The sequence below is a fragment of the Pinus tabuliformis genome, chromosome 1_2 (genome assembly GCF_031772625.1).
Source record: "Pinus tabuliformis cultivar Carrire ecotype Pingquan chromosome 1_2, CPIR1, whole genome shotgun sequence".
Classification (NCBI taxonomy): Eukaryota; Viridiplantae; Streptophyta; class Pinopsida; order Pinales; family Pinaceae; genus Pinus; species Pinus tabuliformis.
The window spans coordinates 117,537,835-117,682,013 of NC_142298.1; positions in this window are offsets into that span (position 1 = coordinate 117,537,835).

Consider the following 144,179-nt stretch of genomic DNA (forward strand, 5'->3'; position numbering starts at 1 on the left):
GATGTGGTCCGAAGGTGTCGCACATCGATTTGTAGCCTCACGCTACGTTATATTCGTGCATAATGATTTTAAATTTCTATGATCGTGTTGTTTACAGATCTAATCTATTTGATGAAGTATTGTAACTCATATCTACTTAGAAGGGTCTTTAAGCAAACATTTAACAGATTTAACCAGTTTGCAGACTTAGAATAAACTCAGATTCAACTATATCTATAACATAAACCTATGCACATAGATTAAACAGTTATCTCAACCATTCATATAGTCAGATTCGCGATAACTCAGATTGTAACACAGAATTTGCAGAAGAAACTTATCTTTAATTCCACTTATCACCAATACATCCAGATCCGTCCTGCGCACTCAGTTGCAGGGGTCCATGCACACAGTTGCGGACTCTTCCAAGCCTCTACGCACATAGCTGCAGAGCCTCTATCTACTACCCAAACCCCTGACTCAGACTTATAGATGCTTTCAGAGTGTTTCCTTCAAAAACCCATTACATTTCAGATCCAAAATCATCCAAAAAAACTTAGCTTCCTCTACCCATAGATCCTCGCTCTATTTATACCTTTCCATGGATCGTGATCCACGGGCGGGCCAACTCATCTTACATTTCATTACATTATTTTTGGGTGGACTACCCTTTGATTTCAACCTATTACAAATTGTGTTCTGCGCTTCTCACAGAATCTTTACCCAAAACTGCAGTCTTCGTGCCCCATGACCGTTACGCGGGGCTTCCACTACCCAATAAAAACTATTGTCACTTTAAGAAAATTAGGCATCATTACTTTCTTGATAGTTATGTACAATGTGACATAAAGCACAATTTCATTCACTATATTTATGGTCAAGGGATTGTGCACCTAAGTGATTGATCCCATCTCTAATTTGCAATGTACCTTTATTCACAAATATACTTAATGTTATTATGATGTCATTATTGTTTATAAACTAGTATTTGCACTGGATGTTGCAAAGGAAATGTCATAAGTCGGTAACATATGGAAGAAAAGCATAGATGAAGAGATATTTGATGTGTTATTATGATCTAAATGTTTCGTAATTTGGAATTGTTTCCTTTGTACTATAAACTACTGCCTCTACACTTAAAAGTGTTGAGTGATAAATAAATACCAAATTTACAATAGGTTTATGTTAATTTTAGGTATGTTCTATGCTTAGAGAAATTTATTTAAATTTTCACAATTAGCTCCATATCTTTTCCAGATTAGTAATCCCATCAACATTAAATTAAACTGCAGATAGAACATAAACATATATCGTGAAAGACAAGCCAAGACAAGAGGACACAAGGTGTGGCGCTAGCCAGGGACAAACCCCAATGTGGGGAATCCCTTGATCAATTCTTCTTATATGTTCTTCAATAGTTCAGCACAGAGAGAGAGAGAGAGAGAGAGAGAGAGAGAGAGAGAGAGAGAGAGAGTACGTTTACAATAAAAGTCAACACTTTTCCTTATCTAGATAAGAGCATAGATCATCTCCAAGAAGATGATACGTGAGATCAGTTGAAGACATGGTGCTTCAACTAATTCTCCAAGGTGAATCCTTCACCTATCATCGTGCTGCATTTCATCATCATGCTACCCCTCACAGCGCTATACCATGCTATACCAATTGTTACACAGTAATTTGTTACTGTCTCCCTGTCAGTCTCCCTACTGTGTCATGAACTCCATTTGACCATGCTCCTGCTCCCTAACCTGGCCAAATGACCCACTTTGCAAAAGTTTATTTGATCAGCGCGACTGTTATTAAAATAACCGCGCTGACTGGCGGCTGATAGTACAATTGATGCACTGCCAGCGCGGAAGCACACGGGTTTTCCACGCTGGTCGAATTTCATGAGCCAGCGCAACACATATTCGTATTAAGCCGCGCTGACACAGCCTGTCCCATTATCCAGATGCGTTGTCAGCGCTCCAGTCCAGTTATGCACCCGCGCTGATCCAGTTTGGGTGAATTTTTTCCAACAACCAGCCTTCCAGATGACTCCAGACTTGGTTGTTGGCCTTGTGAGTATCGCCCTCCCTTCTATGGCATGTCTGTTCGCCATTTGAAACCACCTTCCTTGAAGATAAGCTCATCTTCCCACCATTCATGGAGACTCCTTCTCCTATTTAAACCTCTACCATTGCCATGAGCAGCTAGTTTGGATTGTGTGGAGTTTATAGTGCTCAGATTGCTGCTACTAATAGGTAGTTGGTGTGATAAGTGTGGAATTGCTAGATAGCTTAAGGAAGGTTGTGAAGTGTTGCTTGTGTGAGAGAGAGTTCTTGTCTTGGGAGATCTATCTCTAAGGGTGAATGCTTAAGAGACTTACCAGCTGGACCCTCTTGAGAAGGATTTGATGTCAGAACATTTGGTTGTACTCTTCTCTATTATTGATTAATAATAAATGACTACTATTATGGTTCCATTCTCATTTGTCTCTGCAATGGCTAATGTGAATTACGTCCTTTCTGACTGATGTATAGTTGCTTTTATTAGATTTCATGCTTGTGTTTGTCTTTCTCTTCGTGTGTGCAGGTATCTATTCGCGGAGATCGCGGAGGATCGTGACCGGCCAGAGCGAAGGAACGAGAGCGGCATCTCTTCATCAAACAATAGCGTTGGAATCCAAGTAGGTTTCCATTGCCTGCCTTTTACTTGCAATTAGGAACTTGAATAGTAGCATTGAGTGATTGTTGCTAGACCCGTTCTGGGCTAGTAGGGATCGCCTCTATCCGTAGAGGGGATTTACCTCTCCAACAACTTGGCGATTCCATTTTCCCCACCATTTCTGGCAGGTACCCCGATTATTTTTGGATGACAAGCTTGATGGGGATAACATATGCTTACTCTATGGTCGTGTCGACAGTATGCCGCTCTTGAACATGGCACTCGTCTGCATTCGTGTCTGGGTGGGGATTTCTCATCTTGTTTCACACTAGCCTCCGTGGGTTTTGGTTACCCTGTTTTGACCTCTCATCTACTCATTGCCTTGTCACCATGACCTCTGCTTATTTGATGTCAAATACTGCCAAATCCGCTGTCATGCCACCGATATGTTCAAGAGAAGTTGACCTCTGCAAGCTTACCACCTCCCTCTGATGTCTCACACAAAATATTTTTCCTCTATCTCGTGTCGATGATGTGGGAAACATTATGGCCCACCTTCGATCAAGGTTACTTCCTGTCGACTTCAGCTCATTATCTAGGAAAGTGACCTAGAGACTCCCTTCGGGTGCCTTAGAGCCTGCATGCCTCAATGGCAGGCTCTTCATGTTAGACGCAAGGTTTTCATCACTGGCCTCCGATCGAATGATTCTGCGGGTTTTCGACACCAGCTCATTGATTCACATGCCGCGGATTGTACCTATAAGTACCTTGAGTACCATTGTCATTATTGGTGGTACCTCTCGCGTCTGTTAACATTTTTCATCACTGACTGGTAATCAGACGATGTTCATGCATGTTCGACTTCAGCTCATGTATTCACATGCTTGAACTTGTACTTTGTTCGGATTGGGATGGAGCGCAAGACCCTGGTTTTTGTCTGCTACACACCAGGTTGCGATTTTGTGGATTGTTATTGCATGACTCATTGATGGATGGCTGCGCCCATGCCTGAGTCTTTTAGGATGGCTGCGACCATACCTTATTATCATCATGGTCTCTTCAGCTGGGTGGCTGCGTCCATACCACAGACCTTCTTCGTATGTCTTCTGGATGGCTGCGCCCATGCCTAGACTACATGTAATCGAGATATCAGTTGTACGTGCAGGTCCTTCCTGGTGGTGTTCCAGTTCAGCGAGTTTTGTAAAGCATTTCACCCCTCCCACTCTCTCGGGCTTCATGCTTTAGGGGGCAATCTGTTACACAGTAATTTGTCACTGTCTCCCTGTCAGTCTCCCTACTGTGTCATGAACTCCATTTGATCATGCTCCTGCTCCCTAATCTGGCCAAATGACCCACTTTGCCAAAGTTTATTTGATCAGCGCGACTGTTATTAAAATAACCGCGCTGACTGGCGGCTGATAGTACAACTGATGCGCTGCCAGCGCGGAAGCACACGGGTTTTCCGCGCTGGTTGAATTTCATGAGCCAGTGCAACACATATTCGTATTAAGCCACGCTAACATAGCCTGTCCCGTTATCCAGATGCGCTGTCAGCGCTCCAGTCCAGTTATGCACCCGAGCTGATCCAGTTTGGACGAATTTGTTCCAACAGCCAGCCTTCCAGATGACTCCAGACTTGGTTGTTGGCCTTGTGAGTATCGCCCTCCCTTCTATGGCATGTCTGTTCGCCATTTGAAACCACCTTCCTTGAAGATAAGCTCATCTTCCCACCATTCATGGAGACTCCTTCTCCTATTTAAACCTCTACCATTGCCATGAGCAGCTAGTTTGGATTGTGTGGAGTTTATAGTGCTCAGATTGTTGCTACTAATACGTAGTTGGTGTGATAAGTGTGGAATTGCTAGATAGCTTAAGGAAGGTTGTGAAGTGTTGCTTGTGTGAGAGAGAGTTCTTGTCTTGGGAGATCTATCTCTATGGGTGAATGCTTAAGAGACTTGCCGGCTGGACCCTCTTGAGAAGGATTCAACGTCAGAACATTTGGTTGTACTCTTCTCTATTATTGATTAATAATAGATGACTACTATTATGGTTCCATTCTCATTTGTCTCTGCAATGGCTAATGTGAATTACGTCCTTTCTGACTGATGTATAGTTGCTTTTATTAGATTTCACGCTTGTGTTTGTCTTTCTCTTCGTGTGTGCAGGTATCTATTCGCGGAGATCGCGGAGGATCGTGACCGGCCAGAGCGAAGGAGCGAGAGCGGCATCTCTTCATCAAACAATAGGGTTGGGATCCAAGTTGGTGTCCATTGCCTTCCTTTTACTTGCAATTAGGAACTTGCATAGTAGCATTCACTGATTGTTGCTAGACCCGTTCTGGGCTAGTAGGGATCACCTCTATCCGTAGAGGGGATTTACCTCTCCAACACCAATCATCACTATGCTACATCTCATCACGCTTCATTAATCATGAGTGTACCCATCACTATAACACATTATGTGCCATTACCGTACCATGTTGCCTTCCTGACTATGTGTTGGTTGCACGTTGCTTGCTTGTTGTCCTGAGAATGTTTGTTGTTGCATGGTAGTTGTCCCTTGCATGCTAGCTATAACATTCCATGCTTGGTGTATTTGCTACTAAGTACCATACAACTGTACCAATGTTAGTTAGTTGTCCCTGTCATGATGCTCTCCTTCAGAGACAGATTCTCCGACTGTTTTGGCAGTTAAATATAGTTCTGGAAGTTCTGGCTATTCTTAGTAGTTCTCGTTGTTCTTGGTAGTTCCAGCATTTTTGGTTGTTCCCGGAAATTCTCGTAGTCCCGACAGTCCTAGCCGTTCCAGGTTTTCCGGCAGTTCTGGCTTTTCCGATAGTTCTGGCAGTTCCGGCATTTCCGACTTTTCTGATTTTTCTGGCATTTCCAACTTTTCCTGCTTTTCTTACAGCTCCAGCTTTTGTGGCATTTCTAGCTTCTGGCTTTTCTCGCTTTTCCGACAGTTCTGTCTTTTCCGTCAGTTCCGGCTTTTCCAGCTTTTCTGGCTTTTCCGACAGTTCTGGCTTTTCTGGCATTTCCAACTTTTGTAGTTTTTCCGGCAGTTTTGGCTTTTCTAGGTTTTCCGACTTTTCCGTTAGTTTCGTCTTCTCTGGAAGTTCTGTCTTTTCGGCAGTTCCAGCTTTTCTAGCTTTTCTGCTAGTTCCGGCAGTTCTGGCTTGTCTGGGTTTTCCGGCAGTTCTAGTTTTTCTAGCAGTTTCGACTTTTATGGATTTTCCGGCAGTTCCGACTTTTCCAGCTTTTCCGGCAGTTCCAGCTTTTCTGGCTTTTCTAGCAGTTCTAGCTTTTCTAGAATTTCCGTCTTTTCTGGAAGTTTCGACTTTTCTAGCAGTTCCATATTTTTTAGCAGTTCTGGCTTTTCCGGTAGTTCCGGCTTTTCCAGCTCTTCTAGCAGTTCCGACTTTTCCAGCATTTCCGGCTTTTCCAGCAGTTCCAACTTTTTACCCTCTAGATCAGGGCAACATTATTCCTTAGGATATCTCCTCCTACTAAAACCCAAAGACAAGTAGAGAGAGGAAGAGATCCCAAGTGTGTTGAAATGACTTGAAGGCCACCTTTATTTATACTAAAGCGTTGAGCACATGTGGGGTTTATTTGGTTGTTGGCCGACCTTGATGAATTGTCTTATAAAGAAAATAAATTCATAACTCCATGAATACTTATCGAAATTGGATGATCTTTTGGTCATTCCTACACCTCTCGATGAGAGGGATCCAAGAAAAGTATCAACTGCCATAAATAAGATGACTGACATGGAGTTTTTCTCTAGTTCCCAATTTTAACACTCCCTCTCAACTAGGGAGAACTCCATACATTGATCCATATGTCTGACTATACTATCTCTGCCATCAATTCCCTACACTTCTCTGCTCTACTCTTACCTGTTGAGTTATGCTCTGCTTTGATCTGTTGAGCTTTGCTAAACCATGAAGTAGAAGAATTGATCGAGAATGTCTTATACCATTCTCTACTGACCCGAAGTCAGTTTCATCTTAAGAGAGTGTGTCACATTACTCTTACTGACCCGAAGTCAGTTTTATTGATCCCAGATCAATATCACAAGAGAGTGTCTCAAACCACTCGTACTGATCCCAGATCAATGTCACAAGAGAGTGTCTCAAACCACTCATACCAATCCCAAATTAGTCTCATTGATCCCAGATCAATGTGACAAGAGAGTGTCTCAAATCACTCATACTGATCCCAGATCGATGGAGGTCATCCTAGCATAAGGAGTATGGTAGATACAACAATGCATCCATTGATACTACTACTATGGTCCCTATCCTCATTTCCCTCCTCATTGATCAGATGAGAGGTACTTCCCATGAGTCCTAGACTGCATGGGTAGGATGTCTCGGCAAGAGAACTAATCATCCTGTCCACAGGAGAACGAATCATCATGTCAGTGGATGCCATGGAGAACTAATCATCCTAGCCCACAGGAGAACTAATCATCCTGTTCCACAGTTTCCACGGAGAACAAATCATTCTGGCCCACAGGAGAACTAATCATCCTGTTCCATAGCCGCCACGGAGAACAAATCATCCTGGCCCAGAGGAGAACTAATCATCTTGTTCCGCGGTTGCCATGGGAGAACTAATCATCTCGGCCCACATGAGTACTAATCATCTTGTTCCACAGTTTCCACAATAGAACTAATAATCCCGGCCCACAGAAGAACTAATCATCATGTTCATAGTGTACCACGAGTGGATGGTGAGTTGCCCTGTGGTCGTATGTTGCTCCAGTAAGTTACCCAAGCCTCCTAGAGCTCCCAAAGCTCAATGTATGAAACATGCAAGACCCTTATAAGAAGGTCTCTCAATGACTCCAAGTCGTTTGGGAAATTCATAGATTTGACCTTTCCTCGGGGCTTTGACAAAATGTCTGTGACTTGTACATCAGTCTCAATGCGATGGAGCCTCCTCGCTCATCGACTTACCATATTGCAGATAAGGCAATATCTAATGTCTATTTGCTAGAGCAATCATCGGATATGGGATTCCTCAATAATCGAATCCCCCCTTTGGTTCTCACACAGAATCACAGTGGTATTCATCATGTGTACAAATACCTCACTTAAGAGCTTCTACAACCATGCAGCTTCACATGAGATCATAGTCGTAGCTATGTATTCGGTCTTGGCAGTGCTTATAGCAACCGACTTCTACTTCCTACTCATCCATGATATTGAAGCAGAATCCAAAGAGAACTAGCACTAAGAAGTGCTCTAGTGATCCTCCACATTGCCTGCCCAGTCAGCATTCGAATAATCATGCAGTTTCATATTTCGATAGTGTATCTCAATCCATGAGAGATTGTTCCCTGAAGATATCTCAGAAGATTCTTGGCACCAATACAGTGATGCTCAACCAAATATGAGCTCACCATGCTAACTGCAAAACATATGCCCAGATGGAAGTTCACCAAGAACATCAATGCGAATGAGTTTATGAAACTCAGAGGCATTTCCCAAATCTGGTCTCACATCACTACCATATAAGTTCTAAAAGTTAAGATCCTCAAGGTAGTCACAGGCTTACAATTTATCATTCCACATATAGAATCCAACTCCCTCTTACTTCTGCAAATGAGAGGGTATGCACCTGTCAGAAATAGGTCATCCTCATAAGGTGCCAGTATGAGAGGTCTATCTTCCACAAACTTTGGGTAATGATTTGGATCTGTTTCACTCCTAGTGAATCTCAACTTCATCAAACAGCTATCAATCCTCTCATACTACGCCCGGGGTGTTTTGCTTCAAGCGATAGAGGGCTTTCTTCCACCTGTACACATGAGATTCCCAATCATGAATCTCAAACTCCTCGAGTTATTCCAAACCTATGGACCTGTTGCATGAGGGGAATGGTCCCCTTATAAGATTTTCCTTCGGTACATCTCAAACATGTACCTTCATGCTCTACTTGAATTCAGACATCCCTATCACCATTTCACTCACATCAGATAGGGCCCAATAGGTAAACCTCCGGTGTTATAGATGTGATATGTCAATTGACATGATCCCCAATGGACCATCCTGCAACTTGATACAAATTTCCAACTGTGAACCCATGAGAAAAAGCATCTTTGAAAATTATATTTTTTAACACGTACCTTTCCATCGATGAATGCCACTATGTATCCTTTGACTTCCATTTCTGAGATGGATACCAAGTTCTTCTTACGATTAGGTACATAAAAGAGATTTTTTAAATGAATCGAGTTACCCTTATTCAATTAAGAGTTAACATTCCCTACACCCTTTCTGGGATAGGTGGCATTGGCTCCAAGTATAATCCCATGATTGTTTCCATCTCTACCAAATTATAGAGTGCACCCTTTTATCCGATGAAGCGCCTTGAAGCACTACAATCTACAAGCCAGATTCCCAAAGAAACTGAAGGAGAGGGCCAATACAAGATAACGCTTCTCTATCTTATCAGAAACAACATTTGGTTCTACATACTTTGGGTTCCTTGCTTTCTATGAAGAGTTGGCCATTTCCTTGATGACCTGCATTACCTGTCATTCCTTTGATCATTGAAGATGTCTCTGGAATGATTGTTATCATCATCAAGTAATGTGTCCCTGCCATTCAAACACTTCTTCGTATAATGGCTGAACTAGTTATCTGCCCTTCCTTCCACCCTGAGATCTGGTATCCCAATGAAGTGATCTTTAGGTAGGCCATATTCCGTTGCACAATTCTTATAATATTCTCTACTTCGACTACACCCTTCGTGAATTTAAGGAGGGATGAGGAATCCACTGATCCTTTTATCCTTTCCCAACTGTCTTCGGTGATTTCTCTTTCACTCTTGCTTGGGCATTGTCTTCACCTTAGCTCTGATACCATGTTAATTTTAGGTATGTTCTATACTTAGAGAAATTTATTTCAATTTTCACAATTAGCTCCATATCTTTTCCAGATTAGCAATCACATCAGCATTAAAGTAAACTGCAGATAGAACATAGACATAAATTGCAGAAGATAAGCCAAGACAGGAGGACACAAGATGTGGCGCTAGCCACGGATAAACCCCAATGTTGGGAAACCCTTCACCAATTCTTCTTATATGTTCTTCAATAGTTCAGTACAGAGAGAGAGACAGTATGTTTACAACAAAATTCAACACTTTGACTTATCTAGATAAGAGCATAGATCATCTCTAAGAAGATGATACATGAGATCAGTTGAAGACATGCTTCTTCAACTAATTCTCCAAGGTGACTCATTCACCTATTGTTGTGTTGCATTTCGTCATCACATTGCACCTCACTTCGTTGCACCATGCTACACCCATCATCACTATGGTACATCTCACCACGCTTCATTAATCATGACTGTACCCATCACTGTACTGCATTATGTGCCATTACCGCACCATGTTGCCATCCTAACCTATGTGTTGGTTGCACCTTGCTTGCTTGTTGTCCTTAACATGCTTGTTGTTGCATGCTAGTTATCCCTTGCATAGTAGCTGTAACATTACATTCTTGGTGTATTTGCTGCTAAGTACCATACAACTGTCCCAATGTTAGTTAGTTGTCCCTTGCATGTTGCTCTCCTTCGGAGACAAATGCTCCGGCTGTTTCGGTAGTTCTGGTAGCTTCGGATGTTCCCGGTAGTTCTGGCTGTTCCTAGCAGTTCTGGCAGTTCCAGTTGTTCCCAGTAGTTCCAGCAGTTCTAAAAGTCCCAGCGTTCCAGCTTTTCTGGAAGTTCCATCTTTTCTGGTAGTTCTGGCTTTTCTGGCATTTCCGGTTTTTCCGGCATTTTCGGCTTTTCCGACAGTTCCGCCTTTTCCAACATTTCCGACTTTTCCAGTTTTTCTAGCTATTCTAGATTTTCCGGCATTCCTGGATTTTCCGGCATTTCCAGATTTTCCGGCATTTCTGACATTTCCAGAATATTCGGCATTTCCGGCATTTCCGGCAGTTTCGTCTTTTCCGACAGTTCTGACTTTTCTGGTAGTTTTGGCTTTTCCAACTTTTCTAGCAGTTCCAACAGTTCCAGCTTCTCTAGCAGTTTCGGCAGTTCCGGTAGTTCCAGATTTTCTGGATTTTCTGGCAGTTCCGGTTTTACCTCCAGTTCCAACTTTTTCAGCAGTTCAACTTTTCTGGCTTTTCTGGCAGTTCAGCCTTTCCAGCTTTTCCGGCAGTTCCATCTTTTTCATCAATTCTAGCTTTTCCATCTTTTCTGGCATTTCTGGCTTTTTTGGCATTTCTGGCTTTTCCGACAGTTCCATCTTTTCTGGTAGTTCCGACTTTTCTAGCAGTTCCTTATTTTCCAGAAGTTCTAGCTTTTCCCGCTTTCCTAGCATTTCCGGCTTTTCCGGCTTTTCGAGCAGTTTCGTCTTTTTTCCCTCTAGATCATGGAAACATTATTCCTTAGGTTCTCTCCTCCTACTAAAACCCAAAGACAAATAGAGAGAGGAAGAGATCCCAAGTGTGTTGAAATGACTTGGAGGCCACCTCTATTTATACTAAAACGTTGAGCACATGTGGGGTTTATTTGGTTGTTGGCCGACCTTGACGAGTTGTCTTATAACGCAAATAAATTCATAACTCCATGAATACTTATCGGAATTGGATGATCTTTAGATCAATCCTACACCTCTCGATGAGAGGGATCGAAGAAAAATATCAGTTTCCATAAATAGGATGACCCACATGGAGTTTCGCCGTAGTTGCCAATTTTAATAGTTTACCAGGGCCTCCATAAACTTACATAAACTTTTTGAATTTGGCCCTTTGGTAACTGTCTAATCCAATCAAGGCATACACTTCAAGTCATACTGACAAACCACTTGGATTTGCAGCCATGAATATGATGTGCTTAATGCCTTGAGTCCAAACTTTTGGCCATGACTTCAACTCAAAGAGGCTACCTTTGGAATAAATTTTACTCTATGCATTCCCAAAAATTAGAGTCTTTCTTGTTAATGAATACTTGAGAAGCCTATCTTCTAACACCTAAAGAGTTATTTTGTTTGGGCATCATTCCTAAAAAATCGAGTGTTTCTTGTTAATGAATACCAGAGAAGCATATCTTGTAACACCTAAAAAGTTATTTTGTTTAGGAATTTCGAAAGGAACTGCAATCTATGATATACATCCATACGAGAGCCATAAGTGTGACAATTAGAATTATGTTTATTTTTATCTTTATTTTCTTCATATTCCCAGAAGCTTACAATTGAAAAAAAAGTCAGTTATAGAAGAAATGGAGGTGGTCATTTCTCCACAACATACAATCAATATCTACATTTTCATTAACTGGGCTTATCCAATAAGTTGAAGTGATAAAATTGTAATCACAAACTCAGGGATGTATTGAACATCCTCACTACAAAAGAGAATTGAAAGTACCCACTTGTATTATACATTTATGAAAGAATGTGTTTATATTTGGAAAGATAACCATCATGTTTTTCATGAATTAGGTGAAGCCGTCAAAGTTTTTGTTTTGAATTGGTGATTTAAAAAATTCCCTTGGTAGAGAGGATTTGAGTGCTTTTATAATGCTGAGAATAATAGTTTTCCCAAATTATTTGAAGACCAGTGAAAATTTTCTGATTTTAAGGCATGTGGGGAGATTTGAGGGATTTTAAACATTTTTAAATTAAAGTATATATTTAGTGAGTTCAAAGAGTCTCCAACTAAGGTTAAATAATTGTCAGCATTTTGGGGCCTCTAATAATGCTTTTCTATTGTCAAGTGGATGTTGAGGATCATAATCTATGCGTTGTTAGGTCATTTTCAAAGGACGATGTATAGTATGGAATCAAGTTATTTTAGAATGTCAATTGTGAATGGGATTTATGTAATGTTTTTGTTTGTCAACAGTATATTTCTTAGCTTTCTTGACAAGGTACCCTCTCTGGATGTAGACCAGAAGGTAGAATTCAATGAGCTTTGAAATATTAGTTATTCAAGAATACTAATTCACCTGAATGGAAAATTGATATTTTCGTATTGTTTTTTCTTTTGTATTCATGCATGCTAAAGATTTTGTGGATTACTGTAATTTATTTTTCTAAAAAGCTGAAAATGTTTCTCTACAGTTTTTTCTAACAATACCATAGGAGCAAATGTGTTGAATGTGCTTAGTTGTTGTCTATCATTAAAGAAACAACGCAAGTATGGAAACACATAGTGAAAAAAGTGTGTTCTCATCATTAGGTTATTACCATACTTATGTGCTTTGCTCTTATCATGATAACCATACTTATGTGTTTTACTCTTATCATGATACAAAAGAGATTTTTCAATTGCATTTTTATTTTGTTTTTATTGAGTTAGAGGTTATGAGTGAATTAGATAAAGAGATTGATAATTCAAAGCCTACTCCCGCTAATGTTGTAGATCGGTGTCACGAAAGTACAATTCAACATATGTTCACAAAAATGGTATTAGATGGTGGGATTTAACATTTCATGTGTTTGTGTGGCCTTACATGTGTAATATGGTCATTTGATCTTTTTATTTTTTATTTTTTTGGTCCACTTATTTTCCATTGTTTTGCAATTATACAGGTTGAATCATCCCGGGGAAATTATTTTGTCTTTGTCTAATTTGAGTTCTTTTGATTTGGCATTTATGCCTTGTGTGTATAAGGGTCACAGGACGGAACGAAAGAAGTTGCAACATGAACAAGAGGAATTAGAAAGTCCTCTAAGAGAAGTTTGAAATTTAAAAGATTTGAGTTTATAGGCTTTGATTCATCTTGTCGCATGGTGTTGTTTTTTACATTGATTAATTTTCATTGAAGAAATGAAGGCTTCACGAAGAGCTAAAAGCTGTAGAATTTTTTCATATGCAAGTTGAAGCAAAAGCTACGGTTGAAGGTAAATGGAAATTGGAGATAGAGTGTGAAGATACAAGCCTTGAATTGCAACAAGTTTTGAGTCCTTTCTATTTTATTTATTATTTTTTCTTGTTATCATAATTTCTTCCTTGCAAGCTTCAAGTAGCAAGAGCCCAACAAACAAGAGAAATCAATATTGATGAGTTTGTTACCCTTTCATTATAAACACATGACAGATGGAGAAAATTGTTGAGATTGATGAAAACACCCAATTGCTCAAGGACCTAGAGATGCTAAGATCTTCTCAACCTGATCACATTCCCATTTATGTGGATGAGACATGTCTTGTTCATTATGAAGATGGACTGGCACCCTTTCTGTTTCAGGAAAAAACAAAATTGGAGCAATTTGGTTGGTTCACAGGAAATGAAGATAAATAGGAGGAAGAGGCTAATGCTGGTGGAATAAATGTTAGAAATGGTTATGCAGAGGCGGGGAAATAACTTAGTGTAGCAGGATGTATATTATTTTATTTCTTTATTCTTTTGTGACGGGGTGAAGTGATTTGGACCTGAAGTCCCTTCTTGTTTTGAGGCTTAAAATTATTGTGAAAGAGTTGGAAGTAGGTACAAAGAGTGTGATATAAAGTTCAGGTATGATGCCTAAACTCTATTTTATTAACATGTTTTCTTCTACATAATTGGGGCTTTAAGGACCTTCTTGAATGCATGGGTCTATCAAGCAATACAAATGTGTATGGATTAGTTGGGGCTGTAGGAAATCATCATCACTATCGCCATCTATAAAGTGCAATCATGGGGAGGTACATGTACCACCTTGTCATGGGGAAAAGGTAAATGGCCTTTGTTTGAAGGCATATGCCCTTAAATCGAAGGGGAGTCTTAAGAATTCTGATCTAAAAAACAAGGATATATGAGATGTTTGATGGACTATACGTAACAGGAGAAAAAGTGTAGAACGATATAACGTCAATTCCACTTTTTTTTTTAGGAATGGATTACACAAAGGAAGAGGATGACAATAAAATTTTGGTTTCTAGTCTACAGAGAGAGAAATTGATGAGGATGGGGTTGCGGACACATTCAATCAGGTAATTTAAGAGTTTTTTGTTTTGTTTTGGCAGAAACCCTATGTAACACCAATCCCATTTCATGTTTCGGTATGAGAGGAAGGCCCACTAACATGATATATACTTCTTGCATTACTTGGTTCGACAACAAGCGACATTCCCTCTATATATTTACGAGGCGTGTTAACAATGCCTAATCTTTAATTCATGTCTTTATACTTTTGGAGATATTTGGGCACCAGACACCTGAAGGGATCTACTGACATTTCTCGTTTCTGGTTAAATAACTAGAAACTAGAAATAGTTATCAGGTTCATGATTGTGTAAACTGGCTAAACTTATTATTCAAGTACAATTTTTTGTGTACTCAACCTTAGCGAATGAATGTTGGGTGTCACAACCTTTTTTCCATTATACAAAGATTCATTGAAAAACTGCCTGACTGGTTCGTTTGTTTTCCTGTGCCATCTGTAGTAAGCTCTCTATTTGTCAATTCATCGTTGTCCTTGTTTATTCACCATCTTGCTTGATGACGTCCACAACATATCTATAAACACTTTCACCCAGAGAGTCGGTCTTTCAGTTGAATTAAATCAAAAGAAAATACCCAAATCATGGCACTCTCTCTTTTCAAAAACCAAGGGCGACCTACGACAACAGACACAATCTTTTAACAGGAATAAAATTTATAGTTTCCAACATTACAGTTAATAGTCAATAATTCCAGGGCTACATGCCATGGACATGTACAAGAGAGAAGAAATTAAAATTCGGGACAAGGATCAAGGCCAAAGTTACAAAACTCTATAACCCTTTTGGAAAAGTAACTAAACCCCTAGGTCATGGACAGAAAAGACAACATGCTAGTCGTAGCATTAACAATGTCCACAACATCAGGAGGATTTGGGGCTTGTAAGAAAACCGAGAACCAAAAGCACAATCAAACCACCTTTGTGAGAGGGAACCTCGAAAATATTAGATGAGAGTTAAGTCTACAGATGCGAGGGGGAGTTGGTGAACGTTGTACCTGCAACCAAATTGAAAGCCAGGTTTAGTGTCATGGATAAGCGCTAGAGAAAAGGTAGGTACAAAAAAATTATCAATTTTACCTAAGAAATTGTTACCGCTCTTTGCCATCTTATCCCTTGTCATTCGGTGCAGGGTTATTGCCAGAATTGAGCAAAACTCTAAAGAAAAAACAATGAATTCTGAAATGAGTGAACTTACCTTTCTATGGTCAGGTTCTGCAAGAATATAGGTTTTCCACAGCTAGAGTGAAGAAGACAACCAAACTAAAAACAAAGTAAACATGTGAATAATGTCAAAGGGGTTGTCATTGTAGGGAACATAATGATGAAGTACAGTGAACCAATGTAAGAATAGTGTTACTTCACAGAGGTAAGCCGACGAAGGAGTGTTTCTGAAGAGGGTTCTTGTTCTATTGGTTGTAGAGGCCAGACGTGCTAGGAGTCTTGGTTGGAATGAGCGGTAAGGTGGCAAGGTAGAGATTTTGGTGCACCACCACTTTCCAATTTTCAAGATGAATTTTCCAAAGTGGGTTGGAGGGATGCAAAGGTGTCTTTCTATGACCAAATTTTTAGCCTTACCAGTGCGCATGACCCTAGCCGCGTGACCCTGGCTTTTTCTCTGACATGTATGTTTCGATTTGTGCCTTACGAGTGCGCGACCCTATCGTTTTTTCTAGCAGTCTAGTTTGAGTTTTCTCTCCAAAACTCAGTGCCCTTAGGCTGGTTTGAAGACTAAGATGACTGACAAAGTGAATTTGACAGTTTCTTTGATTGCATGCCAAACCCATTATGGAAATATGAGCCCTTTTGAGATTAGTTATAGGTGTGGTGATCTGTAACAACCTTGCACCACAACATTCTCCACTGCCTGTAATGATCCAATGATATAAAATCTTCTAATCATCTAACATATAGGATCTATGCTCTACAAATTGACACAATAGCCTTATTTTCAAAGAGGAATGCCTTACGTGTAATTATTATTTTGGATTGATAATAAATGTAGGATTGAACTACTTCATGGTGCCATGATCTTGTTATCTATTTAAAATTATTTTTCCACTGTTTTCTCAAACATACACAAATTTTATGTAGTGATTCATTCTTAGCGTTGTTCAGCCACATTAAGTCACTAACTCAATGTGATTTTGTCGCTAACTCAATGTGATTGGATTTGTTATATTGTTTTGGTGTAGCCGAAGTCTTATCATTTAACCACATTCTTAATGATAAAGATCCTTTAAAATATAAAGTTACCATAGTTAATTTATAAGTAGCCTTTAAAATATAAAGTGAGCATAGCTAATTTATATTATTATATTATAAATTTCAAATGTTTTGATTGAGATGCTTTTCTGTTATGTCATAATGTTTAAAATATTTTAATTTATATGTATTATTATTGCACGAGAGCCACTTCATGGACGAGAGGTTGTAATTTCTTATTTGGTTAAGTTATGATAGCTAAATAATTTGACTTAATCAAATTACATAAAAAATAAAAAATGAAATTAAATTACATTAAATTAGAAATTTAATAACTATAATTATTAACTAAAACATTTTGATTTGATAAAATTTTATAAGAATAGTTTAATATAAAAAATTACCTCCTACTAGTCATTCTTTGCGGTAAACCCTTACCTAAATTCTTTTAATTAATTTAATTAATTAATTTTACACTTTCTTAATCTATTTTTATATTGTTTTTACTTTTACTTCATATGTAATTCTAGTTTACTCTATTTATGAGTCCCATGGCCTGTTAAATGTTGGAAGTCCACTTGCTGGGGTTAACGAAACCAATCCAGTTTAAGAAAACGGGAAAGCCATGAAGGAGAGGAAGGAGGAGGTTACTGAGTCCCTGAATATGGAAAATGAAACTCAAACAGAGAAGCAGGAGGGTGTTATTTGTGAAGCGGGAGGTCACAAAGATGAAGCCATGAAGGAAATGTGGAAGAAGCAGAAGCTACAGGCATTGTGGAGGAAGATGCAGTTGACATTAAAGATGCGAAGGGAAGAGAGTTGAGTGTTGTACCTGATGCAGTCGTTTGACGTTTATGAGAGTTGGGCTCTACGGTATTGAGTTTGTATTTATATATTTTCATGGTTTGTTGCTACTATATATATGTATATAGAAAAAAAGAAAGTATTTGAGAAACAAAATTGTTTCAATGTTCACTATAATAAAAATTCAAGGTAAAAAAACTTAATTGAAAGTAAAATTCAGTTATTTTTGAATAAAAAATAGTTAATATGAGTTAGATATGTAAAAAATTGAGTATATTTGTGGTAAAAATATTTCATTCTCTCAAGGCAACATTTAATCACAATATTTGAATATGTATGCTAATTAATTTGTTTCAAGATAAATTTATTTCTCATATATCTATATATATATATATATCATTAATAAGAACAAGATGTGTAATTCCTTTGATTCTTAATATAAAATGAGTATGTGACATTTAAAAATATTATTAACGATAAAAAATTCATTGTGGATTATAGAAAAAATATTTCAATGCCAAATGTTCTTATATTGCCATTTTTTTTCCTAAACATGTGTTGGTGGGTAGATATGTCATTCATTTTTTTCAATCCTCTAGTGATGCACAAATGATTCAAAATGTTTGAAACCAAAATTATTATTTCAAAGGATTTAAAATTATTGGCCCCTGTAAATCTTTGAAAATTATCTCTTATAAAACATTACAACACACAAGTTATGGAGGGGAGATGGAATGAAAACTTGAAAAAGAACCACCCTACCAATAACAATGACAATCAATTTATTTATCACCATTGTTCACATGAAAAGTCACTTGATAGAAAAAGGAATGAAAACTATAATATATTGTAGCCATTGAAACCACTATGATCAAGACAGTGAGAACCCTTCATTCATTTTACATGTAAATAAAATAAGACCAAGGTCATGAGACACGTATTCAAAGATGAATGATGGGCAAACATTATAGTGGGCATCGCTTGTGCTTTATTAATGAATGGAAATTTGCAAAGGCATTGGCAAAGAGAAGAGGCAATAATTGACATTGAATTATGAAAATAAAGGAAAATAGGAGAAAATTAAAGTGAATAGACACAAATATGCATGCAAGGAAAATTAGAGGAAAATGAAGGAAAATGAAAAAAAATGAGACATCAATGATAAAAAGGCATCAGAGAATTAGTTCACAGTTTTTGGTCATTACAAATTTTAGCCAGTTCTATCATTTTTTTTTTTTCAGTTTAGCATTTGGCTCTCTCACACTCTTGTACACTTAGAGTATCCTTAGAGCACTCTAGAATTCAATTGGAACTGGAAGAAGGAAAACAAGAAAGAAAAGAGAAAGCAAAGGAAAGCAAGGAGCACAAAGAGACAATTGAATCAACAAATACAACATGATTACTTTGCAAGTAACATGTTCCATGTGTGATCTCCTTGCTAGTTTTTGGATGCATGATATATGCTTGTGATTCCTTGTTGATTTGTTGTCATTGGTGTGGTATTTTCTTGGATTGACGGTGGTTTTAGCCCTTCCTTGTCATTTCTTGGATAAGCATGGTATAGTGGATTCCATATTTGTTTTCTAATTGTTTCTCAGGTTCCGTATAGCTATCGGTTGGAACAAATCCTCTAGAGCCCTGGAACAACTTAAGTGCCCTGGCATCTATGGGTTGATATGGAAGATCTCTGGAGCCCTATAAGAATAGGGGACGTTGGAGGTTGTGGTTTAAGTTACAAATTAATAGAGCCTTTGATAGCTTGGGTAGAGATCGATCTAGTTGTTGTTAGTAATTTCTAGACAATATAGGTTAAATCATTGTTGTTGAGGGTTGAGGTGTGTTGTAGCGACTGCAACACCCTCCAAAATTTTGGCATGCATCCAAATTTCAGAGCCTTCCTTGGTTTTTTCACTTGATGTTCGAAAACGCACGGGGTCATACCATGAGCTCTTGTCAAGTTTTCACACCCTTTTCATTTGATTGATCAGTGATCGTCTTTTGGCATGTTGATCGCTATGTCATGCTCGCGAGTTTGTTCTAACATTTTGAAGGTTTGTCTTTGTGTGTATGATTTTTTTTTGCTTTGTCGACATCAGTCACACTCACACACAAAGTTGTAAACATTGTCATGCAAGTGTCGTTACAGTCGTTCGAAGACATATTTCAACTATCGCACTTGTCTATCTTAACCTTTGAGTCAGTCTCACTCAGCACATGTTGTCTTATTGGTTCGACGTGTCTCATCGTCGATTCATGCTAAGTGTGTGATCACATTGTCATGTATGCACAAGTACATTTGCTATAACACTTAGTCAATTTTCTTGAAAAATTGTCGACTGAATAACCCCTCGTTAACTAGATGCGATCTCAGTAACCTTGCACTGTTGCCAAAACTACACAGAGCTTGATGTTGTTCTATGGCCACCCTACTCTATGAAATTCTGGAAATGAGCCAACCGAATCACTCCCAAAACTGCACATAAATTGTCCCAGAAACCGATCCAGTTTGTGTTTCCCACAATACCTCCAATCAAGCCTCTTGTTAGACAACCTGAGGAAATGACTTGAGTTGCGACCTAGGGTTGTGATGATCTCAAAAATTGCATAAGGTTGTCCTTGATTGATCCTTATTTCCTCTCTACAACCAGCCTAGGAATTGCGCAGAGCTGTCCTTGACGATCCTTTCTTCCCTGCTCTGCAAACAACCCAGAAAATATGCAAAACTGTCAGGGAGGTTTCCTTGCTGACCTAGCATGCTCACTCAAAAAACTATGAGAACTGACTATCACCACCCCTTCTTCCCCACTCTACAATCAACCCAGAAAATGCACAGAACTATCCAAGCCCGAATTGTCTCCCAGGATTGTGGAATTTTGACGAGTAGCTCCTGCAACCCGATCTTTTCCTCCTCTAGAAAATTGCGTAGATTTTTCTGCTAGTGCCTCCCATTGCCTGCAATGTCTTGCCCGAAGAAATTGCACAGATCCCAGCTGGATGACCTACCCAGTGCTCCCCTTCAAAATTTCACAGATTGGCCCAACAACTCTACGATACCCTGCCTAGCCTTCCTCCAGGAAACTGCACAATCTTGCCACCCAGCTGAGTTTTTCCCTGCCACTATCACTATTGTCCCAGATCGCAAAAATTTGTCTCCTAGTGACATATGTTTAGGTTTTCCCGACAGTCCTTCGGCGTCTCGCATCCCGGCCTGAGTTGTGCTCTGTGCAATTTTAGTGGCTTGTCCCTCTCCTGGTCACCCGCACCGAAATGGAAAAGAAAGCATAATGCTAGAGTAGGAGAGTTTTGGATTTGATGTTGTCTTGTTACGAGCGATTGCAGGAACAAGTAAATCGACGAAACATGGCGTGATGACAAACGGGATGGAAAAGAGTTGCATGCAAGAAGACTTGCTTGCAGTCCAATGAATACGTGAAGCATATCGAGCAAGCAAACGAAAGGGACACATGCACATGAAACATCAAGCAAAGACCAAGACCATCGAATACCCTGTGCACTTTGACACGTGGAGGTGAAGACATATTACACCGAAAGGATACCATTACTCAACATCACATCAACTCGACACAGACACCATAGTGAGTGAGTACATGCCAGCAGTGTCATTTTGAGTTGTGCCATGAGTTGTCTCGGCCACACCATTACTATGGGTCATACTTGTTGTAACCAATGTAATGTAAAGTGGAAGTCCAAGAGACCCACATTTGAAGTTGAAGAGTCATGTAAAGTCAAAAAGTCATAAGTCAAACAATCATGAGGGAAGCCGAAGACTCAGAAGGGTTAGTTATACCCCCTTGGCTATATATACCCCCTCATTGTATGAGCAAAGTGCTTTTTATCTTGGCTCCTCCCATATAGCCTTGAGAGTTTGTAGTCTGTTCTTTGACGAGCGAGGAGTGGCTCCAACGTCACACTACTCGGACCAGTGATATATGGTGTACATATGTGTCTTGGATCAAGCCAGCACATTTTCACACATGTTTTGTATCCATTTGTAAGACTATTCTTTAAATGTTTTTAATGTATGTTTTCTTAACCCAAACTAAGATAGTTGAACTATTTCTGTTATTTTAGTACTCATCTTGTTGAAGATGTGTTGTATTTTTTATCATTGTTGTCCCGTTTGTGTGGACTACTTCGCCAGGCATTATGCATACCATCCTTTTGTTTTCTTGGTTTTAACGACCGTCACCCCCATGTGGACTATTCTGCTTGATGATGTACGTGTTTTCCCTTTAGATTTGGTTTTCACAACTACCACATCGTTTAAGGACTATTCCACTGGATGTTGGAGAGACCCTTGTTATTGTTCGTGTGTGTTTCTTCCTGGGTTGGGACTGTTCCCTCTCATCAACAGGCTCAATTTACTCCGCCCTTTTGAAATTAAGAGAAGCCGAGCACAGAGTTATGTTATGCACTCACTAGGCACACTCACCTCACTTTATTGAAGTTATAAGCATAACACTCTCATGTGTTAAACAAAAAAGGATAACGAAAATCCCTAAGATAATGGAAACTGGGAGATCGTACCAGGTGGGACTCCTACACAAAATGGTGTGAGGTCTAGTTGGAACTTCATACCAGGGAGATCCCCTGAATGTTGACGGGTCCCACATCGTCAAAATTTCTGGTGATAGAAGGAGGGTTGTGAGTTTTTTATGGCTGAAAGTCCTCTCAACCCCATGTACTATCCATAAATTGGGCAAGGCAGTAACACGAACTCCCTCTCTCCCACGCGCAACTCTAAGTTGGTTACTCCTCACCTCCCATATCCAAACAATAAATTTCATAGCATCATCTTCTCTCAGTCCATTCCATCACCTGTTAGTTTTCAAAAGCTATTGGACTTATCCCCGGAGTACACAATCTTCCCTCTTCATAGAGGAAGAGAAAGACTACACCCACAGGAGTGGTAGTCTCATCTGTTGAAGAAGTAGTCCTCATCACTCAGTCATTGTAGATGACGAACCAGTGAAGGAATTTAAAGACGGAAACACAAACCTGATGATAGCAAAGGAAACCCCATCCCCAAGGGTTTGGTTTCACTTGGGAAACTCTATGACTTGCAGAATCGCTTCAAAGGGCCCAAGAACACCAAAACCTATAGCTCCACATTGATTCAAAAAAAAATCAACTTGGGAATAGAAAGAGATTTGAAGCTCGTAAATCTCGGTATGTGTGGCACAACAGAGGAGCAGCAAGCCTTTGTCCACCTCTTCAGACAATATTGTGATGTATTCATGTTGACATATGATGCCTTGAATACATATGACACACGAATAATCCAATGTTATGCAACCAGCTCACAAAATAGAAGAAATGATAGATCAATGACTTCAAAATCAGCTTCTTCAAGGGGGAAACCTCCTTTACATTACATGAATGAGCAATTATTGGATAATACAAATGATAGAACCTCCTTTCTATATATAGGAGTCTAAGGGATCACAATATATTCAGAGGCGACATAAAAATAATTATGTAAGCGCGCAACAATAACAATAGTGGGCTTCTATAGGGCACAATAATAACAATATGGGGACAACATGGGCACAACAATAACAATAAGGGGCTACAATGACAATAATAATAAGGGAATAAACTAGTATTATAGGGACCTAACATGCCTCTCTCCTTAAGAAAATTGTTTTTCTCAACGCTTGAGTAGTTCTGGATGCTTCTATATAAAATTCTCATCCTCCCATACTACAGACCATAATACTTTGGTGATAATTTATTATCCTTCTTAGCTTGCTTGAGGGATAGTTTCTTTTATTATATTTCAACTTGCCTCCTCCCACATAGCCTTGAGAGTCTATAGTCTGTTATTTATGGAGCGAGGAGTGCCTCCAACGTCCCACTACATATGTGTCTTGGATCAGGCCCTCACATTTTCACATATTTTTTATATCCATTTTTAAGACTATTCTTTAAACGTTTGTAATGCATGTTTTCTTAACCTAAAGTAAGATAGTTGAACTATTTCTATTATTTTAGTACTCACATTGTTGAAGATGTGTTGTATTGTTTATCATTGTTGTCCTGTCCGTGTGGACTACTCTGCCAGACATTAGACATACAATCTTTTTGTTTTCTTGGCTTTAACAACTGTCACCCCCATGTGGACTATTCCGCTTGACGATGTACATGTTTTCCCTTTAAATTTGGTTTTCATGACTACCACATCATTTGGGGACTATTCTGCTGGATGTTGGAGAGACCCCTTTTATTTTTTGTGTGTGTTTCTTCTTGGGTTGGGACTATTCCCTCCCATCAAGAGGCTCACTTTACTCCCCCGTTTTGAAAGTAAGAGAACCTCGACATAGAGTTATGTTATGCACTCACTAGGCACACTCACCGCACTTTCTTGATGTTATAAGCATAACACTCTCATGTGTTTAACAACAAAAGGTAAGGAAAATATCTAAGATAATGGCAACCAGGATATCATACCAGGTGGGACTCCTACACCAAATGATGTGAGGGCTAGTTGGAACTTCATACCTTGGAGATCCATTGAAAGTTGGCAGGTCCAACATCGTCAAAATTTCTAGCGATAGAAGTAGGGTCGTGAGTTGTTTATGGCTGAAAGTACTCTCAACCCCACGTATCCATAAATTAGTCAACTAAGTAGAACTAACTCCCTCTCTCCCATGCAGAACTCTAAAGTTGGTTACTCCTCACCTACCATACCCAAACAAGAAATTTCGTATCATCATCTTCTCTCAGTCTATTCCATGACCTGTCGGTTTTCAAAAGGTATTGGATTGATCCGAAGAGTACACAATCTTCCCTCTTCATAGAGGAAGAGAAAGAATACACCCACAGGAGTGGTAGTCTCATCTGTTGAAGAAGTAATCCTCACCACTCAGTCATGGTAGATGACGAACCATTGAAGAACTTTAAATATAAGGAAACCCCATACCCAAGGGTGTGGTTTGACTTGAGAAGCTCTATGACTTGCAAAATCGCTTCAAAGGGCCCAGGAACATCAAAACCCACGATTCCACACTGATTCACGAGCAAATCAACTTGGGAACAGAAAGAGAGCTGAAGCTCATGAATCTCGGTATGGGTTGCACAACAAAGGATCCACAAGCTTTTGTCTGCCTCTTCAGACAGTGATGTGATGTATTTGTGTGGACATATGATGCCTTGAATACATATGACATGTGAATAATCCAATGTTATGCAACCAGCTCACAAAATAGAGGAAATGATATATCAACAACTTCAAAATCAGCCTCTTCGAGGGGGAAACCTCCTTTACATTACACAAATGAACAATTCTTGTATGATACAAATGACAAGACCTCCTTTATATATATAGGAGTTTAATGGGTCACAATGTAATCAAAGATGACATAATAATAATAATTTAAGGGCACAACAATAACAATAGTGGGCTTCTATAGGGCACAATAATAACAATATGGGGACAACATGGGCACAACAATAACAATAAGGGGTTACAATGGCAATAATAATAAGGGAATAAACTAGTATTATAGGGACCCAACATGCCTCTCTCCTTGAGAAAAGTGTTGTTCTCAATGCTCGAGTAGTTCTAGACTCTTCTATATAAAATTCTCATCCTCCCACGTGGAATCTTCAGCGGGTAAGCTCTTCAGGTTCCAATATGATTTTTCCTTCGTAGTCAAGTTCTAGAAATATTGTTTGAACTCAGAGCTTGACACCTATAACCGTCTTTAAGCATGAAACATGGAAAGTTGGGTGCACTCAAAACTTCTTTCGATGTGATGTTCATCTACCTGTTGTTTCATTCTATTCAACGCCAAAGTCACGATATCCTTTAAGAGTTGGAGAACTTTTGTTGATGTGATCTTCCACTGCTTGACCCTTAGAATTTTCTATTAAATATGATGTGATGGATGGTGGATGATATCCATAAAGTGCCATAAATGGGGTCATTTTTGCTGTAGTATAGAAGTGTTATAACACCATTCAACCAGAGGCAACAATTAGACCCATTTTGTGTGTTTATCAGATACAAAGCAATGAATATATCCTTCCAAAAAAATTTTCACTATCTGAGTTTTCAACACTGCCTTTTAACTAGGGAGTTATTCATTATGGTACTTGGTCATTCTCAATTTGAAGAATTTCTCATAAGAAGGATCAGATTGGTAACCCATCTTTATAACATCATATGAACCAGCATTTTCACATAGAAATTCCCTGAATAAAAACTCTATCTCTCCACAAGATTTGATCTCAATGTTGGAAATACGAATGATTCATAGATACTCTCATCATTGTCTCTCCTGGAACATACCCCACCTGGGTTCTCAGGGTGTGTTCCACTAGGACTTTAGCTATCTTGGATTCCCAGTCCTCAAATATTATTGGTCCTCTACAACTAATCTTATGTTGGATTCCCTATCTCATCCTCTAAGAGCATAAGATGCTAAAGGTTTACCCAATCCTCCATTCTTTCTTCCAAGTGAAGATAAGAATGATGTGTCTATTATTGGACAGTTGGCATTGTCTGGATAGCCAGTGGCCTAGTGAACACATCTGCAAGTGTGTTGGAATTAATGTCAAAATTCCTGCTGGGGAGATGCGTTCAGAAGTTAGCATTGCCTAACTGTTGGCAGGAGTGTTGGCATTGATGTCAACTAGACCAACTCAAATGCTTGGCGCAACATATGTTGGTAGTAGTGGCCCAAGAGGAATCTCATGGTAGTTGTAGGCTTCATGAAGAGAATAATCATAGTACCAGGCTTATTGGAGAATCCATAAAATGGTGATTACAGTGATTGACCAGGAGGAAGTCCATGGTAGCTGCAGGATTCATGTAGAGGATCACCTTGGTGGTTGTGATTTCAGCTATCTGGAGAGTCAAGGAGCAGAACAATGGCAGAGATTTTGGAGCCATATTAGAGGTAGCATATGGCATTAAATCCTACAATGGATCCCATCCATTGGAAAGTGTTTTGTAAGATATTTCCAATGATATGCAGAAGTCGAAAAATGGATTCTTGGTTCAAACGTTATGGCCTGCCGATGATCAAGGACTTGAAGTCCTAAGAAGGCTGGAATATACGAGGTCCAGCATATCGAAGATCAAAATATCAACACATCAACATATCGACGTATCAGTGATTGGAGGTCAGTATATCAATGGATCGGTGATTAGAGGCCAACATATCAACGCATCGACGATCAGAGGCCACCATATCAGGAGATCGATGATCGAAGGTCAACATATCGGTGCATCATGAGATCGGAACCCCGGAGATTGTTGTATCGACATGACACATTGGAATGTTATAGGTCAACATATCGGTGAAATCACAATGTCGAAGGTCATTGGAATAAACTGTATCATAGGTTGGAAAATCGTGGAGAGTGGCTTATCGGAACATCGACATATTGGAGATTGCAATATCAAAACTTTGTGAAGTCACGAACCTTTAAAATTTTTTGATATCGATAAGTGTCGATAAGCCTTTAAAAGCACCGAGGAATGTCAAAAGAAAAATTAACAAAGGATTTCGGTGTAAAACCAGGGTTGGTGGGTCCTCCTCTGTCTCCCCTAGCACGACACATGGAAGGATGTGATTGGATCCGATAAGGACACATGGAAGCATTTGGTTGGCTCTGATAATGACAAATGGTAGGATCTGATTGGCTCCAATAAGGGACAAGTTGAAGTTGACGTCAGCATGACATGGCCGTGCGACATGAGACATGGTCACATGGTCACGAGAGTTCAAAGAAGCAAGGGTGTAGATAATTTGACAAAGCGAGAATGGCCACTCGATGGAGTCTAAAGTTTTAGCACCTTAATGCTAAGCAGAAGGTCATAGGAAGCGGTCCTATGGTGAGAAGTGCATTCTGAGGGCTAAGCAGAAGCAGAGAATCAATCAGAGGATTATGATATCAGAACTTCAGAACAGTTGGTTATTGAAAATTTTCTAACAGAGGGAGCTTCCGATATTAGGTAGGCTTTTGATCATGTAAATCCATAGAGCCAAGAGCATAGAGCGGTATCAAAGGAAGACTAGCCCCCAATAGGATCATTTCACTACAATGAAGTTGCGATGTGAAATTTCTCTGATAGCACTGTATAGAGAGTAAAGGCGTATGGGTCAGCAACTACGAGTTGAATGTAAAATAGAGGAGTTGGTCTCATGAGTAATGGTGACTATCAGAGATCACTAGGTCAAGGAATCAAGGACCAAGATCTTTGGGAAGGAGTATTGGGTCTACCTTGAGGTCATTTGAGAATTTATTTCTCATCATAGAGCTCCATGCATTGAAGCGATCAAGGACTGGGAAGTTGATCATTGTTTCTACACTTGTGACAAGAAACAGACAAGAGACACAAAAATGACAAGGAAGGCCATGCGTAAGTATAGTTGAGAAGCCATGCCGAAGGAAGACAAAGCCATGTGAAACCATGAATAAGCACGAAGAGCCTTAGTGATAGGAGATCTGTTCACAGAGAGGATTGTGCCTGGTGGAGTATGCAAGTGGATTGAAAATTCATTCTTAGTGTGGATAAACTGTCAATTTCCCTCTCTCATGGTTAATGCAGAGGCAGAGGACAAGTCATACGTGACAACATAATGGTAGAGCCATGCCATGGTACACTCACACAATGTGAATATAGGACAGAGTGGCAACATAAATCAAGGGGAAGCAGAGGAACAAAACCCAAAGGGGGCGAAGCAACATATTTTCTAGAGAGATAAGGATAAAATATCTTCGTGTGTGCACTATTATGTAAGGCTGAGTAAAAGCCTATTCTGCAGAGAGAGGCCAAGAGTGTGTATGCAGAGGTAAGAGGCCCCAAGAGTTGCGTTGTTGTGAGAAAGGCAGAGGTTGCCTATGTGGTGTGTTAGGCAAAAGTTTCATTTGGAATGTGTGTAAGGCGGAAGTTTCCTGTGGGATGTGTGAGCAAGGCCAAAGTTTCCTGTGTTTTGTGAACAAGGTCATATTTTCTTGTGCTATATGAGAAAGGCCGAAGGTTCCTCTCTAGTAAAATAAGGCTAAGAGTTGTGTGTGTGCTATCGAGAGCAAGAGGTCGAGAGCTAAGTGCATGTTGATGAAGAGAAAATACAAAGCTTCATGGAGAGGATGAGTGAATGTTGTTGAGAATATTAGTGGGCTGCTATAGAGCGAGCAGAGTGACTAGATAACGAAGTTGTTATCAGGTAGAGTGGATACCAAATTACATAGAACATTCAATTCCTATTTGAGTGTGGGTTGGTGCCTGCTTATAGGAAGTTGGTGCTTCCATCTCTAATGGGTTCTTGGGAAAGCTTGGGGGTTGGTGCCTCCTGAAAGTTGGCTTGAAAAAATCGAAGGAGTTGCAAGTTGGTGCTTGCAAAAAATCCATGAGGTCAATGCCTCACATGGCACTTCTGGTAAGCTTGACAGGTATCTACAAAAATAGGGAGTCTGTTCTTCCTGCTAGTTGGTGCTAGAAAATAATAAAAGGGAGTTGGTGCTTCCTGTGAGTGGATTCTCACAAAACATATTGATGTAGTAGCGTAAGTTATCTTATTTACATTAATAACAAGAACAAGATTTGGTGGTTTTTTCCCGAAACGGTTTCCATGTAAAACCTTGTATCTCATTTATGTGAAGCTCATGGTGTGTGGTTGATTGTTGATTTCATATTAATGTTCATTATATGGATGGTTGCTAAGTTTGAATCAGAAAATTAAATCGGCATAAAAACGTTAAAATTAGCCTTAATACTGATTCGCCCCCACCTCTCAGTATTATCATTTGTTTCCAACATCTATCTCTCCATCTCAATTAGGGAGAATATATTGCTTCGAAGTTTCTATCAAGAAATAAAACTTGTTTCTAGGCTCCCTCTTAGTTAGGGACATGCAACATCTCCTCATGTGGAGATGATGGGACAACCAACTTCTTGAAGAGCTCCTTCCTTCAATGTCAAGAATTTCTTCTTTGTTATGGAGTCTTCATCTTTCGGGATCTTTTCATAGGGCAAAGACCATCCATCACTTTCATCCTTGAGTTAGTCATTTCATCATTCCTTTAATAAGAAAGCGATCCATCAGTCCACATATGTCCCTTCTTCATGTCATTCAACCTTCTTTATGTTATGTTCTTCGAAAGGATCTTACATCATTCTACATGGTTCTATTGGAGGACATTCACAGTTCTTCCCTTGTCAGTATTGAATAAGCTCATCCAGATATTGGTTAAAAAATAAGAAATGAACACTTAAATCAAAATTAGCTTTATGATGGTCCTTCATCATGACATCTTCTTGGTGGCATAAACATCCCGCATATAATTTCACACATTTCCCAAAGATGTATATTGTCAAGGGTCTCTATCTTTTTCAGACTTCCATCAAAGTCTTCATATTTTTTGGGGATATGTCATAGTTAAATATTTCAGTTCCGAGATTTTGATTTCCTTCTTCCATGGTTGCATAGTCTACGATATATTCCTTCCTTTCTTCACATGCTTCATTCTCGGGAGCTTCCAATTAGAGTTCATCCAGCTACTGTTAATCACCTCATATTCCATATGAGGACATATTATGTTGATTTCACCTAGTGTGACCCATGCCTTGCTGCATCCTTATATAGAAGAAGATCCTTTCCATTTGATCATGCTTCTCAAGATAGAGCAGTGATCCACGTTACATGCAACCTTTCAACATGACTTTATGTTATTGAATACATGCATATATATCTCATTTTTCCTTTAGGTCATCTAGGCTTCTTTCAACAGCTTCCTTGGTTGAAAAGAGCTTCAATCCTTGATCTTCTTCATCTCTTATGTCATCATATCATAATTCCATTAATTCTACATGTTGGAGTTCCTAATTCAATGCTTGTTTTCTTTCTAGATTGGTGAATCTTCCAATGAAGATTTCATCATAGAAACTTGAGGATCTCACATATCCCTATTCAATAGATGTTACCTTTTGACTGATATATGATGAGCATTGTCATGGATGACTTCTTTTTTCCCATAAGTATCACTTGATCATTCAATGAGGTTCCCAAGAGCTATATCCTTCATAGTTGACTGCCATATATTTTATGTTAGATAGGCTTCATGTTTCCTATGGTGATGTCACGAGCTCTCACTTACCATGATGTCATCTTCTAATATGATGCATCTTATCATATTTACAATGCTTCCTATCTAGATAAATATTATTTACACAAGTGAAGAGTACTTAGTGGAGGAGGTTATCTCATTGAGAGTAGAGATCTCTCACTTCCTCCTTCTTAAGCTTGTTCTTCTCATGTTCTTCCACTGCTTCAGTAATATGGTATTCTTCCTTATTTTTCCTATTATTTTCATTCTTAAGTTTAGGAAAATCTCTTCTATAGTGCCCATATTCTTGACATTCATAATACTGAACCTTTGCCATGTTTCTTCTATTTCTTTTGGCAACCAAACTTTCCAAATTTTCCCTTTCTCTTTGCCATAGCAGCATATGCTTGGTTCTGTTCATTTGATCTGACATCAAAATTTTCCTTTAATTTGGTTTCTTCAATTTTGTAGAGAGACCATAGATCATGGAAAGAAGTGGGCTTTTTCTTCCCATAAATACATGAAGTGAAGTTTCCTCATTCCTATGGTGATGCATTTAATATTACAATGGTCGTTTCTCTATCAGACATTTTTTCACCTAGATCATGAAGTTGATCTCTTGTTTGAGAAATCCTCATGAAGTATGAGGTTATTCCTTCTTCCTTTGAAATATTCAACTTGTAGAGTTCTTGCATTTGAGAGATAAATTCTCCTACAGTACTCACAAAAAACAACTCTACCATTTTCTTATATATATCTTTTGAAGTGCTTAGTTTTGATACATATGGGATGAGGGAGTCCTTAATGGATTATATGAGAATCCTCTGAGCCCTCTGTTCCCCCTTCATGTATGTAACAAGTACTTGAGCATCTTCTTCAATATTTTTGGTGATTGAGCACTTGATGTGTTCTATGACTTGATTCTCAATAAGGTTTAGATTTGTTCTTTTCTTCTATGGAAGAAAATTTGAATCCCCAACCAATTTGTTTCTCTCCTTCCAAAAAGAAATTTTGATAGATTAAGTTGAAGTCATAGATATACTTACTTGAGTAGATTATGATTTCTCCACTTTCATCCTCCTTTAATTTGACAATGATATGTATAGTCAAAGACTACTTCTTGATAGATTTCTTCTTCAAGAGTAATCCTTGATCCCTTTGGGAGATATATCACTTTGATGGAGTTCTTCAAAGGTTAAAGCTTTATTTTAATGAGAGAGAGCTTGTCTGACAAACCCTTTTGAGGATCATGACAATGTTCTTGAATTTATCCTTCTTCAGTCTTTGAAAAATATTCTACTCCTTAAATTATGCTTGACTAATGATCTTCGAAATGCTTCAAGGGTTTTTGGTCTTTCTTTCTACTTCCTCGATGATGATCCCAAGAATTTTGATGAAGTAGATTTCTTTGATCTAGGGTTTTGGTATGATGTAGATCTTTGAACTTTCACTTTGGTATGCTTCAATTTCTTTGATCCTTTTCTTGAAACTTCATCCTTGTCTGTTTCTTTGATTGGATACCCCTTCTTGATGTTGTCACCTTAGCTATGATACCATGTTGAAAAATCTAGGGCACCAATAGATAGGTGATTTCTATACTTTGATAGTTTCTTGTGAGTTCCTTTTTACTTCTTGATTATGATCTTCTCTTTATTATGTTATTATTGTATTCTTTTCATGAAGACAATTTCCAATGCATGAACAATAAAGAGACAAGAGACACAGTATATAGGTTGTCAACCAGGGCCAAAACCTCTCACTCTTTGAGAGGAAAACCCAAACAAATTATTTTTATAGAAACTTCAATTGACGAATACCAAGACCATGACAAATAACCTTGACACTAGAGCCCTTCCAAGACCAAGTCATAAGCCTCCTCTTCACCCTTAGGTCAACGATACTATTCATATTCCTCTTCTTGGATTGCTTCAAAATTTTGGTCTCTTCTTGTAGGTCTACGACTTTTTGCTTCACAACAGAAACCTTAGATCAAATTTTGATCCTTGAATAGTCTTATTTTAGAGGGAGACTCTTTTCACTTCTACTTGGCTTCCCTTCAACGAAGTCTTCACCCAATCTAGATCTCCCTTATATGTCTGCAATCTTCAACCTCTCTTTGCAAACTTCAGATATGCCATCTTCACATGTGTGATGGTAGACTAGCCTAAAAATAGTCCCACAATGATGTCACTTTCTTCACTATCCCTTCCTCTTCCTTCGTTGATGTTAAGTCTCCTTCTAAGATTATTTTCAAACTTGGTAATCTTAGACTTGCTTGATCGAACTATTCTCTTCAAAATGAGGCTAGGCACTGCTATATATAGTGGTTTGTCCATGATTATTAGGCTGACATGATCACTGGAATATATCGACATCATATTTCTAGTATTATCCCTTTCATTATAGGCCGACTGGAGTGAGGACTACTGACAAGATCTTTGAGGGTGAATTACAAAAACAAAATTGACTTTTACAATGTGTAACATGCCTTCAATACATGACAATGACTCTTTAGTCTTTTATGACTAGATGAAAAATCCCTAAGAGCTAACAATGGGAGCCTTAACTAAAAATAAAATCTCTTGCTCATGAAACCCATGAGGTAAGCATTACAATAACTTTTTTTCTTCTTTACATCTTTTACATAAAATCATAATTACATGTCATTATGAAGACCAGACCTGAAGTCCCTTCTTGTTTTGACACTTAACCGTATTGTGAAAGGGTTGGAATTAGGTACAAAGAATGTGATATAAGGTTCAAGTATGAGGTCTAAACACTATCTTATTAACATGTTTTCTTTCTACATGATTTGGGATGTAATGATGTTTTAGAATGCATGGGTCTATCATGAAATACAAAGATGTATGGATTAGTTGGGGCTGCAGAAAACCATCATCTCTATCGCATATATAAAGTGAAATGGTGGGAAGGTACATGTACCACATTGTCATGGGGAAGGGGTAAATTCCTTTTGTTTGAAGGCATATGCCCTTAAATGGAAGGGGAGGCTCAAGAATTTTGATTGAAGAAACAAGAATATATGAGATGATGGATGGACTATACATAATAGTAGCAAAAGTGTACAACGATGTAATGTCAATTCCACTTTTTTCTCAGGAATGGATTACACAAAGGAAGAGGATGGGGCTTGGGATACATTTAGTCAGGTTGTTTCTCAGTTTTTTGTTTTTATTGGGTGAAAAACCCTATGTAACACCAATCACATTTCATGTTTCATCATGAAATGTGTCTCATGTTTTAGTATGAGAGGAAGGCCCACTAACATGATATATACTTCTTGCATTACTTTGTTTAGCAGTAAGAGACATTCCCTCTACATATTTACAATGTGTGTTAATAATGCTTAAATTTTAATTTATGCCTTTATGCTTTTGGAGATATTTGGCCACCAGACACCTAAAAGGATCTACTAACCATTTAATTAGATAAAATAATTTTTGAGTTTTTTGTTAAACATTTCTCATTTCTGGTTAAATAATTAGAAACCAGAAATATTTATCATGTTCATGAATGTGTAAACCAACTAAACTTATTATTCAAGTTCAATTTTTTGTCTAGTCAATCTCAGCGAATGAATGCTAGGTGTCACGACTTTTTTTCCTTTATACAAATACTCATTAAAAAATTGACTTATTGGTTCGTATGTTTTCCTGTGCCATTTGTAAGTAAGCTCTGTTGTCAATTCATTGGTGTCCTTGTTTATTCACCATCATGCTTGATGATGTCCACAACATATCTATATGCACTTTCACCCAGTCAGTCAGCCTTTCAGTTGAATTCAATCAAAATAAAATACCCAAATCGTGACACTAGATATTTTCAAAAACCAAGGGCCACCTACGACAACAGACAAAATCTTTTAACAGGAATAAAATTTATAGTTTGCAACATCACAATTAATAGTCAATAATTCCAAGGCTACATGCCATGGACATGTAAAAGAGAGAAGAAATTAAGATTTGATACAAGGATTGAGGCCATAGTTACAAAACTCTATAGCCCTTTTGGAAAAATAGCTAAACTCCTAGTTCATGGAGAGAAAATACAACATTCCAATGGTGGGATTAAAAATGTTGACAACATGGGGAGGATTTGGGGCCTATAAGAAAACTGACAACCAAAAACACGATCAAACCGCCTTTCAGAGAGGGAACTTGGAAAATCTTAGATGAGAGTTAACTCTAGAGTTGCTAGGGGGAGTTTGTGAATGTTGTAACTGCAACCACATCGAAACCCAATTTTAGTGTCATGGATAATCACTAAAGAAAAGCTAGGGTATGAATAAATTATAAATTTTCCCTAAGAAATTATTACCGCACTCTACCATCTTATCCCTTGGCATTCGGTGTAGGGTTATTACAATAATTGAGCCGAACTCTAAAGAAAAAAATAGTGAATTCCGAGATGATGGATCTTACCTTGCTATGGTCGAGTTCTGCAAGAATATAGGTCTTTCACAGCTGGAGTAAAGAAGACAACCAGATTGAGAACAATGTAAACATGTGAATAGTGTCAAAGGCGTTGTCATTGTAGGGAACATAATGACGAAGTACAGTGAACCAATGTAAGAATAGTGTTAACTGACAGAGCTAACTCAATGGAGGAGTCTTTCCGAAGAGGGTTTTTTTTTTATTGGTTGTAGAGACAGAACACACTGGGAGGCTAGTTTGAAATGAGTGGTAAGGTGGCAGGGTATCATTTCTGTTGCGCCACCACTTTCTAGTTTCAAAGATGAATTTCCTGTAGTGAGCTAGAGGGATTTAAATGTGTCATGTTGTGACCAAATTTTCAGCCTTACCAGTGTGCATGATGCATGCCACTTGACCCTGAACTTTTCTTTTACAGCTGTATTTCGGTTTTTGCCTTACCACCGCGCAACCCTATCCTTTTTTCTCAATGCCAGTTTGAGTTTTCACTCCAGAACTTAGTGCCCTTCGGGCTTTCTGCACTACCAATATTGTTGGGTACAGTTGTTTAGAATGTAATGCATATATCACTACCCTATCATCATTTCCTTCATTCGGAAAGGATACCATAGCTCAGTAGGCTTAGCAAGCTCCTGTGAACTCCCCTCATCCACCATCTCCATCGATGACTCGATCTAGGGCAACAGCACAGGCTGCACACAACTCGGGTAATCCACTTCTATCCCGCCCTGTTTTCTCTTCTACTATTGCATGCTCTACACTCCATCTGCAGAATGCATCAGTATTAGATTAAAATTCCATCCTCCCTCCCATCCCCTGCCCCTTGATTCCCCATCAGCCTATTTTCTCTACAACCTCACCATCTCTCCCTCTGGAAGCCCCCTCTGGTCCTCACCCCAATCCTCTTCATCATCTGACCCGCCCACTCGTACAATCTACGAGCCCGCTCCCTCTCATTTGAATCCTCCCCACCCGTCTCTGGATTAGGCCTATCCACCCCTTCGCTGCCCCTTAAACCCCCTCACCATCGCAAATCCTTCCTCGCAAAATCCGTCCTGCAGGCAAGGGCCAAGGTGAACTTTGGTAGGCAAGCTTCCTTGGATCGGGCTCTTAGAGCTTTGATCACCCATGACCAGTTACCTCCATGAAGTGGCTATATTTCAATTGTAGGGGCATGGCTAGCTCGCCCAAAAATCTAGCCCTCCGTAGACTCTTCGAATCCGAACTTGTTGACATCATATTTCTACAAGAAACCTTAGGTGAGGCGAACCACATTACCTGTATCCTAGGATCTCTGAAACCTAGCTTGACTTTCCTCTCCCTTGAGGCAGCCGGGAGATCTAGCGGTTTGGCTCTGGGATGTAACCTGGGGACGAGTGGGTTTCATTGGGATAGACATATTCTCTGCTAACCTTGGTATGGACCTTCGAGTCATCAATGTTTATGGGCCCTGCCAAGGAAGAGAGGTTTTCTAGGATCGGGTCTTAAACCTCTCCATCACCTCACCAGAAAACCTTATCATTGGAGGAGATCTAAATTTTTCCATAGGTTTTGGTGAGTCTTGGGGCTCTTTAACAAGGTTGACTCACTCTCTGATACCATGGAAGCACTTTCAGAACTCGCCCATCTGACTGATATCCCCATGAATAAAACATTGACCACACGGAGAAACATGAGAGTTGGGGAGGCAGCTTTAGCTAGAAGATTGGACATATTTTTAATCAAGATCTCGATGTTACAGAAATTATCCCTCTACCGATAATGGGTTGGATCTGCAGGTATCTTTGATCACTCCCCTATCTTCTTGGAAATCACAGATCCTCCAAAAGACCCCAAAGAACCATACAAATTCAACTCAAAGTGGTTGCTCGACACGACCTATACCAAATTAATCATTGATTGTTGGTTGGCAAACCCTCCCACAAGGGGATGCACCGTGGCTGAAGGGTTCTGCTACAACCTCTCTCAGCTCAAGCGATTATCTATACAATGGGAAAAGGGAAAAACACTAAAGGATGACAACATCCTTGCCACAGTCAAGTCATCATTCGTTGTTCTACTAGACGACTGGAATAGGCACTTCATAAGTACAAAAGCAATGACCCACCTTATTGAATTTGGAAATCAACAATCCAAAATCCTAAAGGAAAGGGAGGAGTCATGGTGCCTCAAGAGCAGAGCGACCTGGCTAAAAGATGGAGACGAGAATACAAATTTCTTTCAGAATTATTCCAACAAGTGAAAAGTCACAAACACTATCTGGAATATGCCCATGCATGATGAAGGTATTTCTAATGATGGAGGTATTACTAATACATCTGGGGAACCCTCACTTTCAACAACTCTACAAAGCATCACCAGCTACAAATCTTGCAGAAATTATTCGTTTGGCAGGACATTTCCCTAGTTTTGTTGATATGGACATAGCAGAAGAGTTAACTGCCCCAGTCTCCTCTGCAGAACTTGAAGGGACACTGAAATGGTTCAAAAAATATAAAAGCCCTAGACTGGACGGATGGTCTATTGAATTCTATCTGGATTTTTATGAGCTTATAGGACAAGATCTCTTCAAAATAGTCGAAGAATGCAAGATCATACGCAAAATGTATAATGCCATAAACTCTGCTTTAATTTCCTTGATTCCTAAATCTGACTCCCCATCATCATCAATGAATTTCGCCCAATCTCTCTCTTCAATTTCCTGCATAAAACCATTGCCAAGATCATCACAAATAGGCTCCGCCCCATCCTCTCCCACCATATTTCCCCTCAGCAATTTTCCTTCCTACAGGATCGACAAATGCACGAGGCCATTGGAATGGCTCAGCAGGCTTTACACTCTATCAAATTCAGAAATTTGAAAGGTATTATCCTAAAGATCGATCTTGCAAAGGCATTCGACCGAGTCAGTTGGCTCTATATAAAGATGATACTTATCCTCCTGGGTTTCCCATCAACATTCATAGATTGGATCATGTGCTGGATCTCCTCGGCATCCTTCAGTGTCCGCATAAATGGATTAACCTTCTAACGGGGTCTTCGACAAGGATGCCCTCTATCTCCGCTTCTCTTCGTGATTGTGATGGAGGGTCTCAGTAGGCTCATTGCTATAGCAAAAAGGGAAGGTAGACTAAAAGGATTGAAAATGAGTGATCTTTGTTATCTCACTCACCTCCTTTTTGTCAATGATGTCCTTATCTTTCTTGATGGAAGCATTCAGGACTGTACCACTTTCCATGAAAACTTAACACTCTTTGCACATGCCATTAGCATGTTTACTAATCAAGCCAAGTCCAATATCACTTTGTCACATACCTCCACTTAGGAAGACAGTGCTTCCCATCATTTCTTCGCTTATCAACTTCATGCGCTAGCAAATGACCTAAAATATTTGGGGTTTTGGATCAAACCACATAGCTACCGGATTGCAGATTGGATCTGGTTGGTGATCAAAATAGAGAAGAGACTGAAAAATTGGAACCATAGATTCCTTTCCAGAGCCGGGCACCTTGTCCTCATCAAATCTGTTCCTGAAGCCACACCTGTGTACTGGATGTCACTGGCCTGGATCCCTCAGGGAATTCTTACTCGTATCCAGAGGATATGTTGCAAATACCGCTAAAACAGAAAAAAATAAGGAAAAATATTTGCTAGGATATGTTGGAAAAAAATTTCTTTACCAAAAAAATGGGGCAGATGGGGATTGAAGGATCTGACTATCTTTGCACAATATTTAGCAGCAAATATGGGTTGGAATCTCCTCGCAACATAGAATCTTTGGACCATTATCAAATACCACAAATATGTCTATCCACAGCAACTCATGGATTGGGCCTGATTGCCAATTTGGCTGTGTACTGGCATTTCTATTATTTGGAAGGCAATTCTGCAAACTATGCCTTTTATCAGAGCTGGCCTGGCTAGGAGGATAAATGATGGCAATCAACTGCGCGCTAGTGTGGATCCATGTATTGGGGGAGGCAACATATATCAGCTCCCTCTTGACGTGATACACCACCTACATCAAAGGGACATCATGGTGGTTGCACAACTAGCAGACAGGGAACGCTGCACTTTATTAAAGCAAGCATGGTTGGCAGCCAACAATATTGGCATCCCTGTACAATGGCATCAATCTTGGGAAGGATACTTAACTGCTCTGTCTGAGGCACATGTTCGTATTAAAGAAGGACGAGATAAACTTGTTTGAACTCCAGCTGAACATGGCAAATACACCTCGAAAATTGGCTACCTCTCTCTCCTCTCAGATCGCAAACCAGTGGCAATATAGGAATGGTGGCGCCACCTATGGAAATTGAAAGCACGTTGTCAGGCCCATCTGTTTATGTGGAGTGTGCTCATCAATAAAACAACCATGGGAGATTTCCTCATTCGCAGATCTATCTACAGGCCGCATTGGTGTGTTATGTGTAAACAAGACTCTAAAACAAATGAGCATTTGTTCCTACATTGTCCTACTATTGCTCAGTTGTGGCAATCGATTGCACAGTCTCTTTCCGTACGGGAAAGTTGGCAGGGACCCACTATCTCACAAGTTTGGAACTCTTGGTTTGATGTGCACCATGGCACTAAAAAACTATGCTTACCCCTTCTCCTGTGATGGACTATTTGGCTTACCCGAAATAATATTATATTCAATGAAGTTGTGGCTCACTGACCTCTAGGATGGTGTATTAGATTTAGAGTTAATATGGATCTAGGCTGGTGTATTATACAAACGATACTTTATGACTATGTTATAATATGTATTATTATATATTATATAAAAAAATTTCTTTTTCATGTGAGTAAATATCTGTATTACATTCTAAACAAGAGATTACATCAAAGAGTTGAAGGTTTTAGATTGGTCAGTCACTAGGGAAATATGACGATATCAAGAAATGTACCCATTTAGGAGAGGCAAAAGACAAAAAGTTGCTTGGAGATTCAAAATGCCCCATACATATACTAATATGTAGGCCTTGAAGCCCATGAGAGAAAGAAAAATAAACAGGAAACTGAAAAAATAAAGACATAATAAGAATTAGCAAAATAGGAAGAGGGGTCCAAATCGATTCCTATAACTTGGATCGACTCCTTGTTTCTACCTCGTGAACAACGAGTACTAGGGGGGATGCCAAGGTGCTTCTTGATCCACTCTATCTCCTGTTCTATGTCCATCATGTGTCTATGTAGGTGTTCCATAGAGAGGAGGAGGTCCTATTTGTTCTCATGTCAGTCTAGTAAAACCTATCCAAGTAGGAATTTCATGTTCCAGTATAGGTCCACTGTGTGCATATATTTATTAAAATATGCACGTGTTTCCCTATATCAAGCACCTAGTCAACCAAATCTGTTATTACCTTTGTGTCTGAAAGATGGCGCATTGTGTTATTTCCTTCCCCTTCATCACGGGAGAGTTCTTCCTGAATAAGGGGTGGGGTGAGTTCTCGAAAGTGAGCTACTACTTCCTCCACTTTGAGTTGTGCTTATGCACTCCCTCGATTTTCACACTCTTGATAGTACACTACACCTTTGCAGACATGTGCTCTCTAGCATGGTGAAGTAGCTACACATGGAGGAGAGTAAGGCCAAAGAATGGGTTTTGGAGAAGAGATGAAAATGGATAGGAGTAAATAAAGTTTGATTAAAGGAAAGAAAGATATGCTCCCATAATAGAGGTAAGTAATCAAAAGTGGGCTAGAGTGGTTGAGAGTTTCAGAAAAGGATATATCTAATGCGAATGAGCTTCACGAAGAGCCTAGAGCCAAGAGAGAGTGGGGCTTCCACAGAAGTGTAGTGGCTTAGCGGCCAATATATAGGAGTAAGAAGAAAAGTCTCTACTAGGAGTTAAAGTCAAGAGAAGAACGCCAATGGAAGTGGAAGCAAGAAAAAACCAGGAGGTGAAAAGGATTAACTTTCCATGGAAAAAGGCCTCATTACTATTGGTATACCGCTTCACAACTACAAAATGTTCAAGACGATTCCACGAAGCTAGGTAGTATATTTTCTAATAAATGTTATTGTAAGACGATTCGAGTTGTGAACAAAGTTAATTTAAATTAGTCTCTAGGTTTTTCCAATATATTAAATATACACATATCTTTAAAAATTCCAACACAATAGTTGATGGGCTCTATAAGGATCATTAATAGGTTGATGTTGGATGATTCATGAATGGAGTCCTACCAAAAACTAAACAACCATTTTTTTGAAAGTTTTAGTCAATGGTGTCAGATGTTACCTTTGATATACTTTTTGGCTTTATAATAATGATATCTCACTGCCATTTGTGATAATAAGTTTTAGTCAATGAAGAGATATGTGATGTGTTATTGTGATCTAAATGTTTCCCAATTTCGAATTGTTTCCTTTGTAATATAAATTACTGCCTCTACATATGGAAATGTTGAGTGATAAATAAATACCAAATTTAAAATAGGTTTACCAGGGCCTCCATAAACTTACATAAACTTTTTGAATTTTTCCCTTTGGTAACTCTCTAGTCTAATCAAGGCATGCTCTTAAAGTTATACTCACAAACCACTTGGATTTGCAGCCATGAATATGATATGCTTAATGCCTTGAGTCCAAACTTTTGGCCATGACTTCAACTCAGAGAGGCTAGCTTTGGAAGAAATGTTCCTCTATGCATTCCAAAAAATTCGAGTCTTTCTTGTCAATGAATACTTGAGAAGCCTATCTTGTAACATCTAAAGAGTTATTTTGTTTGGGCATCATTCCTAAAAAATTCAGTGTTTCTTGTTAATGAATACCAGAAAATCATATCTTGTAACTCCTAAAAAGTTATTTTGTTTAGGCATTTTGAAAGGAACTGCAATCTATGATATACATCGATATGAGAGCCACAAATGTGACAATTAGAATTATGTTTATTTTTATCCTTCCTTTTTTCATATTCCCAGAAGCTTGAAATTGAAAAAAAAATCACCTATAGCAGAAATGCATTTGGTCATTGCTCCACAACAGATAGTCAATATCTGCATTTTCATTGACTGGGTTTATCTAATAAGTTGAAGTGACAAAGTTCTAATCAGAAACTGATGGATGTATTGAACATCCTCCCTACAAAAAAGAATTGAAAGCACCCACTTGTATTATACATTTATGAAAGAATGTCTTTATATTTGGAAAGATAACCATCACATTTTAAATGAATTAGGTGAAGCCGTCAAAGTTTTTGTTTTGAATTGGTGATTTAAAAAATTCCCTTGGTAGAGAGGATTTGAGTGCTTTTATAATGCTGAGAATAATATTTTTCCCAAATTATTTGAAGACCAGTGAAAATTTTCTGATTTTAAGGCATGTGGGGAGATTTGAGCGATTTTAAACATCTGTAAATTCATGTATATATTTAGTGAGTTCAAAGAGTCTCCAACTAATGTTGAATAATTTTTAGCGTTTTGGGGCCTCTAATAATGCTTTTCTATTGTCAAGTGGATGTTGAGGGTCATAATCTATGTGATGTCAGGTCATGTTCAAAGGATGATGTGTAGTATGGAGTCAAGTTATGTTAGAATGTCAATTGTGAATGTGATTTATGTAATGTTTTTGTTTGTGAGCAGTACATTTCTTAGTCTTCTTGACAAGGTAGCCTCTCTGGATGTAGACTAGAAGGTAGAATTCAATGAGCTTTGAAATATTAGTTATTGAAGAATACTAATTCACCTGTTCACTTGAATGGAAAATTGATATTTTCTTATTGTTTTTTCTTTTGTATGCATGCATGCTGAAGATTTTATGGATTACTATAATTTTTTTTCTAAAAGGCTGAAAATGTTTCTCTACATTGTTTTCTAACAATACCACATGAGAAAATGTGTTGAATGTGCTTAGTTGTTGTCTACCATTAGAGAACCAACACAAGTCTGGAAAAAAATAGTGCAAAAAGTGTGTTCTCATCATTAGGTTCTTACCATACTTATGTTGTAGATCAGTGTAAAGAAAGTACAATTCAACATATGTTGACGAAAATGGTATCGCATGGTGGGTTTTAACATTTCATGTCTCTGTGTGACCTTACATTTGTAATATGGTCATTTGATCTTTTTAAGTTTTATTTTTTTGGTCCACTTATTTTCCATTTTTTTGCAATTATACACATTGAGTCATCCTGGGGAAATTATTTTCTCTTTGTCTAATATGAATTCTTTTGATTTGACATTTATGCCTTATGTGTATAAGGGTCACAAGAGAGAATGAAAGAAGTTGCAACATGAACGAAAGGAATTAGAAAGGCCTATAAGAGAAGTTTGAAATTTAAAAGATTTTAGTTTATAGGCTTTGATTCATCTTGTGGCATGGTGTTGTTTTTTACATTGATTAATTTCCATCAAAGAAATCAAGGTTTCAAGCAGAGCCAAAAGCTGTAGAATTTTCTCATATGCATGTTGAAGTAGAGGCTATGGTTGAAGGTAAATGGAATTTGGAGATTGAGTATGAAGATACAAGCTTTGAATTGCAACAAGTTTTAAGTCATTTCTATTTTATTTATTATATTTTCTTGTTATGATACTTTCTGCCTCGCAAGCTTCAAGTAGCAAGAGCCCAACAAACAAGGGAAATCAATATTGATGAGTTTGTTACCCTTGCATTATAAACACATGACAGATGGAGAAAATTGTTGAGATTGATGAAAACACCCAATTGCTCAAGGACCTGGAGATGCTAAGATCTTCTCAACCTGATCACATTCCCATTTATGTGGGTGAGACATGTCTTGTTCATTATGAAGATGGACTGGCACCCTTTCTGTTTCAGGGAAAAAACAAAATTGGAGCAATTTGGTTGGTTCACAGGAAATGAAGATAAATAGGAGGAAGAGGCTAATGCTGGTGGAATAAATGTTAGAAATGGTTATGCAGAGGCGGGGAAATAACTTAGTGTAGAAGGATGCATATTATTTTATTTCTTTATTCTTTTGTGAGGGGGTGAAGTGATTTGGACCTGAAGTCCCTTCTTGTTTTGAGGCTTAAAATTATTGTGAAAGAGTTGGAAGTAGGTACAAAGAGTGTGATATAAAGTTCAGGTATGAGGCCTAAACTCTATTTTATCAACATGTTTTTTTTCTACATGATTGGGGCTATAAGGATCTTCCTGAATGCATGGGTCTATCAAGCAATACAAATATGTATGGATTAGTTGGGGCCGCAGGAAATTGTCATCTCTATTGCCATCTATAAAGTGCAATGGTGGGGAGGTAAATGTACCACATTGTCATGGGGAAGAGGTAAATGCCCTTTGTTTGAAGGCATATTCCCTTAAATGGAAGGGGAGTCTCAAGAATTTTGATCGAAGAAACAAGAATATATGAGATATTAGATGGACTATACATAACAGGAGAAAAAGTGTAGAACGATATAGTGTCAATTCCACTTTTTTCTCAGGAATGGATTACACAAAGGAAGAGGATGACAATAAAATTTCTGGTTTGTAGGCTACAGAGAGAGAAATTGACGAGGATGGGGTTGGGGACAGATTCAATCAGGCAATTTCTGAGTTTTTTGTTTTGTTTGGGGAAAAACCCTATGTAACACCAATCCCATTTCATGTTTCATCGTGAAACCTATCTCATGTTTCAGTATGAGAGGAAGACCCACTAACATGATATATACTTCTTGCATTACTTTGTTCAACAGCAAGAGACATTCCCTCTACATCTTTACGAGGCATGTTAACAATGCCTAAATTTTAATTTATGTCTTTAAACTTTTGGAGATATTTCGGCACCAGACACTTGAACGGATCTACTAACATTTCTCATTTCTGGTTAAATAATTAGAAACTATAAATATTTATAATTAGCGAATGAATGCTGGGTGTCACAACTTTTTTGCCTTTATACAAAGATTCATTGCAAAACTGCCTGATTGGTTCGTATCTTTTCTTGATCCATCTATCAGTAAGCTCTATTGTCAATTTTTCGTTGTCCTTGTTTATTCACCGTCTTGCTTGATGATGTCCACAACATATCTATATACAATTTCACCCAGAGAGTCGGCCTTTCAGTTGAATTCAATCAAAATCATGAAACTCTCTCTTTTCAAAAACCAAGGGCGACCTACTACAACAGAAACAATCTTTTAGCATGAACAAAATTTATAGTTTCCAACATTACAATTAATATCAATAATTCCAAGGCAACATGCCATGGACATGTACAAGAGAGAAGAAATTAAAATTCGGGACAAGAATTGAGGCTAAAGTTACAAAACTCTATAGCCCTTTGCAAAAAGTAACTAAACTCCTAGTTCATGGAGAAAAAACACAACATGCCAGTGGTGGCATTAAAAACATTCACAACATCGGGAGGATTTTGGGCCTGTAAGAAAATCGACAACCAAAAGCACAATCAAACCACCTTTGAGAGAGGGAACCTGGAAAATCTTAGATGAGAGTTAAGTCTACAGATGCGAGGAGGAATTGGTGAACGTTGTACCTGCAACCAAATCGAAAGCAAATTTTAGTGTCATGGATAAGCACTAGAGAAAAGGTAGGGTACAAAAAAATTATCAATTTTACCTAAGAAATTGTTACCACTCTTTTCCATCTTATCCCCTGTCATTTGGTGCAAGGTTATTTCCAGAATTGAGCGGAACTCTAAAGAAAAAGTATTGAATACCGAAATGAGGGATCTTACCTTATTATGGTCGCGTTCTGCAAGAATATATGTTTTTAACAGCTAGAGTGAAGAAGACAGCCACACTGAAAACAAAGTAAACATATTGGATTTATGGTCTACAAATTGACACAGTAGCCTTATTTTCAAATAGGAATGCCTTACGCGTAATTATTATTTTGGATTGATAATAAATGTAGGATTGAACTACTTCCTCGTGCCATGATCTTATTATCTATTTAAAATTATTTTTCCATTGTTTTCTCAAACATACACAAATTTGATGTAGTGATTCATTCTTAGCCTTGTTTAGCCACATTTTGTCACTAACTCAATGTGATTGGATTTGTTATATTGTTTTGGTGTAGCCAAAGTCTTATGGTTTAACCACACTCTTAATGATAAACATCCTTTAAAATATAAAGTTACCATATAAGTAACCTTGCAGGGAATCAATAGTTGAATTGAGGCAAAGGTTGTTGCCAAAGTCGCTCTGTTTCACCTTCGTAAATTGAGGGAAGCTATTGAGATTGAGAAGAGGCCGAGCAATCTCAATAGAGATGATGGTTGGAAAATCAGTAGGTGCTGGATTCCAACACTCTCTTCTTAGTTGTTTCTTCTGCCACTCCAATTTTATTTTTATTATTTATTTATTTATTTATTATTATTATTATTATTATTTTATTATTATTATTTATTTATTTTTTTTTATTTTTTTTAAGCATCCTAATATTTTAATATATATATAATATTAGCAATAAATAATTAAATAAATTACTTTTTTAAACTAACCTTATTTTATTTATTTTAACTCAAGTTATTAATTAATTAATTAGTTTAATATTTATTTATTTATTATTATTATTATTATTATTATTATTATTATTATTATTATTATTATTAAATTACTTTTTTAAATTATATATATATATATATATATATATATATAGAGTTTTTTTTTCTCAGCAACACTATCTACTTATATATTAATATGTACATGAAAAACTTACAATCAGGAGGACTGGCTGCCCAGGTCCAACAGTGGCTCTCGGGCATCTCTAACAGACTCAAAACATAAAGACTAATGCTCCCATATAGTACTGACAAAGCCCACGCAGGGGCAACCTTCAAATGACACATGACCCAGAAGTCCATACAAGCATTGTTCATTACCTCAAACAGAAAGACTATAATGGCCGTGGCCATGACCCAAAACAGAGAAAGAAACAAGTATCGACCTGAGACAAAAACTATAATGGCCGCGGCCATGACCCAAAACGTAGAAAGAAACAAGTATCGACCTGAGATGTAACCGAATACATAAGACATAAGACAAGAGGAGTGTATCAGAAGCCAACCGCGATCCCAGAGCCAGCTGAAAAAGACGAGGGAGTGTCATTGGGGGTTACTCCTCTGGTTCTTCTTCCACAATTATCGCTCAGCCTTGTCCTTCCGGGTATCCCTCCCACATCGCCATGGGATTATGCGCTGGGGCAGGCAGTTCAGGTTCGCGAGCTCGGGAAGGTGCTTGTTGAGACGCCTGCTGTGAATTGCCCCCTGCACTTGAAGACTCACCCATTAGCCGTTTCCCTTTGACATCCTCTTGAATTTCCTCAGCAGGGAGCTGCTGCACTCCATCTTCATTCTCCCCAGGGATCTTGGTGAATAGCACTGAGATGTGGGCATTAATGCCGACATTGTCCCTGGAGCCACCCAGGGTGAAGATAACTGATCCAAACGCAGGGAGTCTAGGCGCACCATCACTGGAGCCACCAGCCTCCATAAACTGACTAGCTTGAACAGGGGAAGCTCCCACTCTTCGATAGCAATAAAAATAGCAACAGTGGTGGTGAGTGTCCGATGCAGGTGTGCGGGGGGAATTTCCACGCCCTGAGCTTCTTCCTCTCCTGCTCGGCATCCTCTCTCGCACCATGCTGTCTTCAACTTCCTTGACTTTCTCCACAGTGGATGAAGGCCTGCTACCTCCGCGCTCCTCCCCGTAGAATTTTCCCCTCCAAATTGGCTCGCACCAGGGCACAATTGAACACAAGCAAGAACCGGAAGTAACCAGCAAGGGGCAAACCTCGCCCAAGCAATCAACAGCAATAACACAGCTTTGCTCAGAGATCTGGACAAGTTCCACATCGAACTGAGCTCCGCATGCCAACATTCCCTCCGTCTTAAACCCATCAACATTCTTCTGTAGCTCGATCGCATTGAATGCACTCTGCGTCCCTTCCATCGCGTCCAGCGCCTTCATTAAGGAAATAACTCTGCAATCCTCGGCTTGGATTGTTGGCGGCGAGAGGCATTAAAGCCCTCCAGCCTTCACGTGGCAGGCCGTGCTGGGCACGTGGCTCTCCTTGAGCTGGCAAGGTAGCACTGGCATCCGGGGTATACATATATATAGAGTTGATTATTAAAAAATAAATTATTTAATTACTTTCTCAACCCATCATTAGTTTATATATATATATATATATATATATATATATATATATATCTATAGTTTTAATAATAATTATTAAATAATTTAAATAAATAAATAAATTATCTTTTTAATCTAACCATTAATCCTAACTTTTACCTTAATAACCTAATATTATAACTTTAATTATAGAATATATATATATATATATATATATATATATATATATATATATATATATATATATATATATATATTTTTAAAATAAAGTTAAATACATAAATAATTACGTTTTTAACCTTAAAATTATATTTTAACTAACTTCCATAAAAATAAACTAACCATTGAATTATTATTGAATAAAAATACTAGTCAACCTAATATTATAATTTTATTTTATATATATATATGTATGTGTGTGTGTGTGTGTGTGTATAATACCAATAATAATGATTTAATAATTTAAATAAATAAATTATCGTTTCAAACCAGCCATGAAAATTATTAATCCTAAGTTTTACCTTAATAACCTCCTAATATATATATATATATATATATATCTATATATAAATATATTCCCTTTTAAACCAACCATTTTACATAATTTAACTTATTTTCATAAGAAAAATAATAATAATAATAATAATAATAATAATAATAATAATAATAATAATAATAATAAAAATAAATTAATAAATAAGAATTTGACCTGAGTCCTAAGGTCAAAATTAGTCGTTAGTCAATTTAGCCATTCGAGACTCTGCTCAGACTATTTATCATGCTAAGCTAGATCTGTTTCTTCAACTTGTCATATAGTTGGTTCGAAACGCGTCGACAAATTTATGTCTTCATGTGATTTACGCAGAAGTTTTTCTTTCAAAAATTATAAGTAACCTTTAAAATATAAAGTGAGCATAGCTAATTTATATAATTATATTATAAATTTAAATTGTTTTGATTGAGATGCTTTTATGTTATGTCATAATGTCTATAAAATATTTTAATTTATATGTATTATTATTGCACCTAGAGCCACTTCATAGAAGAGATGTTGTAATTTCTTATTTGGTTAAGCTATGATATCTAAATATTTTCGCTTAGTCAAAGTACATAAAAAAAAAAAAAAAAAAAATTAAATTAGATTACATTAAATTAAAAATTTAATAACTATAATTATTAACTAAAACATTTTGACTTGATAAAACTTTATAAGAATATTTTAATATAAAATAATACCTCCTACTTCTTATATATATGTCTATATATATATATATATGACCAAATCTATTATTTCATTTTCATTATTTAATTTAATTTAATCATTCTTTGCCATTAACCCTTACCTAAATTCTTTTAATTAATTAATTTTACACCTTCTTAATCTATTTTTATATTGTTTTTACTTTTTCTTAATATTTAATTCTAATTTACTCTATTTCTATACTTCTTTAACCTAATAATTTAATTGAGTAACATTAATTTAGTTCTTTAATATAAATTATCAATCCTCATATCTTTAGTATCAATTTGACCATCCTCTAACTTATTATTTTTAATATATATAATTAACCCCTATCTCATTAATACTAATATTAGTTTGACCAAAATCTATTATTATTATTATTTAATTTCTTATTCCACTTTACCTATTTTTCTGAAATCCCTTTAATTCATATCATTAAATTAATAATTATTAATAAATGTTCTCATTATCCTTTATATATTCTTGGTCTAGCACACTTCACCATCGTTTTGTCCCTAAAGATGGGTAAGGTGTTCCTCAAAACATCAGACACCTTAATGAGTCTAGACAGTATTCTAGAAAAAAGTTCTCAACATAATAAAAACAAAAGTAAAATAAAAGAATAAAATTATTAATTATAATTATAATTATTAATATTATCAATAATTAAACCAACCTAGATCCATATTAACTCCGGGTCTACCAAGCACCAAGAGAAATCAAATTCTTTTCACTCTAAATAATTTTGTGCATTAAGAGATTTGATCCCTCTCGACACTTGGTGGATCATGAGTTAAGATGGATCTAGGTTGGTGTATTATACAAATGATACTTTATCACTATGTTATAATATGTATTTAATATATTATATAAAACATTTTCTTTTCCTTTTGAGTAAATATTTGTAATTCTTTCTAAACAAGAGATCACATGAAAGAGTTGAAGGCCTTAGATTAGCTAGTCACTTGGGAAATCTGAACACATCAAAAAAATGTATTCATTTAAGAGAGGCAAAAGACAAGGCGTTGCTTAGAGATTCAAAATACACCATACATATGCTAATATGTGGGCCTTTAAGGCCATGAAAGAAAGACAAATAAATAGGAAACTAAAACACTGAAAAATAATAAGGGTGAGGAAAAAAGGAAGAGGGGTCCAAATCTGTTGCTGCAACTTGGATCAGCTACTTGTTGCTGCCTGATGAACAATGAGTAGTATGGGGGGTTCCAAGGTGCTTCTTGATCAGCTCTAGTCCCTGTTTTAGGTTTGTCATGTGTCTGTCCAGGTGTTCCATGGATATGAGGAGGTCCTCTGTGTTCTCATGTCAATCTAGTAAAACTTTTCTAAGAAGGAATTTCATGTGCCAATATAGGTCCAATATTTGCATAGACTAATTAAAATGCCAACGTGTTTTCCTTGTATCAAGCACCTGATCAACCAAATCTAACATTACCTTTGTGTTTGGAAGAAGGTGCCTCTAGTTATTTCCTTCCCTTTTAGCACAAGAGAGTTCTTCCTGAATAGGAGGTGGGGTGAGTTCTCGAAAGTGAGCTGCTACTTTGTCCACTTTGAGTTGTGCCTGTGCACTTCCTACATTTTCACACCCTTGATAGTACACTACACCTTTGCAAACATGTCCTCTCTCGCGTGGTAGGGTAGCTACATAAGGAGGAGAGAAAGGTGAAAGAACAAAAGTTGGAGAAGAGATGAAAATGGATAAGAGTAAATAATGTTTGAGGAAAGCAAAGAAAGGTCTGGTCCCTGAATAAAGGTAAGTAGTCAAGTACAAGCTAGAGTGGTTGAGAGTGTCAGCAAAGGATATATCTAATGAGAAGGATCTTTGTGAAGAGCCTAGAGCCAAAAGAGAGAGGGGGCTTCCACAAAAGTGTGGTGGCTTAGTGACCAATAGATAGGAGTAAGAAGCCAATTCTCTGCTAGGAGTTAAAGTCAAGACAAGAGTTATTCCAATGGAAGAAGAAGCAAGAAAAAGCTAGGAGTTGAAACGATTAACTTTCCAAGGAAAAAGTGTCTCACTGCTATTAGTTTACAACTTCACAACTACAAGATGCTCAAGATGATTCGACGAGGTTGGATAGGTTGTTTTCTTGTTGATGTTGTTGCAAGATGATTCGAGTTGCCAATCAACATTACGAAGGGAAATTGCTAGGTTGATGGAGCAAAGCTCACTAATGAGCTAGCACTCCCCTGAATTTTTCTTGGAAAGGTAAAAGAGTTGGAGCATTGCAAACACGGCTTAAAGGAATGAGAAATATTAAATTGACTATCAAAAACTTGGCTCAATCGCTTAGGGGAAAATTGAATTTTCATAGCACTCGAATTAGCTATTTGAAATGCCAGTCTTCTCTAATATCCTTTTGGCAAGGGTTTTTGTTGGTAGTGGAGCAGTGAATAACATTGAATTCCATACTTGTTGGTAATAGATTTCACTGAGTCACATGAAGCGGGGAGGTAAGGAAATCAAACATTAAGATTATTTTCCAAGCGAAACAGATTTGATAGGGGTTTGGAGAATCAACGTGGCGGTCCATTTTCATGGTTTCATACATCATATGTGTAGCATTCCCCACGCCAAGGTCAATTTGCGTGGATAAATAGTTAAAAGGGCGAGCATGGAGGCAACTTCCGCTCCACCCTCTGAGATGTAAAACACCCCATCCAAAGATACACATTGTTATTTTGGATCACACACCCAACCTCTGAGATGTGAAACACCCCATCCAAAGATATAAAATAATCATTATTTTAAAACATATATTAAGGAGAATTCTTATTTCCTAAATCACTTATATGTTAAAGAAATTTCATATATCAATTTAATTTAATATATATTAAATTATTATTTACTATTAACAATGTTTAACCCATTTTAATTAATTTAACTAATTATCTTTAACCTATTATTAAATCTTACGTACAACTTCAACTACAAACCTCCCCACCCCACCCACACATTTATATATTTATATAAATATATTTAGTAATAGGTCGACCAAATAGTAATATAAATATAAATAAATTTTATATTTAGGAATGGGTCGACCAACAGGACCAACCATACCATGTATATCTCTTGCTTCACCTAAATATAAGAAAGGGGTTGACTACAGAATTAGTATAAATACCCACTCATCACTCATCGAATACAAATAATTTGGTTTCAAGGATCGTTCACTTCTGAATATTTTTTCTCATTTGCATGTTACAACAAACAAACATCTCAGGCGATCGTAGTCTATCGATTGAAGGACGCTCCATCTCACTTCTCCACCCAAATTAGATGGCCCCTGCTAAAAGAAATGCATCTAGTATTCCAGTTCCAGATTCAGCTTCAGAGAGAAGCTCTGCCCGCAGCTCCAAAAGAGTGAAGATGACAACCACAAAACCCAGCAGGCGCCCGAGAGTTGATGTGCCCCATGCCTGCAAAGAAAGGTTAGACGATGTTACTAGAGCTTTGAATTTCAAAACTATAGGATCCACTGTCGATTATTTATTACCTACAACCATGGGAGCCAAAGTCATCGCAGAGATCACCAAATCTCTGGGCTACGAGAATGGAGGGGAAACCATTGATTGGTTACTGGAAATGGTCCGAACCCAACAGTCCGTGGACATCCAGAATGCACACAGACAGCTGGATTGGTTGTTGCCAATTCAAAGAGGGCGTTTGCAAGAGCTGACCACTGAGTTGGGCTTCAGCAGAGGCGGAGAAACCATTGATTGGCTACTACCAGTGGCATCCAAGGACTTTTTAGAGCTCACCCATTTACTGGGCTTCCAAGATAGTGCAAACACCATAGAATGGTTATTGCATCAGGCAAAGCCCGCCATTGCCGCAAGAATTGCAAGATATTCTGCATTTACTGCAGGATACTCAGGCACATATTCATCACCTGCGGCGCCTCCATTCTCTACTCCACAATTTTCACAGAACGCACAAGCCGTCAGACCAGGTACTTTTACGCCCCCTAATGGACTAGGAGGAGGCACTAGTCCCAAACCCACACCCGTTCAAAGAAACGCATTTTCATCACCTGCAACCCCTATATTCCTTACTCCACAATTTTCACAGAACCCACAAGCAGTCAGGCCAAATACTTCTACGCCGACAAACGCACTAGCAGGAGGCACTACTCCCACGCCCACTCCCACAGGAGGACGTACAACACAGTACTCTTCAAATCCTCATACCCCTACACCCAGTACTGCAACGCCCACGCCCACGCCCACACCCACACCCTTTCAAAGCCGCACAGGGCCAGTGACAGAGCAGCGTGCAGATTTACCAATACCTAATGCTTGCTTGAATGGATTTCCTAATAGCCGATCCCAAATAAATGGATATGGATTTCAGAGGGGCTACATCTCGAATAATGGTATGTTTAATTCGGCAGGAATAATGCAGCCAATGTCCGGTCCTCAATCCCAAATTAGCACGGGAAAATCGCAACAAGCAAGTCTACAGAATATTCAAGTTCACAACACAGTGGGTAGCGAGGTAATACGAACAGATCAAGAAGAAAAGAATCGGGCTGCCTGCACTGGGTATGGAGCCGGAATGGGAGTATCTACTCCTATAAACAACCATCCTAAACACAATGCCGCTAGTGTTAATTATGGTGACAGCGGAATTAAAATTGATCAGCTACAGGAACCTCCACAGTTAAATACAAACAACGCGCAAGTACAAGCTCCAGCTGATCAATGTAAGGAGGAAATAAGAATTGAGGGTCACAATGCCAATCACTTCAACGAAGGCGAATCGTGGCTGAATCAATTCCCCATTGATTTACAGCGTAGTCAAAGCAAGGGCGAAATACACATGGCAGGGCAGACATTGACAAATAATCAAATACTGGAGAAAAAATGTCCTGAAGTGCAGGACGAGTCTCACGGCCTATTAAACGGTGGACGTCCACTTGCTGGGGTTAACGAAACCAATCCAGTTCAAGAAAACGGGAAAGCCATGAAGGAGAGGAAGGAGGAGGTTACTGAGTTCCTGAATATGGAAAATGAAACATGCAGTTGATATGCAAGAGAGTTGAGCGTTGTGCCTGATGCAGTCGTTTGACGTTTGATGAGAGTTGAGCCCTGCGGTGTTGAGTTTGTATTTTTATATTTTCATGGTTTGTTGTTACTATAAATGTATATAGAAAAAAATAAAAGTATTTGAGAAACGAAATTGTTTTGAATGGTTTCAAAGTCAAATTCAGTTATTAATATGAGTTAGATATGTAGAAAAATAAATATATTTGTTGTAAAAGTATTTCATCCTCTCTGCCATAAATAAAACATTTGGATGTGCATGTGGAGTAACATAATTTTTATATTAATTTTAGAAAGATAAAGTAACTAAAAGGGAAAAAATCTAATGTTTTCACTTTCAAGGCAACATTTAATCACAATATTTGAATATGATAATTAATTTGTTTGAAGATAAATTTATTTCTTATATATATGTATATTATTAATAAGAAAAAGATGTGCAATTCATTTTATTCTTAATATAAAATGAGTATGTGACATTTAAAAATATTATTAATGATAAAAAAAATTCATTGTGGATCATAGAAAAATATTTCAATGCCAAATGTTCTTATATTGCCATTCTTTTCTTAAACATGTGTTGGCGGGTAGATATGTCATTCATTTTTTTCAATCCTCTAGTGATGCACAAATGATTCAAAATGTTTGAAACCAAAATTATTATTACAAAGGATTTAAAATTATTGGCCCCTATAAATCTTTGAAAATCATCTCTTGTAAAACATTACAACACACAAGTTATGGAGTGGAGATGGAATGAAAACTTGAAAAGAAACCACCCTACTAATGACAATGACAATCAATTTGTTTATCACCATTGTTCACATGAAAAGTCACTTGATAGAAAAAGGAATGACAACTATAATATATTGTAGCCATTGAAACCACTATAATCAAGACAGTAAGAACCCTTCATTCATTTTGCATGTAAATAAAATAAGACCAAGGTCATGAGACATGTATTCAAAGATCAATGATGGGCAAACATTATAGTGAGCATAGCTTGTGCTTTATTAATGAATGGAAATTTGCAAAGGCATTGGCAAAGAGAAGAGGCAATAATTGACATTGAATTATGAAAATAAAGGAAAATAGGAGAAAATTAAAGTGAATAGACACAATATGCAGGCAAGGAAAATTAGAGGAAAATGAAGGAAAATGAAGAAAAATGAGACATCAATGATAAAAAAGGTATCAGAGAATTAGTTCACAGCTTTTGGTCATTACAAATTTTAGACATTTCTATCTTTTCTTCCTTCAGTTTAGCATTTGGCTCTCTCGCACTCTTGCACACTTAGAGTATCCTTGGAGCACTCTAGAATTCAATTGGAACTGGAAGAAGGAAAACAAGAAAGCGAAGAGAGAGCAAAGGAAAGCAAGGAGCGCAAGGATACAGTTGGATCAACAACTACAACATGATTATTTTGCAGGTAACATGTTCCATGTGTGATCTCCTTGCTAGTTTTTGGATGCATGATATATGCATGTGATTCCTTGTTGATTTGATGTCATTGTCATGGGATTTTCTTGGATTGAGAGTGGTTTTAGCCTTCCCTTGTCATTTCTTGGATAAGCACGGTATAGTGGGTTCCCTATTTGTTTTCTGATTCTTTCTCAAGTTTCCTATGGCTATGGGTTGGAACAAATTCTCTGGAGCCATGGAACAACTTAAGTGCCCTGGCGTCTATGGGTTGATATGGGAGATCTCTGGAGCCCTATAAGAACAGGGGACGTTGGAGGTTGTGGTTTAAGTTACTAATTGATAGAGCCTTGGATAGCTTGGGTAGAGATCGATCTAGTTGTTGTTAGTGATTTCTAGACAATATAGGTTAAATCATTGTGGTTGAGGGTTGAGGTGTGTTATAGCGGCTGCAACACCCTCCAAAATTTTGGCCTACATCCAAATTTCAGAGCCTTCCTTGGTTTTTTCACTTGATGTTCAAAAACGCACGGGGTCATACCATGAGCTCTTGTCAAGTTTTCACATCCTTTTCATTTTATTGATTAGTGATCGTCTTTTGGCATGTTGATTGCTATGTCATGCTTGCGAATTTTTCTAACATTTTGAAGGTTTGTCTTTGTGTGTATGATTTGTTTTTGCTTTGCCAACATTAGTCACACTCACACACAAAGTTGTAAACATTGTTATGCAAGTGTCGTTATAGTCATTCGAAGACATATTTCAACTATCGCACTTGTCCATCTTAACCTTTGAGTCAGTCTCACTGAGCACATGTTGTCTCGTTGGTTCTAGGTGTCTCATCATCGATTCGTGCTAAGTGTGTGATCACATTGTCATGTATGCCCAAGTACACTTGCTTTCACACAGTAAATTTTCCTGAAAATTTGTCGACCGAATAACCCCTCTTTAACTAGACATGATCTCAGTAACCTTTCGCTGTTGCCAAAACTACACAAAGCTTGATGTTTTCCTATGGCCACCCTACTCTATGCAATTTTGGAAATGAGCCAGCTGATTCACTCCCAGAACTGCAAATAAATTGTCCCAGAAACCGATCTAGTTTGTGTTTCCCACAATACCTCCCATCAAGCCTCATGTTAGACAACCTGAGGAAATGAATTGAGTTGTGACCTAGGGCTGTGAATATCTCAAAAATTGCGCAGAGTTGTCCTTGATCGATCCTTCTTTCCTCTCTACAACCAGCCTAGGAATTGTGCAGAGCTGTCCTTGACGATCCTTTCTTCCCTGCTCTACAAACAACCCAGAAACTACGCAAAATTGTCAGGGAGGTTTCCTTGCTAACCTGGAATGCTCACTCAAAAAACTGCGACAACTGACTATCACCACCCCTTCTTCCCCACTCTACAATCAACCCAGAAAATGCATAGAACTATCTAAGCCCTAATTGTCTTCCAGGATTGCGGAATTTTGACTAGTAGCTCCTTCAACCCGATCTTGTCCTCCTCTGGAAAATTGCAGAGATTTTTCTGGTAGTGCCTCCCGTTCCTCGCACTGTCCTACCCGAAGAAATTGCACAGATCCAAACTGGATTACCTACCCAGTGCTCCGCTTCTAAATTTCACAAATTGGCCCAGCAGCTCTACGATACCCTGCCTAGCCTTCCTGTAGGAAACTGCACAATCTTTCCACCCAGCTGAGCTTTTCCCCGCCACTATCACTACTATCACAAATCGCAAAAATCTATCTCCAAGTGACATATGTGCAGCTTTTCCAAACAGTCCTCTAGAGTCTCGCATCCTGGCCTGAGTTGTGCTCTATGCAGTTTTAGTGGGTTGTCCCTCTCTTGGTCACCTGCACCGAAATGGAAAAGAATGCATCATGCTAGACTAGGAGAGTTTTGGATTTGATTTCGTCTTGTTACGAGCAATTGCAGGAACAAGTAAATCGATGAAACATGGCGTGACGACAAATGGGATGGAAAAGAGCTAAATGCAAGAAGAATTGCTTGCAGTCGAACGAACACATGAAGCACATCGAGCAAGTGAACGAAAGGGACACATTCACTTGAACATCAAGCAAAGACCAAGACCATCGAAGACCCTGCGCACTTTGACATGTGGAGGTGAAGACATATTACACCGAAAGCATACCATTACTCAACATCACAACAACTCGACACAGACACCACAGTGAGTGAGTACATGCCAACAATGTCATGTCGAGTTGTGTCATGAGTTGTCTTGGAAACACCATTACTATGGGCCATACTTGTTGTAATCAATGTAATGTAAAGTGGAAGTCCAAGAGACCCACATTTAAAGTTGAAGAGTCATGTAAAGTCAAAAAGTCATAAGAAGTCAAACAATCATGAGGGAAGTCGAAGAGTCACAAGGGTCAGTTATACCCCCTTGGCTATATATACCCCCTCATTGTATGAGCAAAGCGACTTTTCAGCTTGGCTCCTCCCGCATAGCCTTGAGAGTCTGTAGTCTGTTCTTTGACGAGCGAGGAGTGGTTCCAAGGTCACACTACTCAGACCAGTGATATACGGTGTACATATGTGTCTTGGATCAAGCCAGCACATTTTCGCACATGTTTTGTATCCGTTTGTAAGACTATTCTTTAAACGTTTTTAATGCATGTTTTCTTAACCTGAACTAAGATAGTTGAACTATTTATGTTATTTTAGTACTCATATTGTTGAAGATGTGTTGTATTTTTTATCATTGTTGTCTCGTTTGTGTGGACTACTTCGCCAGGCATTAGACATACCATCCTTTTGTTTTCTTGGTTTTAACGACTGTCACCCCCATGTGGACTATTCCACTTGACGATGTACGTGTTTTCCCTTTAAATTTGGTTTTGACGACTACCGCATCGTTTGGCGACTATTCAACTGGATGTTGGAGAGACCCTTGTTATTGTTCGTCTATGTTTCTTCCTGGGTTGGGACTCTTCCCTCTCATCAAGAGGCTCACTTTACTCCCCCCTTTTGAAAGTAAGAGAACCCGGGCACAGAGTTATGTTATGCACTCACTAGGCACACTCACCTCATTTTCTTGAAGTTATAAGCATAACACTCTCATGTGTTGAACAACAAAAGATAAGGAGAATCCCAAGGCTATGCGGGAGGAGCCAAGCTAAAAAGCACTTGAGAGTTTGTAGTTTGTTCTTTGAGGAGCGAGGAGTGGCTCCAATGTCCCACTACTAGGACCAGTGATATATGGTGTACATATGTGTCTTAGATTAGGCCATCACATTTTCACACATGTTTTATATCTGTTTGTAAGACTATTATTTAAACATTTGTAATGCATGTTTTCTTAACCAGAACTAAGATAGTTGAACTATTTCTATTATTTTAGTACTCATATCGTTGAAGATGTGTTGTATTGTTTATCATTGTTGTCCCATCCATGTGGACTACTTCGCCAGACATTAGACATAAAATATTTTGTTTTCTTGGTTTTAACAACTATCACCCCCATGTGGACTATTATTCTTCACGAGGTACATGTTTTCCCTTTAAATTTGGTTTTCACGACTACCGCATCATTTGGGGACTATTCAACTGGATGTTGGAGAGACCCTTGTTATTTTTCGTGTGTGTTTCTTCCTGGGTTGGGACTCTTCCCTCTCACCAAGAGGCTCACTTTACTCCCCCCTTTTGAAAGTAAGAGAACTCAGACATAGAGTTATGTTATGCACTCACTAGGCACACTCACCTCACTTTCTTGATGTTATAAGAATAACACTCTCATGTGTTGAACAACAAAGGATAAGGAAAATCTCTACGATAATGGCAACCAAGATCTCCTACCAGATGGGACTCCTACACCAAATGGTGTGAGGTCTATTTGGAACTTCATACAGGGGAGATCCCCTAAATGTTAGCAAATCCAAAATCGTCAAAATTTCTGGCGATAGAAGGAGGGGCATGAGTTGTGTATGGCTGAAAGTCCTCTCAACCCCACGTATCCATAAATTAGTCAAGGCAGTAACACGAACTCCCTCTCTCCCATGCGCAACTCTGAACTTGGTTACTCCTCACCTCCCATACCCAAATAAGAAATTTCGTATCATCATCTTCTCTCAGTCCATTCCATCACCTGTCAGTTTTCAAAAGGTATTGGACTGATCCCAGGAGTACACAATCTTCCCTCTTCGTAGAGGAAGAGAAAGACTACACCCACAGGAGTGGTAGTCTCATCTGTTGAAGAAGTAATCCTCACCACTCAGTCATTGTAGATGACGAACCAGTGAAGGACTTGAAAGATAAGGAAACCCCATCCCCAAGGGTGTGGTTTCACTTGAGTAGCTCTATGACTTGTAGAATCACTTCAAAGGGCCCAGGAACATCAAAACCCACAGTTCCACACTAATTCACGAACAAATCAACTTGGGAACAGAAAGAGATCTGAAGCTCGTAAAACTCGATATGGGTTGCACAACAGAGGAGCCACAAGCCATTGTCCGCCTCTTCAGATAGTACTGTGATGTATTCGCATGGACATATGATGCCTTGAATACATATGACATGTGAATAATCCAATGTTATGCAACTAGCTCACAAAGTAGAAGAAATGATATTTCAACGACATCAAAATCAGCCTCTTCGAGGGCGAAACCTCCTTTACATGACACAAATGAACAATTCTTGGATGATACAAATGATAAGACCTCCTTTCTATATAAAGGAGTTTAAGGGGTCGCAATATAATCATAACTGACAATAGTGGGCTTCTATAGGGCACAATAATAACAACATGGGGACAACATGGACACAACAATAACAATAAGGGAATACAATGGTAATAATAATAAGGGAATAAACTAGTATGATAGGGACCTAACATGCCTCTCTCCTTAGCAAAAGTGTTGCACTCAATGCTTGAGTAGTTCTGGATGCTTCTATATAAAATTCTCATTCTCCCACATGGAATCTTCAGCGGGAAATCTCTTCCACTTGATGAGATACTCTAAAATTAATCGATTTCATAGTTTTTGATTTCTTATTTCTATAACTACTTCAAGTTCTAATATGATTTTTCCTTCATAGTTAAGGTTTAGAAATATTGTTTGAACTCAGAGCTTGACACCTATAACCATCTTTAAGCATGAAACATGGAAAATTGGGTGCACTCGGGAAGATCCAATTTGTATTCCATAGTACAGACCATAATACTTTGGTGATAATTTATTATCCTTCTTAGCTTGCTTGAGGGACATTTTTTTGTATGGCTGTAGCTGTAGAAATACCCAGTCACCTACATCAAAACTTCTTTCGATGCGATGTTGATCTGCCTGTTGTTTCATTCTATTCAACGCCAAAGTCACATTATCCTTTAAGAGTTGGAGAACTTTTTGTTGATGTGATCTTCCACTACTTGAACCTTAGAATTTTCTCTTAAATATGATGTGATGGATGGTGGATGATATCCATAAAGTGCCATAAATGGGGTCATTTTTGTTGTAGTATGGAAGGAAGTGTTATAACACCATTCAACTAGAGGCAACCATTTGACCCATTTTCTATGTTTATCAGATACAAAGCAACGAATATATCCTTCCTAACATTTGTTCACTATCTGAGTTTTCAACACTGCCTCTTAACTAGGGAGTTATTCATAATGGTACTTGGTCATTCTCAATCTGAAGAATTTCTCATAAGAAGGATCAGATTGGTAACCCATCTGTATAACATCATATCAACCAGCATTTTCACATAGAAATGCCTTGAATAAAATATCTATCTCTCCACAAGATCTGAGCTCAATGTTGGAAAGACCAATGATTCATAGATACTCTCATCATTGTCTCTCCTGGAACATACCCCACCTGGGTTCTCAGGGTGTGTTCCACTAGGACTTTAGTTATCTTGGATTCCCAGTCCTCAAATATTATCGGTCCTCTATGACTAATCTTATCTTGGATTCCCTATCTCATCCTCTAAGAGCATAAGATGCTAGATGTTTACCCAATCCTCCATTCCTTATTCCAAGTGAAGACAAGAATGATGTGTCTATTATTGGATGGTTGGCATTGTCTAGATAGCCAGTGGCCTAGTGAATGCATCTACAAGTGTGTTGGAATTAATGTCAAAATTCATGCTGCGGAGATGCGTTCGGAAGCTAGCATTAATTTCAACCAGACCAGCTCAAATGTTTGGCACAACATATGTTGGTAGTGGTGGCGCAGGAGGAATCTCATGGTAGTTGTAGGCTTCATGAAGAGAATCATCATAGTACCAGGATTATTGTCGAATCTATAAAATTGTGATTACAGTGATTGACCAGGAGGAAGTCCATAGTAGCTGCAGGATTCATGTAGAGGATAACCTTGGTGGTTGTTATTTCATCTATCTCGAGAGTCAAGCAGCAGAACAATGGCAGAGATTTTGAATCCATCTTAGAGGTAGCATATGGGATTAAATCCTACAATGGATCCCATCCATTGGAAAGCGTTTTTAAAGATATTCCCATAGATATGTAGAAGTCGAAAAATGGGTTCCTGGTCCAAACGTTATGGCCTACCGATGATCAGGGACTTGAAGTCCTAAGAAGGCTGGAATATATGAGGTCCAACATATCGAAGATCAAAAGATCGGAAAATCAACATATCGGCATATCAGTGATTGGAGGTCAATATATCAATGCATCGGTGATTAGAGGACAACATATCAATGCATCGATGATCAGAGGCCACCATATCGGCGGATCGACGATCAAAGGTCAACGTATCGGTGCATCAGGAGATCGGAACACCAGAGATTGGTGTATCGACATGACACATTGGAATGTTATAGGTCAGCATATCGGCAAAATCAGAATGTTGGATGTCATTGGAGTAGACTGTATCATAGGTCGGAGGATATAGAAATCTTGGAGATCGACTTATCGGAACATCGACATATCAGAGATTGCAATATCGGAACTTTGTCGAGTCAGGAACCTTTAAATTTTGTTGATATCGATAAGTGTTGATAAGCCTTTTAAAGCACCAAGGAATGTCAATAGAAAAATTAATGAATGATTTTGGTGTAAAACCAAGGTTGGCGGGTCATCGTCTGTCTCATCTAGCACAACACATGGAAGGATGTGATTGGCTCCGATATAGACACATGGAAGCATTTGATTGGCTCTGAGAAGGACAAATGGCAGGACCTGATTAGCTCCGGTAAGCGACAAGTGGAAGTTGATGTCAGCATGAGATGTCAGTGTGACATGACACATGGTCACATGGTCACGAGAGTTCAAAGATGCAAGGGTGTAGATAATTTGACAAAGGGAGAATGGCCACTTGAAGGAGTGTAAAAGTTTAGCACCTTAATGCTAAGCAGAAGGTCATAGGAAGCGGTCCTATGGTGAGAAGTGCATTGTGAAGGATAAGTAGAAGGAGACAAGCAATCAGAGGATTATGATATCAGAACTTCAGAAAGGTTGGTTATCGAAAATTTTCTAATAGAGGGAGCTTCCGATATTAGGTAGGCTCTTGATCATGTAAATCCATAGAGCCAAGTGCATAGAGCAGTATCAAAGGAATATTAGCCCCCAATAGGAACATTTCACTACTATGAAGTTTCGATGTGGAATTTCTGTGATAGTACAGTATAGAGAGTAAAGGCGTATGGGTCGGCAACTACAAGTTGAATGTAAAATAGAGGAGTTGGTCTCACAAGTAATGGTGACTATTAGAGAAGAATCTCATGATTGGGAAGAAGTGTTAAAGATTTATGAAGCCAAAGCTCAACCTACCCAAAAGACCAATTAGGATCCTATATGATAATGAAAGATATTGAAGTCCAAGGCAAAAAGATAGAACAAATCTATTGGATCGATCTCCTATTCAGAAGCCAAGAGAAAGTAAAATATTTGTGCTGGCAGAAACAGGTTCGTGATATTTCTCCTAATTTGAATGTGTGTCATTCTGTTTTACCCTGGATTCCTTTCCGGAAAAGGAAATCAAAAAGATATGGTAAATACAGACCTAAGAGAGTTATCAATCCTAAACGACCATTCCGTAAATTTAGGTATGTGAAAAAGAGGAAACAACAAAAGAAGGATAATGCTTGCTTTATCTGTAAGCAAGAAGGACACTTTGCACGCAAATGTCCCAAGAGTTCCTCTAACAAACTAAAAGCCTGTTTTGATATTGAAGAATTTGCAGATGACTGGTCAGTTGTTGATTCTGATGATGAAGTTTCAGATGTATATATTTTGACTGATGCTTCTCTTTCTGATACTGAGTCTCTGCCTGATATTAGTAATAAAATGAATCTTGCTTATCAAGATTCTGATTTTGATTCCGATGTTTATGAGGATCACTTAAGTGATGATAGTGATTCTGTTGTTTTTGAAGAAGATGATACAGAAGAGTATTCTGAGACCTCTGTCACAACTACTACAACTGTTGACACCAAGAATTCTTTGCCAAACTTCTTATCCGTTAAACCTCAGTCCGTTCAGAATTCTTTATGTCCTTATCCGAAGACAGTTGCATCATCTTCCTCTCTCCTCCCTAAACCTAGTTCTGTTGATGAACAAGCCTTTATGAAAAAGATTGTCAGAACTAGTGATCTGTTGTATATTCCTGTTGAAGTTCAAGTACGTGGTGAATGGATTTCTGTTGATGCTTTTATTGATACCGGTGGCTCCAATAATCTTGCTAGACCGTCACTGTTTAAAGGATTATGGAAGCCCTTACAGAATATCCTTAGATCTGAAACCATTGGTGGTTCTGTTAATCTGACTCATTATGTTGATAACATTTCAATGAAACTTGGGGGGAATATAATTAAGATTTCAGCTATTCAGCATTATGATAACTCAGCAAGTTTATTTCTGGGAATGCCATTCATTAATTCAGTGTTGCCTGTTACGATCAGTAATGATAAAATCATTTGTAACATCAAGAAGAAAGCAGTCTCAGTCCCCAGGTTAACTATGGCTAATTCTGAAGCCCGAAAAGATCAGAGTCAGAAAAAGGTAGGTTTAAAAAGGCAACCCAAACAGAGAAAAGAATCTCATGATTGGGAAGAAGTGTTAAAGATTTATGAAGCCAAAGCTCAACCTACCCAAAAGGCCAATAGGGATCCTAATTGGTCTCCTGAACAAATTCAGATATTTGAGGAATTGCTAAAATGTTGTTCTACTAATCCTCAAGCTTTTTGGACAACTCAGAGCCCGAAACAAGAAATTATCACTCTGCATGACAATGGAGTGACTGGCAAATTGATACCCTGTACTCCTGATGAAGAAAAAGAAATGCGCAAACAGATTCAAGAATTGCTAGATCTTAATTTGATTGAAGTAAGTGAATCTCATTATTCCTGTTCTGCATTTCTAGTTCGCAATCATTCTGAGATTGTTCGTGGTAAAGATAGGATGGTGATTAATTATAAGCCTTTAAATGCTATAACTAAGAGCTTTAATTATCCCATGCCTCGACAAGAAACAATCATGCAGAAAATTCATGGCAGTAAGATATTCAGCAAATTTGATATGAAATCAGGATATTATCAGATTCAAATTGCAGAAGAAGATCGTCCAAAAACTGCATTTACATGTCCTGCCGGGTTCTTTCAATGGCGAGTTGTGCCATTTGGTCTCAAAAATGCTCCTGCATTCTTTCAGCGTCGAATGGATCATATTTTTGGTTCATACGATTTTATTGTTGTATGTATTGATGATATCCTTGTATTTAGTCCAGATCTCGCCTCTCATTTGAAGCATCTCCAAATATTTCTTGACAAAGCCCGTAATCATGGTTTAGTCTTATCTGAGAAGAAAATGGTTTTATTTCAAGACAGTATTGATTTTCTCGGCATCACCGTTCGCCAAGGTAAAATTCAGATGCAGCCTCATGTTTTACAGAAATTATCTGAATTTCCTGATCAATTACAAGATAAGCCAGTGATTCAGCGATTTTTGGGAATTCTCAATTATGTTCATAAATATATTCCCAATCTTTCTGAAAAGACTTCTCCTATTCGAGATTTTATTAATGGTGGTTGGTCTGATGAAGCTACTCAAGCGGTTCAATTATTGAAACAAGAATGCCAAACATTACCTACTTTAAAACCGCCTGGTACTGGTTTTCTCATCTTACAGACTGATGCTTCCGACAATTTTTGGGCGGCTACTCTTTTTGAGAGAAGGCAAGAAGGAGAAAATGTTGAAGAAGTTCTATGTGCCTATGCTTCAGGTGAATTCTCTAAACATCAGAAAGGTTATTTTCCTGCTGAAAAAGAAACCCTTGCAATATTCAATGGAATTCAAAAGTTCGAAATTTATTTGGCACCTTCAAAATTCTTGATTCGAACTGACTCAATGAATTTCAAGTATTTCTTGAATGCCAAGATATCTCAGCAATTAGCTCGTGGGCGATTATTAGCATGGCAAATGTGGTTTCAGATGTATGAATTTGATGTTGAATGGATTCCTGGAAATTCTAATTATTTACCTGATGCCTTAACCAGAGAAATGAACAAGGTACATGTACATAGTGAAAGTCTTTTCACCATTGCAGGAACCAGTCCTGCTGATGATTCTTTTGAAACTTTTGTACAGCGTTTCCAAGTAAGTTCCTAGACCATACATCTTGTTTATGGTATCGGAGCCCTGTTGTAGATCCTAACTCACTAATCTGTAGACAGAATTCTATTGAAAGCCAGCTAGCCTTTGAAAGGTCACTCTGTTGATCATTGGACCGAGTAGATAAAAGCTTTCATTAGTCTATTTCTGTTATAGATTAAATATGGCCAATCTGTTGCGATCATTCTCATCCATAGACAGAAAAGTCATTACTGAAGTCTCGTCACGGTCGACTGAGTCCGAGTCTGTTGAAAACGAAAATCATGAATTAGTTGAAGACCCTGAACATTGGACTCCTCCTGCTCTAAATTCTACTGATATCTATAAGCTACCTATGACTTTCCTGTTCAAGAAGAAAAACTTTCTGAAAGAGGTAGAAATCACTATTAAGATATCTGGACCTTCTGTGCAAATCCTTGCTTTGAATTTATTCTCTGATGATGAAATTAAGAAATTTCGGCAGTATGTAAAAGATGGAAAGTATTTCTATCTTCATTTTGGGGGGATAAGGATTGGATTAGCTCCACTGTTTCGTCATGGAATTAATACTCCCTGTATTGCTGAACTGTTTGATACCCGTCATCAAAATTATGAACATGCTAGGATTGGTACTATTCAAGGAAACCTTGCTACTGGTTGTCAATATGGAACCATTTATCCTGACTATGCTATTAGTCTGAATGATGTCCATCTGAAAGATTGTTGGAAATTATTGTCTGGTGTCCAAGGGTTAACCATGGCTGAAGAAAGTGAATACCTGTCTATAATTGGACAAGCTTCTTTTCAATTGACTAATACAGCACATCCTAAACTTAAACAGCCTGTCTTAAAGGATTGTGTTACAGTTGGTTTGTCTAATGCTCAAGTTGAAGGTGTTCTATATGATCCTACTGAGTTACCTGGAAACTGGTATTTCCAATACAAGTCAATAGTTGATACTAAACAACCTCAATCCAAATTGAAAAGAGTAACTATTGATAATGGACAAGTCAAGTTGATTCCTCCAAGACCAGTAATTCCTCGACCTGTCTCTAAGCCAAAGAGATATGTGTTTCCTATGATTCCAAATGAAGTTCCTTCAAGTAGTCAAGTTCCTGCTACTATTCCCGAAGAAGAAAGTTTAGGTGAACCTTCTCTGTCACCTAATGAGTTGTATATACCTGAGCATAAACCATTTCTACCCACTGTAAATAAAATGCATCGTATGCGTACTTCTTTTGCTCCTGTTGAAGAATGGCAATATGCCAATCATAGATTTGTTAAAGGTGGCAAATGGCCTCCTCGAACAAAGTTCTGTACTACTTCCTCCTCTTCTAGACAGCCACCAACCCGAGCAGATTGTGCTCCTTTGATAGAACACAATTCTCAGAATACAAATGATCTAGATCAAACTTATCAGATTGGGAATTATCTAACTACTTGGTGCGCACATGCTGAAGAAGTCTTAGATGATTTGGGTTCTCAAAGTGATTTGATTTTAGCCAATCTTAAACTTCTTCATGATGAACAGTCCGCTGAACAGCAGCGTAGAGAAGAGAAAGAGAAAAGAAGAAGACAGAAGAAGAAAAGAGAAGAACAGCCTCCAAAGTTTGTAAAAACAATGGAAATTCCACCTAAATGGGAAACCAGTGATTCCCATGAAGAAGCAGCAGATTTTGCTGAATCTAGTAATAGCCAATTAAGTACTAAAACTGCAATTCCAAAATTTTCCAGTTTGTATAAAAACAAAGGTGAATTGGCTACAATAGAAAATGCTGCAACTCTATTTCCATCGTTTATTATGCCATCCCTGCAAAAAGAAAATCTGCATAAAGACCCTAAATATCCTAGAGTTGAAGAAGATCTCTTTCATACTAATTCCTCTGGATATGTTTTAGATTTAGATAAGTCATCTAATCCAGCAGAATCTATCCGGATTTGGATAGGTGCACTATATCAAATGCAAGTTGTGTCAAAATTGGATAATTTTTCCATTTTCTTGCTGGCGGAGAAACGAATGGCCGGAATTGTTTGGGATTGGTGGATGGGCGCTTCTCAAGAAGAAAGAAACAATGTGGCAGCTTTAGGCTTAGCCACTTTAGAAGTTCTCTTGTTAACTCAATTTGTTCCCGAGCCTCAAGATGAAAAGAAAACAATCATTACAGATTTAACCCGCATGCAATTAACAGATTTAAAAGATTTAGATCAGTTTGGATCTGAATTTATGGGTAAAATCTATAAAGCAAATCTTGTTAATGATCATACTCAGAAGATTGCTTTTCTTTCTAAATTACCGGGAAATATAGGGGATATGATAATGAAAGATATTGAAGTCCAAGGCAAAAAGATAGAACAAATCTATTGGATCGATCTCCTATTCAGAAGCCAAGAGAAAGTAAAATATTTGTGCTGGCACAAACAGGTTCATGATATTTCTCCTAATTTGAATGTGTGTCGTTATGTTCCTTTCCGGAAAAGGAAATCAAAAAGATATGGTAAATACAGACCTAAGAGAGTTATCAATCATAAACGACCATTCCGTAAATTTAGGTATGTGAAAAAGAGGAAACAACAAAAGAAGGATAATGCTTGCTTTATCTGTAAGCAAGAAGGACACTTTGCACGCAAATGTCCCAAGAGTTCCTCTAACAAACTAAAAGCCTGTTTTGATATTGAAGAATTTGCAGATGACTGGTCAGTTGTTGATTCTGATGATGAAGTTTCAGATGTATATATTTTGACTGATGCTTCTCTTTCTGATACTGAGTCTCTGCCTGATATTAGTAATAAAATGAATCTTGCTTATCAATATTCTGATTTTGATTCCGATGTTTATGAGGATCACTTAAGTGATGATAGTGATTCTGTTGTTTTTGAAGAAGATGATACAGAAGAGTATTCTGATACCTCTGTCACAACTACTACAACTGTTGACACCAAGAATTCTTTGCCAAACTTCTTATCCGTTAAACCTCAGTCCGTTTAGAATTCTTTATGTCCTTATCCGAAGACAGTTGCATCATCTTCCTCTCTCCTCCCTAAACCTAGTTCTGTTGATGAACAAGCCTTTATGAAAAAGATTGTCAGAACTAGTGATCTGTTGTATATTCCTGTTGAAGTTCAAGTACGTGGTGAATGGATTTCTGTTGATGCTTTTATTGATACCGGTGGCTCCAATAATCTTGCTAGACCGTCACTGTTTAAAGGATTATGGAAGCCCTTACAGAATATCCTTAGATCTGAAACCATTGGTGGTTCTGTTAATCTGACTCATTATGTTGATAACATTTCAATGAAACTTGGGGGGAATATAATTAAGATTTCAGCTATTCAGCATTATGATAACTCAGCAAGTTTATTTCTGGGAATGCCGTTCATTAATTCAGTGTTGCCTGTTACGATCAGTAATGATAAAATCATTTGTAACATCAAGAAGAAAGCAGTCTCAGTCCCCAGGTTAACTATGGCTAATTCTGAAGCCTGAAAAGATCAGAGTCAGAAAAAGGTAGGTTTAAAAAGGCAACCCAAACAGAGAAAAGAATCTCATGATTGGGAAGAAGTGTTAAAGATTTATGAAGCCAAAGCTCAACCTAACCAAAAGGCCAATAGGGATCCTAATTGGTCTCCTGAACAAATTCAGATATTTGAGGAATTGCTAAAATGTTGTTCTACTAATCCTCAAGCTTTTTGGACAACTCAGAGCCCGAAACAAGAAATTATCACTCTGCATGACAATGGAGTGACTGGCAAATTGATACCCTGTACTCCTGATGAAGAAAAAGAAATGCGCAAACAGATTCAAGAATTGCTAGATCTTAATTTGATTGAAGTAAGTCAATCTCATTATTCCTGTTCTGCATTTCTAGTTCGCAATCATTCTGAGATTGTTCGTGGTAAAGATAGGATGGTGATTAATTATAAGCCTTTAAATGCTATAACTAAGAGCTTTAATTATCCCATGCCTCGACAAGAAACAATCATGCAGAAAATTCATGGCAGTAAGATATTCAGCAAATTTGATATGAAATCAGGATATTATCAGATTCAAATTGCAGAAGAAGATCGTCCAAAAACTGCATTTACATGTCCTGCCGGGTTCTTTCAATGGCGAGTTGTGCCATTTGGTCTCAAAAATGCTCCTGCATTCTTTCAGCGTCGAATGGATCATATTTTTGGTTCATACGATTTTATTGTTGTATATATTGATGATATCCTTGTATTTAGTCCAGATCTCGCCTCTCATTTGAAGCATCTCCAAATATTTCTTGACGAAGCCCGTAATCATGGTTTAGTCTTATCTGAGAAGAAAATGGTTTTATTTCAAGACAGTATTGATTTTCTCGGCATCACCGTTCGCCAAGGTAAAATTCAGATGCAGCCTCATGTTTTACAGAAATTATCTGAATTTCCTGATCAATTACAAGATAAGCCAATGATTCAGCGATTTTTGGGAATTCTCAATTATGTTCATAAATATATTCCCAATCTTTCTGAAAAGACTTCTCCTATTCGAGAATTTATTAATGGTGGTTGGTCTGATGAAGCTACTCAAGCGGTTCAATTATTGAAACAAGAATGCCAAACATTACCTACTTTAAAACCGCCTGGTACTGGTTTTCTCATCTTACAGACTGATGCTTCCGACAATTTTTGGGCGGCTACTCTTTTTGAGAGAAGGCAAGAAGGAGAAAATGTTGAAGAAGTTCTATGTGCCTATGCTTCAGGTGAATTCTCTAAACATCAGAAAGGTTATTTTCCTGCTGAAAAAGAAACCCTTGCAATATTCAATGGAATTCAAAAGTTCGAAATTTATTTGGCACCTTCAAAATTCTTGATTCGAACTGACTCAATGAATTTCAAGTATTTCTTGAATGCCAAGATATCTCAGCAATTAGCTCGTGGGCGATTATTAGCATGGCAAATGTGGTTTCAGATGTATGAATTTGATGTTGAATGGATTCCTGGAAATTCTAATTATTTACCTGATGCCTTAACCAGAGAAATGAACAAGGTACATGTACATAGTGAAAGTCTTTTCACCATTGCAGGAACCAGTCCTGCTGATGATTCTTTTGAAACTTTTGTACAGCGTTTTAAGATTTTAGAATATTTGTTATCCAATGTCACTGATCAAATCAAGAAGATAATTGGTCTCCGACTAAGAAGAAATCAGTGGATACAAAGATGTCAAGCTTGGCAACATAAAAATGTTGGCGTTTTTCTAAATCTCAATGAAGAATTGGTAAAGGTTTATCCTCTACCAAATTTACAGGTTAAGCTCTATTTTCAACAGCTCGATGACACTTGGCTCAGTGATTATACTCCAGATATGATTCAAACTCTGAAAACTCTGAATTATTATCAGATTATTGGTGCAATTGAGTTTTCTATTTCTATGTATATTTCTTCTAAAATGTTAGAACTGGAGGAGGTAAATATGAATGGTCTTGTTGAACGCTTTTTGAAATCTCTCAAAATTCCAGATTTATTTGAAGAGATTGAAGCAGCATATCTCCAACAAAATACTGAAGCTTTTGTTAATACTGATTCTTTCCCTCAATTTGAGATGTTTCAGTCTTTTGCTGATTGGGAGATAAGAGATGGTAAGTGTCAGAAGAAACTCCAAGTCAGAGCTTCTCAATGTGTATTAAGGACCTTGCAGTATTTAAGAACATTTACAGAACCTTGGGATTATCAGAATATGGAATTCCGTAATGCTATTGAACCAAATCCTTTTTCACAGCTTTACGGAAAGGATAGTATTATGAAATCTACATTAGCTGAAGATCCAGATCAGATTAAAAAGATTTCATTATGGCTTCAAGATTTTCATTCGTTAAAACTACCGGAGAAACTATCACTGATAAAAACCCTCGAACTTCTGCAAGGAAAACAACGAGTATTTCGATTAATAGTTAATCAGAAGGCTGTTATTACTATTAATGTATATTCTTGTTCATGGTCCGAAGATGCGGTTTGCTTGATCAATCTACTTCTCTCTAATCGTGTCTGTTCTTCAATGGTGTTTGAAATAGGATGGCAAGAACAAGGAAATCTTAGTCATCAATGTAAATTATGGGTTCAATCGAGTATTGAACAATCTGTAAGTATGTTTCAGATTTTTAAATGGGAGTTATTAGATGGGGTTGAACTGGCTGTACAGTCTTTGCCAGATTTCAGAAATAGCAAGAAAGATAATTTCCTTGGAATTGAAATCGATCCCTTTGCATATGTGAACCGATGGAATAAAGATGATTATCTCTTTCCATCTAAAAGTTTAAAGAAGTCTGCAGATTCGATCAGATTTACTTATGACATAGGTCAGAGTTCACATGCTCCACAAAAAGAAGATTCCTCCATTACAATCCACGATCCAAAAGGAAAAGCTAAAGTGAATAGCGAAAAAGAAACCGTATATGTGGATATTTATCAAGATGCTCAAGAACAAAATGACCCTACCTGGGAAAAAGAATATCTATCATGGCTTACATCTTCCTGGAAAGATCCTCAAGATACTTTATCTCATTTATCGTACCATTGGGACAGAGTCAAGACTCCGTCAGATTCCGAGATGGGATATGATAGCGATAGAAGCCCGAAAGGTTCTTGGTAACGAATCTCTTTGTCAGCAATGTGACACTGTTGGTCACATGTTGTGACGAATCTTTGTACAAAAGAAAAAGTTGAGTAGACACCGTCAGTGGAATAAGATACTGACAGGACCCTCAATTATTTCTACTTTTATGTCATGCATTAGGTCAGCTAGATTCGTTTGTTAGGTTATTTAAGAGAGAACTCTCTCATAGTTTAGGCATCGTGAGTTGTGAGTGCTTAGTGAGTTTGTGAGTGTGTGTGTGTAATCAGAGCTCATATCTTTGAGTTTCTATGGTGTGTAATTTTACTTTGAATTAATACTGAAGCCTGCTGGGCCGCTAGTCTGAGGACTGTTTCTTTTAAGAGCATCGTGTGAGAGATAGTAAGGCGCGTTTGAGAAGCGACAGGAGTTCGCAAAAGTCCGTGCAAATCTCTGGTTGATGTGTTGAAGAAATTTGCAGAAGGCGTTCGCTTCAGTTGTGGGATAAGGATTGGATTAGCTCCACTGTTTCGTCATGGAATTAATACTCCCTGTATTGCTGAACTGTTTGATACCCGTCATCAAAATTATGAACATGCTAGGATTGGTACTATTCAAGGAAACCTTGCTACTGGTTGTCAATATGGAACCATTTATCCTGACTATGCTATTAGTCTGAATGATGTCCATCTGAAAGATTGTTGGAAATTATTGTCTGGTGTCCAAGGGTTAACCATGGCTGAAGAAAGTGAATACCTGTCTATAATTGGACAAGCTTCTTTTCAATTGACTAATACAGCACATCCTAAACTTAAACAGCCTGTCTTAAAGGATTGTGTTACAGTTGGTTTGTCTAATGCTCAAGTTGAAGGTGTTCTATATGATCCTACTGAGTTACCTGGAAACTGGTATTTCCAATACAAGTCAATAGTTGATACTAAACAACCTCAATCCAAATTGAAAAGAGTAACTATTGATAATGGACAAGTCAAGTTGATTCCTCCAAGACCAGTAATTCCTCGACCTGTCTCTAAGCCAAAGAGATATGTGTTTCCTATGATTCCAAATGAAGTTCCTTCAAGTAGTCAAGTTCCTGCTACTATTCCCGAAGAAGAAAGTTTAGGTGAACCTTCTCTGTCACCTAATGAGTTGTATATACCTGAATATAAACCATTTCTACCATCTGTAAATAAAATGCACCGTATGCGTACCTCTTTTGCTCCAGTTGAAGAATGGCAATATGCCAATCATAGATATGTTAAAGGTGGCAAATGGCCTCCTCGAACAAAGTTCTGTACTACTTCTTCCTCTTCTAGACAGCCACCTACCAGAGCAGATTGTGCTCCTTTGATAGAACACAATTCCCAAAATACAAATGATTTAGATCAAACTTATCAGATCGGGAATTATTTAACTACTTGGTGTGCACATGCTGAAGAAGTGCTCGATGATTTAGGCTCTCAAAGTGATTTGATTTTAGCCAATCTTAAACTTCTTCATGATGAACAGTCCGCTGAACAGCAGCGAAGAGAAGAGAAAGAGAAAAGAAGAAGACAGAAAAAGAAAAGAGAAGAACAGCCTCCAAAGTTTGTTAAAACAATGGAAATTCCACCCAAATGGGAAACCAGTGATTCCCCAGAAGAAGCAGCTGATTTTGCTGAATCTAGTAATAGCCAAATAAGCACTAAAACTGCACTTCCAAAGTTTTCTAGTTTGTATAAGAACAAAGGTGAATTGGCTACAATAGAAAATGCTGCTACTCTTTTTCCCTCGTTTATTATGCCATCCTTGCAAAAAGCAAATCTGCATAAAGATCCTAAATATCCAAGAGTCGAAGAAGATCTCTTTCATACTAACTCTTCTGGATATGTTCTCGATTTAGACAAATCATCTAATCCTGCAGAATCCATCCGCATTTGGATTGGTGCTTTATATCAAATGCAAGTTGTGTCCAAATTAGATAATTATTCTATTTTCTTGTTGGCGGAGAAACGAATGGCTGGAATTGTTTGGGATTGGTGGATGGGCGCTTCTCAAGAAGAAAGAAATAATGTTGCAGCTTTAGGCTTAGCAACTTTAGAAGTTCTCTTGCTCACTCAATTTGTTCCCGAACCACAAGATGAAAAGAAAACAATTATTACAGATTTAACCCGCATGCAATTGACAGATTTAAAAGATTTAGATCAGTTTGGATCTGAATATATGGGTAAAATCTATAAAGCTAATCTTGTCAATGATCATACCCAGAAGATTTCTTTTCTTTCTAAATTACCGGGAAATATTGGGGATATGATAATGAAAGATATTGAAGTCCAAGGCAAAAAGATAGAACAAATCTATTGGATCGATCTCCTATTCAGAAGCCAAGAGAAAGTAAAATATTTGTGCTGGCAGAAACAGGTTCATGATATTTCTCCTAATTTGAATGTGTGTCGTTCTGTTTTACCCTGGATTCCTTTCCGGAAAAGGAAATCAAAAAGATATGGTAAATACAGACCTAAGAGAGTTATCAATCCTAAACGACCATTCCGTAAATTTAGGTATGTGAAAAAGAGGAAACAACAAAAGAAGGCATTCGCTTCAGTTGTTCCAAGTAAGTTCCTAGACCATACATCTTGTTTATGGTATCAGAGCCCTGTTGTAGATCCTAACTCACTAATCTGTAGACAGAATTCTATTGAAAGCCAGCTAGCCTTTGAAAGGTCACTCTGTTGATCATTGGACCGAGTAGATAAAAGCTTTCATTAGTCTATTTCTGTTATAGATTAAATATGGCCAATCTGTTGCGATCATTCTCATCCATAGACAGAAAAGTCATTACTGAAGTCTCGTCACGGTCGACTGAGTCCGAGTCTGTTGAAAACGAAAATCATGAATTAGTTGAAGACCCTGAACATTGGACTCCTCCTGCTCTAAATTCTACTGATATCTATAAGCTACCTATGACTTTCCTGTTCAAGAAGAAAAACTTTCTGAAAGAGGTAGAAATCACTATTAAGATATCTGGACCTTCTGTGCAAATCCTTGCTTTGAATTTATTCTCTGATGATGAAATTAAGAAATTTTGGCAGTATGTAAAAGATGGAAAGTATTTCTATCTTCATTTTGGGTAGGTTGAGCTTTGGCTTCATAAATCTTTAACACTTCTTCCCAATCATGAGATTCTTTTCTCTGTTTGGGTTGCCTTTTTAAACCAATGGGAAGGAGTGTTGGGTCTACCTTGAGGTCATGTAAGAATTTATTTCTGAGCATAAAGCTCCATGCACTCAAGCGATGAAAGACCGCAAGGTTGATGATTGTTTTTACACTTGTGACAAGAAACAGACAAGAGACCACAACAACGACAAGGAAGGCCATGCCTAAGTATAGTTGAGAAGCCATGCTGAAGGAAAACAAAGGCATGTGAAAGCATGAATAAGCATGGATAGCCTTAGTGATAGGATATCTATGCACAAAGAGGATTGCGCCTGGTGGAGTGTGTAGGTGGACTGAGAATTCATTCTCGGTATGGAGAAACTGTCAAGTTCCCTCTCTCATGGTTAATGCAGAGGCAGAGGACAAGTCATATGTGACAAAATAATGGTAGAGCCATGCCACGGTACACTCACACAATGTAAATACAGGACAGAGTGGCAACATCAATCAGGGGGAAGCAGAGGAAAAAAACCCAAGAGCTCATATTTTCAAAGGGGGGCAAGCAACATATTTGCTAGAGAGATAAGCATAAATATCTTTGTGTGTGGACTATTGTGTAAGGTTGAGTGAAAGCCTATTCTTCAGAGAGAGGCCAAAAGTGTGTATGCAGAGGTAAGAGGCCCCAAGAGTTGCGTTGTTGTGAGAAAGGCGGAAGTTGCCTATGTGGTGTGTTAGGCAGAAGTTGCATTTGCGTTGTGTGTAAGGTAGAAGATGCCTGTGCGATGTGTGAGCAAGACCAAAGTTTCCTATGTTGTGTGAACAAGTTCATAGTTTCTTGTGCTATATGAGAAAGTCCAAAGGTTCCTATCCAGTAAAATAAGGCCGAGAGTTGTGTGCGTGCTATGGAGAGCAAGAGGTCGAGAGCTAAGTGCATGTTGATGAAGAGAAAATACAAAGCTTCATGGAGAGGATGAGTGAGTGTTGTTGAGAATATCAGTGGGCTGCTGTAGAGCGAGCAGAGTGACTAGATAACGAAGTTTTTATTAGGTAGAGTGGATACCAAAATACATATAACATTCAATTCCTATTTGAGTGTGGGTTGGTGCCTACTTATAGGAAGTTGGTGATTCCATCTCTAATGGGTTCTTGAGAAAGCTTGGGGGTTGGTGCCTCCTGAAATTTGGCTTGCAAAAATCGAAGGAGTTGCAAGTTGGTGCTTGAAAAATATCCATGAGTTTGGTGCCTCACATGGTGCTTCTGGTAAGCTCGACAGGTGTCTACAAAAATAGGGCATCTGTTCTTCCTGCTAGTTGGTGCTAGAAAACAATCAAAGGGAGTTAGTTCTTCCTGTGAGTGGGTGCTCACAAAAAATATTAATGTAGTAGAGTAAGTTCTCTTATTTACATTAATAACAATAACAAGCTTTGGTGGTTTTTTCACGAAAGGGTTTCCATGTAAAACCTTGGCTCCTCCCACATAGCCTTGAGAGTCTGTAGTCTGTTCTTTGATGAGCGAGAAGTGGCTCCAACGTCACACTACTCAGACTAGTGAAATATGGTGTACATATGTGTCTTGGATTAGGCTAGCACATTTTTGCACATGTTTTGTATCCATTTGTAAGACTATTCTTTAAACATTTTTAGTGCATGTTTTCTTAACATGAACTAAGTTAGTTGAACTATTTCTGTTATTTTAGTACTCATATTGTTGAAGATGTGTTGTATTTTTTATCATTGTTGTCTCGTCTGTGTGGACTACTTTTCCAGGCATTAGACATACCATGCTTTTGTTTTCTTCGTTTTGATGACTGTCACCCCCTTGTGGACTATTCCGCTTTACGATGTACATGTTTTCCCTTTAAATTTGGTTTTCACGACTATCACATCGTTTGGGGACTATTCCACTGGATGTTGGAGAGACCCTTGTTATTGTTCGTGTGTGTTTCTTCCTGGGTTGGGACTATTGCCTCTCATCAAGAGGCTCACTTTACTTCCCCCTTTTGAAAGTAAGAGAACCTGGGCATAGAGTTATGTTATGCACTCACTAGGCACACTCACCTCACTTTCTTGAAGTTATAAGCATAACACTCTCATGTGTTGAACAACAAAAGATAAGGAAAATCTCTAAGATAATGGCAACTGGGAGATCGTACCAGATGGGACTCCTACACCAAATGGTGTGAGGTCTAGTTGGAACTTCATACCGGGGAGATCCCCTGAATGTTGGCGGGTCCCACATCATCAAAATTTCTGGTGATAGAAGGAGGGTCGTGAGTTGTTTATTGTTGAAGGTCCTCTCAACCCCACGTACTATCCATAAATTGGTCAAGGCAGTAACACGAACTCCCTCTCTCCCACGCGCAACTCTAAAGTTGGTTACTCATCACCTCCCATACCCGAACAAGAAATTTTGTATCATCATCTTCTCTTAGTGCGTTCCATCACCTGTCAGTTTTCAAAAGCTATTGGACTGATCCACGGAGTACACAATCTTCCCTCTTCGCAGAGGAAGAGAAAGACTACACCAACAAGAGTGGTAGTCTCATCTGTTGAAGAAGTAATCCTCGTCTCTTAGTCATTGTAGATGATGAACCAGTGTAGGAATTTAAAGACGGAAACACACACATGATGATAGCAAAGGAAACCCATCTCCAAGGGTGTGGTTTCACGTGAGAAACTCTAAGACTTGCAAAATCACTTCAAAGGGCCCAGGAACACCAAAACCCACAGTTCCACACTGATTCACAAACAAATCAACTTGGGAACAGAAAGAGATCTGAAGCTCGTAAATCTCGGTATGTGTTGCACAACAGAGGAGCAGTAAGCCTTTGTACAACTCTTCAAACAAAAATTTGATTTATTTGCATGGAAATATGATGCCTTGAATACATATGATGCGAATAATCCAATTTTATGCAACCATCTCACAAAATAGAAGAAATGATAGATCAACGACTTCAAAATCAGCTTCTTCGATGGGGAGACCTCCTTTACATTACAGAAATGAACAATTCTTGGATGATACAAATGACAGGACCTCCTTTCTATATATAGGAGTCTAAGGGGTCACAATATAATCAGAGCCGACATAACAATAATTATGTAAGTGTGCAACAATAACAATATAGGGCTTCTATAGGGCACAATAATAACAATATGGGGACAACATGGGCACACCAATAACAATAAGGGGCTACAATGACAATAATAATAAGGGAATAAACTAGTATTATAGGGACCTAACATGCTGCTCTCCTTAAGAAAACTGTTGTTCTCAATGCTTGAGTAGTTTTGGATGATTCTATATAAAATTCTCATCCTCCCATAGTACGAACCATAATACTTTGGTGATAATTTATTATCCTTCTTAGCTTGCTTGAGGGACATTTTCTTTTATTATATTTCAGCTTGGCTCCTCCTGCACAGCCTTGAGAGTCTATAGTCTGTTCTTTGAGGAGCGAGGAGTGGCTCCAATGTCCCACTACTAGGACCAGTGATATATGGTGTACATATGTGTCTTGGATCAGGCCATCACATTTTCACACATATTTTATATCCGTTTGTAAGATTATTATTTGAATGTTTGTAATGCATGTTTTCTTCACGTGAACTAAGATAGTTGAACTATTTCTGTTATTTTAGTACTCATATTGTTGAAGATGTGTTGTATTGTTTATCATTGTTGTCCCATCCGTGTGGACTACTCCCCCAGACATTAGACATACAATCTTTTTGTTTTCTTGGTTTTAACGACTGTCACCCCCATGTGGACTATTCCGCTTGACGATGTACATGTTTTCCCTTTAAATTTGGTTTTCACGACTACCACATCGTTTGGGGACTATTACGCTGGATGTTGGAGAGACCCTTGTTATTTTTCATGTGTGTTTCTTCCTAGGTTGGGACTCTTCCCTCTCATCAAGAGGCTCACATTACTCCCCCCTTTTGAAAGTAAGAGAACCCGGACATAGAGTTATGTTATGCACTCACTAGGCACACTCACCTCACTTTCTTGATGTTATAAGCATAACACTCTCATGTGTTGAACAACAAAAGATAAGGAAAATCTCTAAGATAATGGAAACTGGGAGATCATACCAGATGGGACTCCTACATGAAATGGTGTGAGGTCTAGTTGGAATTTCTTACTGGGGAGATCCCCTAAATGTTGGCAGATCCAACATTGTCAAAATTTCTGGTGATAGAAGGAGGGTCGTGAGTTGTTTATGGCTGAAAGTCCTCTCAACCCCACGTATCCATAAATTAGTCAAGGTAGTAACACGAACTCCCTCTCTCCCACACGCAACTCTGAAGTTGGTTACTCCTCACCTCCCATACCCAAACAAGAAATTTCATATCATCATCTTCTCTCAGTCTGTTCCATCACCTGTTAGTTTTCAAAAGGTATTGGACTTATCCCAGGAGTACACAATCTTCCCTCTTCGTAGAGGAAGAGAAAGACTACACCCATAGGAGTGGTAGTCTCATATGTTGAAGAAGTAATCCTCACCACTCATTCATTGTAGAGGATGAACCAGTGAAGGACTTGAAAGATAAGGAAACCCCATTCCCAAGGGTGTGGTTTCACTTGAGAAGCTCTATGACTAGTTGCACAACAGAGGAGCCACAAGCATTTGTTTGCCTCTTCAGACAATATTGTCATGTATTCGTGTGGACATGTGATGCCTTGAATACATATGACATGTGAATAATCCAATGTTATGCAAACAACTCACAAAATAGAAGAAATGATAGATCAACGACTTCAAAATCAGCCTCTTCGAGGGCGAAACCTCCTTTACATTACACAAATGAATAATTATTTGATGATACAAATGACAAGACCTCCTTTCTATATGTAGGATTCTAAGGGATCACAATATAATCATAGCTGGCATAATAATAGTAATTTAAGGGCACAACAATAACAACAAGGGGATACAATGACAATAATGATAAGGGAATAATCTAGTATTATAGGGTCCTAACATGCCTCTCTCCTTAAGAAAAGTGTTTTTGTCAATGCTTGAGTAGTTCTAGATGCTACTATATAAAATTCTCATCCTCCCACGTGGAGTCTTCAGTAGGTAAGCTCTTCCACTTGATGAGATACTCTAAAATTGATCGATTTCGTAGTTTTTGATTTCTTATTTCTATGACTACTTTAGGTTCCAATATGATTTTTCCTTCGTAGGCAAGTTCTGGAAATATTGTTTAAACTTAGAGCTTGACACCTATAATCGTCTTTATGCATGAAACATGGAAAACTAGGTGCACTCGGGAGGCTACAGGAAGCTCCAATTTGTATTCCATAGTATGGACCATAATACTTTGGGGATAATTTATTATCCTTCTTAGCTTGCTTGAGGGACATTTTTTTGTATGGATGTAGCTATATAAATACCCAATCACCTACATCAAAACTTCTTTCGGTGTGATGTTGATATGCCTATTGTTTCACTCTATTCAATGCCAAAGTCACGTTATCCTTTAAGAGTTGGAGAACTTTTTGTTGATGTGATCTTCCACTGCTTGAACTTTATAATTTTCTCTTAAATATGATGTGATGGATGGTGGATGATATCCATAAAGTGCCATAAATGGGGTTATTTTTGCTATAGTATGGAAGGAAGTGTTATAACACCATTCAACCAGAGGTAACCATTTGACCCATTTTGTGTGTTAATCAGATACAAAGAAATGAATATATCCCTCCAAAAATTTGTTCACTATCTGAGTTTTCAACATTTCCTCTTAACTAGGGAGTTATTCATAATGGTACTTGCTCATTCTCAATCTGAAGAATTTCTCATAAGAAGGATCAGATTGGTAACCCATCTGTATAACATCATATCAACTAGAATTTTCACATAGAAATGCCTTGAATAAAAACTCTATCTCTCCACAACATCTAAGCTCAATGTTGGAAAGACCAATGATTCATAGATACTCTCATCATTGTCTCTCCTAGAACATACTCGACCTGCGTTCTCAGGTTGCGTTAGACTAGGACTTTAGTTATCTTGGATTCCCAGTCCTTAAATATTATCGATACTCTATGACTAATCTTATCTTGGATTCCCTATCACATCCTCTAAGAGCATAAGATTCTAGATGTTTACCCAATCCTCCATTCTTTCTTCCAATTGAAGACAAGAGTGATGTGTCTATTATTAGACAGTTAGCATTGTCTAGATAGCCAGTGGCCTAGTGAACGCATCTCCAAGTGTGTTGGAATTAATGTCAAAAGTCATGCTGGGCAGATGCGTCGGGAAGTTGACTTTGCCTAACTGTTGCCAGGAGTGTTGGCATTGATGTCAGGTAGACTAGCTCAAATGCTTGGCGCAACAGATGTTGGTAGTGGTGGTCGAGGAGGAATCTCATGGTAGTTGTAGGCTTCATGAAGAGAATCATCATAGTAGTAGGCTTATTGGAGAATCCATAAAATGGTGATTATAGTGATCAACCAGGAGGAAGTCCATGGTAGCTGCAGGATTCATGTAGAGGATCACCTTGGTGGTTGTGATTTCAGTTATCTCGAGAGTCAAGGAGCAGAACAATGGCAGGTATTTTGGGGCCATCTTAGAGGTAGCATATGGGATTAAAGCCTACAATGGATCGCATCCATTGGAAAGTGTTTTGTAATATATTTCCAATGATATGCAGCAGTCGAAAAATGGATTCCTCATTCAAATGTTATGGCCTGCCAATGATCAGGGACTTGAAGTCCTAAGAAGGCTGGAATATATGAGGACCAGCATATTGAAGATCAAAAGATCGGCACATCAACATATTGGTGTATCAGTGATTGGAGGTTAGTATATCAATGCATTGGTGATTAGAGGTCAACATATCAACGCATCAGCGATCAGAGGCCACCATATCGGCGGATCGACGATCGAAGGTCAACGGATCGGCGCATCAGGAGATCGGAACCCCAGAGATTGGTGTATCGACATGACACATTGGAATGTTATAGGTCAGCATATCGGTGAAATTAGAATGTCGGAGGTCATTGGAGTAGACTGTATCATAGGTTAGAGGATATAGATATCCTGGAGATCGGCTTATAGGAACATCGACATATCAGAGATTGCAATATCTGAAATCTGTCAAGGTAGGAACCTTTAAAATTTTGTGATATCGATAAGTGTCGATAAGCCTTTAAAAGAACCGAGGAATGTCAAAAGAAAATTAACAAAGGATTTTGGTGTAAAACCAAGGTTGGCGGGTCCTCCTCTGTCTCCTCCAGCACGACGCATGGAAGGATCTGATTGGCTCCGATAAGGGACAAGTGGAAGTTGACATTAGCATGACATGGCAGTGCAACATGACACATGGTCACATGGTCACGAGAGTTCAAAGAGGCAAGGGTGTAGATAATTCGACAATGGGAGAATGGCCACTCGAAGGAGTCTAATGGTTTAGCACCTTAATGGTAAGAAGAAGGTCATAGGAAGCGATCCTATGGTGAGAAGTGCATTGTGAGGGCTAAGGAGAAGGAGAAAAGCAATTAGAGGATTATGATATCAGAACTTCAGAACAGTTGGTTATTGAAAGTTTTCTAATAGAGGGAGCTTTTGATATTAGGTAGGCTCTTGATCATGTAAATCCATAGAGCCAAGTGCATAGAGCGGTATGAAAGGAATATTAGCTCCCAATAAGAACATTTCACTACTGTGAAGTTGCGATGTGGACTTTCTATGATAGTGCAGTACAAAGAGTAAAGGCATATGGGTCGGCAACTACGAGTTGAATGTAAAAATAGAGGAGTTGGTGTCATGAGTAATGGTGACTGTCAGAGATCATTGGGTCAAGGAATTAAGGACCACGATCTTTGGGAAGGAGTGTTGGGTCTACCTTGAGGTCATCTGAGAATTTATTTCTCAGCATAGAGCTCCATGCACTCAAGCGATGGAGGACTACAAGGTCGATCATTATTTCTACACTTGTGACAAGAAATAGACAAGTGATGCAACAACAACAAGGAAGGCCATGCCTAAGTATAGATGAGAAGCCATGTCGAAGGAAAACAAAGCCATGTGAAACCATGAATAAGCATGGAGAGCCCTAGTGATAGGAGATCTATTCACAGAGGGGACTTTTCCTAGTGGAGTGTGAAGGTGGACTGAGAATTCATTCTCGATATGGAGAAACTGCCAAGTTCCCTCTCTCATGGTTAACGCAGAGGCAGAGGACAAGTCATACACGACCACATAATGGTAGAGCCATGCCATGGTACACTCACACAATGTGAATACAGGACAGAGTGGCAACATCAATCATGGGGAAGCAGAGGAAGCAGAGTGACTAGATAACGAAGTTTTTTTCAGGTAGAGTGGATACCAAATTACATAGAACATTCAATTCCTATTTGAGTGTCGGTTGGTGCCTGCTTATAGGAAGTTGGTGCTTCCATCTTTGATGGGTTCTTGAGAAAACTTGGGGGTTGGTGCCTCCTGAAAGTTGGCTTACAAAAATGAAAGGAGTTCCAATTTGGTGCTTGCCAAAAATGCATGAGATCGATGCCTCACATGGCGCTTCTGGTAAGCTTGACAGGTGTCTACAAAAATAGGGAGTCTGCTCTTCATACTAGTTGGTGCTAGAAAACAATCAAAGGGAGTTGGTGCTTCCTGTGAGTGGGTACTCACAAAAAATATTGATGTAGTAGAGTAAGTTCTCTTATTTACATTAATAACAATAACAAGCTTTGGTGGTTTTTTCCCGAAAGGGTTTCCATGTAAAACCTTGTATCTCATTTATATAATTCTCATGGTGTGTGCTTGATTGTTGATTTCATATTAATGCTCATTATATGGATTGTTGCCAAGTTTGAATCATAAAATTAAATCAGCGTAAAAAGGTTAAAATTAGCCTTAATACTTATTTTCCCCCCTCTCAGTATTATCATTTGTTTCCAACATCTATCTCTCCCTCTCAATTAGGGAGAATATATTGCTTCAAAGTTTCTATCAAGCAACAAAACTTGTTTCTAGGCTCCCTCTTAGCTAGGGACATGCAACATCTCCTCATGTGGAGATGATGGGACAACCAACTTCTTGAAGAGCTCCTTCCTTCAATGTCATTAATTTATTCTTTATGATGGAGTATTCATCTTTTGGGAATTTTTCAAAGGGCAAAGACCATCAAACACTTTCATCCCCGAGTTAGTCATTTCATCATTCCTTTCATCAGAATGCAATCCATTAGTCTACATATCGCCCTTCTTCATGCCATTCAACCTTCTTTATGTTTTGTACTTTGGAAGGATCTTACATCATTCTACATGGTTCTGTTGGAGGACATTCACATTTCTTCCCTTGTTAGTATTGCATAAACTCGTCCAGATATTGGTTCAAAAATAAGAAATGAACACTTACATCAAAATTAGATTTGTGATGGTCCTTCATCATGACGTTGTTGGAAATAATACTGAGGGGGGGGTGAATCAGTATTATCAGATCAATATAAGTTTTCACTTTCCATATTAAGATTCATATGTGATGCAACAAGTATATATCTAGTAAACATATAATTCAGTTAGTTGATCTCTAATGAGTGCATCATAACATTATTAACCATATGAGCAGTAAACCAGAGCAGTAAAATAGAACAGATCATCACACACAAGAAGCACACATGAACACCATGATGTAAGGTGGAAACCCAATGTGGGTGAAAACCACCTGCTGCAAGTCGTCTCAATATTCTTTAATAAGAAATACCTTTTACAATAGTCCTGTACTGGTGTAGACTTATACCAGTACACAGGCTTCTACCTGCATAAGGCTACAACCTTCTCTCATTCTCCAGACTCTCCTCGAAGGGAGCTACAACCCCCATAGTTCTTGTACTAGCTGATCCATTTACTAGTACGGAGGCTGCTACCTGATACGATGCTCCAAAGTTTTCAACTGCTACTGGAAGGGAGCTACCACCCCCTTAGCTCTTGTACTAGCTAAGATACTAATACGTAGGCACCGGCCTACAATCTTCTCTCCTCCAAGTACCACATTTCATACATTTTCAGACTGGATACACCTGAAGCACAACACATAATCTGAAAGGCCACGTTTCATCCAATTTTCATACTGGACCAATTAAAATTATTGAAGTACATAATCAGTCAATCTTCTGAATCACCCAATACAAGGATAATATGTGTGTTATCAACCCGTTCTGGTCCATTAGATCACATAATTATGAGTCATTATGATCCTGATCCATTATTAGATCTCATCCATCAACATAATCAATCAAACTGAATATGTAGAATACTGACACCATTAAACAGTCATCAAAACACATCAACAACCTGAACCACCTGTAACTTTAAACATCATAGTTCAAATGGTATATGCTACTACAATGAACTAAACCTGCATACATACGCGCTTTCGCCAAAGCCAACCCGCGTACAGATCTATAAATATTCAATCATGACTTGCAGCAATTTCAAATTTAAGTTATACCCAGTTCAGATCATTACAAGCATTAGTATAAAAATTTAGAATAAGCATAATCTACTATATAGAGATAGTTCATTTCAAGCCATTTGATCCCGATCTATCCTTAGATCTTGCTCTCCATCAACTAGTGAGATCCCTCTTTAGCTCAGATCCAGAACTGCACCATAACCCAATCACAGTATTCCAGATCTAGCACTTTGTCATATATTCAATAATTCAGATGATGCTTTGCCGAATGATCTCCTTCCTCTTTTATAGTCTTAGGCCTTTCACAATACCACGGTCCACAACCATAATAACACAATACCACGGACCCAATACTTGGGATCAACACTTTTTGATGCAATACCATGGACCAAAACCATAGGATAAAAAATTGTCGGACTAATACATGAACCAACCATGAAAGTGCGTGAACTTTTCTCTACATGAAAGAAACTTTTCTCTGCATTAAAGTGTGTGAACTTTTCTCTACATGAAAGAAACTTTTATCTTCATGAAAGTGCGTGAACTTTTCTCTACATGAAAGAAACTTTTATCTTCATGAAAGTGCGTGAACTTTTCTCTACATGAAAGAAACTTTTATCTTCATGAAAGTGCGTGAACTTTTCTCTACATGAAAGAAACTTTTATCTTCATGAAAGTGCGTGAACTTTGTTGCACTATAATTTATCATCTGAGATGAGTGGGTTGCCATCAAGTACAACATATGTATCATAATGCCAACAATCTCTCCCTTTGGAGTTGATGGCAACAACAACCAATCACTCTCCCCCTTTGATAGCAAGGGCAAAGGGCAGACCAAGATAATCTCTTTCCTAGATGAACATTCCGCTACCCATACTCCCCCTGATTACCTGCTGAAATCTCTGAATGAGCTCCCCCTTTGTATATGCCAAGAATTACCACTCTGTCCATGCTTCCTTTGAGTACCTGCTGAAATCTCTGAATGAGCTCCCCCTTTGTATATGCCAAGGTGTACCAATTTGTCCATGCTACATGCTGAAATCTTTGCTCTGCTGAAGTATGCTTGTTCATGCTCCCCCTGACTGTAGGCAAGGTCTGTAAAAAGATGTTCTACAAGAATAACATGACTCTATACATCATAAATGACCTTCCTATCACCAAAGACTCATACATACATCTATCTCCCATCACAATGGTGATATACCAAAAGTTTACATATGATAACATAAGAGAATAACATCATTCATCCCAGGCATAGTGGGGAAACCAACATAGGCCATTACATGACCTGAAGAGATCTCATCAAATGACTACAATAGATAGAGATACACTATTACATCATGAGTCTTGATATGACCTTTACATCGAATGATATACATGACATTTATAACAGAGACCAAACATCATGATAAACATCAACAACAACACTGTATGATCCGCTCCATAGCATCTGTCAATAGCAACTAGACCAGCAACTTGTATTAGTGCATGAATCATCAAGGTATGTCCATATCAACTCATCCTTTTGAACATAATTTTGTATATACATAATCATTCACATTCTTATCATATGTGAGAAACACCATAGCCATCCAGATCTACATGAACCAAGTATCATCAATTAGGAATATCTGCATCAATCAACATATGTACGAAACAAACTATCATCATATAGGTAAGAACTCATCATCATGTCTCGAACAATGCAACTTTGAATAATCATCCATGTATCCAGCCAACAATCCTCATCCATATATGTGCCAAGAACAATAGGAATCCAGCATCATAACTGTAAAATATGATCTTTATACATATGACGACAACAACATATGAATGACTCATCATCAAGTAAAGAAGATGTGAATTCAAGCTATGTGCTTCTCCTTATCCTTATAAAGATCACCATGTAAGCGCCATTAGAGAATCAACCACAAATATGTTCTAAATATCAACTATGTAACCCCATGAATCATATGAACAACTCATAACTATATCATAGCAAGATGAATAATTTATCCATATAAGCATCATCACCAAGGACTATTAACCATAATTCCAACAATGCAATAAAAGCATATGCTCCCCCTAAACCTGTGCCATCTTGTTTACTGTCAGATCTGATCATGCATATCAGCAAGAAGTATCAAGACATCATCATTATCAAGTTAGAAACAAAAAATTCCTAACCATCAAGTCATATCATCAGCAAATTGTAACCATTATCAAATAGCGCAAATAATAAACCGAATCATAACTGATCCTTTTCGTGAACCTATCCCTATTGCCTTTCCTCAAACAATCATATATGCGACTATGCCATAACCAACTCGCATATATACGTGACTTCTCTTTAAGAAACTTGCGTATGAGATTTAGGACACTGAATTTTTACACTTCGAGCACCCTTTGTTTCTGTTATGTTTGTATGTTGTGCGGTTCCACCTCTTTCTGACTGTACTTCTTTCTTCTTCCACATCTTCAAGTGTGATGATGATTTTTTCTCCTTTTGGTGTGGTGCCCATACTTTGTTCCTGCATTTCTTAGCTATATGTCCAAGCTTGTTACATGTGTAACATCTCATATTTCTTCTATAGAAATCAAGAGCTCTGTGACCAAACATAAAGTACCTTGAATCTGATGATCTTTCTGCATGATAGTCTTGAAGCCTTCTTCTTCTACATCTAACTGCAACATGTCCAAGATTATGACATACATAACATTCAACATTATTCATAGGAGGAGTAAAAGATTTTCTTTGAATAATTTCTTTCCTTGGTTGATGATGAGATTGACCTTTCATCTCCTTATTGAGCATTTCAGATTTTGTAGTAGAGTCCCTTGTCTTACTTTGTGAGCTAGATTCACCTTCAATAGATTCATGAAAACCAAGACCAGTTTTGATAGCAGGAGACCTTTGACTATTAAGAATATCATCCAAGACTTTAGTACTATCTTGAAATCGTAACAATTTATTCTTTTCTTCTAATTTATCTTTTAGAATATTTACCTCAACTTGATGTTGCTCTTCCTTTTCAAGATACCGCTTCTTCACATTTTCTTCAGCATTTATTTCTTCTTCCAACTGAAGTCTTAGTTCAAGAACTTCATTTTCATGAGCTTGGAGTAGTTCTTTATTCTGCTTCTTCATTTTTCAAGATCTTCTTTTAGCGAGCAGATCGTGGCTTCAAGACATTCATAGTAATTGGATCTATCTCTGAGTTTCTTGACGGTTGTGCTTATTTCATTGACTTCATCTCTTAGTGATGTTACTTCATCCTACAACTTTTGATATTTGTCCTTGAATAACTTCCTTACCTTGTTTCCTTCCTCTGGTTGACCTTTTAGTTTGGCAGCTTCTTCTTTGAAGACACATTCCCTTTTGTTCAATAGATCTTGTTGATCTCTAATTTTGTCTGTAAGCCTTTTAAACTCTACCACTATTTGATATCTTTCTTGCTCACCCATAAAAGCAAATTCAGTTGTTTCACTGTCACTTTCATCTTTTCCCAAAGGATAGATAGCTGGAACATCAGAGAATAATAAATTCATACCTCATAGTTCATCTTCATTCTGAAATGATTCTGAATCTGAAGTGCTTCTTCCACATAATCCCCAATCGATTCTCCCACTGTCATAGTTCTTTAGAGATGTCTTCTTCTGCTTAGGCGCTTTCTTCTTAAGCTTCTTTCCCATTTTTCCATGGATCTCCTTCAAGAGATCAAGCTTCTACAAAAGGACCTACTCTGATACCAATTGTTGGAAATAATACTGAGAGGGGGGGTGAATCAATATTATGAGATCAATATAACTTTTCACTTTCCATATTAAGATTCATATGTGATGCAACAAGTATATATCCAGTAAACATATGATTCAGTTAGTTGATCTCTAATGAGTGCATCAGAACATTATTAACCATATGAGCAGTAAAACGGAGAAGTAAAATAGAACAGATCATCACACACAAGAAGCACACATGAACACCATGATGTAAGGTGGAAACCAAATGTGGGTGAAAACCACCTACTGCAAGTCGTCTCAATCTTATTTAATAAGAAATACCTTTTACAATAGTTCTGTACTGGTACAGACTTATACCAGTACACAGGCTTCTACCTGGAGAAGGCTACAAACTTCTCTCGTTCTCCAGACTCTCCTCGAAGGGAGCTACAACCCCCATAGTTCTTGTACTAGCCGATCCATTTACTAGTACGCGGGCTGCTACCTGATACAATGCTCCAAAGTTTTCAACTGCTACTGGAAGGGAGCTACCACCCCCTTAGCTCTTGTACTAGCTAAGATACTAGTACGTAGGCACCGAACTACAATATTCTCTCCTCCAAGTACCACGTTTCATACATTTTCAGACTTGATACACCTGAAGCACATCACATAATCTGAAAGGCCATGTTTCATCTAATTTTCAACTCGACCCATTAATATCATTGAAGTACATAATCAATCAATCTTCTGAATCACCCAATCACCAGATTAATACATATACAAGGATAATATGTGTGTTAGCAGCCCTATCTAGTCCATTAGATCACACAAATATGAGTCATTATGATCCTGGTCCATTATTAGATCTCATCCATCAACACAATCAATCAAACTGAATATGTAGAATACTAACACCATTAAATAGTCATCAGAACACATCAACAACCTGAACCACCTGTAACTTTCAACATCATAGCTCAAATGGTATACGCTACTAAAATGAACCAAACCTGCGTATATATGCGCTTTTGCCAAAGCCAACCCGCATACAGATCTATAAATATTCAATCATGACTTGTAGCGATTTCAAACATAAGTTATACCGAGTTTAGATCATTACAAGTGTTAATATACAAATCTAGAATAAGCATAATCTACTATATAGAGATAGTTCATTTCAAGCCATTTGATCCCAATCTATCCTTAGATCTTGTTCTCCATCAACCAGTGAGATCCCTCTTCAGCTCAGATCCAGATCTGCACCATAACCCGATCACAGTATTCCATATCTAGCACTTTATCAGATATTCAATAATTTAGATGATGCTTTGTCGAATGATCTCCTTCCTCTTTTATAGTCTTAGGCCTTTCACAATACCACGGTCCACAACCATAATAACACAATACCACGGACCCAATACTTGGGATGAACACTTTTGGATGCAATACCACGGACCAAAACCATAGCATAAAAAATTGTCTGACTAATACCATGAACCAACCATGAAAGTGCCTGAGATCAACACTTTTGGATGCAATACCATGGACCAAAACCATAGGATCAGAAAATGTTGGACTAATACCATGAACCAATCATGAAAGTGCGTGAACTATTCACTTGCATGAAGGGAACTTTTCTCTGCATGAAAGTGCATGAACTTTTCTCTACATAAAAGAAACTTTTCTCTGCATGAAAGTGCGCAAACTTTTCTCTACATGAAAGAAAATTTTCTTTGCATGAAAGTGCGTGAACTTTTATCTACATGAAAGAAACTTTTATCTTCATGAAAGTGCATGAACATTTCTCTACATGAAAGAAACTTTTATCTTCATGAAAGTGCGTGAACTTTTCTCTACATGAAAGAAACTTTTATCTTCATGAAAGTGCGTGAACTTTTCTCTACATGAAAGAAAATTTTATCTTCATGAATATGCATGAACTTTTCTCTACATGAAAGAAACTTTTATCTTCATGAAAGTGCGTGAACTTTGTTGCACTATAATTTATCATCTGAGATGAGTGGGTTGCCATCAAGTACAACATATGTATCATAATGCCAACAGACATCTTCTTGATGGCATCAACATCCTGCCATCAGAGTCTCTATCTTTTTTAGACTTCCATCAGAGTCTTCATATCTTTCGTGGGTATGTCATAGTTAAATATTTTAGTTCCGATATTTTGATTTCCTTCTTCCATGGTTGCATACTCTACGATATATTCCTTCCTTTCTTCACATGCTTCATTATCGGGAGCTTCCAATTAGAGTTCCTCCAGCTATTGTTAATCACCTCATATTCCATATGAGGACATATAATGTTGATTTCATCTAGTGTGACCCATGCCTTGTTGCATCCTTATATAGAAGAAGATCCTTTCCATTTGATCATGCTTCTCAAGATAGAGCAGTGATCCATGTTACATGCAACCATTCAACATGACTTTATAATATTGAATACATGCATACATACCTCATTTTTCCTTTGGGTCATCTAGGTTTCTTTCAGTAGCTTCATTTGTTGAAAATAGCTTCAATCCTTGATCTTCTTCATCTCTTATGTCATAATATCATCCTTCCATTAATTCTACAAGTTGGAGTTCCTAATGAAACACTTGTTTCCTTTCTAGATTGGTGAATATTCCAATGAATATTTCATCATAGAATGTTGAGGATCTTGCATATCTCTATTCAATAGATGTTACCTTTTGACTGATATATGATGAGCATTGTCCTGGATGACTTCTTACATTTTATCCTAAGTGTCACTTGATCTTTCAACGAGGTTCCCAAGAGCTATATCCTTCATAGTTGATTGCCATATATTTTGTTAGGATATTCCAACACATAGGAAATAGTTAAGTTCAACTTGGTCTAGTATAGAGTTAGGTATAGAGTTAGGTAAAGTGTGTTTCTTTACCGTTATACATTTTGTAACTTACAATCAGACGGTCACGATATGTAGTGATCCAACGGTTCACTCTCTCCTCGGTATTACCGACACTTGATCCGTGGCTTGACACCCGATTGGTCCATGAGTTCTATTTAAAGCGCATGGAGGGTCATTGTTCGGGTAATCCGTGCATGAGAGAAGCTTATGTAAATTTTCATTCTTTGATTAATAAATTGCCTGTAGTAGCCACGTTGGCACAGGCCGTGGACTGTTTCCCTCTTTGAGGGTTTTAACCACGTCAAAAATACTGGTGTATTGATCTATGATCTAGTTGTGAGCGGTGTCCTTTTGGTGTTCTTTCTGAGGAAGTTACCTTGTAAATTCCTACATGGTATCAGAGCTATTTGAGGGTCGCATCCGTTGGTGATCCAAATCCGAAGCCGGTAGAACTGCATCCGACTGCCGTTTCCTAGATACGTTGTTTCTGACTGCTTTCGGGCCGAGAGGACTGCTTTGTTGTGTTCGGAGCATCTGTTCCAATGAGGAACCCCTTTCGTTTCACGTGAAAAGGTTTCCAGTAGCCCTAGTTGCGTCATTTTTCAGATCGGGAGGTATACAGTGTTTATTTGCAGTTTACTGTTATTTTCTCTCTGCTTATTTCGGTTTCGGTTTATTTAGCTTTTTTTTAACCGGATCTATACCTTTCATTTCTGCGTATGCTCTTTGCCCTGCGACTCTGTGCGATCTGGGCAAATCAGAAACATAAAGGAAGGATTTTTCTCATGCGTATGCTCTTTTCCCTGCACCTTAGTGTGATCTCGGAAAATCAGAAACATTGAGAAAAATATTTAGTTTTTCGGCTAAAGCTAACTTTGAGCCGCAAGGTTCATTTTTTTAAAATATCTAGTTTTTTGGCTAAAGCTAACTTCGAGCCATAAGGTTCGTTTTCTTTGCATGTCCGTGTTGGGTTTTGTGTTTTGTAGGGAAAAAGAGCTTTCTCAAGGCAAGCATGCAAACCAAGGCCCCCCCCCCGCCCCCCTCTCTCTCTCTCTCTCAAATTTTTTGTATAGATCAATTGGTTCAAAGCTATTTTAAGAGAGTATAGGTCTTGGGTTCAAGTCTCCATTTTGTGGGGGCAGATTTTTTCATTTCCGCACATTCGCGCACTTTGCCGGCAACTTCAACAATTTTTTTTTCAAAAAGCCATAACTTCTTCATCCGAAAGCCTTTTTCAGAGCCGTTTTTTTTTTAAACCGCCTAATTTTTCGAGATCTATCCATTGGAACACTTACTTTCAGCATCTTCTGCTTCAGTTTTTTTTTAAATGGAAAGTCCATGCCAAGTCATTCTTGAAAGCACTAACTACTTCCAATGGATATCCTACATGGAAGATTTACTTAGAAGTAAAGGTCTCTACAGAATAGCCACAGGCCAAGAGAAGAAACCAAATGATGAAGACAAGGCTGCAAAATGGGAAAATAGACAAGATCAAGCACGTGGTTTGATAGGGATGTCTATTTCTCCTGATCTTCGATTCCATATTGCAGAACTTGATACTCCTCATGAAGCATTGGAACAAATCACTAAAGTTTTTGGGATTAAAAATGAAATTAGAGCCCATCAACTTGAAAATGAGTTGCTTACATTGGATCCTAATAATTTTTCTTGCATTGAAGATTTCTTGTCCAAATTCAAGACCCTTAGATATCTCTTGGAAGGTGTTAAGGTTAAGAAAGAAGATATTAACCTTATTTATTCCATCCTTACTAAGTTGGGACCAGCCTACTCTGTATTTGTTTCCACTTTCCATTCTACAAGGGAAGCTTTCATTTGTCAAGGAAAAGACTACAAGGCCCCTTCCTTTGACTCTTTTTGTGATTCTTTAATAAGAGAACAAGAAAAAATCTTACACCTTGGTATTCTTAATCTTGGAAACTCTTCCAAGAAAGCGTTAGCCGCCCAGCAACAACCAAATTCAAAGAATCCTAAGAAGTCCTATCCTAAAAAGAATGGTCCTAAACCAAACAAGGGTCCTAAGCAAACTCAGCCTCAAACTGAAAGATCATTTCAGCAAAATGATAAGACCAATAAAAACAAATGGAAGAAGATTGATAAACATTGTAACTTTTGTAATCGAGATAGCCACTTGGAATCTAAATGCTTTAAGAAGATGGAAGCCTTGGAAGCCGCAATGAAGAAACATAACATCCATGTGGAGGATACTTCAACTTCAACTTCAGGAATGGCACTTTCTGCATGTCGTTGTCAATCATCTCAGTCTGGTTATGCATTAAATGTATCTTCTCCTTCTCATTCTCATGAGTGGCTCATTGATTCTGGAGCCTCTTATCACATGGCCAAAAACCAAGCCATGTTTTCTTCTTTAAATGATTGTAACACCAAAAATATATATGTTGGTGATGATAGATCTCTTAATGTTGTAGGGACTGGAACTGTTCATCTAGACAATGGTCAGTTTAATGATGTATTATGTGTTCCAACCTTATCCTGCAACCTTCTATCTGTATATCAGATAACTCATTCAGGTGAAGGTAAAATTGTTGAATTTTCACCTCATGATGTTGTAATCAAGGATCTGAGAGATCCTAAACAGATTCTAGCTACTGGTATTGCTGATGATTCCACAAGGTTGTATAAGTTTCACAACTTTGGGTCATCAAATCTTCCCTCAGTATTTGTTGCTCATAATGATGAAGTGAGCAACCTTTGGCATGAGCGATTTGGTCACTTAAACTATCGCTCCCTTCAGCATCTATGTAAAGAAAATATGGTGACAGGTCTTCCTATGGTATCTTGCAGAGATGGTGTTTGTTCCGGATGTGTACTCGGAAAACATCATCGGGACAGTTTTGAAAAACGTGCCTCCTGGCACGCCTCAGCCCCTTTACAGCTTGTGCACAGTGATTTATGTGGTCCACTTCCTGTTGCTTCATTATCTGGCTGCAAGTATTTCTTAACTTTCATTGATGATTTCTCCAGACGCACTTGGGTATACTTCTTAAAACTCAAGAGCGAAGTATTTAACACATTTTTGGCCTTCAAAGCCTTTGTTGAAAAACAATCTGGACATCAAATTCTTAAGCTAAGAACTGATAATGGTGGAGAATATGTTAAAAACACATTCATCAACTTTTGCACCGAAAATGGAATTCAAATGCAACATACTGTTCCATACACTCCACAACAAAATGGTGTAGCTGAAAGGAAAAATCGCACCTTAAAGGAAATGGCTAATTGTATGCTGCAATCTAAAGGACTCAGTCTTAGTTTTTGGGCTGAAGCAATTAATTGTGCAAATTATATAATCAATTGCACTCCTACTAAGGTTCTAAAGAATATCACTCCAGAAGAAGCTTGGAGTTCCATTAAACCAGATGTAAGTCACTTTCGTGTTTTTGGAAGTGAAGCATGGGCCCATATTCCATATGAAAAGCATAAAGCTTTAGAACCTAAGAGTGAGAAATGTACTTTTGTTGGATATTCTGAAGATGTAAAAGGTTATAGACTTATTCCATTTAAGTCCAAAAATGTTATCATTAGAAGAGATGTAAAATTTGATGAAAATAAATCGGCCTGCGAGCCTAGTCCGGCGGATGTGCCACCTCTTCCTATCTCTTCTACTTTTGAAAACATTTCTTCTTCAGATGATGAAAGTGAGGATGATAATCCTCCCCCACCTTCTCAGGATCCTCAACTTCCAAAATGGGTCCGTGCTACTCGGGATGCAGCAGGTGATCTTGCCGGTGATCCTACAGATCAGCGACATACACGTTCTCAGTTTGAAAGAGCCTCTTCTTTACTGGCTCAAGCTCTAGTAAATCATGATCCTGACACTTTTGCAGAAGCTTCAGGCCATCCACATTGGGAAGCATCTATGAATGAAGAATATCATTCATTGTTGTAAAATGATACATGGGATCTTGTTCCTCTACCAAAGGGACGCAAACTTGTTAGATGTAAATGGGTTTACAGAACCAAGTATGGACCAGATGGGAATGTTGATAAACATAAAGCTCGTCTTGTTGCTAAGGGCTTTTCACAGGTTGAAGGCATTGACTATACTGAAACCTTCTCCCCTGTTGCCAAAATGAACTCTATCCACCTTGTTCTTTCCCTTTCTGCCTCTCTAAAATGGGAAGTCCATCAAATGGATGTTAAATCTGCCTTCTTGCATGGGGACTTGCATGAAGAAATCTATATGGAACAACCAATTGGCTTCATCCAAACAGACTCCAGCCTTGTATGACGACTTAAGAAATCTCTTTATGGTCTCAAGCAAGCTCCTCGGGCTTGGTATGCCAAAATGGATAGCTTTCTTTTAGAATCTGGCTTTTCTAGGTGTTATTCTGACAATACTGTCTACACCAAGAAAGTGGGCAACTCTCTTATCATCCTTGTTCTTTATGTTGATGATATTATTCTTACTGGTAGTGATCCAAACCTTATAAACCATGTGAAGTCCAGCCTTAAAAAGAAATTTGAAATGACAGACTTAGGACACTTACACTATTTTCTCGGTCTTCAAGTCTTGCAATCCAAGGAGGGTATTTCCCTTTCCCAGTCCAAGTATGCTTGTGATATTCTTCGTCATTTTCACATGGAAGACTATAAGCCAGCCCCTTCTCCCTTTCAATCTGGAGTCAAACTTTCAGTCTCTTGTACTTCTCTTGAAGTTGATGCTACCTTATACCCTCAACTTGTAGGAAAACTCTTGTATTTAACCCATACTCGTCCTGACCTTTCCTTTGCTGTTGGCCTTGTTGCTCGTTTTATGCAAAACCCCCGTGAAAGTCATTGGAAAGTAGCTAAAAGAATACTTCGTTATGTTCGAGGTACAATACAGTTTGGGATTCATTACAGTGCCAAAGCAGCTCCTCTATTTGTTGGTTTCACAAAGGCTCTCACAGAGGCGAAGTTCACTAAACTTCGATATATGCTTGGAGTTCAGGAAGTTGTCACTAAGGGGGGATAGGCTCTAGTGCCTCCTTCCTTCTCCTATTGTGTCATATTTGTAAATCCTTCAATCCTATCCCAAGTTGTTCTTAAGGGGGGATCTTAGGATATTCCGACACATAGGAAATAGTTAATTTCAACTTGATAGAGTTAGGTATAGAGTTAGGTAAAGTGTGTTTCTTTACCGTTGTACATTTTGTAACTTACAATCTGACGGTCACGATATGTAGTGATCTGACGGTTCACTCTCTCCTCGGTATTACCGACACTTGATCCATGGCTTGACACCCAATTGGTCCATGAGTTCTATTTAAAGCGCATGGAGGGTCATTGTTCGGGTAATCCGTGCATGAGAGAAGCTTATGTAAATTTTCATTCTTTGATTAAGAAATTTCCTGTAGTAGCCACGTTGGCATAGGTCGTGGACTGTTTCCCTCTTTGAGGGTTTTAACCATGTCAAAAATACGGGTGTATTGATATGTGATCTAGTTGTGAGCGGTGTCCTTTTGGTGTTCTTTCTGAGGAAGTTACCTTGTAAATTCCTACATATTTTAGGTCAGACATCCTTCATGTTTCCTATGGCGATGTTGTGAGCTCTCACTTATAATGCTTCTACCATGATGTCATCTTCTAATATGATGCATCTTATCATATTTACAATTCTTCCTATCTAGAGTAGAGATCTCTCACTTCCTCCTTCTTAAGCTTCTTCTTCTTAGGTTCTTCCACTTCTTCAGTTATATGGTATTCTTCCTTATTTCTCTTGTTATTGTCATTCTTAAGTTTAGAAAATCTCTTCTATAGTGCCCATGTTCTTGACATTCATAGTACTGAACCCTTGCCATGTTTCTTCTATTTCTTTTGGCGACCAAAATTCCAAAATTTTCCCTTTCTCTTTGCCATAGCAGCATATGCTTGGTTCTGTTCATTTGATCTAACATCAAAATTTCCCTTTAATCTGGTTTCTTCAATTATGCAGAGAGACCATAGATCATGGAAAGAAGTGGGTTATTTCTTCCCATAGATACAGGAAGTGAAGTTTCCTCATTCCTATGGTGATGCATTTAATACTACAGTGGTCATTTATCTATTAGACATTTTTTCACCCAGATCATGAAGTTGATCTCTTATTTGAGAAGTCCTCATGAATTATGAGGTTATTCCTTCTTCCTTTGAAATATTCTATTTTTAGAGTTCTTGCATTTGATATATAACTTCTCCTACAGTACTCACAAAAAAAACTCTACCATTTTTTAATATATATCTTTTGAAGTGCTTAATTTTGATACATATGGGATGAGGGAGTCCTTGATGGATTATATGAGAATCCTTTGAGCCCTCACTTCCCCTTTCATGTACCTAACAAGTACTTGAGCATCTTCTTCAATAGTTTTGGTGATTGAGCACTTGATGTGTTCCGTGACTTGATTGTCAATAAGGTTTAGATCTATTCTTTTCTTCCATGCAAATCCCCAACCAATTTGTTTCTCTCGGTGGAAAAATACATTTTGATAGATTAAGTTGAAGTCATAGATATACTTACTTGAGTAGATTATTCTTTCTCCACGTGCATCCTCCTTTAATTTGACAATGATATGTATAGTCAAAGACTACTTCTTGATAGATTTCTTCTTCAAGAGTAATCCTTGATCCCTTTGGGATATATATTAATTTGATGGAGTTCTTCAAAGGCTAAAGCTTTGGTTTAATGAGAGAGAGCTTGTCTGACAAACTCTTTTGAGGATCGTGACAATGTTCTTCAATTTATCCTTCTTCAGTATTTGAAAAATCTTCTACTCCTTAAATTATGGTTGACTAATGATCTTGTAAATGCTTCGAGTGTTTTTGGTGTTTCTTTCTGCTTCCTCGATGATGATCTAAAGAATTTTGATGAAGTAGATTTCTTTGATCTAGGGTTTTGGTATGTTGTAGATCTCTGAACTTTCACTTTGATATGCTTCAATTTCTTTGATCCTTTTCTTGAAACTTGATCCTTGTGTGTCTCTTTGATTAGATACCCCTTCTTGACATTCTCACCTTAGCTACGATACCATGCTGAAAAATCTAGGGCATCAATAGATAGGTGATTTCTATACTTTTTTATTTTCTTGTGAGTTCCTTTTTGCTTCATGATTATGATCTTCTATTTCTTATGTTATTATTGGTTTTTTCCATGAAGACAATTACCAATGCATGAACAATAAAGAGATAGGAGACACAGTATATAGGTTGTCAACCAAGGGCAAAACCTCTCACACTTTGAGAGGAAAACCCAAACAAATTCTTTTTATAGAAACTTCAATTGACGAATACCAAGACCATGACAAATAAACTTGACACTAGAGATCTTCCAAGACCAAGTCATAAGCCTCCTATTCATCCTTACGTCAATGGTACTCTTCATCTTCCTCTTGTTGGATTGCTTCAAAATTTCGGTCTCTTCTTGTAGGTCTGCGACTTTTTGCTTCACAACAGAAACCTTAGATCAAATTTTGATCCTTGAATAGTCTTATTTTAGAGGAAAACTCTTTTCGCTTCTACTTGGCTTCCCTTCAATGAAGTCTTCACCCAATCTAGATCTCCCTTATATGTCTGTAATCTTCGGCCTCTCTTTGCGAACATCAGATATGCCATCTTCATATGTGTGATGGTAGACTAGCCCAAAAGCAGTCCCAAAATGATGTCACTTTCTTCACTATCCCTTCCTCTTCCTTCGTTAATGTTAAGGCTCCTTCTAATATTATTTTCAAACTTGGTAATCTCAGACTTGCTTGATCGAATTATTCTCTTCTAAATGAGGGCAAGCATTGCTATATATAGTGGTTTGTCCATGATTATTAGGTTGACATGATCACTGGAATAGGCCGACATCATATTTCTAGTATTATCCCTTTCATTATAGGCCGACTTGAGTGAGGACTACTGACAAGAGATTTGAGGGTGAATTACAAAAACAAAATTGACTTTTACAATGTGTAACATGCCTTCAATACATGACAATGAATCTTTAGTCTTTTATGACTAGATGAAAAAATCCCTAAGGGCTCACAATGGGAGCCTTAACTAAAAATAAAATCTCTTGCTCATGAAACCCATGAGGCAAGCATTACAATAATTTTCTTTACGTCTTTTACATAAAACCACAATTACATGTCATTATGAAGAATGGACCTAGTTACACTTTTCAACACTCCCTCTTAACTACAAAGGTATTTGGTCATTCTCAATCTGAAGTCATTTGGACTTGGATCCCCTTCTTGTTTTGACGCTTAAATGTATTGTGAAAGGGTTGCAATTAGGTACAAATAGTGTGATATAAAGTTCAGGTATGAGGCCTAAACACTATTTTCTTAACATGTTTTCTTTTTACATGATTTGGGATGTAATGATGTTTTAGAATGCATGGGTCTATCAAGAAATACAAAGATGTATGGATTAGTTGCGGCCGTAGAAAAACACCATCTCTATCGCATCTATAAAGTGAAACGGTGGGAAGGTACATGTACCACCTTGATGGGGTAGGGGTAAATGCCGTTTGTTTGAAGGCATATGCCCTTAAATGGAAGGGGAGTCTCAAGAATTTTGATCGAAGAAACAAGAATATATGAGATGCTGGATGGAATGTACATAACAGTAGAAAAAGTGTACAACGATATAGTGTCAATTCCACTTTCTTCTCAGGAATGGATTACACAAAGGAAGAGGATGACAATAAAATTTATTATTTGTTGGCTACTGAGAGAGAAATTGACAAGGATGGGGCTGGGGATATATTCAGTCAGGTTATTTCTTAGATATTCGTTTGTTTTGAGGGAAAAACCCTATGTAATACCAATCCCATTTCATGTTTCATCATGAAATGTGTCTCATGTTTTAGTATGAGAGGAAGGCCCACTAACATGATATATACTTCTTGAATTACTTTGTTTAGCAGTAAGAGACATTCCCTCTACATATTTACGAGGTGTGTTAACAATGCCTAAATTTTAATTTATGTCTTTATTCTTTTGGATATATTTGGCCACCAGACACCTAAAGGGATCTACTAACCATTTAATTAGATAAAATAATTTTTGAGTTTTTTGTTAAACATTTCTCGTTTCTAGTTAAATAATTAGAAGCTAGAAATATTTATCATGTTCATGAATGTGTAAACTAGCTAAACTTATTATTCAAGGCCAATTTTTTGTCTAGTCAATCTCAGCGAATGAATGTTGGGTGTCACGACCTTTTTTCCTTTATACAAATACTCATTGAAAAATTGACTTATTGGTTCGTATGTTTTCCTGTGCCATTTGTAAGTAAGCTATGTTGTCAATTCACTGTTGTCCTTGTTTATTCACCATCATGCTTGATGATGTCCAAAACATATCTATATACACTTTCAACCAATGATTCGGCCTTTCAGTTGAATTCAATCAAAATAAAATATCCAAATCGTAACACTAGCTCTTTTAAGAAACCAAGGACCACCTACGACAACAGATAAAATCTTTTAATAGGAATAAAATTTATAGTTTCCAACATTACAATTAATATTCAATAATTCCAAGACTACATGCCATGGACATGTACAAGAGAGAAGAAATTAAGGATTGGGACAAGGATCAAGGCCATAGTTACAAAAATTTATAGCCCTTTTGGAAAAATAGCTAAACTCCTAATTCATCGAGAGAAAATACAACATTCCAGTGGTGGCATTAAAAAAGTTCGCAACATGGGGAGGATTTGGGGCCTGTAAGAAAATCGACAACCAAAAACACAATCAAACCACCTTTGAGAGAGGGAACATGGAAAATCTTAGATGAGAGTTAACTCTAGAGTTGGGAGGGGGAGTTGGTGAATCTTGTACCTACAACCACATCGAAACCCAATTTTAGTGTCATGGATAAGCGCTAAAGAAAAGTTAGGGTATGGATAAATTATAAATTTTACCTAAGAAATTATTACCGCTCTCTACCATCTTAACCCTTGTCATTCAATGTAGGGTTATTACAATAATTGAGTCGAACTCTAAAGAAAAAAATAGTGAATTCTGAAATGAGGGATCTTACCTTGCTATGGTCGAGTTCTACAAGAATATAGGTCTTGCACAACTGGAGTGAACAAGACAACCTAACTGAAAACAAAGTAAACATCTGAATAGTGTCAAAGGGGCGTCACTCTAGGGAACATAATGACGAAGTACAGTGAACCAATGTAAGAATAGTGTTACCTGATAGAGCTAAGCTGACGAAGGAGTGTTTCCAAAGAGGTTTTTTGTTCTATTAGTTTCAGAGACTGGACACGCTGGAGGCTAGGTTGGAATGAGTGTTAAGGTGGCAAGGTATCGTTTCTGTTGTGCCACCACTTTCTAGTTTCCAAGATGAATTTTTCAGCAGTGAGCTGGAGGGATGTAAAGGTGTCATGTTGTGACCAAATTTTCAGCCTTACTAGTGCGTATGACCCTCGCCACATGACCCTGGCCTTTTCTCTGACAACTCTATTTCAGTTTGTGCCTTACTAGCGTGCAACCCTATCCTTTTTTCTCACATGCCAGTTCTAGTTTGCACTCGAGAACTTAGTGCCCTTTGTGCTTCCTGGACTGCCAATATCATTTGGTATGGTTGTTTAGAATGTAATACAAATATCACTACCCTATCATCATTTCCTCCATTCGGAAAGGATACCATAACTCAGCAGGCTCAAAAAGCTCCTTTGAACTCCCCTCATCCACCATCTCCATCGATGACTCGATCTAGGGCAGCAGCAGAGGCTGCATGCAGATTGAGTAATCCACTTCTATCCCACCATGTTTTTTCTTCTACTATTTCATGTTCTACACTCCATCTGCACAATGCATCAGTATTAGATCAAACTACCATCCTCCCTCCCATCCCCTACCGCCTAATTCCCCATTAGCCTGCTTTCTCTACAACCTAACCATCTTTCACTCTGGAAGCCCCCTCTGGTCCTCGTCCCCATCCTCTACATCATCTAAACCTCCCCCACTGATACAATCTGTGACCCCACTCCCTCTCATTTGAATCCTCCCCAACCCTCTCTGGATTGGGCCTATCCACCCCTTCGCTACACCTCAAACCCGCTCGCCACTGCAAATCTATCCTCTGGAAATCCATCCTACAGGAAGGGGCCGAGGTGGTCTTTGGTAGAAAAACTTCCTTGGATTGGGCTCTTAGAGCTTTGATCACCCATGACCAGTTACCTCCATGAAGTGGTTATATTTCAATTGTAGGGTCATGGCTAGCCCGCCCAAAAATCTAGCCCTCCGAAGACTCTTCGAATCCAAACTTGTTGACATTATATTTCTACAAGAAACCATATTTGAGGTGAACCACATTACCCGTATCCTGGGATCTCTGAAACCTGGCTAGACTTTCCTCTCCCTCAATGCAACTGGGAGATCTAGCAGTTTGGCTCTGGGATATAACCGTCGCTCCATCAACTTTAAATCTACTTGGGGAGGAGTGGGTTTCATTGGGATAGATGTATTCTCTACTGACCTTGGTATGGACCTTTGAGCCATCAATGTTTATGGGCCCTACCAAGGGAGAGAGGCTTTCTGGGATTGGCTCTTAAACCTCTCCATCACCTCGCCAGAAAACCTTATCATTGCAGGAGATGTAAATTTTTCCATAGGTTTTGGTGAGTCTTGGGGCTCTTTAGCACAGGTTGACTCACTCTCTGATAGCATGGAAGCACTTTCAGAACTCACCCATCTGACTGATATCCCAATGAATAAAACGTTTCCCACATGGAAAGACATGAGAGTTGGGGAGGCGGCTTTAGCCAGAAGATTGGACAGATCTTTAGTCAAGATCTCGGTGTTATAGAAATTATCCCTCTACAGACAATGGGTCGGATTTGAAGGTATTTCTGATCACTCCCCTATCTTGTTGGAAATCATAGGTCCTCCAAAAAATCCCACAACACCATACAAATTCATCTCGACCTGGCTGCTGGACACGACCTATACAAAATTAATCACTGATTATTGGTTGGCAAACCCTCCCACAAGGGAATGCACCTAATGAGCCTCATAAATGGGTAATTATATGGACTCATTTTACCTCCTAACCTAGTCAAACCAACCATTCTCTTAGCTTATTGTATGATTTTCTGATTATATTTATGCTTATTGTGTGAGTTGATTTAGTTATGATGCCATGTGGTCTAACATGTGTTTAATGCATACTATTGACGAATTTTGAGGTCAAAGTCAAGGATCCAATGGACAAATGGCAGCAATAACTCAGAGTGGACAAAGGAGAGGACTTATAGGAGGGAATCCCCCTCATTTATTACTCCTCACTTCAAATTCCCCTTCATTCAGCTCGGAGTACAAGCAACCAAATCATGCATTAGAAGGCAACTGAGCAAGTGGAGGATGATTGATGATTATTTTGAATTTTGGGAGCCAAGCCTCCCTGATTTTAAGGGAGCTATTGGTAGCTTCATTTTTATAAGCAGAGAGGCCTAGGGCCTCACTAGGGTCATATTTTTGGTGGATTTTTGTTGTATTTTTGCTTATGTGAAGTCTGCTCCAACTCTGAGCTTATTTTTTGTGACAGTTCATGTAATATTGTTATTGTTTTGATAATAAAGATGGAATCGTTTTTGAGCTAGCACTGAGTTACCTCAGAGGGTTGAAGCTCTTGGGTTAGGGCCCAATCTAAGTATTTGAGCTCCTCTTTACTTGAATTTGTATGTTTTCTTTCACTTTGTAGATTAGGTTGCTATTAGATGTATCTCTTTGATGGTTAAGAATAGGTTGCTTTTGATGATTCAGTAGTTTGCTTCCATTTGTGCTTTCTGTAGCAGGGTAAGCAGTGATAAAGAAAAGATTCAGAAGGCTATCAATAGTGCCTTGGGCTCTATTCCTCCCTTTGGGACCATGATTTGAGGCAAAGACCCTCTTTCTGCCCGAAAAGCACAGATTTTCCTCATTCATAGGACTTCTAGTGTTTGCAGCTTTTTTAGTGGTTAATAGTCTAGTTTTGTTTTGATTCAGATCTTCTTAATCATGCTCACTTCTTTATTTGCAATAGTCTTCTTTCATGCTTTCCTTTCTTGCAGCATGCCTCAACATTTAAATGTGTTGTTTCAGATCTTCTTTCATGCTTTCCTTTCTTGCAACATTCCTCTCTCCCACGTGCAACTCTAAAGTTGGTTACTCCTCACCTCCCATACCTGAACAAGAAATTTCATATCATCATCTTCTCTTAGTCTGTTCCATCACCTATCAGTTTTCAAAATCTATTGGACTGATCCTCAGAGTACACAATCTTCCCTCTTCATAGAGGAAGAGAAGGACTACACCCACAAGAGTGGTAGTCTCATATGTTGAAGAAGTAATCCTCGTTACTCAGTCATTGTAGATGACGAACAAGTGTAGGAATTTAAAGACAGAAACACACACCTGATGATAGCATCGGAAACCACATCCCCAAGTGTGTGCTTTCACTTGAGAAACTCTATGACTTACAGAATCGCTTCAAAGGGCCTAGGAACACCAAAACCCACAGTTCCATAATGATTCACAAACAAATCAACTTGGGAACAGAAAGAGATCTGAAACTCGTAAATCTCTGTACGTGTTGCATAATAGAGGAGCAGAAATCCTTTGTCTTCCTCTTCAGACAATACTATGATGTATTCACATGGAAATATGATGCCTTGAATACATATGATGCGAATAATCCAATTTTATGCAACCATCTCACAAAATAGAAGAAATGATAGATCAACGACTTCAAAATCAGCTTCTTTGAGGGGGAAACCTCCTTTACATTACAAAAATGAACAATTCTTGGATAATACAAATGACAGGACCTCCTTTCTATATATAGGAGTCTAAGGGGTCACAATATAATCAGAGCCGACATAACAATAATTATGTAAGTGTGCAACAATAACAATATAGGGCTTCTATAGGGCACAATAATAACAATATTGGGACAACATGGGCACAAAAATAACAATAAGGGGCTACAATGACAATAATAATAAGGGAATAAACTAGTATTATAGGGACCTAACATGCCTCTCTCCTTAAGAAAAATGTTGTTCTCAACGCTTGAGTAGTTCTGGATGCTTCTATATAAAATTCTCATCCTCCCATACTATGGACCATAATACTTTGGTGATAATTTATTATCCTTCTTAGCTTGCTTGAGGGACATTTTATTTTATTATATTTCAGCTTGGCTCCTCTCACCCAGCCTTGAGAGTCTGTAGTGTGTTCTTTGAGGAGAGAGGAGTGGCTCCAACGTCCCACTACTAGGACTAGTGATATATGGTGTACATATGTGTCTTGGATTAGGCCATCACATTTTCACACATGTTTTGTATCTGTTTGTAAGACTATTCTTTAAATGTTTGTAATGCATGTTTTCTTAACCTAAACTAAGATAGTTGAACTATTTTTGTTATTTTAGTACTCATATTTCTGAAGATATGTTGTATTGTTTATCATTGTTGTCTCGTCCATGTGAACTACTCCACCAGACATTAGACATATACTCTTTTCTTTTCCTGGTTTTAACAACTGTCACCCCCATGTGGACTATTCTGCTTGACGATGTACATGTTTTCCCTTTAAATTTGGTTTTCACGACTACCGCATTGTTTGGGGACTATTCCGCTGGATGCTGGAGAGACCCTTGTTATTGTTCGTGTCGACTTCTTCCTGGGTTGGGACTATTCCCTCTCATCAAGAGGCTCACTTTAATCCCCCCTTTTGAAAGTAAGAGAACCCGAACATAGAGTTATGTGATGCACACACTAGGCACACTCACCTCACTTTCTTAATGTTATAAGCATAAGACTCTCATGTGTTGAACAACAAAAGATAAGGAAAATCTCTAAGATAATGGCAACCAGGAGATCATACCAGAAGGGACTCCTACACCAAATGGTGTGAGGTCTCGTTGGAACTTCATACCGAGGAGATCCCTTGAATGTTGGCAGGTCCAACATTGTCAAAATTTATGGTGATAGAAGGAGGGTCGTGAGTTGTTTATGGCTGAAAGTCCTCTCAACCAAATGTATCCATAAATTAGTCAAGGCAGTAACACAAAATCCCTCTCTCCCATGTGCAACTCTAAAGTTGGTTACTCCTCACCTCCCAAACCCAAACAAGAATTTCATATCATCATCTTCTCTCGGTGAGTTCCATCACCTGTCAGTTTTCAAAATGTATTGTACTGATCCCAGGAGTATACAATCTTTCCTCTTCGTAGAGGAAGAGAAAGACTACACCGATAGGAGTGGTAGTCTCATCTGTTGAAGAAGTAATCCTCACCACTCAGTCATTGTAGATGATGAACCAGTGAGGGACTTGAAAGACAGAAACACACACCTAATGATAGCAAAGGAATCCGCATCCCTAAGGGTGTGGTTTCACTTGAGAAGCTCTATGAATTTCAAAATCACTTCAAAGGGCCCAGGAACACCAAAACCCATAGTTCCACACTGATTTCATGAACAAATCAACTTGGGAATAGAAAGAGATATGAAGCTCGTAAATCTCGATATGTGTTGCACAACAGAGGAGCCACAAGCCTTTGTCCGCCTCTTCAGATAGTACTGTGATGTATTCACATGGACATATGATGCCTTGAATACATATTACATGTGAAAAATACAATGTTATGCAAACAGCTCACAAAATAGAAGAAATGATATATCAACGACTTCAAAATTAGCCTCTTCGAGGGGGAAACCTCCTTTGGATTACACAAATGAACAATTCTTGGATGATACAAATGACAAGACCTCCTTTCTATATATAGGAGTCTAAGGGATCACAATATAATCAGAGCTGACATAATAATAATAATTTAATGGCACAACAATAGCAATAGTGGGCTTCTATAGGGCACAATAATAACAATATGGGGACAACATGGGAACAACAATAACAATAAGGGGATACAATGACAATAATAATAATTGAATAAGCTAATATTATAGGGACCTAACATGCCTCTCTCCTTAAGAAAAGTGTTTTTCTCAATGCTTGAGTAGTTCTAGATGCTTCTATATAAAATTCTCATCCTTCCACATGGAATCTTGAGTGGGTAAGCTCTTCCACTTGATGAGAAACTCTAAAATTGATCGATTTTGTATTTTTCAATCTTATTTCTATGACCGCTTCAGGTTCCAATATGATTTTTCCTTCGTAGTCAGGTTTTGGAAATATTGTTTGAACTCGGAGCTTGACACCTATAACTGTCTTTAAGCATGAAACATGGAAAATTGGGTGCACTTGGGAAGCTACAGGAAGCTCCAATTTGTATCCCATAGTACAGACCACAATACTTTAGTGATAATTTATTATCCTTCTTAGCTTGCTTGAGGGACATTTTTTTGTATGGCTATAGCTATAGAAATACCCAGTCACCTACATCAAAACTTCTTTCGATGTAATGTTGATTTGCATGTTGTTTCATTCTATTTAACGCCAAAGTGACGTTATCCTTTAAGAGTTGGAGAACATTTTGTTGATGTGATCCTCCACTGCTTGAACCTTAGAATTTTCTCTTAAATATCATGTGATGGATGGTGGATGATATCCATAAAATGCCATAAATGGGGTCATTTTTGCTGTAGTATGGAAGGAAGTGTTATAACACCATTCAACTAGAGGCAACCATTTGACGCATTTTGTGTGTCTATCAGATACAAAGCAACAAATATATCCTTCCAAACATTTTTTCACTATGTAAGTTTTCAACATTGCCTCTTAACTAGGGAGTTATTCAGAATGGTACTTGGTGATTCTCAATCTGAAGAATTTCTCATAAGAAGGATCAGATTGGTAACCCATCTGTATAACATCATATCAACAAGCATTTTCACAAAGAAATGCCTTGAATAAAATCTCTCTCTCTCCACAAGATCTGAGCTCAATGTTGGAAAGAATAATGATTCATAGATACTCTCATCATTGTCTCTCCTCGAAGATACCCCGCCTAGATTCTGAGGTTGCGTTCCACTAGGACTTTAGTTATCTCAGATTCCCAGTCCTTGAATATTATCAGTCCTCTATTACTAATCTTATCTTGGATTCCCTATCTCATCCTGTAAGAGCATAAGATGCTAGATATTTACCCAATCATCCATTCTCTCTTCCAAGTGAAGACAAAAATGATGTGTCTATTATTGGACAGTTAGCATTGTCTGCAGAGCCAGTGTCCTAGTGAACGCATCTTCAAGTGTGTTGGAATTAATATCAAAATTCATGCTGGGGAGATGTGTTGGGAAGTTGGCATTGCCTAAATGTTGGGAGGAGTGTTGGCATTGATGTCAACCAGACTAGCTCAAATGCTTGGTGCAACAGATGTTCGTAGTGGTGGCCGAGGAGGAATCTCATGGTATTTCTAGGCTTCATGAAGAGAATCATCATCGTAGCAAGATTATTGGAGAATCCATAAAATGATGATTACAGTGATCGACCAGGAGGAAGTCCATGGTAGCTGCAGGATTCATGTAGAGTGTTAGGGCCTAAGTCTACCTCACGCTGAGAAAGGCAGGTCTAGGGTATCATCAAACCACGCTTAACCTGGTAGCTAGCCCTACCAGGTTAGGAGAGGGCTCTCTCCTTGTCAATATTAGAACAATATGGTAAATGAGGTTTGAGATGATTGATGTAAAGACTAATTTTAGGCTAGGTATATGCTCAAAGGAGTTTGAGTAAATTTAATTTTGGTTTTGTTGGCTCAAATGTGAAAGGTAGTTTTGGGTCCAGGGAATGGACATAGTCTTGCAGAGATCTCTATGGGGTGAGGTAGGAAAATGGTTTAGCACTTAAAATTGAGTGATATGGAGAGCTTTTAGAGTGGTGAGGAGTTGGAGAGGGCATGAAAGTCTTAAGGATCCTCTTCAAACAACTGAAAACATAAACAACTAAACGAAACCCTAGGTAGAGCACTGCAACGCAATGAATTCTACCTTTACCCTTGTTTTATTTAGTTGAGATGAACAAAGAGGGATAATGGCATACATAAAACACATTTAAACTTGCAATTATAGAAGGAAACACAATACCAAATCAAGTTTCCACAATAATCCCATAAAGTGCTGCAAACCCTGGTCTATTACTTTGCCAAACTGCTAAAATGAGTGTACAATAATGCTTAAATCATTCACAAGAGTCCAACCTTTACCAATGACTGAAAAAATACTAGATATAGGAAACCAACAACTCATGCTAGGCTTTAGGGGTCGATTTCATGAGTTTACGATCCGTTTCAACAAGATATAAATTAAGAACTGAAAAGTAGGCAGTGGAACAACTTGCCTCTAAAACCTAGGAAACTGATTCATTCAGTTGCAAACTACCTTTTCATGATGAATCTACCTCTATGAGTGAAAATTTAGCATATTTACAACAAAATCCATCAAGTCACATCAAATTACATGATGAGTTTGAATTTTAGAAAGAAAAAAGTCAAACTGTGAAGAAACTAGGCGAAAAACAGAGTTTTTCGGCCAAAATGAGAAAATTTCATCTTGTGCGCCACGCACCTGTCCCTATGTGCATCCTACTTTGGAGATGATTGTGGAGGCCTTCTTGTACACCAAATTTACTCCAAGTGGGCCTGTTGGAAAGGTCTGCATGTCTACTTTATAGAACAAGTGGAATTTTTTAATTTGGTGTCCATTTACCCCTCCAAAGATGAGTTCTCCCAACACTGCTTCCTGTGTGGCCAAAAAGGGGCAGAAAGGTCATTTTTGAGGTGTTTTTGACCCTTTTGGAAGCTCAAAACTTGTCAAAATTTCTTGGCCATGTGAGGGAATTCATATTTTTCCACGAGGAATCTAAAAATGTTGAGTTTTCCTCAAAAAGAGGTCTCTAGAAAAAGCACGCGCTAGGTGGCGCGACGCACCAGGCAGAAAAACCTATTTTTAGGCCAAAAATTCAAAATTTGCAAAAAGTTTCCCAAATTCCTTGAAATTTGCGTTGAGTGTCCTCCATTAAGTGCTTTTTTGGGCTAAGGAAGCCTTAGCTATGATCTGGAGTCTGTCTTACTCTTTTCTCTTCCTCAATGCTTTCCTCGACTTGGCTTTCAAAGTCCTGATTCTCTCTTTGCAACTTTTGTTTCTCGCCAAGTAGTGGTAGCCCATGTGCCTCAACATCTTTTTCTATCTTTGGGCCTTCTCCAACATCTTTTACAAGTGCATGCTTGTCCTCTCAAGCCAAGATTCATGATCAACTTCAATTTCTTGTTCAAGTGGTGTCAACTTGGTTTTCCTGCTCTTGGCAGCTTGTCGGTTTTCCCTTATGTTTTGGAGCTCCATGACGGTTTGTTGATCCTCTAACTATTTGTTCCTCTGGTCAAGATAGTTGATTATCCACTTGGCTCTTTCCAGGTTGAGAGACAAGTCATGAATGTCATCTTGTTGCTCCCTAATGATCTCTTTGAGCTTTGAGCTCAAATCAGTGTCATCATCCTGACTAAGAATGAAATCTCCATCTTGACCTCCTAAAGGTCCCTCATCATGCAAGGGCTTATTACCCTTGTCCTATACCTGCTCTGCTGATGGAGGAAATGATACCCCTTCCACCTCAGGTGGATATAGTACTCATTTTGCTGCTGCAAATCATCTCCCGGTGCCCTCTTGGTATGTGACAAGCACTGGCACACTGGTGGTTTGTGTCTCATGCACCTCCTGCAGATGTGAAGGCTCTCCTGCCTCATGAAAAACTGATGGAGGAACTTGAGGAGCTGTAAAGACCTCATGTGCAATGAAATCCTCCCATGAAAAATTCAGGAGACTAAGCTGATGCAAAACCATAATTTTTATTAGTGCGAAGTGATAGATGTTGTTACACTGCTGATGAGGAGGCTTCCTTTGCACTAATGTGGTCATCTTCTCAATATTCCAGCAAATGAAATAGGGGAGGTTAATCATTCTCACCCTAGTGAAGTGCATCAACTATCTAATATGATAGGTGTATACATGAGAAAATCTGCCCTCACAGATGAAATATTTAATTATGAGTTTCATCAAAGGAGCATATGTGTCCTCTAGGAACCTGAATGGGAAGACCCTACTTACATGTCTTTGAAAACTAGCCTTGATATATGGCTCATAGTGATCTCTGTCTACCAACTGCCCCACTTCTTACCTACATTCGGAATACCGGTTGCTTGAGCTCTAGTCTCAGGTGTCAAGCTGAATGTCACACCTGCCAAATTGCCTTGGCCATTGTGAAGATGGAGCACAAATAATCTGGCAAGCTCATGGTGGTATTTGACTCTTTCCACCATCTCACAAAATTGATAACAATATTGATATTGGAAGCATGTGACAGCAAGAGGACAAGCCAACAACTCGGCATGTGAAGTAGGCTCCTCCTGGTTATGTTTTCCACTCTTACGAGGTCTCTTTGGTGCATGAATCTCTCTGGAAGAGTCACTGACTGTTTCCTCATTTCTGTCATAGGAAGAATCTGACTCCATGTTTGCCAATGCTTGAGCTTTCTTAGATGAGTATGAAGAGATTTTAGAGTGACAGTAGGAATTTGCCACCAAAGATATAAATTGATGAGGGACTGCGTATGAGGGGTTGGGGATACTGCTGGTAGGTTTTTTAGGGAATGAAAGGGTTTAGGGAATGATATTTAGGGTTTGGGATTGTTTGATTAGGGTTTGGGATAAGTGAAGGTAGGGATTTAGGGTTAGTAGTTGAGGGATATGGGGAATAGGGAATGGGTAAATATGAGTGAAAAGGGAGGAAGAAAATGAAGTGAGGGAGTGAGGGAGTGAAACTGATAGGGGTAGGATTTAGCAGCAAAAATAGAAATTGTAAACCCTAGGCAATGTTTTTTAACAAGAAATGCAAGGAGCTAGGGTTTCAATATTTCCCTATTAAATCACCATAAACACTAAGACAAACTCATTCGTTGGCCATGACGAAGTATCAACTTACTTGTAAGATGAGGAGTTTACAATTTGAGAGCCTTTGGAGGAAGATGTGAATGATTTCAGGCTGTGGAGACTGGTGCATTGTGCCACCTCACAGGTGTGCCACACTGCCTCGGTGCATCGTGCCACTTATAAAAATGCACTGTAAAATACTGCCCGGTGCGCCGTGCCCATGCCAAGGCGCGTCGTGCCAGGGAGAATGTCAAATTCACTGCGATTTTGCCTCCTTTGCCTCAAAACGATTTTTTTGATTTCTCACTCTTTCTCCCTTGAGCACAAATGAACTTTTTAACATGAAAAATAGTTTATATACATATGGTTTTGATTTTTCATTTACAAAATCCCACTCTTCTAATGTTTGCTCATTTCACTTTCTTTTAAAACTCAGTTTTGGCATTTTGTTTCTTTTGCGGGAATTGAAGTAGCAGAGGCTTGGCAAAGTGACCAGGGCTACCTTTGAAATTATTACATATGAAAAAATGAAATTACATAAGACTTTAGTACATGAAACATAAAAAACTCTGTTTTTCCTCAAAACAGGGTTTTGAGGAAAAATCAATCCCTGAGCATGTGATTATTGAAATTATTGTTTCTGAGACTTTATTTGACATCCTCATGTGCCTGTTGATCATTATTGAGCGTTTTCAAGACCTTATTGATGAAACCCTAGACCTAATGAGACGTAAGACCCTAAAAATGACTTTTGCAGATTTAAAGACAAAAAATGACTGCAGATGATCTAAATTTATGAAAATGGGCTAGCAAGTAAAGAACATGAGGGAAAAGGTATAATGTGCCACTACCATCAGATGATCCATGACCCTAATGGAATGCATCTCATCGAGTGAGACATGTAACATGCAATGCAACAAGAGAATTTGATCACTGATGGAGGGATGAAGATACCAACACTAACATAGAGGATCACCTTGGTGGTTGTGATTTTAGCTATCTCAAGAGTCAAGGAGTAGAACAATGGTAGATATTTTAGAGCCATCTTAGAGGTAGCATATGGGATTAAAGCCTACAATCGATCCCATCCATTGGAAACTATTTTGTAAGATATTTCCAATGATATGTGGAAGTCGAAAAATGGATTCCTTGTTCAAACGTTATGGCCTACCAATGATCAAGGACTTGAAGTCCTAAGAAGGCTAGAATATACGAGGTCCAGTATATCGAAGATCAAAAGATCAACACATCAACATATCAATGTATTAGTGATTGGAGGTTAGTATATCAATGCATCAGTGATTAGAGGCCAACATACCAACACATCAGCGATCAGAGGCCACCATATCAGCGGATCGACGATCGAAGGTCTACGGATCGACGCATCAGTAGATCGAAACCACAAAGATTGGTGTATCGACATGAAACATTGGAATGTTAGGTCAGCATATCAGTGAAATCAGAATGTCGGAGGTCATTGGAGTAGACTATATCATAGGTTGGAGGATATAGAAATCCTGGAGATCGGCTTATCGAAACATCGGCATATCAGAGATTGCAATATCAGAACTCTGTCAAGTCAAGAACCTTTAAAATTTTGTGATACTGATAAGTGCCAATATGCCTTTAAAAGCATCGAGGAATGTCAAAAGAAAAATTAACAAAGGATTTCAGTGTGAAACCAAGGTTGGAGGGTCCTCCTCTGTCTCCTCTAGCATGACACATGGATGGATGTGATTGGCTCCTATAACGACACATGGAAGCATGTGATTGGATCTGATAAGGACAAATGGTAGGATTTGATTGGCTCTGATAAGGGACAAGTGGAAGTTGACGTCAGCATGACATGGTAGTGTGACATGACACATGGTCACATGGTCACAAGAGTTCAAAGAAGTAAGGCTATAGATAATTTGATAATGGCAGAATGCCCACTCGAAGGAGTCTAAAGGTTTAGCACCTTAATTCTAAGTAGAAGGCCATAGGAAGTGGTCCTATGGTGAGAAGTGCATTGTGAGGGCTAAGCAGAAGGAGACAAGCAATCAGAGGATTATGATATCAGAACTTCAGAACAGTTGGTTATTGAAAGTTTTCTAATAAAGGGGGCTTCCGATATTAGCTAGGCTCTTGATCAAGTAAATCCATAGAGCCAATTGCATAGAGCGGTATCAAAGGAAGATTAGCTCCCAATAGGAACATTTCACTACTGTGAAGTTGCGATGTGGAATTTATCTGATAGCGCAGTACAGAGAGTAAAGGTGTATGGGTCGGAAACTATGAGTTGAATGTTAAAATAGAGGAGATGGTCTCACGAGTAATGATGATTGTCAGAGATCACTGGGTCAAGGAATCAAGGACCATGGTATTTAGGAAGGAGTGTTGGGTCTACCTTGAGGTCATATGAGAATTTATTTCTCAACATAGAGCTTCATGCACTCAAGCGATGAAGGACTGCAAGGTCGATCACTGTTTCTACACTTGTGACAAGAAACAGACAAGTGACGCAACAACGACAAGGAAGGCCATGCCTAAGTATATTTGAGAAGCCATGCCGAAGGAAAACAAAGCCATGTGAAACCATGAATAAGCATGGAGAGCCTTAGTGATAGGAGATCTATTCACAGAGGGGACTATTCCTGGTGGAGTGTGTAGGTGGACTCAAAATTCATTCTCGATATGGAGAAACTGTCAAGTTACCTCTCTCATGGTTAATGCAGAGGCAAAGGACAAGTCATACGCGACAACATAATGGTAGAGCCATCCCGCAGTACACTCACACAATGTGAATATAGGACAGAGTGGCAACATCGATCACGGGGAAGTAGAGGAACAAAACCTAGGAGCTCATATGTGCAAAGAGGGGGAAGCAACATATTTGCTAGAGAGATAAGAAAAAATATCTTATTGTGTGCACTATTGTGTAAGGCTGAGTGAAAGCCTATTCTACAGAGAGAGGCCAAGAGTTTGTATGTAGAGGTAAGAGGCCCCAAGAGTTGCGTTGTTGTGAGAAAGGCGAAAGTTTCCTATGTGGTTTGTTAGGTAGAAGTTGCATTTGCACTGTGTGTAAGGCAAAAGTTGCCTGTGCAATGTGTGAGCAAGGCCAAAGTTTCCTGTGTTGTGTGAATAAGGTCATAGTTTCTTGTGCTATATGAGAAAGGCCGAAGGTTCCTATGCAATAAAATAAGGCTGAGAGTTTTGTGTGTGCTATGGAGAGCAAGGGGTCGAGAGCTAAGTGCATGTTGATGAAGATAAAATACAAAGCCTCATGGAGAGGACGAGTGAATGTTGTTGAGAATATTAGTGGGTTGCTGTAGAGTGAGCAAAGTGACTAGAATGAAGTTGTTATCAGGTAGAGTGGATACCAAATTACATAGAACATTCAATTCCTATTTGAGTGTGGGTTGGTGCCTACTTATAGGAAGTTGATTTTTCCATCCCTAATGGGTTCTTGAGAAAGCTTGGGGGTTGGTGACTCCTGAAAGCTGGCTTGAAAAAATGGAAGGAGTTGCAAGTTGGTGCTTGCAAAAAATCCATGAGGTCGGTGCCTCACATGGCGTTTCTGGTAAGGTCGACATGTGTCTACAAAAATAGGGAGTCTGTTCTTCTTGCTAGTTGGTGCTAGAAAACAATCAAAGGGAGTTGGTGCTTCCCGTGAGTGGGTGCTCACAAAACATATTGATGTACTAGAGTAAGTTCTGTTATTTGCATTAATAATGATAACAAGCTTTGGTGGTTTTTTCCTGAAATGGTTTCCACGTAAAACCTTGTATCTCATTTATATGATTCTCATGGTGTGTGCTTGATTGTTGATTTCGTATTAATGCTCATTATATGGATGGTTTCCAAGTTTGAATCAGAAAATTAAATCGGCATAAAATGATTAAAATTAGCCTTAATATTGATTTGGCCCCCCTCTCAGTATTATCATTTGTTTCCAACATCTATCTCTCCCTCTCAATTAGGGAGAATATATTGCTTCGAAGTTTCTATCAAGCAATAAAAATTATTTCTAGGCCCCCTATTAGCTAGGGACATGCAACATTTCCTCATATGGAGATGATGGGACAACAAATTTCCTGAAGAGCTCCTTCCTTCAATGTCATGAATTTCTTCTCTATGATGGAGTCTTCATCTTTTGGGAATTTTTCATAGCGCAAAGACCATCCATCACTTTCATCCCCGAGTTATTCGTTTCATCATTCCTTTCATCAGAAAAGAATCCATTAGTCTACATATGGCCCTTCTTCATGCCATTCAACCTTCTTTATGTTCTGTTCTTCAGAAGGATCTTACATCATTCTACATGGTTTTGTTGGAGGACATTCACAGTTCTTCCCGTGTTAGTATTGCATAAGCTCATCCAGATATTGGTTCAAAAATAAGAAATGAGCACTTAAATCAAAATTATCTTTGTGATAGTCCTTCATCATGACATCTTCTTGATGGCATCAACATCCTGCATATAATTTGATGCATTTCCCAAAGATGTATATTGTCAAGGGTCTCTATCTTTTTCAGACTTCCATGAGAGTCTTCATATCTTTTGGGGATATGTCATAGTTAAATATTTCAGTTCTAATATTTTGATTTTCTTCTTCCATGGTTGCATAGTCTATGATATATTCCTTCCTTTCTTCACATGCTTCATTCCCAAGAGCTTCCAATTAGAGTTCCCCCAGCTACTGTTAATCACCTCATACTCCATATGAGGACATATTATGTTGATTTCATCTAGTGTGACCCATGCCTCGCTGCATCCTTATATAGAAGAATATCCTTTCCATTTGATCATGCTTCTCAGGATAGAGCAATGATCCATGTTACCTAAAACCATTCAACATAACTTTATAATATTGAATACATGCATACATACCTCATTTTTCCTTTAGGTCATCTAGGCTTCTTTCAGCAGCTTCATTCGTTGAAAAGAGCTTCAATCCCTGATCTTCTTCATCTCTTATGTCATCATATCATAATTCCATTAATTCTATGAGTTGGAGTTCCTAATGAAACACTTGTTTCCTTTCTAGATTGGTGAATCTTCCAATGAATATTTCATCATAGAATGTTGAGGATCTTGCATATCCCTATTCAACAGATTTAACCTTTTGACTGATATATGATGAGCATTGTCCTGGATGACTTCTTGCTTTTTCCCATAAGTATCACTTGATATTTCAATGAGGTTCCCAAGACCTATATCCTTCATAGTTGACTGCCATATATTTTATGTCAGACATCCTTCATGTTTCCTATGGTGATGTCACAAGCTCTCACTTATAATGCTTCTACCATGATGTAATCTTCTAATATGATGCATCTTGTCATATTTACAATGCTTCCTATCTAGATAAATATTATTTACACAAGTGAAGAGTACTTATTGGAGGAGATTATCTCATTGAGAGTAGAGATCTCTCACTTCCTCCTTCTTAAGCCTCTTCTTCTCAGGTTCTTCCACTTCTTCAGTTATATGGTATTCTTCCTTATTTCTCTTGTTATTGTCGTTCTCAAGTTTAGGAAAATCTCTTCTATAGTGCCCATGTTCCTGACATTCATAGTACTAAACCCTTGCCATGTTTCTTCTATTTCTTTTGGCGACCAAACTTTCAAAATTTTCCGTTTCTCTTTGCCATAGCAGCATATGTTTGGTTCTGTTCGTTTGATCTGACATCAAAATTTTCCTTTAATCTGGTTTCTTCAATTTTTTAGAGAGACCATAGATCATGGAAAGAAGTGGGTTATTTCTTCCCATAAATACATGAGGTGAAGTTTTCTCATTCCTATGGTGATTCATTTAATACTACAATGGTCATTTCTCTATCAGACATTTTTTCACCCAGATCATGAAGTTGATCTCTTATTTGAGAAATCCTCATGAAGTATGAGGTTATTCCTTCTTCCTTTGAAATATTCAATTTGTAGAGTTCTTGCCTTTGAGATATAACTTCTCCTACAGTACTCATGAAAAAGAACTCTACCATTTTTTATAAATATCTTTTGAAGTGCTTAATTTTGATACATATGGGATGAGGATGTCCTTGATGGATTATATGAGAATCGTTTGAGCCCTCAATTCCTCTTTCATGTACCTAACAAGTACTTGAGTATCTTCTTCAATAGTTTTGGTGATTGAGCACTTTATGTGTTCCGTGACTTGATTCTCAATAAGGTTTAGATCTGTTCTTTTCTTCCATGAAAGAAAATTTGAATCCCCAACCAATTTGTTTCTCTCAGTGCAAAATGACATTTTGATAGATTAAGTTGAAGTCATAGATATACTTACTTAAGTAGATTATGCTCTCTCCACTTGAATCCTCCTTTAATTTGACAATGATATGTATAGTCGAACACTGCTTCTTGAGAGATTTATTCTTCAAGATTAATCCTTGATCCCTTTGGGATATATATTACTTTGATGGAGTTCTTCAAAGGCTAAAGCTTTGGTTTAATGAGAGAGAGCTTGTCTGACAAACCCTTTTGAGGATCATGACAATGTTCTTCAATTTATCCTTCTTCAATCTTTGAAAAATATTCTCCTCCTTAAATTATGGTTGACTAATGATCTTGGAAATGCTTCGAGGGTTTTGGGTGTTTCTTTCTGCTTCCTCGATGATGATCCTAAGAATTTTGATGAAGTAGATTTCTTTGATCTAAGGTTTTGGTATGATGTAGATCTTTGAACTTTCACTTTGGTATGCTTCAATTTCTTTGATCCTTTTCTTGAAACTTGATCCTTGTGTGTCTCTTTGATTAGATACCCCTTCTTGACATTGTCACCTTAGCTACAATACCATGTTGAAAAATCTAGGGCATCAATAGATAGGTGATTTCTATACTTTGATAGTTTCTTGTGAGTTCCTTTTTACTTCTTGATTATGATCTTCTCTTTCTTATGTTATTTTTGTTTTTTTTCATGAAGACAATTACCAATGCATGAACAATAAATAGATAAGAGACATAGTACATAGATTTTCAACCAGCGGAAAAACCTCTCACTCTTTGAAGGGAAAACCCAAACAAATTCTTTTTATAGAAACTTCAGTTGACGAATACCAAGGCCATGACAAATAACCTTGACACTAGAGCCCTTCCAAGAACAATTCATAAGCCTCCTCTTAACCCTTACGTCAACGGTACTCTTCATCTTCCTCTTCTTGGATTGCTTCAAAATTCCAGTCTCTTCATGTAGGCCTACGACTTTTTGCTTCACAACAAAAACCTTAGATCAAATTTTGATCCTTGAATAGTCTTATTTTAGAGGGAGACTCTTTTCACTTCTACTTGGCTTTCCTTCAATGAAGTCTTCACCCAATCTAGATCTCCCTTATATGTCTGCAATCTTTGGCCTCTCTTTGCAAACTTTAGATATGCCATCTTCACATGTGTGATGGTAGACTAGCCCAAAAATAGTCCCACAATGATGTCACTTTCTTCATTATCCCTTCCTCTTCCTTCCTTGATGTTAAGGCTCCTTCTAAGATTATTTTCAAACTTGGTAATCTCATACTTGCTTGATTGAATTATTCTCTTCGAAATGAGGCCAAGCACTACTATATATAGTGGTTTGTCCATGATTAGTAGGCTGACATGATCACTAGAATAGGCCAACATCATATTTCTAGTATTATCCCTTTCGTTATAGGCTGACTTGAGTGAGGACCACTGACAAGAGATTTGAGGGTGAATTACAAAAAAAAAATTGACTTTTACAATGTGTAACATCCCTTCAATACATGACAATGACTCTTCAATCTTTTATGACTAAATGAAAAAATCCCTAAGGGCTCACAATGGGAGCCTTAACTAAAAATAAAATCTCTTGCTCGTGAAACCCATGAGGCAAGCATTACAATAACTTTATTTTTTTCTTCTTTACATCTTTTACATAAAATCACAATTACATGTCATTATGAAGAATGGACCTAGTTACACTTTTCAACACTCCCTCTTAACTATGAAGGTATTTGGTCATTCTCAATCTGAAGTGATTTGGACCTGGAGTCCCTTCTTGTTCTGAAGCTTAAATGTATTGTGAAAGGGTTGGAATTAGGTACAAAGAGTGTGATATAAATTTTGGGTATGAGGCCTAAACACTATTTTATTAACATGTTTTCTTTCTACATGAATTGGGATGTAATGATGTTTTAGAATGCATGGGTCTATCAAGAAATACAAAGATGTATGGATTAGTTGGGGCCACAGAAAACCGCCATCTCTATCTCATCTATAAAGTGAAATGGTGGGAAGGTACATGTACCACCTTGTCATGGGGAAGCGGTAAATGCCCTTTGTTTGAAGGCATATGCGCTTAAATGGAAGGGGACTCTCAAGAATTTTGATCGAAGAAACAAGAATATATGAGATGTTGGATGGACTATACATAACAGTAACAAAAGTGTACAACGATATAGTGTCAATTCCACTTTTTTCTTAGGAATGGATTACACAAAGGAAGAGGATGACAATAAAATTTATTGTTTGTTGGCTACAGAGAGAGAAATTGACAAGGATGGGGCTGGGGATACATTCAGTCAGGTTATTTCTCAGTTTTTCTTTTTTTTTTGGGAAAAACCCTATGTAACACCAATCCCATTTCATGTTTCATCATGAAACATGTCTCATGTTTTAGTATCAGAGGAAGGCCCACTAACATGATATATACTTCTTGCATTACTTTATTTAGCAGTAAGAGACATTCCCTCTACATATTTACGAGGCGTGTTAGAAATGCCTAAATTTTAGTTTATGTCTTGATGGTTTTGGAGATATTTCGCCACCAGACACCTAAAGGGATCTACTAACCATTTAATTAGATAAAATAATTTTGATTTTTTTGTTAAACATTTCTCGTTTCTCATTAAATAATTAGAAACTAGAAATATTTATCATGTTCATTAATGTGTAAACTGGCTAAACTTATTATTCAAGGCCAATGTTTTGTCTATTCATTCTCAGCGAATGAATGTTGGGTGTCATGAACTTTTTTCCTTTATACAAATACTCATTGAAAAATTGACTTATTTTTTCGTATGTTTTCCTGTGCCATTTGTAAGTAAGCTCTATTGTCAATTCACCGTTGTCCTTGTTTATTCACCATCATGCTTGATGATGTCCACAACATATCTATATACACTTTCACCGAGTGAGTCGGCCTTTCAGTTGAATTCAATCAAAATAAAATAGCCAAATCATAACACTAGCTCTTTTCAAAAACCAAGGGCCACCTACGACAACAGACTAAATCTTTGAACAGGAATAAAATTTATAGTTTCCAACATTACAATTAATTGTCAATAATTCCAAGGCTACATGCCATGGACATGTACAAGAGAGAAGAAATTAAGGTTTGGGACAAGGATCAAGGCCATAGTTACAAAACTTTATAGCCCTTTTGGAAAAATAGCTAAACTCCTAGTTCATGGAGAGAAAATACAACATTCCAGTGGTGGCATTAAAAATGTTCACAACATGGGGAGGATTTTGGGCCTGTAAGAAAACCGAAAACCAAAAACATAATCGAACCACCTTTGAGAGAGGGACCCTGGAAAATCTTAGATAAGAGTTAACTCTAGAGTTGTGAGGGGCAGTTGGTGAACGTTGTACCTGCAACCACATCGAAACCCAATTTTAGTGTCATGGATAAGCGGTAAACAAAATTTATGGTATGAATAAATTATAATTTTTACCTAAGAAATTATTACTGCTCTCTACCATCTTATCCCTTGTCATTCAATGTAGGGTTATTACCATAATTGAGCCGAACTCTAAAGAAAGAAATAGTGAATTCTGAAATGAGGGATCTTACCTTGCTATGGTTGAGTTCTACAAGAGTATAGGTCTTGCACAACTCGAGTGAAGAAGACAACCAGACTAAAAATAAAGTAAACATGTGAATAGTTTCAAAGGGGTCGTCATTGTAGGGAACATAATGATGAAGTACAGTGAACCAATGTAAGAATAGTGTTACCTGATAGAGGTAAGCTGACAGAGGAGTGTTTCTGAACAGATTTTTTGTTCTATTGGTTTTAGAGACTGGACACGCTGGGAGGCTAGGTTGGAATGAGTGTTAAGGTGGCAAGGTATCGTTTCTGCTGTGCCACCACTTTCTAGTTTCGAAGATGAATTTTCCACAATGATCTGGATGGATTTAATGGTGTCATGTTGTGACCAAATTTTTAGCCTTACTAGTGCGCATGACCCTCGCCACGTGACCCTGGCCTTTTCTCTGAGAGCTCTATTTCAGTTTGTGCCTTACCAGTGCGCAACCCTATCCTTTTTTCTCACATGCTAGTTTGAGTTTGCGCTCCAGAACTTAGTGCCCTTTGTGCTGCCTGCACTGCCAATATTGTTGGGTATGGTTGTTTAGAATGTAATACAGATATCACTACCCTATCATCATTTCCTTCATTCAGAAAGGATACCACAGCTCAGCAGGCTGAGAAAGATCCTGTGAACTCCCCTCATCCACCATCTCTCTCGATGACTCGATCTAGGACAACAGCAGAGGCTACACGCAGTGCAGGTAATCAACTTCTATCCCACCATGGCTTTTCTTCTACTATTGCACATTTTTCATTCCATCTACACAATGCATCAGTATTAGATCAAACTACCATCCTCCCTCCCATCCCCTGCCCACTGATTCCCCATCAACCTGTTTTCTCTACAACCTCACCATCTTTCCCTCTAGAATCCCCCTCTGTTCCTCCCCACCATCCTCTGCTTCATTAGACCCCCCCCCACTCATACAATCTGTGACCCCACTCCCTCTCATTTGAATCCTTCCCACCCTTCTCTGGATTGGACCTATCCACCACTTCGCTATGCCTCAAACCCTCTCGCCACCGCAAATCCTTCCTCTCGAAATCCATCCTACATGCAGGGGCTGACGTGGTCTTTGGTAGACAAACTTCCTTGGATCACGTTCTTAGAGCTTTGATCACCCATGACCAGTTACCTCCATGAAGTGCTTATATTTCAATTGTAGGGGCATGGCTAGCTCACCCAAAAATCTAGCCCTCTGTAGACTCTTCGAATCCAAACTTGTTGACATCATATTTCTACAAGAAACCCTAGGTGAGGTGAACCACATTACCCGTATCCTGGGATCCCTGAAACCTCGCTAGACTTTCCTCTCCCTCGATGTAGCTGGGAGATCTAGCGGTTTGGCTCTGGGATATAACCGTCACTCCATCAACTTTAAATCTACCTGGGGAGGAGTGGGTTTCATTGGGATAGACTTATTCTCTGCTCACCTTGGTATTGACCTTTGATTCATCAATGTTTATGGGCCCTGCCAAGGGGGAGAGGCTTTCTGGGATTGGCTCTTAAACCTCTCCATCACCTTGCCAGAAAACCTTATCATTGGAGGAGATCTAAATTTCTCCATAGGTTTTGGTGAGTCTTGGGGCTCTTTAGCATAGGTTGACTCGCTCTCTGATACCATGGAAGCACTTTCGGAACTTTCCCATCTGACTGATATCCTAATGAATAAAACGTTGCCCACATGGAGAAACATGAGAGTTGGGGAGGTGGCTTTAGCCAGAAGTTTGGAGAGATTTTTAATCAAGATCTCGGTGTAATAGAAATTATCCCTCTACAGGAAATGGGTCCGATCTAGGGGTATCTCTGATCACTCCCCTACCTTCTTGGAAATCACAGGTCCTCCAAAAATCCCAAAGCACCATACAAATTCAACTCGACCTGGCTGCTGGACACGACCTATACCAAATTAATCACTAATTATTGGCTAGAAAACCCTCCCACAAGGGGATGCACCTGATGAGCCTCATAAATGGGTAATTATATGGGCTCATTTTACCTCCTAACCTAGACAGATCAACCATTCTCTTAGCGTATTGTATGATTTTCTGATTATATTTATGCTTATGGAGTGAGTTGAGTTAGTTATGATGCCATGTGGTCTAACATGTGTTTAATGCAGATTATTGATGAATTTCTAGGTCAATGTCAAGGATCCAGTGAACAAATGGCAGAAATAACTCGAAGTGGAAAAAGGAGAGGACTTATAGAAGGGAATCCCCCTCATTTATTACTCCTCACTTCAAATTCCCCTTCATTCAGCTCAGAGTACAAGTAGCCAAATCATGCATTAGAAGGCAGCGGAGCAAGTGGAGGATGATTGATGATTATCTCGAGTTTTGGGAGCCAAGCCTCCCTGATTTTAAGGGAGCTGATGGTAGCTTCATTTTTATAAGTAGAGAAGCCTAGGGCCTCACTAGGGTCAGATTTTGACAGATTTTTGTTGTATTTTTTCTTATGTAAACTCTGCTCCAACTTCGAGCTTATTTTTTTGTGACAGTTCATGTAATCTTGTTATTATTTTGATAATAAAGATGTATCCTTTTTGAGCTAGTGCTGAGTTACCTTAGAGGACTACAGCCCTTGGGTTAGGGCCCAATTCAAGTAGCCAAGCTCATCTTTACTTGTATTTGTATTTTTTATTTCAGTTTGTAGATTAGGTTGTTGTTAGATGTATCTCTTTTATGGTTAAGAATAGGTTTCTTTTAATGATTTAGTACTTTTCTTCCATTTGTGCATTCGGTAGGAGGTTAAGAAGTGATAAAGAAAAGATTAAAAAGGCTAGAAATAGTGCCTTGGCCTCTCTTCCTCCCTTTGGGACCATGATTTGAGGCAAAGACCCTCTTGCTGCCCCAAAAGCACAGATTTTCCTCATTCATAGGACTTCTAGTGTTTGCATCTTTTTAGTGGTTAATAGTCTAGTTTTGTTTTGCTGTAGATATTCTTCATCATGCTAACTTCTTTATTTTCAATAGTGTTGTTTCATGCTTTCTTTTCTTGCAGCATTCCTTAGCATTTCCTTTCATAGATCACAGTTTAGACTAGTTTGATGCAAAATCCTGTTTTTCTAGATGCACTCATTTCCTTGCTTGTTTGATCTTATTGGTTGAATGTCAGTTCCTTTGTAACAGATCTCTTCTAGCAGAAGGCCAATATATCAGCCATCCCATCCTCCATCTGATCCATTCCCTACAGGTCGCCCAAGTCTCACCTCAATTCTGCCTTAGTTTCCTGCATTTTCCATAGAACTTCTTCTTCGCTCCTTGATCAAATCCAATCATCTTTCTCTCTCTTGGTGGTTCATGGTAGACCATAGGTGCCCTAAAACCTCATTCCAACCTTCATCCTCCTCTTTCACTCACTCTCACACCCTCAAAATAGTGAAAACTGATCTCGGCCTCCTCCTATAGGCCTCCTATAGAACGTTGTTTTTCCTCCTGTAGATTTCTTGTGTCCTCCTGTAGATTTTCTTGTAGGCTTCCTTTTGAAGTTCGAGTGAGGGAAAAGACTCCAGAAGGCCACCTGAGACCTCCTAGGACCCATCCACACCATCATACTTCCTCTCAAGTCCCAAAACCACACTCCAACACCACCTATTCGTTGCCACATTCACAAACAACAAATTACATGCATGTCAAATTCACATAAAAATACATAAAAATCCAAAAAGATGTTTTTTTCTCATTTACTTCAAGGAATAACTTAGTTAGATGTTGTTTACTTCCTTGAGAAGGTAATGGCATTCTTTTCATGTTTTTATGCAAAAGTAGGATTAGTTGGTTAATTAGGATTTATTTGGTTTACTTTATATTTCAGTCTTTCTCCTTTCTATAGTTAGAGTAGTATCTGTAGAGTAGTCTTTCTCTCATTTGATCACATATAGAGCTTATTATGGAATCCATAGAAGTTGGCTTGAGCTCCTAGTGATCTTGCACTGGCTGACCAAGTGACAACCTGCAGTAAGAACTAGTACGAACTACCAGATTGATAAGAGTAAAGTAGGCAGCCCAAGAGTTGCAGCATTATTGTTGCAATACTGGTGCTCACCACTTTTTTGTGCCACTGTCGGGGAAGCGTCAGAGTATTCTATGATTGCTGCTTTCTTCTATTTTCTATTGCAACATTATGCTAATAACTTATTTCAGCAAAAGTAGACTAGTACTTTCTTTTCCCTTAGTTCTGCATTTGCTTGCTTTCCTTTTCAATTCTGCAAATTTCATTTGAACAGGAGTAGACTAGCCTTTCTTTTCTTTCAAGTTCTGCATTTCCTTTCTTTCCTCTTCAATTCTACAAATTTCATTTCAACAAGTTCATTTCAGCTAGTTGGAATTTTTTTTGTTCAATCAATTTCAGTTTTGTAGGTACTACCAGTATGGGGGAAAAAGAAACAAAAACAAACCAAAAAGATTTTATTTCATGCCTCGTAGGAATAGAGATAACTCAGGAAAAGTTTTCCCAACACCCCCACCTCTTCACACAGCCAACCTTCTCTCTTGTTCGATGGCTGCGATCAAGAGGAACCCTTAGGTGAATAGCCAGACATATTTGAAGAACCTATAGGGGAAGAAGAACAAGAAAACATTCCTTTGGAGCCAATGGCTGAACACATAAATTCTAGGGGGAATGGAGAGAATAGAGGGTACCTTTCCCATTCGGGAGACCAATGGAGACACAAAAATGAAGAATATAAGCCCTTCTGCCCTACCTCATTTCCATGGTCTAATTACAGAAGTTCCTGACACCTTTTTGTTTGAGTTTTTTGTTATCTGTCGAACGTATGACTATGAAAAAGATGAGAGAAAGTTGAAATTTTTCCCTTATACTCTCAAGGATGCCGCATTACACTGGAACGTAAAAGCATGTTAATGTGTATCACATTTTCCCTTTTTGTGGCAAAGAAGTTTTATAAAAATAAATGGAGTTGGAATGTTTACTCTTAAAATTACAAAATCATCAAAAACTAGGTGGTGGTAGAAGAAAACAAAACATGTCAATTTAAATTCAATTTCATGTCATATTTTTTCTAAAATTTAATATCTAATTTTTATCTAATTTATTCATTTTTTTTAAAAGGTATCATTAATGTTTTACATAAATTTTTAAGTAGTGACAAAACCGCGACCCCCCATTTCTCTATTGATTTATGTTTTTTAATTCCAATTTCTTTAAGAGATGTGTTGTAAACATTCTAAAGATTGCTAAACAAATTTAAAAATAAAAAATAAGCATATTTTTTTAATTATTATTAAAATACTAGTAAAAATGATCATATTTTCGTATATATAAAACCGCGACCCAAGAAACTACCCTTTCAAGTTTATAAAATCAATTTTTTTTAATAGAAATTTGAAAATAACATATAACAAAATGTTAAAATTATTTTTTGAAAATTTTTAAAATATATTTTATATTTTTTATAATAAAATTTTTAATTATGATATAATAACGTATTTTATATTATTCAAAATATAATATAGAAAATTATTTGTTTAGAAATTCTACTTCTATTTTTATATATATTTTTAAAGAGTTTTAGGATTTCATTTAACTTTACATAAAGTTATTTATATTTTGTGAGTGCTTAACCATAGCTTTTACCAATATTTACTATTAGTTGACTTATTTGCAAATTTAGTATTTACTTTTTATAACATTATTTATATTTTCTAAACCCAATAAATAGGTTCACTATAGCTTTTACCAAAATTTATTTTGATATAGCTTTATTACAAATTTAGCATTTATTTTTTATAATTAACAAGTATGAAACTCAACTCATTTAATTGATATTTTTATATTATTTTTTTTTTTTATCTTTTTTCGTTTGAGTACTTTTTTTCTTTTGCCATATAATGAGACACATTAACATGCTTTTAACGAATAGTATCATAACTTGGGCTTAGATGCAATAAGCCTTTAACAACAAGTATCGAGACTATTGTAGGTCAAAAGGTACTAAAGAGGAAATTTTCCAAATGACCATAGGAAGTGATGAATCTCTGGAAGACTATGAAGAGAGGTTCCAGCTCAGTTATAAAAGGGTCGGGTGTACACTCGACCTTGAGTCTATGAAGCTGGTCCTACTCAGGGGAATTCAGGAAGATCTCTTAGACACCCTCCATCTGCTAGCTAGGGGAGACATCTCCCAACTATCTTATGAGGACATAAAGACTGTTTTTAGAAACCATTCTAGAGAAGGCAAAAAGAAAGGTAGGGGGAGTCAACCCATAGCCAGTGCCTCTTCATCTAACTCATCAATTAAAGGAGAAATTGGGAACATTATGGAAGACTTCAAGAGTGAGATGTTGCAGACTCTTGCCATGAAAATGGATATCTTGCATATCAAAATGAAACAAGAGGAAGAAGAGAGGGCTTTGTCCATTCTTTTCCTTAGATGCACCAGGAGGCATCCTAGGAATGAATGCCCATTGAACTCTATAGAGGTTTTTTTAGTCTGTGAAGAAAATCATTCTACAGATAAGTGCCCTTCGTTACACAGACATAAAGCTGTATATCAAGGGGTTGAGGGAGTCACTAAACAACTCTATTACATAAACCAAATAAGGCCACATGGACCTATACCATACAAGAATGGGATGAAAGGGACATCTCAGGCATACTACAACCCCAACCAAGTCACCTCCATACCTTCTTGGGGCCCCCCTGCTCATCCTTCCTCGTCCACACCTCCTCCTTGGTCCTTCACATCTCAATATCATGCCTAACCAGCCAACCATTCATTTCAATCCTATGCTCAGCCACAACCTCAGTGGAATGCACCTCATCAGGGGTGAAGGCCCCAATACAACTATCCTCCCACTCTTTTACCTCCACCACCTTCCCAAACACAACCACTACCTCCTACTCCTCTAAAGCAACCCCAAATGCCTTCCCAGTCCAATCCAAACCCAAACAATAGATAGGCTCAGCAAGTGTATAGTGGGGAACCATCATGCCCAGCTTATGTTGTGGAGATTTAGGAAATTAACTTGCGATCTGGGAAAGTTCTCCCAGATAGCTAGCCTCCACCCAGGGAGGTTGAGGAAGATAAAGAGGAAAGTGAACCTAAAGCAATTCCACCCTTTCCTGAGAGACTATCCATGACAGTCTGGCTTATCCCCAGAAGAAAATGAACTCCTGGGGAATTGAAATATTTATTTGTGAATATATCACTTCTCCAAGCCATAAAATATGTGCCTATCTACAATAGGTTGATCAAAGAGAAGTGATTTAGGCATCCAGGAAGGCGCAAGAGAGATGTCCCAACCATCAATGTCATAGGGAAGCTATTCGACCTGATGTTGGGGCAGGTAATCTGTAAAAAATATCTGGACCGTGGAAGCCCAGTAGTTGATTTCCACATCAATGGTACCATGATCCCACACACCTTGATTGATCTAGGAGTTGCCATTAATGTGATGACAAAGGACACAATGCTCAAACTCAACCACCAGGGCTCCTTGAGGAAGACCACGACTTGCTGCAGCTAGCAGACTGCTCTACCATGACCCCCTGAGGGGATTGTGGAAGATGTGATGGTCTCCATTGATCCTTGGGAGCACCTTGCTGATTTCTTAGTTCTCTAGCCAAAGGCAAAGCTCACTGGTATCCTCTCATTCTGGGAAGACCCTGGTTGGCTACTACCGATGCCTACATCAATTGTCGAGCTGGGAACATGACCATAAAGAACGAGCATATGTCCAAGTAGTTAATCCTATATCCTCACGCCCAACCCTTGTTAGAACATGATCTACCTCTTTGGTTGGAGGAGGAAGATGAGGATGAATTCTATTATGCACTGCTTTGTGCATTCAAAATCACCATGGGGGGAAAACAACAGGATGAGAATGATATGATTGAAAATCGGGTTCAGAATCCACCTCCCGATGCATCGCCGTTAGAGGACATAGTAAGAGAAACCAAAAAAAACCCCTCAACTGATCTCTATGTGCTCGACTCCACTTCTCTCTATGGTAAGAATATAGAATTTGGCCTAGAAAGAACCTTGAAAATCAATCCATCCCTATCCACTTCCCAGGAGAAGGAATTATGTAGCCTGCTGAGAAAACACCTAGATGCCTTCGCCTAGAGTGATAAGGAGATGAAGGGAGTACACCCTTCAATATTTACTCATCATATATACATCAAGGAGGGTTGCAAGCTAGTCAGGCAGCCTCAAAGGAGGATGAATCCAGCACTTAAAGATAGTGTTAAGGAAGAACTGCAGAAATTGCTTGATGCAGGATTCATCTATCCCATCTCTAACAGTGAATGGGTCTCTCCCTTGGTGATAGTACCAAAGGGAAATGATAAGTGGAGAATATATGTTGACTATCAGGAATTGAAAAAAACCACTAAAAAGGACTATTTTCCTTTACTTTTCATAGATCAAGTTTTAGATGGTCTGACAGGGAAAAAGTTTTTCTCTTTCCTAGATGGGTTTAGCAGATAAAATCAGATTCAAATCAGTCTAGAAGACCAAGATAAGACCAATTTCACTTCTCCTTGGGGTACCTTTACATACCGGGTCCTTCCTTTTGGTTTGTGTAATGCTCCAGTTACTTTCCAAAGAGCGGTATTGAGTACATTTTTTGAACTAGTTGATGATGCAGTAGAGATATACATGGATGACTTTACTCCTTATGGCTCTAACTTTCAGGAAGCTTTATCCAACCTAAGAAAAGTTCTAGACAAGTGTATTGAGATGAACCTATCCCTTAATCCAGAAAAATGTGAATTTTTTATGATTGAAGGGACCGTGCTAGGTCATGCAATATCTCAACAAGGATTGCAGGTGGACCCAAACAAAATTGCCATCATCCAAAGGTTCCCACCTCCTCAAAATGTGAGAGAAGTCAGAAGTTTCCTAGGCTTAGCTGGATATTACCGGAGATTCATTAAATATTTCAGCAAGCTAGCCTCTCCTTTGATTAGCCTTTTAGGCAAAGATGTCAAGTTTATATGGTCGGAAAATTGTCGAGAAGCCCTAGATACCCTCAAGACCAAGCTCGTGACTGCCCCAATTCTAAGAGGCCCAAACTAGGCCCTACCTTTCCACATTCACATGGATGCCTCGAGCAAAGCAATAGGAGTAGCCTTGGGACAACTTGATGAAAATTTTCCTTACGCCATATACTTTATAAGCAAAAACTTGTCAAAGGCAGAGTTAAACTATACAGTGACCGAGAAGGAACTCCTAGCTGTCGTGCATTCCTTAAACAAATTCAAACATTATAGCATAGGCTATCAAACCTTTGCGCACATTGATCATGCTATAATTAGATATTTAATGAACAAACTAGATGTAAATTCTCGCATTATTAGATGGTTGCTTTTTTTGAAGCAGTTTGATTTGACCATTATTGATACACCTGGTAAAGAAAATGTTGTTGTAGACTTTTTTTCTAGAGTAAATTTTCCTGTAGGTGAAGAAGGAATGGTGGATGACCAAATGCCAGATGAACATCTATTTTTGCTATCTCAGTACTCTCTCCATGGTTCGCTGACATAGCGAACTACTTGGCTTCAGCACAGTTCCCACTACACATGTCCTGAAAAGAGAAGAGAAAGATAGTAAGGAAAAGTGCCCCTTTCACCTGGATTGGGGGTAATCTCTTCAAACTTGGCCCAGATCAGACCTTGAGAAGATGTGTTAGGGAGGAGGAAGTCTTTGACATCCTCCTGACTTGTCATGATGGGCCTTGTGGAGCTCATTTTGCAGCAAAAATAACTACCTTCAAGATACAACAAGCAGGCTACTACTGGCCCACTATTCATCAGGATGTGAGGAGATATACCAGCCAGTGTGATTGGTGTCAGAGGATGGGGAAACCTACTCCAAAGGATGAGATGCCCATGCAACCTCAGGTGACCTTTGAACCATTTGAGAAGTGGGGCATGGACTTTGTGGGCCTTATCATCCCTCCTTCAAAACAGAAACAATACATCATTGTGTGCACCGATTACTTGACAAAGTGGGCAAAGACAAAAGAAATCAAAACAACAAAAGAGGAAAAAGTAGCTGAATTTTTGAGAGAGAACACATTCTACAAGTTTAGGTATCTAAGAGAGTTGGTCATAGATCAAGCCAGTTAGTTTACCTCCAATTTGATTGAAGACTTTCTCACACATCATAGAATCAAGCACAAGACTTCCCCCCATACCATCCACAAGCTAATGGGAAGACAGAGGTCACTAACAGAGCATTGGAAGGTATCCTGACAAAGGAAGTGAGCAGCAGCAGAAAAGACTAGGTGGACAGATTAGTTGAGGCCACTTGGGCCTACAACACAACATGGAAGACCACTACAGGGCTCACACCCTATGAACTGGTCTATGGGAAGAAGGATTTGTTGTCAATAGAATTTGAATTCAATACCCTCAGGATGGCAGCTTAGCTGGACCTAGACCTCAACCATGCACATAAAGAAAGATTACTTTAGCTCAATGGATTGGATGAACACAGAATGCAGGCCCTTCTCCATACAGAGTTAGTTCAGCTTCAAAGAAAGATATGGCATGAGAAAAATATCAAGGAGAAGCAATTCCAAGAGAGAGATTGGGCACTACTCTATGATTCAAGATACAAATATTTCAAGGGAAATTTAAGGACAAGATGGTTGGGACCCTACACTGTGGAGGAGTGCAATGACAATGGTTCAGTTCTGATCAGAACCATTGATGATGAAGCCATCTGCATGCTTGTCAATGGACACCGGTTGAAAGTCTACAAGAATCCCCTCTCCAACCAAGAGTTCATTGAATATTTGAATAAGATAGTGATGGTAGTGGAGCATGTCTTAGTCTCCACTTCACCCACTCACTGAAGAAAAAGAAAAAATAAAAAATAAGGACTCAAGTGAAAACCTTCATGAGGCGCTTGAGTCCCATCGTTGGGTTGAAAACCTCTTCTGAGGCGGCCCAGTGATGTCAAAAAGAAAGAGAGAGAAATAAAATCCTTGGGTGAAAACCTCCCTTGGAGGTGCCCAAGGTAGGCAATTAGGGTGAAATCCTCCCTGAGGCACCCTAGTTGTTTTCAAAAAAAAAGAGAGAGAAAAAGAAAAATGAATTTTCATTTGCATTGCAGGTTTGCAGGAGGACTCCAGGAAGCAACAGAAGGTGCTAAGGGAGCCCTAAGACCAACACCAACACCTATCCTACCTTCCCACACTGTTCTCCATCATTCTTGGCATTTCTTTCACCTCACTGTGCTTCCTTTTCAAGAACTATGTTTTCTACAGGAGGCTCCTGTAGGAATTACAGAGAGCCAGAAATGGGTGTAAATGGCAGTTTTAGGGACAGGGAAGCTTCATAAAAAAGCTATAAACCCTCCTACAGTCTTCAAACCTCCTTGCCATCATTTTCGAGCCTGCATCACACCCCAAGCATCATTCTTCTTCCTGTCCAATAAATACATAGAAAAAACAGTTTTTCAGGAAAAAAAAAGACGAAAATAAGAAAGGAAACAACACCATCCACCTCACCTGAAGCCTACCTATTACCTCTCCATATCTATCTACATCTCTGGCATCATCCTCATAGCTCGAAGCACAAAAAGAAGCTGAAGTTTCAAGGGAAGAAGCAGCTACGGGAGCTCCTGTAGGAATCTCTGTAGCAACTGATCCCATTAAAATCCAGCATCAGCAGTAGGAGAGTGCAAACATGAAGGTTGAAGAAGACACCTGAAGAGAAGATCCAGCCAGAGAAGAACCTATACAAGACATAGCCACACATCAGCAAGTAGACAAAATGCATCAAAAGAAACAAATGCATGCAGCAGAGAGAGAGAGCCACAGCACCTCAGAACAAATACATTCGAAACTCAGGTAAGTAACTAACCCGCTCCTATATTTGCATTTGTGTAATTAGAAGGCATGAAAAAGCAACTAGATGGTTGAGGTTGAACAAGGGAAAGGTGGCCAGTTAACTTGGCCACCTTCATCTAGTTGACTCCACTCATCCGAAGATGTCACCCACACATGTAGACAGTCAACTCAAGAAAGATGTCAGCGACAGGTAGTGGAGGAAATGTGAACTCCGATGCAATCATGGGGGATGATTACGATGAGGGGCCATGATGACAGGGCAAGTGGGGACCAATAGTCCAAATACCGCGAACGTACACTTTGCCAGCTCACCTTCCATCACCGGAAATATCCATAAAGGGCAATAAGTACTCCTCTCCAAGCACTCTCACCACCTTTTCCTTCATTCCTTCCTCAAAACTCAGCTACAACAGTCTCTTTGTGCCCCCACAGCCTTGTAACCATCATTCTCCATTAATCTCTCCCATATCCCTACTCTCGGTGTTTTCTACAGGAGCACTTACAGGTTCTACAGGAGCACCTACAGGAATTTTATAGGAGGGACAACAGGCTTCTACAGGAGGGCCAGTGAGCTGTTTTGAAGGGAGAAAACACAGGTTTTAGCATGATTTTTGATCTGAGGAGGTAGGTTCCATGCATGCCCCCATTGAATATCAAAATATGCAAGCAATGGTTTAAATTTGAGGAGGAAATAAATCCTTTAGGAGGAGGAAATACATAAAAAAATTATTCTTATTTTAAAAATAAAAAAAACGCAGTCTCCTCTGTTTCTCTATCTTTCTTCAAAAATTGTTGTCTCAATATCCACATTTGGTTTCCCAAAGAAGTATAAACAAAATGATAGGAGGATTTATGAGGAAGGAGCCCACCAACTCCTCTAGGCTCCATGCACATCCCCAAGTAGTGGACATATTCACAAGAGCAAATTGGATGAAGTTTTTTGAGAAATTCTGAGAGTTTGATGAGGAAATTGCCCAAGAATTTGCCTACTCTTTGGTCCCTCACACAAAAACACATGACACTATCACCTTTAGAGGTATTCCATGGAGATAACCCCTGCATTCATCAATAGGGTCACTACCCTTTCTCTTGGGCTACCTTGGAGTAAGGATGAGGAACCAATTGGCCAGGCTGCCAAGAAAAACTTCTTCCAAAACAATGAAACCCCTATAGAGGATAAAAATGGCATTAGAAGGGCTAGGATACCATATCCTTGGGATGAGGCTAGCTACCAAATAATCAAATGTATTTCCTGTGAGGGGAGGTACAACATTGTCTATGGTTGCCACTTTAGAATCCTTCATGAATTAAGGTATGGCATGGACACTCCAGCCCCTCAGAAGCTCAGCATCCCTTACTTCCTCCTGCAGTCCCTCATTTACTCCAACACTAAGGCTCAAGCAGGAAATTCACAACAGCTAGCTCACCATGGGTTAATTGAAATTTTAGTCGAAGAAGCCCTCCATACATTTACACTCCCTATAGCATGGGAAATCTTTTGAAACATGCTAGCTGAGGATGACATAAAAGCCCTAACCTATGATATCAGTCCTACTAGCAGTGAGGAGGAAGAGAAACAAGGGGGAGAAGGTGAAGCAACTAGTGAATTAGCAGAACAAGTAGGGAAGGAGGAAGAAACTAAGATAGAGGAGGAGAAAGTTGAAGAAACAGAGCAGGAAGAAACAGAGACAGTAAAAGAGGCAAAAGGAGGAGAGAAAGAAGCAGAAAATACAGAACAAGGAGAAGTGTTCCCTGAGACTCTAGAAAGAGAGGCAACAACTACTCTCACTACCCTAAGTACAACAATCAAGCCAAAACAAAATAGGAAAAGGTAGGCCTCCGTGTATTTCAGGGCTAGGAAGAGCACAAGAATCAAAACCGGGAAACCTCAACCCTCTTCAAAAGTGCTAATTGCAATTGAAGGTTCACCCTTTGCCCGAGGAAAAGAATCCCCTTCCAAGCAACCTATCACATATGAAAGGGGGACTACTAGATCTCTCACATAGAAAGAAAAGGTAGAACTATAGGACCCAAAAATAGTCCTACAGGAGGCTCAGACAGTTCTACAAGAGACACTGTCAAAACTACAGGAGACCCAAAAGCTTGAGAAAGAAATGGAAGGATAGCCACAGGTAAAGGAGGAAGAAACAGAGCTACAAGAGCCTAATCCCCAACCCAGTCTTTCCTCCTGCTACAACCTGGTGGAGGAAGGAAGAATAATTCCACAAAAATTTGCAATTTCGCTATTCTTTGAATTAGAGAAAGAGAGAATAGAACACATAGGTGGATGGAAATATCCAAATCCAAATGAGTGTAGGATATTAGCCATATGCAGAACAAACTCAGAGAAATGGGCAGAGAGTTGAGTGTTATTAGACATAGGGAAGAAATTACAAGAAGCCACCTTAAAACTGAAAATGAATTATTAAGGAGGAAACTGCAAGAGAAAGAGATCCAGCTCACATGCATGGTCAGCTTATCCATGGAGGCATTGCAATGTAGAACACCAGGAAAGTACTACGGCCTATATCTCAAGGACCAATGGATGAAATTTCAGATAAAGACTTTGGCACAAAGAGGCACAATGCATTTCCAAGATTACAAGTAGTTTATGGACCTGTGTGACCAAATCACATCAGAAGATAAGGCAAAGATGGCAAAATTCTACCTACATAACATGGCCCTCACAGACATGAATGTGTGGGACCCCAATGCCGGGCTAAGGGACTTGCAACTGATGGCCATGGCCTCATGGATGAATCATGAAGAGTTGAGGGCAGCAAAAATAAGAAGGTTGATGATAAAAGAGAAAAATGAGCCATTAATGATCAGAGCTGAGCCATCAGATCCCATGGAACTCATCAGCACACATAACCTGCTTGCCTATAATCCTTAGATTGCCCCTAGATATACAAGTGATCAGGCACAAGCCATTGCACACTTTGAGGATATGCAAAGGCTACTTAGGGATGAATGTGTGCATGCATGCATGAGGAGATGGAACACCTTACCACACAGTCTGTAGATCAGGGAATATCATTCCACCATGAGGATGAAGGAGGAATTAAGGAGAGTGTCAATGTACAAGCAGTCCATGTAGAGGTTGAAGGTCAACTGGATTGGCCTCAAATGGAGTCCCCCACTGCTGTTAGGCATGTTGGAAGGCAGAAGAGAAGAAGAAGAGGAGGAGCAGTGGGAAGAGATAGAAAGGAAGGAAGGGTTCGATGACAAGGAAGAGGAGACCACATTAGAAGCATGGGATGCTAGGGAGGCCACCAGGGCCATAAAAGATGAGGAGATGGACTAAGTTTCTCAGAGGATGAGCAACACTTTCAGTAGGGGGGTGATGATGAGCCTCATAAGTGGGTAATTACATGGGCTCATTTTACCTCCTAACCTAGTCAAATCAACCATTCTCTTAGCTTATTGTATGATTTTCTGATTATATTTATACTTATGGAGTGAGTTGAGTTAGTTATGATGCCATGTGGTCTAACATGTGTTTAATGCATATTACTAATGAATTTTGAGATAAAAGTCATGGATCCAGTGGAAAAATGGTAGCAATAACTCGAAGTGGACAAAGGAGAGGACTTATAGGAGGGAATTCCCCTTCATTCAGCTTGGAGTACAAGCAGCCAAATCATGCATTAGAAGGCAGCCGAGCAAGTGGAGGATGACTGATGATTATCTCGAGTTTTGGGAGCCAAGCCTCCCTGATTTTAAGGAAGTTGTTGGTAGCTTCATTTGTATAAGTAGAAAGGCCTAGGACCTCACTAGGGTCGGATGTTTGGCAGATTTTTTTTGTATTTTTTCTTATGTAAACTCTGCTCCAACTTCGAGCTTACTTTTTTGTGACAGTTCATGTAATCTTGTTATTGTTTTGATAATAAAGATGGAATCCTTTTTGAGCTATCACTGAGTTACCTCAGAGGGCTGAATCTCTTGGGTTAGGGCCCAATCCAAGTACCCAAGATCCTCTTTACTTGTATTTGTATGTTTTATTTCAGTTTGTAGATTAGGTTGCTGTTAGATGTATCTCTTTTATGGTTAAGAATAGGTTGCTTTTGATGATTCCATAGTTTGCTTCCATTTTTGCTTTCTAAAGTAGGTTAAGCAGTGATAAATAAAAGATTAAAAAGGCTAGCAACAATGCCTTGGCCTCTCTTCATCCCTTTGGGACCATGATTTGAGGCAAAGACCCTCTTGCTGCCCCAAAAACACAGATTTTCCTCATTCATAGGACTTCTAGTGTTTGCAGCTTTTTAGTGGTTAATAGTTTGGTTTTGTTTTGCTTTAGATCTTCCTCAACATGCTCACTTCTTTATTTGCAATAGTATTCTTTCATGCTTTCCTTTCTTGCAACATTCCTCAACATTTCTTTTCATTGATCACAGTTTAGACTAGTTTGCTGCAAAACTTTGTTTTTCTAGATGCACTCATTTCCTTGCTTGTTTGACCTTATTGGTTGACTATCAATTGCTTTGTAGTAGATCTCTTCTAGCAGTAGGCCAACCTATCAGCCATACCATCCTCCATCTGATCCATGCCCTACAAGTTGCCCAAATCTCACCTCAATTTTGCCTTAGTTTCCTGCATTTTCCATAGAACTTCTTCTTCTCTCCTTGAGCAAATCCAATCATCTTTCTCTCTCTTGGTGGTTCATGGTAGATCATAGGTGCGCTAAAACCTCATTCCAGCCTTCATCCACATATTTCACCCACTCTCGTACCCTTAAAACAGTGAAAACTGCTCTCGGCCTCCTCCTGTGGGCCACCTGTAGAACGCTGTTTTTCCTCCTGTAGATTTCCTGTGCCCTCGTGTATATTTTCCTTTAGGCTTCCTTTTGAAGGCTGAGTGTGGGAAAAGCCTCCAGAAGGTCACCAGAGACATCCTAGGACCCATCCACACCATCCTACATCCTCTCAACTCCCAAAACCACACTCCAATGCCACTTACTCGCTGCCACATTCACAAACAATAAATTACATGCATGTCAAATTCACATAAAAATCCAAAAAGATGTTTTTTGCCCATTTACTTCCAGAAATAGATTAGTTAAATTTGTCTACTTCCTTGAGTAGGTAATGGCATTATTTTCATGGTTTTTTTCAAAAGTAGGATTATTTGGTTAATTAGGATTTATTTGGTTTGCTTTACATTTCAGTCTTTCTCCTTTCTACAGTTAGAGTAGTATATGTAGAGTAGTCTTTCTCTCCTTTAATCACATATAGAGCTTCTTCTAGAATCCATAGAACTTGGCTTGAGCTCCTAGTGATCTTGCATCGGCTGGCTAAGGGACAACCTGTAGTAAGAAATAGTACATGTGCATACAGTATCATCGCTTCCAAGTTTGTTACGAACTACTGGGTTGATAAGAGTAAAGTAGGCAGCCCAGGAGTTGCAGCATTAGTGCTGCAATACTGGTGCTCACCGGCACCCTGGTTGAAGGGTTTTGCTACAACCTCTCTCAACTCAAAAAATTATATATACAATGGGAAAAGGAAAAAACCCTAAAGGATGACAACACCGTCGCCACAATCGAGTCATCATTGGCTTTTCTACTATACGACCGGAATAGGCGCTTCATAACTACAAAAGCAACGACCCACCTTATTGAATTGGAAAATCAATGATCCAAAATTCTAAAGGAAAGGGACAAGTCATGGTGGCTCAAGAGCAGAGTGACCTAGCTAAAAGCTGGAGACGAGAATACAAAGTTCTTTCAGAATTATGCCAAGGGGCGAAAAGTCGCAAACACTATCTAGAATATGCCCATGCATGACGGAGGTATTGCTAATGATGGAGGTATTGCTAATACATCTGGGGAACTCTCACTTTCAACAACTCTACAAAGCACCACCGGCTACAAATATTACAGAAATTATTCGTTTGGTAGGACATTTCCCCAGTTTTGTTGATATGGACACAGCAGAAGAGTTAACTGCCTCAACCTCCTCTGCAGAACTTGAAGGGACATCGAAATGGTTCAGAAAGGATAAAAGTTGTAGACTGAACGGATGGTCTATTGAATTCTATATGGATTTTTATGAGCTTATAGGACAATATCTCCTCAAAAGAGTCGAAGAATGCAAGATCATACACAAAATGTATGATGCCATAAACTCTACTTTAATTGCCTTGATCCCTAAATCTGACTCCCCATCATCATTCAATGAATTCCGCCCAATCTCTCTCTGAAATTCCTAGTATAAAATCATTGCCAAGATCATTGCAAATAGGCTTCGCCCCATCCTCTCCCACCATATTTCCCCTGAGAAATATGCCTTCTTACATGACTGACAAATGCACAAGGCCATTGGAATGGCTCAGCGGGCTTTACACTCTATCAAAGTCAAAAATTTGAAAGGTATTATCCTAAAGATCGATCTTGCAAAGGCATTCAACCAAGTCAGTTGGCTCTATATAAAGATGATACTTATCCACCTGGGTTTCCCATCAACATTCATGGATTGGATCATGTGTTGCATCTCCTTGGCACCCTTCAGTGTCTGCATAAATGGATTAGCCTCACATTTCTTTCATGTGGAATGGGGACTTCGACAAGGATGCCCTCTATCTACCCTTCTTTTCCTGATTGTGATGGAGGGCCTCAGTAGGCTCATTTCTACAGCAAAAAGGGAAGGTAGACTAAAAGGACTGAAAATGAGCGATCTCTGTTATCTCACTCACCTCCTTTTTTTCGACGATGTCCTTATCTTTCTTGATGGAAGCATCCAGGACTCCACCACTTTCCATGAAATCTTAACACTCTTTGCACATGCCATTGGCATGGTTACTAATCAAGCCAAGTCCACTATCACTCTGTCACATACCTCCACTTAGGAAGACAGAGCTTCCCATCATTTCTTCTCTTATCAACTTCACCCTCTAGCAAATGGCCTAAAATATTTGGGGTTTTATATCAAACCACATAGCTACTAGATTTCATATTGGATCTGGTTGATGGTGAAACTAGAGGAGAGACTGAAAAATTGGAACCATAGATTCCTTTCCAGAGTCGGGCGCCTTGTCCTCATCAAATCTATTCTGGAAGCCACACCTGTGTACTGGATGTCACTGGCCTGGATCCCTCAGGGAATTCTTACCCGTATCCAGAGGATATGTTGCAGATACCTCTAGAATGGACAAAAATAAGGAAAAACATTTGTTTGGGTTAGTTGGAAAAAAATTGCTTTACCGAAAAAATGGGGTGGATGGGGATTCAAGGATCTTGCTTTCTTTGCACAAGCTTTTGCAGAAAAGATGGGTTGGACTCTCCTCACAACACATAATCTCTATACCACTGTCACATACCACAAATATGTCTAGCCACAACAACTCATGGATTGGGTTTGATTGACAGTTTCAATGCGTATTGACATTTCTATTGTTTGGAAGGAAATTCTGCAAACTATGCCTTTTATCAGAGCTGGAATGGCTTGGAGAATAAATGATGGAAATCAAGTGCACATTGGTATGGATCCATGGATTGGAGGAGGCAACAAATATTAGCTCCCTCCTGACCTGATACACCACCTACATCAAAGGGACATCAAGGTGGTTTCACAGCTAGCAGACAGGGAACGCTGCACTTTATTCGAGCAAGCATGGTTGGCAACCCACAATTTTGGCATCCCTGTACAGTGGCATCAAACATGGGAAGGATACTTAACTGCTCTGTATGAAGTGCATGTTCGTATTAAAGAAGGACCAGACAAACTTGTTTGGACTCCAGCTGAACATGTCAAATACACCCTGAAGATTGGCTACCTCTCTCTCCTCTCAGCTCACAAACCAGTGGTAGTATAGGAATGGTGGCGCCACCTATGGAAATTGAAAGCACCTGATCGGGCCCATCTATTTATGTGGAGTGTGCTCAACAATAAAACACCCAGAGGAGATTTCCTCATTCGCATATCTATCTGTGGGCCGTATTGGTGTGTTATGTGTAAACAAGACTCTGAATCAAATGAGCATTTGTTCCTACATTTTCCTACTGTTGCTCAGCTATACCAATCGATTTCACAGTTTTTTTTCGTACGAGAAAGGTGGCAGGGACCCACTATCTCAAAAGTTTGGAACTCTTGGTTTGATGTGCACCATGGCACTAAAAGACTATGCTTATCCCTTCTCCTGTGCTGGACTATTTGGATTACCCGAAATAATATTATAGTTAATGAAGTTGTGGCTCATTGGCCTCTAGGATGGTGTATTAGATTTAGAGTTAAGATGGATCTAGGCTGGTGTATTATACAAATGATACTTTATGACTATGGTATAATATGCACTATTATATATTATATAAAATGTTTTCTCTTTCGTGTGAGTAAATATATGTATTACATTGTAAACAAGAGATTACATGAAAGAGTTGAAGGTTTTAGATTGGTCAATCAATAGGGAAATATGACGATATCAAG